The sequence below is a fragment of the Magnolia sinica genome, chromosome 2, assembly GCF_029962835.1.
Source record: "Magnolia sinica isolate HGM2019 chromosome 2, MsV1, whole genome shotgun sequence".
NCBI lineage: Eukaryota > Viridiplantae > Streptophyta > Magnoliopsida > Magnoliales > Magnoliaceae > Magnolia > Magnolia sinica.
Window position 1 is genome coordinate 2,271,788 of NC_080574.1, and position 138,424 is coordinate 2,410,211.

A 138,424-nucleotide genomic window follows, 5' to 3' on the forward strand; every position below is an offset into this window, starting at 1 on the left:
GAGAGAGAGAGAGAGAGAGAGAGAGAGAGAGAGAGAGGGGGGGGGGATTAAGGGTAGTCGCAGCAAGGTCGGCATGAATAGGTGAAGGGTATTAGTTTTTTATTATTATTTATTTTTAATATAGGTTTAGTTCCACGGTTCGGTTCACGGTTCGGTTCAGTTCCATATACCCCCAAACCGAGAATTGAACCGAACTAAATGGTTCTTTGATTTTTGGAACCTAAAGGAATTGGTGCACTCTAGAACTAGACCAAACCATACGGTTTGGTCAGTTCTGATCCGGTTCAACGGTTCTACTGGTTCGATGTGCACCCCTACTATCAATGCTGACAATTATTGTGGATATGAAATAAATTTTTTGTAATGGTTGGTCACAGCATATCGTGATACTATGTGATACAAAAAATTTAGATATTACCTAGCCATTTTATATCACACAAATAAAATAGAAGATATACCATGAGATGTATTGATTGATACCATTGATATGAAAACATTAATTATAAGCTCTAATTTCATTTACTTATTTGGTGAGAAAGGAATAAGGAGCATTGTTTAGTTTTATGATAAACCACGTAATAAATTCTACCAATTCGCTGGTCAAACGATCAAATAAGCCTTTAAAAAATAAAATAAAATTTCAAGATAGATTTAGATTGGAACCCTTAGTTTTAGCATTTTAATTAACTTATTGACATGTATGCAACTTGTAAGTAATCTCGAGCGTGCGTATCATCCAGCACCCTACGCTAGAGTATCAAAGTTTTTCTCAACAAGAGAAGCGAGGGAAAGGAACCAGCGCACGTTAACCCGCCTCAAAACATGCGATCTTTCAGTTTCTCCTTCCTCTCTTTTCCTGAAAAGCATTTCCTCCCATTTCTTTCTTTTTTCTATCCATCGCTACGAAAAATCTCCAACGTGTCTGAAATCCGTTTCCAGAATCCTCGCCCTTTCTCCCTTTCGATCGATTATTCTCCTTGATACGAGCCAAACGAATGCAGATTCGTCTGAAACGGCCGACTATCGATAGATCATTCGAAGGTTCTCGCGATCAAGGTAATATTCTTCGGCACTGCCCCCATTCTCGAGGTTTTTAGGGTCGACACGGCGTTTTGAGGCTGGATTTCTAAGAGCTTAAGGAGTTTGAGAGGTTCAAATGGAATTTACGAGAATCTAGGTTTTCCGTCGACCGGTTTGAGCTGTTTTCTGAGCTTCGGAGTTGTTTACATGAACACCGATTCTTGAAATTAGGCAAAGATTGGTAATGGGGGCGAGAAGGAATTGATTTTCTTTTAGAATTTGAGATTAGAATGTATGCACTTCGCCTTCGGGATTGGTTCGGATGTCTGTTCAATGTTCTGATCAATAAGGGTTCGGATTCACGGGAAATTGGAGTCTGGAACTTTTGGCTCTTGCGAATTGGGGTTCTTGGACAGTAATTGTTATTTTGTTGATGGTCATGGGATAAATGAAGAAGCTGGTTTTGGCGTTTTGGCACAAAACTTACCACAGAGGTTTTATGGTGTGGATTCGGTTGTTCTCTTGTGATTACCCGGGTGGTCTTTTGTATTGCTCGAATGGGTTTCATTTTGTGGGGGGAGTACCTGATTCCACGACGTGAATGGCAGATCTGCTGAGGAGTAGTACCATTGACAGGGATGTTGAGCAGGTAATATTCCAACGCGCATCCTTAAATCACATGGGGAATAATATGAGGGTAGGTTTGAATTGCATTGCAACATAAACCTAAAGTCGCCAGGTTTTTATGTTTCTTTAGGGAATTGAGAAAAACAAAAAGTAGTCAATAATTTAAAAGAATAGTATATGACAAAACATAACAAGTTGCCTTTCTATTACATAAGTCTATACAAAAACATAACACATTATCGGAAAATCGATGTTACCATGATGCATTCTCAGTACAACAAGAGCTCAACGAAGCCCAGAGTCATGGTGTTTTGATTGAAGGAGTAACCGCATTACAAACTCAGGAGCCTCAATGTGCAAATCCTGCTAGAACCAGTCACCATAAGCAAAACAGGCTTCAAATTTAAATAATTTTCATTGTTTGATGAAGAATTATAGTAGATCTTTGAACTGAGGTCGGGAAACTCTGGACTTGGACTTTCCTAGGCCTCTTACAAATTTTGACTTGGGCAAGTCGTATTTTGTACAATTAGGGCCCATTGTCATTTGTTTATTGATCCATGTCATCGATATGATCAGCCTCATCATGATGACCCATGCACCAAAAATTCCTCTTACCAAAAGAACCTAGCTTTGGCCCCCCTATTTAGTTGAATGTGCACAATTAATGTGTTTGCATATTGAAGGGCGGATTCTTCCATCTAGGAGAATTTGGTGCATGTACGGTGAGTTCCATAGCATTAGAGGTTTATTAGTGGCCATAGGCTCCACTTGTAGAAATGGAAAGCCCTAAAAGTAGATGAAAGAAGAAGAGGAGTTGCAGGCGTGGTTTGGTTGCTTAAGAGAGAGACAACACACTATATGGGTTGCTATTTGTGCTTGCTTGCGTGATGCAGGTTGATCCGGGCCCACGATCCATGGGCCAGGTCTAGGCTTATTAAGCCAAAGCCCAACAGCTGGCCCATCAATAACGAAGCCCAAGCTTCTTATTTAGGTAGCTAGCCTATTTAAGTAGTTAGCTAGCGAAATCAATAAGCTAGCCTTGCTCTGAATAATCCACTAGTCAAATCATTTTTATTTATTTTCCATATTTGTAATAAGTCATTGTTTTTCAATGACATTATGAGTTTTCCTTTTATGTACGTTTTAAAGCTTATATAAGGATATGGGATGAGTAATATGAAAGCATATTTGAATTAAATTAAAATTTCTAGCTTGTTTCTTTCTACATTGTATGGTCCTGCACAGCCGGCTAATGGGAAGGATATGCCCAAGCGCATGCACCTTCAATCTAAGCACGAGAACCACACAAAGTATAAAGAAACAACTAGAAATTTTCATTCAAATCAAAGGTGCCTTCATACTACTCATCTCGAACCCTTATATAAGCTTTGAAACGAACATAAAAGGAAAACTCATAATGTCATTGACAACCAATGACTTGTTACAAATATGGAAAATAAATAAAAATGATCTAACTAGTGGATTATTCATAGCTACCTGATTGATTTCACTAGCCAACTACTTAAATAGCCTAGCTACCTAAATAGAATGCTTGAGCCTCCTTATTGATGGGTCGACTGTTGGGCTTGGGCTCAATGAGCCTGGGCCTGACCCATGGATCGTGGGCTCATATCAGCTTGCATCAATCCTTCCCTGCCTGAAAGAACTCGACTCCGATGAGTTTATGACTTGATATTGCTCATAGAGGTTAGGATATAGACACTAGAAGTCAGTAGCTGTGATCCATGTAGCATTGGAGAGACGTCGTCCTTGCCAATGAACAAGAAAATTTTGGTAACCACATTGGCACGTGGAGACGATCTGGTCATCAAGAACATTAACGATCGTGTTTGTAGGTGGTAAATGGTTGGAAGTGTGATGGCTTGTTTTTCGATACCATCATTAGTAAGGTGCCCATGATAGATGGAAAAATCTTTTACATTGAAAGTATGACTGATAGGTAAATCTGGCGGGATATCTAAAACACAAGCATTGGCACTGATATGCTTTATGATTTTGAACGATCCCACGTTGTGAGGATGGAGCTTCTTTGAAGTGTCGGGAGGCGACCGTTCAGGACAAATACGGGCTATAACCATGTCACCTTCCGCAAATTCAACAAAGCGACGTCTTGTATCCGCATGTTGCTTATAACTTTCAGTACTTGCGGTGATATTGTGTCGATCTTCATCATGCACTTGTTGCATATGGCGGATAAAGTCATCAGCTTTTCCACTAGGTATCGACTCTACGGGTAGAGGAACCAAATCGATTGGAAGACGCGGTCGTGTACTAGTTATTGCTTCAAAAGGTGACATCCTTGTGGACTTGTTGGCTAAATTATTACAAGCAAATTTAGCCATGGGTATTACTAGGTCCCACGTAGCTATATGACCGCGGACAAGACACCGTAATAATTTGCCCAAGCTACGATAAACCACTTCCGTTTGACCATCGGTCTGTGGGTGGTATACACTAGAGAATTGAAGCTTGGTTTTCATTGCTGCCCGAAGAATTTTCCAGAAATAACTCATAAACTTGGTATCATGATTAGACACAATTAGCTTTGAAAGCCCATGAAAACGAACAACCTCTTGAAAGAATAATTGAGCAATCTTGAGAGTGTCTGTTGTATTTGAGCATGGTATGAAATGTGCCATATTTGAAAATTGATCAACCACCACAAATATTGAATTAACTTTCTGAGTGGTCTTTGGCAAACTGAGGACAGAGTCCATATCAAGGTCTTTCGATGGAGCATGTGGGATCGGCAATGGTTTATATAATCCACTGTTTTTTTTTTTTTTTTTTTAAATAAAATAAAAATCCTTAGCAAGCTGGCAAACCCTGCAGAATTGGCAAATACTGGCAACATCTGATTTTATATGAGGCCAAAAGTATCTATCTCCAATGAGAGCTAGGGTTTTATCACAACCGAAGTGTCCACTACACCCACCTGCGTGTAACTCCCTCACAACGTACTCGCGATGGATGTATTGGGTAGGCAAAGTTGCGTTCCCCGAAACAAGTAACCATCATGAATATTGAAATGTGGGTGTCTTACAAGCTCACTGCTAAGAACGCTTGTATAAATACGTTCGAATCTTTTTCATTAGCATATACTCTCATCGTATCTCTTTGAATCCCAGAACAGTGACTATCATTGATGACAATAGATGTGCATGATAGCTTAATGCATCAACAACTTGATTGTCCTTGCCAGTCTTGTGACAAATGACAATAGAAAACTCTTAAAGGTATGCGTTTCACTTGACATGACGAGCACTTATCTTCTGCGGAGAGTTTAGATACTTAAATGCTTCATGATGAGAATATAGGGCAAACTCCTTGTGATGCAGGACAATTAACCACTTGTTCTAAAAATTCAAACTGATAAAGCATGACGAATTAATCCCTTTATCTCATAGCCCAGGCCCCAAATCTATGGGTTAAGTCTTCGGCCGAACCCTCCTCGATGGGTTTCGCAGGCCGCCCACCTCGAGTGTGCCCCCACATCCCATAGGCCGCCCCACTTGAGCCCGGTGTGAAAATGTCCCCGCATTAATCACTTCCGGTGTGGAGTCTCGAACACAAGACATCCCGCTCTGACACCAATTTGATGCAGGACAATTAACCATTTTCTTTAAAAGCTCGAACTGATAAAGCATAGTGAATTAATCCTTTTATCTCATAGCCCAGGCCCCAAATCCATGGGTTAGGTCCTCGGCTGAACCCTCCTCGTGGGCCCCAATCCATGGGTTCCGCCCACTCACCTCACATGGCCCCCAAATCCATGGGTTTCGTGGGCCACCCACCCTGAGTGTGCCCTTGAATCCCACAGGCCACCCCACTCGAGCCCGGTGTGAAAATGCCCCCGCATTACCTTGCCAACAAAACAGTGACGCCAATGTCGTAGAGTCTGCATGACGACATAAAGTTCTAAGTCATAACTAGAGTACCACTGCTTCGCGTTAGACAATTTTTCGCTAAAAAAAGCTATTGGATGGCCCTCCTGACTAAGAACTCCACCAATACCTACATTAGGCGTCACGACTCACCTCAAATACCTTTTCAATGTTTGGAAGGCGCAAGACTAGAGCTTTGGTCATCTTACGGTTGATCCTATCAAACACTCGTATTGCTGGACTTGTCCATCGAAACTCCAGTTGTTTCACACTATCGGTAATTAGGGCCATGAAGCTGCTGAAATTCCGTATAAAACGTCTGTAAAATGTAGCGAGGCCATGAAAACTATGAATTTCAGAGATAGTGATAGGTACACTGATGCACTCATGAAGGTACACTTTTTAAAGTTGTCTAGAAGTGCTCGTGACGAAGGACTCTGAAGATAAGAATTAGGTGATTGAGGTGCTCCTTTTTTGACGTACTGTAGATAAGAATGTCGTTAAAATAGACAATGTCAAACTTACCAATAAAAGGGCGCAACAATTATGTCATGATGTGCATGAAAGTGCTAGGCGCGTTTGTGAGACTGAATGACATAACTAGCCACTCATAAAGACCGTCTTTCGTCTTAAATGTCGTCTTCCATTCGTCACTAGGTCGGATGCGAATCTGGTGGTTTCCACTGCGAAGATTAATCTTGGAGAAGACGCTAGCCCCTGGCATCAAGTCCAACATATCATCAAGGAATGGAGAAACAATATTTCACCATGATTTTATTAATAGCACGGCTGTCTACACCAGTGTTTCAAATAGCGCCTGTAGCGTAGCATGGCCGTAGCGCTACGTAGCGTCCCAAATAGCGTAAATCCCCTGTAGCGTACGCTACAGGGGTCGTAGCGTATGCTATAGCTACGTAGTGCGTAGCATTTGTAGCGTAAGCTACAATGTATTTTTTACTATTTTGGTTTTTTATTATTTTTTCAGGTTTTCTTTGTTTCTAATGTTGAGAAATGTGACACTTGTATTGTACTTGATACTTTTAACCTATGGGATTTTTATTTTTTTTCATAATTGTGACTTGTGGTTTCAATTAGACATTATTAATTAAAGTGGTTTGCTTATTAAGGTTGTTGATGTGATAATTATTTGATTTGGCTTATATATGTGGATTGGCTTTTGATAAATGATAACTAATAACTTTTTTGAACATGCTCATAATTGATAAAATGAATCATCTTTTAGGCATTTATATATATATATATATATATATATATATATATTTTATATTCACTATTTATTATATTTGTCCTATTTTTAAATTAAAAAATAGAAGTATTGTGTAGCTTACGTACACGCTATAGAGGGCTTAGCGCTACGCATCACGCTACCATTATTTAAAACACTGGTCTACACACATGCTCTAACTTCCATCTTTCTTGGGAGTAAGGAGGGCTGGCACCGTACATGGGCTTAGGTTCTCTCGGATGTAGCCATTTTTAAGCAACTCGTCAACCTAATACTTCAACTTGGCGTGCTCAGCGAGACTCATCTGGTATGCTGGTAAGTTGGGCAAGGATGCTTCAGGAACTAAATCTATAACGTGCTGAATATCCAACAATGGAGGCAACTCCTCAGGTTGATAATCAACACCAAATCTTGAAAGTCATGCAACATAGATTTGACTTCATTAGGAATATGCTCATCTTGGTCAATAACAGACGCTTGCACCTGTTTTGTGATAAAGCGAACATTACGTCTTTCTCATTGCTCGTCTTCAAACTTCCGGATGGTGAGAACATGGGAGTTTGAAAGAGCAACCGATGTTGATGATGAAAGCGTAGATGAAGGAGGTGACGTAGGCTGGAACGGGCAAAGAAGGATACGATGACCTCGCCATAGGAAAGTATGTGTATTAGTTTCACCGTCACTTTGTACCTTTCGGTCAAAGAGCCAAGGTTGATTGAGAAGGATGTGGGTGACATTTATTGGAATTATGTCACACCAAATAGCATCCTCATATGGGTCCTTACTCTTGCCCGGGTGGTAGACTCCTAGGAGTTTCAACTCCTGGTCAACGGTTCGAGTACCCATGGGTGGTGAAATTCCACCAGCGTGAGTGTGTGGGGGTGTGTGTGCGTGTGTTAAAAAAAAAGAAAAAAAGAGATAGCATCCTCATATATGGCAATTTTAAATGATACCAAACACCTTCGAGTCACGAGAATGGCAGCGTTGTCAACCCATGGAACCTTATATGGTTTTGGATGCCTTTTAGTTGGCAACTTGAGCTTATCAATCACCTCCTGAGATACAATGTTCATTGCATTGCTACCATCAATGATCATGTTACATAACTTGCTCTGGCATTTTACGTGTGTATGAAAAACAATGGTTTGCTGCCAGTCTTTCTCTTTCTCCTCGGTGGCGTTAAGGAGGCGGCGTATGATAAGAGTAGGGCCTTCATCCTCAGCTTCAACCGCAATTTCAGTAGGAGGGTCCTCTAGCTGTGATGCATGTTCTACATTAATTCCATCTCGATGTGCTTATCGTAATAATCATGTCTGTTCGGGTAGTAGGGGTCCTTGTTACCGCAGTAATGTTGGTTCCTGACTTGCGGACACTCATTAGAAAAGTGCCCTATCTGTCCGCAACGATAACAATCAATGCCTCGCCATTCTCTTCTGAAGGAAGGATTAAGATTAGGACCTCATCCCCTAGTGTCATGTCCTTGCACCGTCGGTTGCCTTTGGTATGGATTTTGTGGCGGATGGTGTTGTGAAGATTGAAGTTGCCTTATAAGAGGAGCCTGCATCTGTGGACACGGCTGAAAAGGGTGGGAAGGTGGTCAATAGCCCTGTGGTGGAGTCCGATTGAGATGCGGATCCAAACCCCTTTTGATAGAAGGTTCCCCAATTGGAGAACCATTACAACGGAGAGTATGCTGCTATAGCTACTGTTCGACTTGTCAATCCTTTCGATGAACATTACCAACTGACTCAAAATCATACATAACCATCTCACGATGGATCTCTTGGCGTAAGCCTACCCGATGGCGGTTAGTTGTTACGTGGTTTGTCTCTACAAGTCGTTGCCTGAGATGAATTCACACTTCGGGTATTTACCATCCACACTGATACAGGACAATTAACGACTTGCTCTAAAAGCTCGAACTGATAGAGCATGGCGAATTAATCCTTTTATCTCATAGCCCAGGCCCCAAATCCATGGGTTAGGTCTTCGGTCGAACCCTCCTCGTGGGCCCCAAATCCATGGGTTCTACGGGCCGCCCACCCCAAGTGTGCCCTCACATCCCACAGGTCATCCCACTCGAGCCCGGTGTGAAAATGCCCCCGCATTAATTACCCTCGATGAGAAGTCTCGAACATAAGACCTCCCGCTTTAATACCGATTTGATGTAGGACAATTAACCACTTGTTCTAAAAGCTCATACTGATAGAGCATGGCGAATTAATCCCTTTATCTTATAGCCCAGGCCCCAAATTCATGGGTTATGTTATCGGCCGAACCCTCCTCGTGGGCCCCAAATCCATGGGTTCTGCCTCACACGAGCCACCCTCCTCACACGGGCCCTAAATCCACGGGTTCCGTGGGCCACCCACCCTGAGTATGCCCCCACATCCCACAGGCCACCCCACTCGTGCCCGGTGTGAAAATGCCCCCGCATTACATGCCTTTGTCGAGCAACTTGCTGAGAATGGGATCCCTATACTTTTCTTTCAATGCCTTGATGGGAGCTTGAGAAAAGAAAAGAAAAAAAGTCTTTCTTGTGTTGAAAGGGTGTTTTTCCTCTTTATTTTAGGATTTGTGAGAAACCCTCACTTCCAATTGAATTGTGGAAGGGTAGAAGCTTGTTTGGTGATGGATTCCTCGAAGGTGTTTTGTTCCTCTTTCTCTTCTCCAACAAGGTACTCCATTTCTTCTCTTTTTCTTCTTCCTCTTCCCTTACATCTTTTCTAAACCCATCAAAACCCAACTCAATCCACCCCCTTTTCTCTTCTCCCTTACCCATCTATACACGAACATGCATGCACGCGCGTGCGTCCACACGGGCTGCCATGTGTGGCCCCTTTTTGTTACCTTCCCTCATTTATTTCCCTTCAAACCCTTCCTAATTCCTAGATCCCTTAATCCTTAGATTCCTAATTCCCAAAATCCCCCAAATCTCAATCCCTAAACCCCAAAACCCTAACGACAACTTGATTTTGATTTTTTTTTAAAAATAAACCCATTCCCCAAACTTGATTTTATTGCTGTCATTGTCTTTTCACGCGGTTGTTGCACTACCTATGCTAGATTGGAATTCTTTACTTCCAAGTGGGCCACTCTCGTAATATTTTATGTTTTCATACACCGTGTATGTGATAGTTTAGGCCCTTTGCGTTGCAAATCTGAATTTCTAAATTTATTATGTGGATGTGTTTGATTTTACATGTTGAATGCTGAAATTGATGCGTATTTGATCTCACATCTTGCATCCGAGGTCAGTTTCACTCATTCTACATCAATGGTGGACATTGAAGGTGGGCCCACATGATGAAAGACCCATATTGAAGGTGGGGCCCACATGACGGATGGCCCACATCAAAGTGTGGCCTTGCATGGTGGACGGTTCACATCAAGTGGGCCCATTTGATGAATAGTTCACATCCAAGGTTTTGTATGATGGATGGCCCATATCCAAGGTGGCTCAACGTAACGGATGGTCCACATCGAGGGTGCACCCTACATGATGGACAATGGACATCAAATGTGGGTCCGGCATGATGGATGGCCCATATCAAAGGTGGCCCCACATGATGGACTCGGTTGCCCATTCATGTTGATTGGATGAAGCTATGCAATCAATAGCGAGAAAGACACAACTGTCCACATTGACAATGATATAGTTGTTCTAATTTATAAAAATGATAACAGCTATCCTTTAAAAAAAGCTCTTATTTGAATGTTTTACCAAAAGTGCTTATTTTAAATAATAACCTTTATCAGTTCTGAAAAGTGAATTTACCAAACGAGCTTACTGGAAAACATGAGCTAGAACAAAAAGTCCTAATTCTTTAGCTCTTATTAGATTAAATAAGAGTTGCCAAACAGGCCTTAACAAACAAGAGTATCGATAAAGGAGCCTTTTTCAAGTTAACATGTAACAACCAGTGTATTCCATAACTGCTATAGTGGTTGTAACATCCACTACCATTACCATTATGATATTGGCCGTTACGACAAAAATTTTTTTTCAAAGGAAAAAAAAAAAGTTTCGCCTGTTATGGGCCATTTTTTCCGTACCGGCCATTATAGGCCACTTTTTATGTAATGACTATTATGGCTGTAATGACTCCTATAATACATTAAAAAAAAATAATGATTAAGGTAAATAGATGACTCAAGACTAAAAACAAAAATATAATCAAAATAGACAACTATGAATTTCCTCACGCAGGGACAGAGTACCTCTATCATCAGCTTCATGAAAGTACCTGTGTGTTTGTAGGCTGAATGGCATCACAAACCATTCTTACAACCCATGTTACGTCTTAAGTGTAATCTTCTGTTGGTTCTCAGGCTGGTAAATATGATGATATCTGCTTCTTAGCCCGATTTTAAATATATTTGCTATGTGCAACATGTTTAGCATACTGTCCAAGCATGGAATATGAAGCTGGTACTTGATAGTAATTGGACTATCTCTACATATCCTCTAAGATTCATTTTCTTAGGAGTTAATGACTAATAATACAGGAATAACACATGGTGAAATGCTATCAAAATTAACCCCTTCAATAGCAAATTTGTGACCTATTGATGGAGCTGGGCATGCTCGGCTGCACCATTTCTTGTGAGACTGTTCTTGATGCTTCGTAAATCTTACTAGAACAATGCATATCTTTCTGCCAGAAGTGCAGGTGGTGCGGATGATATTATGTCGCAGCCATTGCTCATCATCAGTTACTTGAGGCATTGATAGCATCTCACACTGGACAACTAATGTCTCCCCATTATCTTTATATGCATATGCTCATCTTGCACAGGCTGTGCTCTATCATCATATTGCATGTTCCACATTGTCTAATGATTTAACATGCTCTATGTTCGTTTGCATAAGATCTGGAGGGTCTTCAACATCTTCTCCTTGCTCAATTTACCTTTGTTGCGGATTTATGTAAAAGGCATTCAAAAGCATGATGTCCCGGCTGCCCACATTTAAAGCACGTGAAACGGGTGCTACCTGGTCTCGTATTGGGTACAATAGTCCCTGCTCCTTAGTCCACAAACACTTTCCTTGGGGTTGATGTTTGGCTTCGTAGTTGGATTTTACATTGCATCCCTTTAATCTATAGGAGGTTATATGATTGCCTTACATGGGAAGGGAGATTGATACCCCATTGTTGATGATGGTCCTTGTAGGCATCAAATTGTCTACTAAGTCCCTAATTAATTAATGCGGCTTTCCATGGAAGCGTGTTAAAAACAGACATTTTGAAGACATCTTTGAAAGCATATATACGAGTTAAGAGCATTAAGGAATTTCTTGTTTCATATCTTGAAAAATTCTGATTTCATTCTCACAAAGCCCCACCTGTGATATCAAGATATGGAATTTCTTGGTCTATTCATTTCACTGATTTTATTTCCTTGCTGAAGATGGTGAAATATTTGATATAGGTCATGGGCATAAGCTTCGGGGTTAAGAAACTTCCTTTTTTTTAGTTACTTTATTTTTTCCGAACTTTTTTCTTACCTCGATAAATTCGTTGGGTTTGGAGATTGTCCCACCATTGTAATGTGTGATCGGAAAACTTCATGGCTACTAATTTAACCTTTCAATTGTTAGCTATTTCCTTACACTCGAGTAGCTTCTCCAACTTGCTTAGCAATTGATGAAGTCATCTACATGTAAACAATAGTGGAATTTTGGAATTTCCACCTTAAATTTGGGTTCTCTATCATGTACGTTCCAACAATTCAAGGATTTGGTCATTTGTATCTTTGCCAGCCAGGGCTACCTGTTGTTCATTAGGACAGTGGTGGGGATCTTCCCATATGTGTCGTCATGTTCTGAATTCCGTCCATACCAGAGCTCTATCACTTAATTAGGAAGCACCTATGATATGAGTTGATCTACTTCTAAGTGCATGGATTAGTTGGGTTGCTTATGGGAACTTTTCTTGTGTCACACTACCTTTGAGGCCATTACAAGATTGTAGAATTGAAAATTTGCCAAAGATTACCTGCTTTTGATACCAAATAATGCAATTTGATTACTGGATGGATGTGAATTTGATGCTTGTATTGCTTTAATAGATGAAGCAAACACACTACACGAGTATTTATATAGGGAGGGATATATAACTTACTGAAACTGAAACTTCTTCACCAGTTACAAGTAAAACTCCACAAAACTCAGAAAATATGAAGTTCCTTCTTCAGTGACTTTAGAAGGCACACCTTTAATCTCTATGAATCTTTATTAGTATTTTTTTTTTTCAACTCTTAGGGGGTGTTTGGCTGTTGATTTTTATATATCGGCTTAGTAATTCCCTGGTTTTATTAAAAACAAGTTTGGTTCACACTTTTTTGTAGCTTCTCGGGAATTCATTCCCCAGTGTTTCCTCAGAAAACTTGCCCCAGCTTTTAGCCGGAGAATGGAAAACCTGGGGAACCAAAACAGAAATCTAGACTTTTGCTAGCTTTCCCTAGGAAACACGGTGTATCAACTAGACAAAATTTGATCATTCCCCAAAAAATACCGGGCCAACTCCAACATTTCTCAGGGAACATAAAACCCGGTAATGAATTCCCCAACAACCAAGCATGCCCTTGGATTGATGTCAAATCAATCTCATATATTTGAGATGGGATACAAAACAAAAACAACTATATCTACAAATATTTGGTCAAATTGGCCTAAGAATATCAAAACTAGATCTATAAGATCATCCTTGAAATCTTCTGATGATCTTCAAAATTGGCAACCACAATCTTCAAATCAGCAACTATAATCTTCCAAAAATAGTTAATGACAATCTATGAAATTCAGCCCCCAAAACCAGCATTAAACAGCCAAAATTCAGCGTGCAGTAATTACCATGGTTGGCTTTGGGCTGCCATTATGAAAGTTGTGTCTGAATTGATAACTGTGTAGCTCCATTCCAATTTGTAGTTGCATTTGTGTTGTCTTTTGTTATGTTACCCACCTTAAGGGTTTCTATACTTTCATTGTTTTCATAATTTTTTGCATGCTCACTGAGTCAGTTTAATGAAAGATCAATTAATTTTCTGGTAATAGAGCTTCAATGATTAGGTGCTAGCTATTGAAGATAAAGGCAGCGTCTTTTTTTTTTTTTTTTTCCTATCGTTTTCTTTTTGTTCATGATTAGGTGAGAATGAGGCGTTCTAATAAAGCTTACACTTGTGCGCTGATTTTTTTTTATTTTTTATTTATTGTTAGTGCAACATGCTTTCGTAGGGCATCTGTAATTCATGCTTTATTTATTCATGTTCTTTGGGATATGCAGGCCATTACTGCCCTTAAGAAAGGGGCATATCTATTAAAGTATGGGCGAAGAGGGAAGCCTAAATTCTGCCCTTTTAGGCTTTCTAATGTAAGTAGTTTGCATCTATACTCCATACATATTACCAGTCTTAATTCTTGATATGCTCTGTCAGTTCGTCATACACCAAGTGACTTTTATGGTATGTTGTTGATTTTTTAAGATACTTAAGAAACCATTTCTTGTTGTTTCCTTGACTTTTTAAAGCTCACATCCGTGTTCTAAGGACTTGTTTTCAAATGTACTAATACTTTCCATGATTTCAGGAAGTTCTTTGTGTGTATGTTAATGCATCATCATGATCATCATCATCATCTAAGCCTTATCCCACTTAATTGTGGTCAGCTACATGAATCTCGTTTTGTTCTGATTCATGATGGAAGTTATGGCATAAGTTTGATGCTGGCTGCCACCTTGACGCAACCCTGCCCGGGCTTGGGGCCAGCAATGAGAGCACAAAACTCCCACAGGCACAATGTAATAGACTATTACATACGTTGTTTACAATCAAGCGCTATCTAATAGTCTATTACATAGATTGATTACAACCAGCGAGTTTTTATGTTAATACTTTCATACTTTAAAATGTATTAATGTTCACTGATAACATAGATAGAGACTTCACAGAGAAGAGCCCACCGCTTTCTAGATTCCAGCACCAATCATTCCTCTACCCCCAATCTCTTGTACTTAATCTCTCCATGAGGCTGACAAATTCATCAATTTCTTCATTGGTTAGGGCTTTCGTAGAAATTGTGATCCCCACATTTGTTATAGACCTGAAAAAGTTGTCTTTCTTATGAATCACCTATTACAACTTCGGGGTAAACTTGGTAGAAAGCTCCATTATCACACGACTTTTCTTCCCAGAACTGGATTGGATAAGCTTCTCCAACTTTCCACACTCTTTGGAAAAATATTCTCCACTCGAAACACCTTGCTAAAGTTCTGTACTGAGAAGAAGCTTTGGTGAACAACTCCCACAACCAAATCCCATCCTTGCATGAGGTCCCCTAGTTGTCTTCCTTCGAACCAAACCTCCATAGCCATTTTCTAAGCAACACAAATGTGTTCTTCTTAGCGATTTAATTCTTGCAGCCCCTTGGATCCCAACCTATGGGCAAGAACGTCATCATCTTTCCTTCATCGAACCCCCAATGATTCTCATTTCAGAAGGTCGATCTTAAGAGCAGAGACTGCTTTGAAGTACACCTTATTACTGTCCTCATGTTTTTCATGGAGGAGATATCCCGAAAACAACGATTGTTCCTTTCTCTCCATAGAGCCCAGAGAGAGGCCATCACTGCCAAACGCCAAATAACTTTGAAGTCTGTACTAGCACCTCCTCCTTGCCAAGTGAACAACAAACTAGGAACCAAGTTAGGCGTAACCCAAGGTGAATGAACTAGCACCTCCACATGTCGTCCTTTGTATCTTCATCTGCACAAACCACACCTCCCCATCGATTGTCTTCTCATTGATTTCCTCCACCAAGCCCAGGTAGGATTGTATTGCTAGGGCTATCAAAGAATAAAATCTCTACCCTACAACATCTTCCCAACAACTTATCTCCTGGTTTGAGTTCAATCCATACTTATGCGTGCTAAGTCTTCTTTTTCAAGGGTGGAAGCTCTGGATCCCTCATTTGAGCTCAATCAATTCATTGACATGCTGAATCACTGCCCTAGGTCTATCTACTAGAGCCACCAAGCTCTGGTGGCGACAAAGGCTCTGCTTACATTTGACGCACCGCCCATTGATCCACCTTCACCTACCAAACTCTAAAGACCTCCTTGACCCAGGCCACCCCAACTACTGGTTCCACCTCCTTGGTTGCTCTTGACAATAGGTTCCCTTACTCCCTTGTGGGTAAGCTCCTCAACACTGTACTTGCGACCTTCTTCCTTACTCTAGGCCCCACAACACTGTACTTGCAATCTTCTTACTTGCTCTAGGCCCCACCTCACCTTCCTTTGGTTTGCATTGGTACCTAGACTCCTCTATTTTGCAATCTCGAATCCCCTACATATCTATGGTTGTTTGACAATCTTGTTGTACCTCCAAATACCTTTTGTTCCCTATTCTAGCCATTTTCCCACCTCCATTGTCTCATACCTCATGAAAGCATATATCCTCGAGTATCCCTCGATACTTTATCTTTGGCTATGCACCCATTCATCATATTCCTTGCTTCTTTGAAGATATTGTACAACTCAAGCGCAATGATTTCTCTCGGAAGATTAGAGATTATGCGAAGTAGTCCACCTCTGCAGTGCCCCTTTTCATTTCCTATCTTCCAATCTGTTTGGATCACCATCTCTCTTCTAGCACCATGATAAGGTCGCAACAATGAGGAAATTTGATTCTTTCATGGCATGGTATCTCCCCTCCGGCAAGATCTCATTTTTTTAGTTACATGTTCATTGCTAATATAATTGCCAATTGGTGTAGAGAGAAGATGAATCCTCTTAATGGTTTTGCAATGCTCGGAAAAAAATTCCATTTATGCTAATATGTTGATACATATGTATAATTGGTTTATTCTTTTGATATGTTCTGGCCAATTTATCTTCCTCCAAAGGACTTCAATGATATGTCATTGATTTTTTAAGGTACCTGTAAAATAATTTCGTTTAGTGATGCTTACTTTGATGGAACTAAGGTTTGCTTTTTACCATTGTTTGGAGTATCCTTGATATTATCCGTATCTCCAACTCGGCGATACCGATAACACTGGTAGTATAAATTTTTTTAGGTATTGGCGATATATCGCTAAGTATTGCCAATGTATTACTGATTTTTTCAACTATGTAAATTCCAGGCGTCACTTGTATCGCTTATATTTTTGACTGCATAAATTCCATGTGTTGCTTGTGTCGTCCATATACTAGCAATATTTTGATAATATCGCCAATTTATCGATATCGCCAAAAATATGATTATTAAAAAAAAGTTCATTTCATTTTTTTATGGGTGCATGGTTGTATGATGCAATGCATGTTTGTATGTGGGTATATGCATGCATGCATGGATGGATGTATGTATGCATGGTTGGATGGATGGTTGGATGGATGTGTGTGTGTGTGTGAGAGAGAGAGAGAGAGAGAGAGAGAGAGAGAGAGAGAGAGAGATAGATCCACCATTTTCCCCATGTTTCCTTGAGTCAACGATGCATGAAGTGAAACTTATCATTTAATTCCTAAATATGCAAATATGTCTTTTTCACTATTAATTTGATTCTTAAATACGCAAATATCTCTTGAAGTATCATTGAGAAATTCCACCATTTTCCCCATGTTTCTCTAATGTTTTCCCGATTTAAAGTCATATGCTTTTAGATTCCTATTAAAGAGAAACTTATTATGTATGCGTCCTTTTTTCCATTATTTGATTCCTAAATATGCAAATATGTGCATTTTAGCATCTCCTAAAGTTTCATTGAGAAATTCCACCATTTCCTCGTTTCCTCAATGTTTCCCTCAGTCAGATATACATCTCTGGGTATCAATGATAATGTTGGGGATGTTGATACATGTTTCTGTATACCCAGCCAGTGATACATGTAATGGTACTGGTACTACAAACACTACTTTTGACCAAAAGCATTTATTTAGGTTTACAATCCTATCGCCCAATTATTACGCTTTATCCATCTAAACCTGTACAACAATGTAAGTTAGGTTGTGTGAGTTGACCATTTAGATGCCCTTTGGGAGGGTAACATTGTATTGGGACTATACACCTGCCTTTTTGCCTACCATATACATAAACACATATATACGTACATAATACACACAAACAAACAAACCAACACACACATCTGTAGGTTTTAGTTTTTTCAGGTTTTCAGCCATGGAATGCAACTGCAATACAAATTACCCACTCTTACCTTGACCAGCATTGAAACATGATGGACATAACCAAGAGAAGGCCAAAGATAGCCGGCAAGTTCATCTTTTCCACACCTTTTTGTCCATAAAGTGGTATTTAAGTAGTTTTTCATGCTCATTTGGTCCTGCTGCTACCTTCCTGTTTCAATCTGCCAACCTTCATCGCCTGCATACACTTCACCATTTCTTAGTCCCTACTCGTTTCATTCCGGCTGCCTTCAGTGGGTTCATGCATGAGGTATTGCCCTACTGCATGCATGTATATGTAATTATGCATAAGCGTAAAATGGAACTGTTGAATATAATGAGGAGAAATAGTTTGTCTTTACTTGCTCACTACCAGTGGTGGTTCGATCACCATGGTTTAGCTCAACCAATCTAGTATGTTAAAAGTCTAAAAAGAAAATCAGGGTTGGTTGTCTTTTTACTTGGTTGCCTTACTGCATTTTGTTGTGTTAATTTCCTGGTATCCAATGTGCCATCGGGATTATATTGCATATGTGCACCCTAGGAAAATATTTTAATATGAGGTACTCTTTAATCTTCCAGATAATGAGATACTTAGGGTCTTTTTTAGTAGTGACAGCGGTGGGTTCTTCGCTTCCTTAGATATGATCTTCAATATGCAACATTTTGATTTTGATTTTTTTTGTGAATTCAAATTCAAATTTAAGGTACTCTTTCTTGTAACTATGAATCTTACATTTTTCTTTGCTCTCTCTCTCTCTCTCTCTCTCTCTCTCTCTCTCTCTCTTTTATAATTTATTTATTTAATAATTGTCAGGATGAGTCTACGCTGATATGGTACTCTGGTAAAGATGAGAAGCAACTCAAACTTAGCAGTGTATCAAGAATTATTCCTGGACAACGTACAGTAAGTTTATGTACCTAGTGTTTTAAGTATCGACGATATCAGTTGATATATCTCACGATATATCTTGCATCCCACTTGTGCGATACAAAACGCACAAGTAGTGGGATATATCCCACATGTTCGATCCAATGAGCATTTTTGATTTTCGATTCTTTTATTTTCTATAAATCATGCTAAATCGGTATTAAATTGTTACAGATCCATGATTTTTTCATGTTTTGCATGAAAAATCATAGATTGGGAGCTTCGATTTTGAGATTTCGAGGAGATGGGCCAAGTTGCGGAAAATTGAAAAAAAAAAATAAAATTCCAATTTCTTGCAAATCACTTGCAATCTTTGTGTCTAAACATAAAATCAAACACATAATCTGATCTAGTGATTCTTCTTTTGCTTTTGAATGTATCGCTTATGTTTCCACACGTCTTCTTATATTTATAAATTATACGAATAGACTTTGAATATACTTGCTTCAATTCAGTTAGACAACGCATAGATTAGGACCCCATACAAAGAAAACCTATTATGTGCACTTATTATTATTATTTTTTGTAATGTTTTGATTTATAAATGTGTATTGATGTCTTTTTTAATGACCATTGAAGTTTCATTGAAAAATTCGTCCAATTTCCCAATGTTTTCCCATTTTTCGAACAACAGCGATACATTACGTGATACAACAGATATATCCCATGCGATAACTGATACGTATCCGTATCCCAAGGGTGCGATACGTTACACAATTCCGATATTTCAAACACTGGCTACAACCCCTCCTTCGCCAAGAAAGTACTCCTTGTAGTTAACCAAATGGTTCATCTTGGAAAAGAACACACAGGGAATAGCACGTTCCAGGCTTCCTCTATAAAAATTGCCAATTTCCAAGGGGCATGACTCTGTTTGACTAAGCTGAGATCATTAGTGGAGTCCTAGCACCATGGTTGACTGCAAGCTTGACTCCTTGGGGAAGAGCAATAGTTTCCACACCGTTGGAATCTCGAACATTGATAGGGCCTGAGAATTCTAGCACGGTGTCTCCCTTGTCATTGAATTCATCCACCCAGCCATGTTTATCCTTAGTTTTCTGAAATAGGGGATGAAATTGAAGCCAACAAGGAGTTTCAAAGCACCATCTATCTTCCCAAAATAAAGTTTAGTCTATTTCCTTCTAGAATTTTATGCTTTGAAAAATCTCTGTAAACAGCTGAAATCATTCTCCAAACAGCTGATCCCTTCCAACCCTGGTCCACCTTAATGTCCCAGAGATAGACCCAACCCTTCTCCACCTTAATGTCCCAGTGATAAATCCAACCCCATACGTGGCTGTAAGGAGCTGACATCATAAGCATTTCATTGTTTCCTATCCTCCATTTGGCAAGAAGGGAAGAGTTTATGGCCCGAACTGAATTAAGACGAAGTCCACCAGCATTGATCGGCTTGCACATGTACCCCCAGGAAAGTAAATGGAATTTGTGGTTTTCCTACCTGTTATTCCAGAGAAATTGCTTCTGGATCGACTCAAGCTTGGCCACCACCTTAGTAGGGCACTTGAAAAGTGATAAAAGGTGAATCGGCATATTTTCCGAGGCCGACTTTTCAAGCAATATCCTCCACCCAGACTTCTCTGTCAATCCAGTTGTTGGGACCGCCATTGGGGTATGTAGACCGCCGGTTAATGCCTGGGATGCCTTGGTCGAGCGTTATAATCGAAAGCTGGCTGCATGGAATGGCAAACTTCTTTCCCACGGACTCAATCAATCCAATGACAACCTCTTCATATTAATTCCAGCAATGCTAATTTCTGGCCATGTTGATATGGAATCCTGAAACAACCTTATGGCAGCGAATAATTTCTTTGAAGCTTTGAGCTTCCTGAATAGAACTTTTTCTGTACAATTAAGTGTCATTGCATGTTGTATATATATGAATGGGAGAGGAATGCTGCTGATGTGGATACCTTGAATCAAACTTGACTCAGCTGCCTCACCATCATACTGCTCAGGACTTCAACCGGAGTATTGAACGTGAACAGGGACATCAGATCCCCCTGACACAAGCCTTGAATCTCTTGAAGAATCCCACGTGTGCTGTCGATAAGAATAGAAAACCATCCAGACGAAACTCATGATTTTGATCCAGCCTCTCCATCTATTGCCGATACTTAATGTTCCTAGAAGGTAATCAGATAATCTCCAATTTACACAATCACAGGCCATCTCCATATCTATGTTAAGGAAAAACTCTTTTAAGCCATTTTCTGACTTTCATTGATCAATTCATTTGCAATGAATGGCCCATCCACAATATTCTGGCCACCTAGGAAATCACTTTGCATCAGAAAAATGATCCGGGGCTGGATATTGCTCAATCTCCCAGTTAGAAGCTTGTCAATAATCTTGTAGAGGCTCCCAATGAGACCTATCGGTTATAAATCCCGGATCTCTTTGGCACCCTCCTTGGGAATAAGCATGAAGAATGAACACTTCAAATCTCTGCTAAACAAGCCCACTGCTGAAGAATTCATCAAAAGCCTCCATTATTTCATCTGGAGGAATTCCCATCTTTGCAGCTCACAAATTCTTGTTGTCATCAATTATCTGCGTGCACACAAATTCGTGATCTGTTTAGTGTCGAAATATATTGTTTGTACCAATTTTGATCGTCTATGTCTTCTGATAAGAATGCCATAGCATCGGATGCATTCTGTACATTAGATTTTGATATGTATTTATTTTAATATCTCTCATTATTTTTTAATTTGAAGCCATTTTATCACTATTTTATAGGTCTTATTCCTGATGCAGGACATGAATTTAAATATGATATGCAAGATTTCAGGCTTAGATCATACCAATTCAGAAACAATTACTCAAATTCCACATCCCACATGAAAATCCAAACATTCAATTAAAGGGGAATATATGCGGGTCCAGGCCTACACACGTTAGGGCTGGATCAATGAAAATTATGAACCAAACAATACTCAAAGGGAAATAGAAATCAACCACACATGTATAAGAATCAGTCCCTAATCCAAGGGATTCCTCAATCTCAATTCAAGGAGCCCTAGGGTGAGAAAATTGGCAAATAACTTAGAAAAAACGTAATCTAGGGCTAGGATTCATGAAAAACAGATATGAGAGGATAAAAGAAGATAAAAACTTGAGCCAAAAGACGATCCCGCGTGTGGACAGCGGGCCTGGGGCGCTCGCACGTGCGCAGGTACCTGGTCGCACGTGCGAGGGGGCGTTGATTGCGGAAAAGCTCTCATTGGCCCTGGTCGGCCAGGGGTATGTTCCAAAACCCCGAAGTTTCGGGTTGATCCGAGCTACGGCTTGTGCGTGGTGCTCCGCCGAAGTTTCAGCCCTCCTGCGGGCCGAAATCTGGAAACCTGCTGTAATGAAGAAAACTGATGCAACAAAGGACGAATTCGAAGCATGGATGGTGGTAGAAGATGAAAAAAAAGAGATGATGGAAGATGGGGTAAATCAGGAACGATGTGGCTTCGCACCACGGTAGTTAGCTCTTTGAAAAGGGAGGGCTTCGCACCCACTTTTGAATTCTTCCACAACTCACGAAGAGAGCAGAAAAATAAAGCAGGAATATTTTATTAAACTTGAATAAATGAAAAGAACTACAAGGGGTGCCTATTTATAGGGAAAACCCTATACCCCAAAAACTCGCACCATGTGCGCAACCTATTACTTGGTGATGAAGTTAACTAAAACAAAAATCAAATAAAGAAATCTAAAGCGTTCACGATGTTCTAAATAATAACAATAAGCAAAACCTAAAATATGAAATCAATCCGACGAGTGGGCCACGATCATGAGATCCTATGATGGGCTTTTCTTGACTATCGGGCCCTTTTTTTTTGAACTAAAACTTGTATTCTAGCTAGGAGACCCTCCCTGTACGTCGTCATCGAGCCAGATCGATGGTGGGGTCCTCCTGCGTACGTACTATGGAAGGGTGGTGGTGTGAGTGTGCATGTAGGTGGCGTGCGGGCGTGTGTGTGCACGATGTCCTCATCAACTCTCCCTGGTTGCAAAGATTTCGCCACTGGCGAAATAAAACTCCTGAACCGCTGTAGGATGTTAGGATCAAGTCTCTAAAGCTACTCCTCAGTGAACCATATGCTGTTTGAAGCTGGGCGTAACTTCTATTTAACTAGGTACTTCTGAAATCCGCCATCCAACGTGGAAACTATCTCATAGTCTAGGATATCTTCTATTTTCTTTCTGGGTGTGTGAAGGCTAGGTATGGGAGGCAGAGGTTGGGATGAAAGGTCGGGAAGAGGCCATTGATGAAAGGGTAAGTCTGGGGAATCAGGATGGGTGGGCGAAGGGCTGGACAAAGTATCAGTGGGTCCTTGAAAAGCAACTAGATCCTCCACATTGAATGTGAACTAATTCCCATGGAAGGTGGAAGATCTACCTCATATGCATTGAGACCGTTTTGCTTTATAATTTTGAAGGGCCCAGCGCTACGCGCATGTAAGTTACGAACGACCCTTGAAGGGTACCGCTCGGGCCTGATGCGGACCATCACAGAGTCCCTAATATTGAACTCTTTGAAACGTCTATGTTGGTCTGTAGAAAATTTGTAATGTTCATTACTAGTAGTGATCTTTCGCCTGATTTTTTGATGCAATGAATGTATGTGATGCGCAAAAGACTCTGCAGACTCTGATGACCTATGGGACAATGACATGTGGATAAGATCAATAGGCTTCCTAAGCTTATAACCAGTAACGACTTCAAAAGGACTTAGACTTGTGGACCTATTGATAGAACTATTGTATGTAAACTCAACTATGGGTAGTACGGCGTCCCATGTCCTGGTATGCTCCCCCACTAAACATCAAAGTAAACTCCCTAGGTTCTTATTAACCACCTCAGTTTGGCCATCGGTCTGAGGGTGGTAGGCAGAAGAAAATTGGAGCCTAATATTCATTATGTGTCATAGTGTCTTCCAAAAGTAACTCATGAATCTCACGTCACGGTCAGATACTATGGTTTTTGGTAACCCATGCAGTTTGACGACCTCACTAAAGAACAACTTGGCCACATGAGATGCGTCAGGGGTCTTAGAACAAGGAATGAAGTAGGCCATTTTAGAGAAACGGTCCACGACAACAAATATGGAGTCATGCTTTCGAATAGTATTGGGAAGTCCAAGCATGAAGTCCATACTGATGTCCTGCCAAGGGATGAATGGGACTGGTAAAGGCGTATATAATTCTGTATTCTATTTCCTCTGCTTTGCCATTTGACAAGTATGATATTGCCCTATAATTTTGGCCACGTCTCGCTTGAGGCTCGGCCAATGAAATCTATCCTCCACTAGGGCAATGGTCTTGTCACGACCGAAATGACCCGCGACCCCCCTGAATGTAAATCCCAGACAAGAAAATCGTGAAGGGAGGTGCGTGGTATGCACAAGCGGTCACTCCTAAACAAATATCCGTCCAAAATCAAATACTCAAATGTTAGCTCCTGACGGACTCTCTAATAAAGACGTATACACAACCTCAAAATCTGGACACTTATAATACTCTTCTTTGATGCGCTCAAGGCCCATAACTTCAACGCTTATGGAGTTGAGTAATGCGACTCGACGACTCAATGCGTCGGCAGGCTTATTCTCTATACCGGCCTTGTGCTTAAGCACAAAAGTGTACTCTTGAAGGAATTGAACCTACTTAACATGCCTGGGGCTTAATTTCTTCTGAGAGTTCAAGAATCTCAAGGCCTCGTGATCTGAGAACAAGACGAATTTTTGCGGTAACAGGTAATGTCGCCAATGACATAGTGATTGCACTACTGCGTAGAATTCCTTGTCATAGGTGAAATATCTTTGCTTCGCCTCATTCAGTTTCTAACTAAAAAAGGCGACAGGGTGCCCTTCTTGGCAAGTACTCTTCCTATGCCGACTCCTGACGCATCACATGCAACTTCAAAAGCTTTTGAAAAATCTAGAAGTCGCGTGACTGGAGCTTCGGTCATCTTGACTTTTATCTCCTTGAAGGCCTTCGAGGCGACCTTTGTCCATTGAAACTCTCCTTTTTTATGCAATTCGTGATGGGAGCCACAATGAAACTGAAGCCTCGAATGAGCCGCCTATAAAAAGTGGCTAAGCCATGAAAGCTGCGCACCTCATGAATATTGCGTGGTTCAGGCCAATTAACGATGGCCTTGACCCTCTCGGGATCCGCCGATACGCCCTTAGTTGACACAATAAAACCCAAGAAGATCACACTACTAGACAAGAACGCGTACTTCTTTAGGTTGGCGTACAACTTCTAGGCCCTAAGGATCCCACAAACCCGCCTCAAATGGTTGAGGTCTCGCTCCTTAGTTATGCTATCAATCAAGATATCATCAAAGTATACGACTAGGAACTTCCCCGTGAAGGGTCTCAACACTTGGGTCATCACATGCATGAAAGTGCTTGGGGCATTAGTTAACCCAAAAGGCATAACTAGCCACTCATATAGGCCATCCTTCATCTTGAAGGCCGTCTTCCACTCATCACCAGGGTGTATACGGATTTGGTGATACCCACTTTTGAGGTCAATTTTTGAGAAGATAGTAGCATTGGCCATCATATCTAGCATGTCATCAAGACGCAGTATGGGAAACCGATACTTGACTGTGATTTTGTTGATGACTCTACCATCAACACACATCCTCCATGTGCCATCCTTCTTAGGTGTAAGAAGGGTGGGCACGGCACACAGACTCTTGCTCTCTCGAATGAAATCCTTCTCTAGGAGTTCATCAATTTGCCTCTTCAACTCAACGTGCTCCTTTGGGTTCATTCTGTAATGCGAGAGGTTTGGTAGAGTTGCCTCATGGATTAAATCAATGGCATGTTGTATATCCCTCATAGGGGGAAGCTCATTCGTTAAATCATCAGGAAAGACATCACGAAACTCATGTACTACCTGAATGGCCTCAGTGGATAACTCTACGCTAGTCTCTGGTACACTCTCCTTAGCCACAAGGGCGTATATCATCGAGTCCGCCTCCGTCTCTCGCTCAAAGTCTTTGGCATTCAAAATATGGAGCGGTTTGGACTTGGACTTCGACTCCACTTCTTTTGAGCCGCTCACACCACTCTGTGTGGTGAACTCTTTTCCAATTGTATTCTTAGGTGGCAGAGGATTTAGCTCGACCTTCTTACCCTCAAACCAGAATGTATACATATTTGAACGACCAAATATGGTAACATCCCTGTCATAGAGCCACGGCCTACCCAGAAAGATATGACTCACATCCATAGGAACAACATCACACCAAATTGTGTCTTTATATGATCCGAACTGAATAGGGACACAACAGCGGTGTGAGACTGGAATGGATGTTTCATCAACTCAGGAGACTCTATAGGGCTGAGGATGGGCTTCCAGCTTCAAGCCCAAGCAACTCACAGTGCTAGTCGATGCCACGTTGGCACAACTACCACTATCCACAATCATCTTACAACTCTTTTCCCCACATTTTGCATAAGTGTAGAAGATCGTGTTGCGGCGCCGGTCATCAGTGTTCTTGGCTTGAGTCAGGGCGCAACGCACAATTGCGAGGGTCACAGACTCTTGTGCTCCCTCTTCCTCATCACTAGGGGTTTCGACTGACTCGTATTCCTCCTCCTCACTATCACTCTCTGGGGGCACTACTTCTACTTGCCCATCAATAAGGAGTACTTTGGTGCCCTCTCTCGTGCCGCACTGGTGAGCAAAATGACCAAACCCCTGACACCTAAAACACCTAGTGGCCCCACTTCCACGTGAACTAGACCCGATAATCTCTTTACCCTTATCATCCTTAGGTCTGGGCTGAACATTAGGGGAATGTTTGTTTTGGAATCCCGTGTTAGGTCTAGCCCTAGAGGGGTTGGCCGTAGCACTGGATTTGCGAAAGTCAAACCGTCTTCCCACAGATGCTTTAAGGTATTGCTCAACATCTAACACTACTTGGTACAATTGTTCAATAGTGTCTATCTCTTTGGTGAGCAATTCTCTCCTGATGTCAGGACAGAGACCCGTTTTGAAACTAGCAATGCTAAGTACTGGGTCCTCATCAACCTCACAGCGGGTCGAGTATTCTTCAAATTTCTCGATATAGTTCGCAACACTCATGGAACCCTGTCGAAGAGACTGCCACTCCTCAATCAATCGTAAGCGGTAAGAGAAAGGGAGATACTTTTCTTTAAGCGTTTCTTTCATCTCTACCCAATGAACTATTGGGAGTTCTCTCGTTCTTTCTTTCTTTCTTTCGCTCAACTGTCGCCTAAAACCTCTTTGCTTGACTCACAAGCTTCATCTTAGCGAATCGGAGTCGTCGAACATCCGACATATCATACCACTCAAAATAGTGGTCTATATCTACCAGCCAATTTAGAAAGGCTTTAGAGTCCAAGTGGCCATCAAATGTAGGGGCATCCACTCTAACTCCCTTGAAGAGTTGTGCATCTGGGTCATATTGATCATGATGTCCCTCACGGGGTGGGTGCACGGATACACGCACATAACCAGCTCCTTGGCCGCCTCCGTTCCTTGGTCTAACCTCTTGACCAACTGCCTGAGATTGGGCATCCTCCCCAGTGGTGGGGTTTGCCTTGAAGGAAGCCACTATTTCTTCAAGGCGTTTATCTATGCGTTGTTCCAAGTGCTTATTCAAGGACTCAACCTGTTGGGTTAACTTGGCCATTGTTTCTTACCGTCGCTCCATGTTTAGTGTGGGATGCAAACCGAAACCACGACCCAGACGTGTGGGCATACACTGACTTGCTCAACCTAAGGACCTGCTACGACAACTATATGCGTCTAAAAACTAAATTACCCTACGAGACTCTATATGAAGGAGACTACACACCGTTACTAAAATTCAGCCATATATGATGGACTGAATGCATGAAGGACTAAAACAAACTAAACCCTAAATATGTGGTGAATTCCCCTACAAGAACCCTATGCTTTGATACCAAATTTGATGCAGGACATGAATTTAAATATGATATGCAAGATTTCAGGCTTAGATCATACCAATTCAGAAAAAATCACACAAATTCCACATCCCACATGAAAACCAAACATTCAATTAAAGGGGAATCTATGCAGGTCCAGGCCTACACACGTTAGGGCTGGATCAATGAAAATTATGAACTAAACAATACTCAAAGGGAAATAGAAATCAACCACACATGCATAAGAATTAGTCCCTAATCCAAGGGATTCCCTAATCTCAATTCAAGGAGCCCTAGGGTGAGAAAATTGGCAAATAACTTAGGGAAAACGTAATCTAGGGCTAGGATTTATGAAAAACGGCTATGAGAGGATAAAAACCTGAGCCAAAAGACGATCCCACGTGTGGACAGCGGGCCTGGGGCACTCACACGTGCGCAGGTACCTGGTCGCACGTGCGAGGGGGCGTCAATTGCGGAAAAGCTCTCCTTGGCCCTGGTTGGCCAGGGGTATGTTCCAAAACCCTGAAGTTTCGGGTTGATACGAGCTACGGCTTGTGTGTGGTGCTCCACCGAAGTTTCAACCCTCCTGCGGGCCGAAATCTGGAAACCTGCTGTAATGAAGAAAACTGATGCAACAAAGGACGAATTCGAAGCATGGATGGTGGTAGAAGATGAAAAAAAAGAGATGATGGAAGATGGGGTAAATCAGGAACGATGTGGCTTCGCACCACGGTAGTTAGCTCTTCGAAAAGGGAGGGCTTCGCACCCACTTTTGAATTCTTCCACAACTCACGAAGAGAGCAGAAAAATAAAACAGGAATTTTTTATTAAACTTGAATGAATGAAAAGAACTACAAGGGGTGCCTATTTATAGGGAAAACCCTATACCCTAAAAACTCGCACCATGTGCGCAACCTATTACCTGGTGATGAAGTAAACTAAAATAAAAACCAAACAAAGAAATCTAAAGCGTTCACGATGTTCTAAATAATAACAATAAGCAAAACCTAAAATATGAAATCAATCCGACAAGTGGGCCACGATCATGAGATCCTATGATGGGCATTTCTTGACTATCAGGCCTTTTTTTTTTAAAAACAAAAACTTGTCTTCTAGCTAGGAGACCCTCCCTGGACGTCGTCATCGAGCCAGATCGATGGTGGGGTCCTCCTTCTGCGTACGTACGTGCTTAAGGGTGGTGGTGTGCGTGCGCGTGTAGGCGGCGTGCGGGCGTGCGTGTGCACGATGTCCTCATCAATTCCCTTATTCACGAAGGAAACTAATCTTGATTTAGAGGTTCGAGCCAATAGCTAAATGGTAAACACAATGCATTTCAACATAGAGGTCTTAAATTCGAGGCCAGCTTACCTATAAAAAAAGAACATATTGATGTACATGTTAAATTAGGTTTTAGCCATCCCACTTTCTTTGGTTTTTCTAAAATCACTCTTCACATTCTTAGGATCAGTAAATAATACAAATAAAAATGTTTTAAAAAGAAACACGAATGTATTGATTGATTTTTCAAATGTTTTGTTTTGTATCAGCGGTGCATTGCGTTATACCATGCATAAAGCCCGTTCAACTGATATTGAACCTTGGCTGGAGGACATAAAAAAGGACAGGGTTGAGGTTCTGGACATTAGGGTTGGATTGCTAGTTGCTACTATATATTTCTTTTGTTTTTCTAACTTTTGTTAAGGAATTAATTTTGGAATTTGGTTATTCTTTTTTCAGGTTTCTTATACATGTTTTATGTTGGAATGAGGAAAGATTGAAATGATTTGTGTGTTTTGGGAGATTGAGTTTTTCTTTTTCTTCTTTTAATTATACATGTTTGGATGAGTATCAAGAATAAGCAGCAGTACTGAGATGTTAGAGTCTGCTAATTGGAATGATTACCCTAAAAGAAAAAAGATGGCCCTCAGTCCTATTTTTAATAAAGTTTTTTTTTTTTTTTGGTATTTCTATTAATAAATTCTTGGTTTTTGGCTCTTTTTAGTTTTCTAAGTGGTGGTTTCCGTATTTTGGCTCGTTTTGTTTCTGTTTCTCTTTTCGCCTCTGGCCTGCAGAGGGTTTTAATTATTGTTGGGACAATTCTTACCTACTGGTATTTATATTTGTACAAGATTCGAGAAGGTCTATCAGCTCCTAGGGATTATATTATGTGGTTATTATCTTGCTATCATTGACATTTGTCTTCTAAACTATTCCAATTTCTTCTAGGGCACGAGTTAATTATCAACCCCTATGGATATTGATATCATTTCATTTATTTTATTGCTCCAATCATTGACATCCACAATGGTTCTTACCTTGTTCACAATGTTATTGACTTATGAAGAATGTTGTTCATAATGTTATTGACTTATGAAGAATTTTCTGAGTATCGGCAATATTATTGATAATATCGCCGATATTATCAGTATCATCTGCTCGGCGATACCTATAACACTGGTTGTATTAGAAATTCCAGTTATCGGCGATATATCGCCAAGCATCGCCAGTGTTTTGGACTGTGAATTCCAGGTGTTGCTTGTATATCGCCAATGTATCAATTTTGCCAAAAATCTGTTTATTTATTTATTTATTTATTATGGGTGCATGGTTGTATGATGAAATGCATGTTTGTATGAGTGTATATGCATGCATGGATGGATGCATGGATGGATGGATGGTTGGATGGATGGTTGGATGTATATGTGTATGTATGTGTGTATGCATGCATGGATGGATGGGTCCACCAGTTTTCCCATGTTTCCCCAACGTTTCCTTGAGTAAATATGCAAATATGTGTATTTTAGCATCTCCTTAAGTATCATTGAAAATTTTCACCATTTTCACCATTTTCCCCATGTTTCCCTGAGTCAGCATTACATGCTTTTAGGCTTATTATGCATACTTTTTTTTTTTCTTCATTTTTTTCTTAAATTTTGGATTCCTAAATATGCAAATATGTGTATTTAGCATCTCCTGAAGTTTCATTGAGAAGTCCCACCATTTTCCCCTTGTTTCCGCAAATTTTCCCTCACTCAGCGATATATTTCCGGGTATCAACGATATTGATACCTGTTTCTGTATCCCCAGCTAGTGATACACGTAATGATACTAATACTATAAACCTTGCTTATGAATGGTTTTCTGGTTATTCAATCTTTTTCGCCAAATAACTAAGTAGTCATGTAATACATGATAAGGGCATGACATATGCTTTGTCGTCTTTCAGGCGATATTTCGGAGGTATCCACGGCCGGAGAAGGAATACCAATCATTTTCTCTTATATACAATGATAGATCTTTGGATCTGGTGAGTATCACATTTAGATTGATGCTTCTTTTCTTCTTGAAGAGAGAGTACTTTTCTTTGCTTAGTGCAGGGATGCATTTCGAATCTTGATACAAATGAAAGCTACACTTTGTGCATTTGTATTTGTATGTCTTTCATTGATAGGAAATTAGGAATTATATATTGCCCATGTATGAAGCATATTCTCGATTCTCAATATAACTTGTTTGTGTCCGCACCCTTCAGAATATAATTTCTTGGTTTACATCTTTATGACAGATATCCAAGGATAAGGATGAAGCTGAAGTCTGGTTTGTTGCTCTGAAAGCATTGATTTCACATGGCAACTACCGGAAATGGAGATCAGAATCTAGAAGTGATAGAGCTTCCTCTGATGCAAATAGTCCAAAAACATTGACCGGAAGAATCTCCCCATGGACTTCACAGTATGATATTACTGATATCTTACAAAAGGTTGGGTTATTTGTTGTCCCTTCAAATCTCCAACTTCCGTGGTCCTTTAGATGTTTCTTTTTCACCATTTAAATAATGCATTTCACTGGTTTTTGGTGATCTCAGGATCCTGGTGATGCCCAACAAATTCAAGTTCCATTTGAGAATCCTCCAAACAATGATTTGACAAAGGCAGTTTCTGATGAGTTATTAAACACAGCAGCTGCGAAAGGCTCCAATCAGTCAGATTCAGTCACTAATTCTCGCAACTCACTTTCTTCTGGAGGTGGAGATAACTTAAATGGCCGGAGCTCTACAGCTGATGACTTAAATGGCCGGAGCTCTACGGCTGATGACTTAAATGGCCGGAGCTCTACGGCTGATAACTTAAATGGCCGGAGCTCTACGGCTGATAACTTAAATGGCCGGAGCTCTACAGCTGATAATCGAGTCAGTCTATCTAGTGCTGTAAGTTCATCAAGCCAGGGATCATGTCATGAAGATTTTGATGCCATAGGTGATGTTTTCATCTGGGGAGAAGGCCTAGGAGGTGGGGTTCTTGGTGGTGGTATGCATAGGGTTGGAAGTTTGTCTGCTGCCAAGATGGACACACTTCTGCCAAAGGCTCTAGAATCAGTGGTGGTGCTTGACGTGCAAAATATAGCTTGTGGAAGTAAGCATGCTGTTTTGGTCACCAAACAAGGGGAGGTCTTTAGTTGGGGAGAGGAGTCGGGCGGAAGGCTTGGTCATGGAGTAGAAGCTGATGTGACCCACCCTAAGCTTGTCAATGCACTCAGTGGGATGAATGTTGAACTAGTAGCATGTGGAGAGTATCATACATGTGCTGTTACACTGTCTGGGGATCTTTATACATGGGGTGATGGTACTCTTGATTCTGGTATTCTTGGGCATGGAAATGAGGCTAGTCACTGGATTCCTAAGAGAGTAAGTGGTCAAATGGAAGGTATTCATGTGTTGTCAGTTGCTTGTGGACCTCGGCATACAGCTGTTGTAACCTCTGCAGGTCAACTGTTTACATTTGGTGAGGGAACTTTTGGTGCTTTAGGCCATGGAGATCGTAAAAGTGTAAGCATGCCAAGAGAAGTGGAATCACTTACAGGACTGCGAACGGTGAGGGCAGCTTGTGGTGTTTGGCACACTGCCGCTGTTGTTGAATTTTTGGATGAGTCTTCTGGTACTGGTATGCCATCCGGAAAACTGTTTACCTGGGGTGATGGGGATAAAGGCCGACTTGGGCATGGTGACAATGAACCTAGACTTGTTCCAGCGTGTGTAGCTGCTTTGGTTGAGCCAAGCTTTTCTCAAGTGGCCTGTGGGAATGAGATTACTGTTGCTCTTTCAACCTCCGGGCGAGTCTATGCGATGGGGAGTACTGTGAATGGACAGCTGGGAAATCCTGAAGCTGATGGAAAGGCCCCTTCTTGTATAGAAGGCAAAATTTGCCAGAGCATTGTAGAAGAGATAGCATGTGGTTCCTATCATGTTGCAGTTTTGACTTCAAAAACTGAAGTTTATACTTGGGGCAAGGGGGCAAATGGACGCTTAGGCCATGGGGACAATGATGACAGAAACACTCCAACCCTTATTGAAGCTCTGAAGAACAAACAAGTTAAGAGTGTTGTTTGTGGTTCAAATTTCACTGCTGCTATCTGTCTTCATAAATGGGTGTCCAGTGCTGATCATTCCATATGTTCTGGCTGCCACAATCAGTTTGGTTTCAGAAGAAAACGTCATAATTGTTATAATTGTGGGCTAGTCTTCTGCAAAGCATGCAGCAGAAGAAAATCTACAAAAGCTTCTTTGGCTCCAAATATGAACAAGCCTTATCGTGTATGTGATGATTGTTATACAAAACTTAAGAAACTCATTGAGGTTAGATTGATTTCTCGACCTGCAAAGAACTCAAGTGGAAGTACGACTCAGAGTTCTAATGAAGTGGGAGAAAAAGAGTCTCCAGATCCTAAGTCACTTAGGCAACTATGCAGGCTCCTTTCACTTGGATCCTTTAAGCATACTGATATGCAAAATTCCAAGTCCAACAGGAAAGCAGAATCACGTATTAGTCGCTTTTCTCCATCCCTAGGTGGAAGTGCTCAATGGGGGAACTTGTATGCATCAAGATCTTCAAATAAAATATTTTCTTCTTCTGTTCCCAGTTCAAGAATGGTTTCTCGAGCAACATCTCCTGTCTTGATGAGGCCCAGTCCATCTCGTTCAACAACATTACCTCCAACTCCAACTGGCCTTACGTCTGCTGAAGTTGCTGTCAATGATTCAGAGCAGACAAATGACAAGTTCAGCGATGAAGTTGTTAAATTGAGGGTGCAGGTTAGTTGTTGGCAAAAGCAAGAACGACAATTTCTACGTAGTTTAGAGCTTGGTTTTTACTTAACATTTGTCTCCTTTGTATGGTTGAACTGGGATGAATTGACTATCTTGTTCATAAGGTAAGTAATATTTGATCCACAATTCTTTAACAATGTTGCCCACAATATAAGTTAGGGTATGCCTGTCACAGTGGAAAATCGCTTCATTCTATTCTCTAGGCCCACAACAGAAAAGCCACCATGATAGCTCCCTTGTCTGGAATAGGTATATCTGAATCTTGGGACTAGAGATGTTATGTTGGCTCGTTCAGAACTCAAGACAAAATGATGTTTATTAGAGCTTGTGAGATTCAATTAAATTTTGCATCCTCATTTGGTCATCTTGGCCTTATCGAAAACATGTCATCTAAAATATTTTGAAAATTTTAAAGATGACTATGTGGCAAATTAAGGTTATGCACCAAGAATGCCACTAGATACATGGCATATAAAATTTAACAATTTGCAAGTATAGGAGGATGTTATAGTATATTATTTCCAAGTATTATCATAAGCAAATATTATTGACACACATTGATAATAATTTACAGTTGGTTAATACTAGTCAAGAAAAGCAACGGTGGTTACCATGCGTCGTTCCTACCATGTAATTTGTTTGAACTTGGGTTTTGGATGAATTAATCCTTTTGAACTATGCAGGTTTTTCAGCATGAATGGATTGTTTTTTGATGCTAGGATTGATTCTTCTCCTTCGCCAAGCATGGTTTTAAATTACAATCTAAGTCGACTCTGTTCGGTCTTGAACGGATTGATACTATTTCGTCCTGACTTGGCCTGTTTCGGTTAGTTTCAGCCCATTTTAGGCTTGAGTTTCAATGGACAGAGCAAGCCTAGTTGAGTCACAGACCAACTGACATTTAAAACCATGTTGCAAGGAAAATGAGTATTATACCTGTTGCAATTGGAGAAGCATTAGCAAACCATATAAACCACACATTGTGCAAATAAGAAATAGTAGCAATGTCAAGAGCTCATGATATACCAAAGATGTCATCACAACATCCATATGATGATTATTCGAACCATACAACTTATTAGTATGTAAATTTGATGAAGCCTGCTCAGCAGAAGGTGACTGAATTCTGCCTGCAGGTAGAGGATCTTACCCGTAAGTCCCAACTTCTAGAAGTTGAGCTAGAAAGAACGTTGAAACAATTGAACAAGGCTACTTTAACTTCAAGGGAGGAAACTGCAAAATGCAAGGCTGCCAAGGATGTGATTAGGTCTCTTACTGCACAGGTGAAATTTTCTTCACTTAAAACATGCTAGCGGTGTGTTATGATTATGTTATGTGCCGAGGTTGAGGTAAATCTTTACCATTGCTCCTTGTATGAATATGTTATTTGCAGTTGAATTCATGTTGAACATGTCATTGTTAGTAGTTCGTTACCTTTCCAATGAAGGTCTCATTTGCCGCTCACTCACTGAACAAATGATCCCAAATCTTTCAAGCCACTAGATAGTAGAAATATGTGGCTCGGTTCATCTGCCTAGTTGCACATGAAGCTCCTATTATGGAGTCTACTCTCTCTAGGTTGCACATGAAGCTCCTATTATGGAGTCTACTATCTCTAGGTTGCACGTGAAGCTCCTGTGAAACGCTGGAAAAGATGGGCCCATTCAATGGCCAAAGAGGCACGCTGTTCCAGGATTTGATAGGCCCAAATTTGGTGTAAAAAATTCTACATCTCTCTTTCAATAGGCCAAACAAGATGGCAAATGAAAATAGATTCCAGATTAATTTGCCCCCCAACGAGAAAGACCTATCTTTCCAGCCAACAATCACCTCAGAAATTGATATGCTGAGCACCAACTGAACCTGGAAAATCAGAAAAACTGGTCCCAAATGGATTTAGCTGTCTCACAATGTAGAACAAATGATCCACGGATACTTCTTCCTCGGCTTCCTACTCTGCACCACCTTCCATCCCCTGATTTCCCTCTTTCGAGCCCTCCATTAGGGCAAAGACTCAAACAGCTCCACTGCAGCTTACAAACGCCAGACAGCACCAACGTAAAGAACCAACTGCCAGCTAACTACTGCTCAAGGGAAGGGGGTATGCGGGACTGGTGCAATTTCCTCCAAACCTTCTTGGAAGCTTGCTCAGTCACCCAAATGAACATAAGATATAGGAAGGCATCCAGCACATCCCCTTGATCTGATGACCTCTGCAACAAGAAGGTTGATTGGAGTCCAGATTGTGACCCTCCTACACTGATGAATGGGGAGGCATAGGACACTTCCCCTCAATCTGCGTGAATAGGTGTCGAATGGTCTCAACAATGGGGAAACCCATGAAACCTATTTCTTTTACTTATTCAATTCTTAGCCCTCCTCTTTGATTGTCTTTAAAGGCACTAGATACCTTTATCAAGGTGACCATTTGTCCTCTATGATGTCATGATAGCAGCAGGTCTTAGCAGGATGTTTCTATGGGCTGAAACTAATTGGGTTCCTAGCAGGTTTTTAAGTAGGGAATCTGGAGATATCCCTCTTGCACCTCAATTCACCAATGATACCACTGGTTCTTTGTAACACATCAGAGAAGTTTGTAACCTTATATCTTGAGGTGCTACAAAGAGATTTCTGTGCAAAGAGTTACCTAACAATAGGCGTGTGGTTTGAAGTTGGAACGGAATTGCATGGACAGTGTGTGGTTGGCCTGTGTGGAAAAGGAGATGTAAGGTGGAAAATTTACCGAGTTCTCATTTGGGATTCCCTTTGAGAGTGGGAGATAGATGTGGTATCTAATAATTGAAAGATTGAAAGTTGAGATCATGGAAAAAAAAAAAAAAACACTTGTATTTTTGGGGTCGAATAACTTTTTAACTTCACACTTTTGGATCTTCCTATGTACTTGTTTCTCTCGGGTTCGAGCCCATACTTGCCTAACTAAAAAAAAGAAGCAGCATACCTAATACAGGATTATGGACATGTTATCTTTTCTTCCAATTGATGCATATTTACTATGAAACTGCACAGAATTTATTTGTTAAGGCTGAGTTTGGTTTGGACCACACAAAAATAGTTCGCGACTTTTGGGATTTCAACTCGTAGTAGAATATCCAAAAGTCATGGAAAGATGCTCGTGCAGATACAAAAGAGCTTTTTTCTTTCCAATAGAACATGGAAGATCCCCATCTCACGATTTCTGGAAATCCTATTGAGAGTAGGAATTCGGAATTCCAATATCACATTATTTTACTCTCGTGTTAGTAATGTTGATGCTGAAATGACCATGAGCCCAACGCAGCTTAAAGTGATTTGTTTCTGTCACATGTTGGTCCATATATGAACACAACAACCAAGATCCCATACCTCTCGTGTTAGTAATGTTGATGCAGAAAAAGTGCTTAGATCAGCCTTCCAAATTGTGTTCATATGGATTGGTCACTTTGTATATCAAGTGGACAACAAAAAAGCAGGAAATTTTCTTTTCACAGCTTGCTTTTTTTTTTTCTCTCTCAAAAAAAAAGAAAAAAAGCTTGCTTTTTTTTCTGCGTCACTGCTCAGTGCAGACAGAGCTGCTTAATCTTCTAATACCAATATGTTTTGACCTTTGGGCAGTTGAAGGATATGGCTGATAGGGTTCCCGAAGGATCACACACCTTCAATGTTCCGAGCCTGGATTCGAGTGATAACTGTCTGAGCAGCGTAAAAGCTCCTCACGAACTCGAGTCCAATGGCCATCCGAGTAATCCGCAGCTGTGCAACGGAACCAAGAACCTGACAGAAGAGGTTGAATGGGTAGAACAAGATGATCCGGGCGTGTATATAACTCTTTCGCCCTTGCCCAGAGGTGGTCAAGAACTCAGGCGGGTTCGCTTCAGGTATGAGCGGGGAATCTTTATATGTTTTATTACTGGTTTTTACCTATTACTTTTCTGAATGCCGCATCTTTGGTTGCATAAGTGAATTGCATTGCGAAAATTAAATTAAGCAAGAGGAAATGACAAGAAATAATAATGTTTCCTGGTTTTCATATTGAGGAAGTAGCCCTCACATCATCCAACTTGAAAGTAATGTATTCCGGATTTGGATCCCAGACCCTTGTACGAATGCTAGGAAGAAAGCCAAGATTTGATCATATCCACCTTTTTAGACCAATAACTGCTATTCAATTTGATAGTTCAGCCAAATGCCCCTAAAATCATATCACCAATGAAGCAAATGATATTTCAGGAGTTTTTGCCAGTCCTCTATTAATTAGATTCTGATGGGTTTTGACAGTCGAAAAAAGTTCAGCGAGAAACAAGCAGAGAAATGGTGGGCCGAAAACAAGGAGAGGGTGTATAAGAAGTACAACCGCACCACAGAAAAGTCCATAGGTGGTCCTGTATCAGCGTTGGATGAAAAAGATGGCCCGGCTGACTGACACTACTGGTATACAAGGCCTCCCACTCAACTGGAATATGTCAATTCTTTTTCCTCGTATTTTTTATTCTTTCTTTCAAATGTATCACTATTACTTTCTCTAAAAGGAAATCCAGAGAAAATTTTGCCCATATCCACACTAGTTCTGAAACATGTAAGATGCTGATGGTTAGCTCCGCCTGACAATTCATCAGGTACTCGGCAGGGTGATTTGTGAACTAAACATCAGTTTTTGGTGTTTGAAATTTTTTAGCCGCAGATGACATGTAATATTGACATATTCGATTTCTATTCTTCTTCTTTTTTTTTTCTTTTTTTTTTTTCGAATATGAAGGAAAAAAAAAAAAGAGAGAAAAAGAAATGAAAAGAACAAAGAATATAGAAACAAAAAAAGGTTTTAGGTAAATAATAAAATTAGGGAGCCGCACTTTAAGCTTGCCTGGGGTTTTTGCAAAACTCATTTACCATTTGGGAATTGAAATAGAACACACCTAAAATCTACCCGTGATACAATTAGGGTTCGCACTAGACCAGGTTTGGGCTCAGACCAACCTGACGGTATGAGGCCTGAGGCCTGATCCCGGCTGCCTGGAAAAATTGGTTTAGCCCAGGCTCAACACAGCCCAGCATAAAAATTAGTCCATTCGGTATTTCCCATGATGAATGTTGGCCATGCATGCAACAAATAAATAGACGTTTAGAAAAATGAAAATCAAGATCTATATGCAAGATGTAGGTATTGCCTAACAAATAAATAGACGTTTAGAAAAATGAAAATCCACAGTTTTGGCGTTGCAAACAGTGGAAATAGGGTTCTTTCCTACCATTTCGCCTAATCCAAACAGCCCTTGGCTCCTTCTTACCAACCAAGAGAAAAATTGTGTAGGGAAATGCTACAGTGCAAACGTTTTCACGGAAATAATGGTCATTTGTGGGCCTCACTGTACTGCCTTGATGATATCCACTCGAAGCATCAGATACATCGCCCCTTGTTTGGGCATGGGCCCCAAAATCAGGCTGGCCGGTTTCTCAGGTGGACCACATGAAATAAGAAATAATAACAGTCTTTTGTATGTGAACTTTACACTGCAACCTTGCATGTCGCTTGCGAGATATCCGGCCCATGCAAAAAAGTGGGTTAGATGATTCCCTGTTGCGAAAATCAGGCCGACCATTCATTGGGTGGGACCGATGGCCTGACTTAAATGTATAGAATTTTCATGCCAAGTTATGCACATGGCGTTTCCACCTGTACATGACTACATGTGAAAAGTTAGCTGGAAACAAAGAGGTGCGTATGAAAATTCACATACTGTGGCCGGTTTGTGCTTTTTTTAAAAAATTGCGTAATTTCTTTTAATATGTAAATGACTAACTTGATCTGTGGAGATGGTGGATCCATTATTTACAAACCCACCAAAGGCATGGACGGGGGCCACTTGCTTGTGTACAGATGATCTGGACCGTCCACCTATATGGCGAGTGGTGTATGAGCAACTTCGTAAAGACGAAAAAAATTAAACCTTTCCAAAATAAAAAATAAAAAAACTGTGTAAAGACAAAGCATTGCAATTGGAGATCATTGTTTAGTGATCGAAACCGTTGATATTGTTGGCCCCACTGTGGATGGTCCATTCACCAAATCTTCCCAACGGAAAAGGTCGTAAACCCATCAGTAGGTGGCCAACAAAGAAGCGGTTAAGAAAGAAACTACAGAAGTGGCTACCATTTGCCCAACAAAAGGCCACAATTCCAATAACAGGATCATCAAATCTGGGGATATTTCGTGTGTGGGACATCCACAGTGAGACACATCCTCTCAATGTTTCTGATCACCGAACCATGGGTCCACTTGTTCGAAGTGATAACTCATTTCTGATCGCTGAGGACTGTATGTGACGCAGTGATGAGGTTGAGCACCATCTTCCTCAGGAGGATAACTATTCCGAATCCACATAATTTCTTTGGACTCTTCACGGAGGCTTCTTGAATCTGTGAGAAAGAAAGTAAGCAAAATAGAAATTAAATTCTATAAAATTTGAAATTGATTAATGAATGAAATAAATGAGTTCACAACCCTTTAAATAGGGATACCAAACACTTGGGAGAGAAATCAGAAGCAAACTACAACTAAAACTCTTAGAATTCGCAACTTAATATAAATAGTAAGTTTACTATTTACAGATGGTCGTGATGTCTACTAGTGCGCAAGGTTTTCGGCCAAAAATAGTAAGTGTCCTATTTGGCTTCACCAAACCGTTCTCATAATTCTTCTAAGCTCTTTTCATGTTGGGTGCAACTCCTAAAGCCCTACGATGAAGAGTTATTGTCAAACTAAAACTTACTATTTATAGTAAAAATGAAATTAAAATCGGGAAACGACCGTCGATCTAGGGGTATTTCGCAAATCCGGCTTGCACAATCTGGCATAGTGGGGTTGGTTGGCTAAAGTAGCTCGTTTTACCCCAAAATCATATATTTTACGCCCGATAACTCATTCCGGATTGTGAGATACACCCGATCAAAGGTCCGACGGTCCGGATCACTTCTGTAGTCAACCGGGCCTTTTCTGATCCATCTTGGCCATGAAACTGTTTGCGACCCGCTCTATATCAGTCCCCTCCACTTCAAAAGAACTCGTTCTGCTCTGGTTCATGATATTCGGTCAGGTCTGCGACGTTGAACGTTCGTGAGATCGTTATGTCATCTGGAAGATCGACAACATAAATATTGTTATTGATCTTTTGGATAATTAGTACGGGTCCAACCTTCTTATTCTTTAGCTTGATGTACGTTCCGTTCAGAAATCTCTCTTATATTTTTTACTTTTATAGTATATTATTCGTCGCTTTGTGTCATGGTTTTTTCCACAAATATTTTTCCATGTAAAATTTAAATTGTTTGTGTTTGGACTTGATTATACGATTGGTAATACTTTGCTTGATTCATCTTTGTGTACTTCTACGGTTCCCCAATACCTTACATATGTTGTATTTGCTAATTTAGCATAAGCCAATAAAAAGGCAAACTTTTTTATGAGCCAATTTTTTATTTTATTATTATTATTATTATTATTATTATTATTATTTAGGTTAGCTTGTTAGTACACACCCATGTCAGTACACACACTCCATGTTAGCCACCCCCACTAGGGATCATTGAAGTGCTGTTTGAATAAAGCTTCCTGCGCACGTCTATCAACCATGAGAATGTCTGAATACGCCTACATAAATGGACCATATCTGTTGAATTGTTTGTCATACGTCGTGCACTTGGTTCGTACAAGCAATGTAGCTCCTCTTATACACATTAGTTACATTGGCATGTGTTGACTACATTTGACGCACTTATAGATTGATAGTGGCATACATGAATTATATGGGTTTTAGAAGATGCATGGTAGCATATAGTAATCTATTGAACATGTATGGCGGCGACATATGGTGTGTATTATATGTACAAATGGACATTGGTGCACATGGCATATGCATCATATTTACACATGGAAATTGGCACGTGGTACATATGATACAAGTATGGCACTTGAAGATCAAATGTGGCATACATGTGAGAGTTTAGCATAAGTGATCTCACTTAGGGCCCATTCGTATACCACCAAATAAGTTTCTTTTTCGTATGACAAACAATTCAACAAATATAGTATATTTATGTAGGCGACTTCAGACATTCTCATGGTTGATAGACGTGTGCAAAAAGTTTTATTCAAACAACACTTCAATGATGTCCAAATTGGTTCATAAAAAAGATGGCATTTTTATTGGCTTCTGCCAAATTAGCAAATACAACATATGAAAGGTGTTGGGGAACCGCGGAAGTACACAAAGATGAATCAAGCAAAGTATTACCAATTGCATAATTAAGTCCAAACACAAATAATCTAAATTTTAATTTTTCTACTTACAACAGTAGATTAGTGGCTTATTATAGATAAGTGAGTTTGCTTTATAATTAGTTATAAGTAATTTTTTATTTAAAAGTTTATAATCACTTTAAATAAATTTTTAGGTTTTCTACTTTTCATAGGTGGTTGAAGAGAGGCATTAGGAGAGGCAAAAGAGAAAAAGCTAATTGTCAGACTTAAATATCTTCTTAATAAGTAGAAATTAAGATAAGCTACTTGTGGAATAAATAACTTATCTTGAGCAGCTTATGATACAAAACAGCCCTTCATTGCATATTCTAAGGCACAACTTATGCAGCCAATGTGACATGTGTTGTTATGCATATGCATAAAAGATTGTTGCTTAGTTTCGTATTTTATACAAATGGGTTGAAACAAACTCTGTCTAAATTACCCAATTTACAATGACAATTAGTGTCTTGGATAGCAAATTACTCATTCTATTAACATTACATACCATTTTCGATGGACCATGACATGTACCCCTTTCAAATAGGGCTTTTGAATAAAACTTTCTCACTCTAACCAAACTACTCTTACTAGTTACTAGTACCACTATCAGCTGTGTAGGAGACAAACACATGGTCAGCTCGGATGAAGAAAAGATGTAGGAAGCCCTGTGATTAGGGCTTGATTGCCAAACTTAAATTTCAATCGTATACAAAAGCTGCATGCCAGGAAAACGCTTAGGAGCACATCAACGTGCCACATGAGCCACTTGTCCAAACATTGGCCGTCGGGCTACCTGTTGGACAGGTTGTATGCCATACATGCCGTCATGGTGGGCACCGCTCTATAAACGTCCGCGATTCCTCGCACGTGCCATGCTTTTCACTCGGAGATTGGGACGTCTAGCATCAATATTCGTCTTTTATCCTTGTATAAAGAGAAATTTCCGACTATAAACTATACCTTTTACCCACCGTCTTTTCCAAACTCTCCCAAACTTTACTTTTCGAAGCTAAACCATTCTGTACTATCATTATTTTCAGAAACACACATATGGCTACGGATTATAACCGTAGCTATTTCTCACGTAGCCACCGGGGACAATGGGGCCACCGCCAGTTCGATGCGACCCCGCTGATCCAAACAAAGTTGGGCAGGGCCACCACTAGCTCGGCGCGACCCCGCCGGGACCTGAGTTTTGTGGGGCTCTTTACACACGTGTGGAGCCCCCTTTAAGCCCTTTTTAGCGCTTTTTTTTTGCCCTCAAACATTCCCATTTTGAAAATTTCCTAATCCCTCTCCCTTAAAATCCAAAAACTTCCCTCTAAAACCCATTCCCTACATCCAATCCTCTCCACCAAACTCTATTTTCTTAAATCCTTTTCATCCCTAGGACCTTTATTTACCAAAATTCTTCCATACAAACCTAATTCACTCAAAACCCCTTATTTCCTAAACCCGTCTTCCTCTAGGGGATAATTATTCCGAATCCAAGGAGCTGGAAATTAACTGAGGCAAACTTAAAATTGAACAAGGCAAATTAGAAATTGAGTGAGGCAAGCATGAAATTGAGCAAGGTAAACTGAATTTCCAGTTTGCTGTTGAATTTCCAGTTTGTCTCGCTCAAATTCTAGTTTGCCTTGTTGAATTTCCAGTTTGCTCATTGAATTTCTTGTTCGCCTCACTCAATTTCATATTTGCCTCGCTGAATGCTCAGTATGTCTTGCTCAATTTTCACTTTGGCTTGTTGAATTTCATGTTTACCTTATTCAATTTTCTTTAAAGCTCGTTGAATTTCATGTTAGGCTTGTTCAATTTAGGCTCATTCAATTTCACGTTAGGACGTTAGGCTCGCTAAATTATCCGTTGCTATGTCTACCTTTTGTTACAGAATAAATGACTACGGTTTAGATCCGTAGTTATAAAACGATTGCGGAAGTAATGGCTACAACAAAAATTGCTACGGTTATGATCCGTAGCTATAGGTAGACAACATCAATACAGCCATAATAAATACAAGGGTATTTTTATATGAAAACATTGTGTCCGTACATACTCGTTTAATTTTGAAAAATAAAGTTTCGGGGAAGCAGATTGGCTGGTGTACCTTACACCAGCTATGTAGCTAGTGTATTGATATCAATAAGTTTTGTGGGTCTGATAATGAGGTATGTGTTATATCTAAACCGTTAATCCATTTAACAAGCTCGTCTTAAGGCTTGAGACGAAAAATAAGACAGATCTAACTATCAAGTGAACCACACTGTAATAAGCAATGGGGGGATTGAATGTCTACCATTGAAACCTTTTTTGGGGTCACAGAAGTTTTGGATCAACATGAAATTTATTTTTCCTCTTCATTAAGGTTTTTGTGACCTTACGAACAGATTAGATGGAAAATAGATGTTATGGTGATCCCTACAAATTTTTTAATAGTGAAAATCATTATCTTCGCTACTATTTGTGGTGTGGCCCAGATGATCTTTGGATACGATTTATTTTTTGAATAATGCTCTAAAATGATCTCTAAAAATAGATAAACAGTGTAGATATAATAAATACATCACTATGGGGCCATGTAACTTTGATCTCCTTTGAACTTGGAGCTCGAGGAGCATCAGTGCTACAATAATGATGTACGTGTGGTGCGAAGACGAGCACTGACCCAACTCAAGCTCGAGTTGTATGAACGGTTCAAAGGAGATTAAAGTTACATGGGCCCATAGTGATGTATTTATTATATTTACACAGTTCATCTATTTTTAGAGATCATTTTAGAGTATTATATATATAAAAAAAAATCATATCCAAAGATCATTTAGACCACACCGCAAATAGTTGCGGTGATTATGATTTTCACCATTAAACAATTCGTAGGGCCCACCATTATTTTTCATAAAATCTATTCATAAGGTCACAAAGACCTGAATGAAGAGAAAAAACAAATTTCACATCGATCCAAAACTTCCATGACCCCAAAAAGAGTTTCAATGGTAGACGTTCGATCCCCTACTGCTTTTTGCACTGTGGTCCACTTGATAGTTAGATCTGCCTTATTTTTCGTTGCAAGCCTTAAGATGAGCTCACCAAATGGATGGACAGTTTGGATATAACACATACCTCATGATGATCCATGAAACTTGCTGACATCAATACAGCAGCTATATAGCTGGTGTGAGGTACACCAGCCAATCTGCTTCCAGAGTGTTTAGGAAATACGGTGCGCGTAAGGTGGGGTTTACAGTCGGAAATTTTTCTTGCATTAATCCTTGTGTTAGTCGATACTCTGGCTGCTTATGACCCTTGATACGCAGGCACTTAAACGGCACACGCGGTAAATATTAACTCAAATTAAGCCGACTAAATCGTGGAATCAACTCTCGGTAAGTTAACTCAATGACACCCAGATCAGTAGCTCAACTGGCAGACTGAGTAAAGATACCTCGTTTCAACACTTGAGGTCTTGGTACCGATCCCTAGTGGGGGTGGCTAACATGGAGTGTGTGTACTGACATGGGTGTGTACCAACAAGCTAACTCGAAAAAAAAGAAAGAAAAGTTAAACAGTATAAAGATCAGATTGGTTGAACAATTTCGTGAACGCTTGTTTATAGAAATAAGATTATTGGATGGTTTTCATTTTTTAACGTCCAATTAGCGTCCAGCAATCTAATATCTGAATGATCCAATGAGAGTAATTTTTAGGTTCTTAAGTCATCTATATCGGCGCGAATGATTTGGACGGTTTTTCTTTGAATTACTTGATGAAATGTATATGATTTCGCAGTAATTTCTAACTGCCTGAGTATCATCCATCAAACTCTGCCAGAGTATAGAAGTATTTCTATAAACCCTACGAGGGAGAAGCAGATTGCGTAGTAACTCACTACACTCAGCGAACTGAGTAAACTCTGTGAGTTCCACCATGATTTATGTATCTGATCCTCTCTGTCCATCAATTTTACCAGACAATTTTAGGGCTTGAGCCCAAAAATGAATTATAATGTTCAAATGAACCACACCACAGGAAACAGTTGAATTGAAAGTCTACCGTTGAAAAAATCTTGGGGGCGACAGAAGTTTTGGATCAAGCTTATAGTTGTGTTTTCCATTCATCCATGTATATATGATATTATGAACAGGTTGGATGATAAATAAACATCACTGTGGGGCCTAGAAATATTTCAACGGTGGAAATCATTATTCCCACTGTTTACTGTGGTATGATCCATTTGATCTTTGGATGTTCTTCAATTTTGGGCTCAACCCCTTAAATTAGATGGAAGAACGGATGGACGGTGTAGATATATCACATACATTCAAGGTGGGCCAAACTGAATTTACTCAGTACGCAATCCGATTCCCTACAAGGGTTTTTGCAGTCCGCAGAGATGTAACGGTCATCCTCGTTACGGTTTAGCAGAATAAGAACAAAAAAAACAAAACCCTGGCCTCTCTCTGTTCTCTTCTTCTCTTTTCTTCTCTTCTCTGCAATTTCAGAGCTTCAATTCCATTGTAATGGCGGTTTTCGAGCTATACGAGAACATGTACGACATCAGGTTGAAGCCTCGACTCCTGAAATCTCTGATAAAAGATCGTCTACCCGACGAAAAGCATCCCTTCACCAGCCCTTCCGAGCTTTCTTACGTTGAGTCTTCTATTAGAACTCACGGCCTTCTCTCGGAGTCGTTTCGAGAAGCAGTCCACGACCGAAAGCTGGCCGAGAGCTGGAAATCCGCCGTCGATGCGTGGTTCGAGCGCTTGCTATCGCTTGTTTCGAGCAAAATGGTAATAATTTAAGTATGCTGGTCCTGCTTTTGAATGCTAATGTGTATATCGCTATAAATTCTATGCAGTTCCACTTGTCACGGTACACGTGGCAACATGAATGGTGATCAGAACTGTTGTTCTGGTGGGCCATTCAATCAGTGGCCTGCAAAAGGAACAATTGGAACAGTGGTCCATATTCAATGAGAAAAACTCACAACAAATGGATGGTCAGAAGTGTTCAATCACTGTGATTTTTTGCCTATAACCCATCCGCAAAGTGGCCCACCTGATAAAAGGTTACAGTCACTCTACATCTTTGCCATGTAATGTGGGGAGGAACTTCACAGGAATTCTATGCAGCTACCTGCATATCAGTGTTCCTCTTTTTCTTTATCTATTTACAAATCAAACTAGTTTAGATCATGGCACCAGAATTTTCTTTTTCGATAAGATGTATTGATATCAACCATGCATGTAGGCATGTGGACATGATCAGGAGCCTTAGACAGGTAGGCCTGCAGTGGAAGGATAGCCCAAAATTCAAATCAACACCCGGTCTGCAGGGTCCTTACTCTTGCTCGGGTGGTAGACTCTCAGGAGTTTCAACACCCGGTCAAGGGTTCGAATACCCATGGGTGGTGAAATTCCACTAGCGTGATTGTGTGGGGTGTGTGTGCGTGTGTTTAAAAAAAAAAAAAGAAAAAAAAGGCAGGTCTGCAGTGGAAGGATAGCCCAAAATTCAAATCAACTGGGTGATCCCAACTGTCCTACCTGAAGACTTTTCCCTCCTTGATGTGGATGTCTACTAACATCTGACAGTTAATATGCACCTGGAGGATGCTAATAGGGCAGTTACTTGAGGGACTGCCTAATGAACAGTACTGTTCTCATTCAACATATGTATAATGTTGGGTATGCCTGAGACATTCTCTCTATTATATTTTTTTTCCTAACATTTTGACCTTTTTGTGATTGTGCATTAGGATTTTTAGGCTTTATTTTGTGAACTTTTTTCAAGATAGATAGTATTTTAAGGGAATGGTTCAGATGGACCACTTAACTGGAAGCTAAAAATAGGGAACTGTTTGGGTTGAAACACATGGGATGATAAATGAGGTTTCGTAGAAATATCTAAAAACTATTTTCTTTTCATAAAATTTTAGTCTTTAGCATCAATAAAAATAAATTTTTTCACTGGTTAACAATTTTTCCATCTTCATGCAGAAACTGGGTGTTTCATTTCAGAAAATGGACTTTTCCCATTTCTATTCTATTATAAAAGTCATCGTATAATTATGCGAATTTTTGTTCAGTGCAAGTGACAATTTGTCTTTTTCTTTTTATATTCTAGCCAGATAAATGTTGGGCAGGCATCTGTTTGCTAGGTGTGACAGTACAAAATTGTAGCGACGATCGTTTTCTAGCATCATATTCTGTTTGGTTCCAAAAGCTCCTTTCACAAATTCAGGTTGTGTTTCTCATCTTATTTATTTATTTACTTATATGTTTGCTTCTTGTTTCTGTTTGTTTATCCTAACTGTGAAGACAATGAGTAGTTTTGTCGTTCGAATGGTTGGTTTTATGAATCGACATACTTTTTCCCCCTTCGATGGATAATGAGACTTTATAAAGAAAAAGAAAAGCTACATCAAGGGTAGAGAATTCCTGGTACAAATAGATGTCTGGTGCAATCCCTCTTTCTGCTAGAACTAAAACAAATTGATTGCTTTCTATCATGACCATGATATGAAGTGGTGAAGATCCAGAGCCCCTTGTGGAGTGCCTTGGTCTTGGCATCAATCTTATCCCACTGGACCAGAATAAAAATTTTTAATATTCCCATGTTCATCCATGAGGATATCCAGACAGCAAATGAGACTAGCGGAGCTAGAGAAAGCTCGTCAAATTCAACTTCCAAACTTCTCCTGCTAGGCTTAACTCCTGAAGACATCTCATTACTGTGCCAGTAGAAAGAAGTCCAGCTTTCCAAATTCCAATGGGATAGGATCTCCATCACTGATCATCTGTGACAAGAAAGGGCTTACCATATATAGTTCTTAATGTTAACAATGGGATAGGATCTCTGTCACTGATAATCTGTGACAAGAAAGGGCCTACCATATATAGTTCTTAATTTTAACAATGACCATTGCATCTGTAAGACTTTATCATTGTATACACATCTCTCCTTTCTTTCCAAATGCCCATAAGTTAGTACATGGGAGCATTTAGCAAAGCAAATTGCCTTTTGCACTGAAAGGAACCCTGTGCAACCTTTGAAAGCATTTGCAAATTCTTCTTGAAGAAACCATCTCACATCAAACAAATGTAAAAAAGACCATAAAGTTTCAAAGCGATTCTACACTCCACAAAGTGATGGTCAATAGGCTCCTTTGCTTCTTTACACCTGAAACATGTGTTGGGAAGACGGTATTTCTGATGTTGGAGGTGATCCAACGAAAAGATATTGTCAGCTATCGTGGCCCAATGGAAAGCTGCACTCTAGGGGGAGTTGTTTTGCCACAAGTGAGCCCATAAGGGATAAGAGTAACCCTACTGCACTCAAGAATGTTGAGAAGAGAGAGAGGAGAACTCACAATTATGAATTGAAATATCGTCACCTGTAGAATTCGATCACGGGTCTACAGATTATATATATGGTTTAATGGTAACAACTATTAATGGTATACATTTAATAGAACTTCAGGTGGGTTTTTCTACCTTCTATGCATTTACATGGATTGCCCTTTTTGTTTCTATCACAGCTTTCTATTCACTCACAGCTTACCACGTTTGGCCATGTACTGCGGGAATTGGAGGCGGTGCTGGTAGGTAAGGCGAGGTACTTTTAAGGTTGAAGGGCCTGAAAAGAAGATGAGTTTAGGACCTAAAAGACCTGGATCGAGTCAGTGAGAAGAATATGAAGGATCATTCACTTACCATGGATTTGTAAAACAGAATCCACAACTCAAATGACTGGGGCAAGAGCTATGATGATGATGATGGTTTACATAGTTACTATAAGCTGAGACACAACATATTGAAATGGGGTGATACCATTATGAGAACTGAGATTCCAAGGTTTTATCCCTGGAAAGTTTGTTTATGCAACCCACGTGACATTAAATAGATTACTTACACCGTGCAAGACTATAACGAAAATATTATTTAGTGTGCATGCATAGAGATTCCCACGGAATTCACTGTCATACTGGTACTAAAAGTGATACCTTCTCAAACCCTTTAACCTCTCTAGCTAAAAAGGATTTCTTTTTCTGTCTTTTTCTTATAAATTCTCTCTCTATAGGAAGCTGTGACTTTCGGATGAGAATTACCTTTCATTGCAACTTGTAATTGTTCTTTTCTTTTTAATTTATCACTTCTAATTCTGATCCTTGATATGCTTGTTATAGCTCCATTTCTAATTTCTTTTTTTTTTTCCAATTCATGATCATCATCATCATCAAATAAGCCTTATCCCAACAAATCAGGGTCAGCTATGTGAATCCTTTCACATTCTTCCACTCCATTAAGGGCCATCTTCAGTTGGACCATAAGTCTTCAAGTCTTTTCTTATTACCTCCACCCACGTCTTTTTGGGCCTTCCCCTTGCCCTTTTAGAGCCCCAATTCACTCATTCCAACCAGGTTCTTGATCTCCGTGCACATGATGAAACCATCTAAGTCTATTTTCTCTTATCGTAGTACCTATTGGTGCTACTCCTAAATTCCCTCGAGTGCATTCATTTCTAATTCTAACCTTGGTTGTCTTGCCACTCATCCATCTCAACATCCTCATTTCAGCTAAACTCATCCTATGAACATGTTGTTCCTTAATGGGCCAACATTATGTCCCATAAATCACGACCGGTCTTATAGCCATTGATGTAGGACCGATGCATAAACTAAGTAACATGTGAGATCAAATAGCCGAATTAAGATATTTAACAAAAAAACACAAGCATCGCTATATTCATCACAAAGATCATGAATATCAAAAGAAAATCATGCATAATATTGGCCTAAGCTACCAACATCATAACACAAGACCATTAAATAAAAAGAAACTAGGATCTAATGGATGTAGGGACATTCAATTAGCATAGCGTATAGTCTATTTCAAAATAGGAAACCTAATACAACCTAGGGTGAAAATTAGGGTTCTGGTAATTTAGAAAATTAGGAAAATTAGAAATTTTAGGTTTAGGTTTAGGGTTTCAGGGATGGAAGAAAGGGGTTTTGATATAAAGATGGTGGGAAACCAAAAGGGGCTGGTGGGATTCACACGTGTGGTCGTACGATCACACGTGTGGCGTGGGAAAAAAGAGAAGATGGCGTGAGAATTCACAGTAGGTGGGATTCGCACATGTGGCCATACGGTTACACGTGTGGCGTGAGAGGATAGATTTAGGTCGGTTAGGATTTGGATTGTGGATGTGTATGGGAAAGTTGAGTTTGAGAAAAGACGAAGATTTGGGATGAGAGAATTAAGAATCTGAATAAAATACCTGGATGAGGAAGAAAAGAAAAGATGATGTGGGGGATAAATAGAGACCTCGTACCTCCGTTGATAAAGATTAGCCTCACACCAATTTTCCTTCCAAATCGCATGAAAGTATCTTCAAATTGCATAAAGATGGAAGAAGAAAGCAAGAGCCTCTCTCTCTCTCTCTCTCTCTCTCTCTCTCTCTCTCTCTCAATCATAAAATTCAATGAGGGAGAGGTCACACGCCCTCCTAGCTTTATAGATCCAATAAGTTTCAAAAATCACAAAAATCCCCGTCTTGTGAATTTTAACGAAAATAGCCATAGTTTAAATAAAATTAACTAAAACACTCATAATGTGTCCAAATATAAAATAATCAAAAACTAAATTCTAGAATATGATAAAGTCTAAACCGATGTGGACGATCAACGATCAATGACCCAATCATGTGATCCATGCGATCCAATGGCCCGATCGTCGTGTTCCTCCGATCCAACAGTCTGGATCACTCCATAAAGCAGCCCATGTGCATCTTCCTAGTGTGGGGTCTTCCAGATGCTCGCACATACACATGGGATCTCCAGCACGATCACGGGTACTCTCCTAGTCACAGGGAAATCTGCACGGCCCGCTTCCTCCTCTGATACATATGTAAGGGTATACGTGACGTGATGCCCTCATTAGCCACCCTATAAAATTTTCCTTTTCGTTTGAGCAGTACATGACAATCACATAAAACTTTAGGGCACATCTCCATTCTTCCACCCTGCTTGAATTCTATGGGCAACATCCTTCTCAATCTCTCCACTCTCATGAACAAGGTGTTCCGTAATGGTAACTGTGGCCGTAACTGCCACCACCGTTACTGTTATGATACAGGCCGTAACGGCCGTTACAACCCCCGTATCGGCCATTACAACCATTTTTTATTTTTTTAAAAATGTACTTCCTGGACCGTTACGGGGCCGTTACAGGACCGTTACGGGGCCGTTACAGGGCCATTACGACACGTTTTTCTATAATGGCTATTACGGCCGTTTCGACCCCGTAACGCATAACGGTTATGACCGTTACCGTTACGTAACCGATTTGGAATACCAAGCTCATGAATTATTGACCCAAGATATTGAAAGTGTTCATTTTGGAAAGCTTCTTGGTCAACAATCTTAACTAAAGTAATTCCTCGTTCCCCCTCCTATTATTACTTAAAATTGCACTCTATATACTTTGTTTTAGTCCAACTAATTTTATATTCTTTAGATTCTAAAGCACCCGTCCATAAATTTATTTGTCTTTAAGCCCACCCTCGTCTTGTCAATCAGAATCATGTCATTTGCAAACAACATACACCATAGGATATCTGCCCATGAATGCCTCGTTAACTCATCCATAGCCAATGCAAAAAGTTACAAGCTCAATTCCAATGCATGGTGCAGCCTACAATAGTTGGGAACTCACTTGTCTCTCCACTTGTGGCCTCACATTTATTATTGCTCCCTTAGACGTATTCTTAATCATGTTAATATATCTTGTTGAAACTTATTTCTTTCACCACCACCACTAGATTAACTCTTTAGGGGCCCTATTGTAAGCTTTTTCTAAGTCAGTAAAAGCCATGTGGAGTTCCTCTTCTTCCCATATTTCTCCATCCATTGTCTACGTGGGGAGATAGCTTCAGTGAAAAACCTCCCTGATATGAAACCAAACTGATTTTCTGATATATTCGTCTCGTGTGTTAGTCTTTGCTTAATCACTCTTTCCCAAAGTTTTATAGTATGGCTCAATGAGTTTAATCCCACGATAGTTAATACAACTGTATATATCTCTTTTATTCTTATAAATAGGCCATGGTACTTTTCCTCCATTTGGTTGGCATTTTCTTCGATCTTACAATCTTGTTGTTTAACTTTATCGACCAAAATAACCTAGTATCTCCCACGCACTTCCAAACCTGTATTGGTATACCATCTGGTCCAAGGGCCTTTCCTATTTTCATCTTACTCAATGCCTCTCTCACTTCAGATATCCTAATCATATGAAAGTATCTATGAACTTTGATGTCATTTGGGTTTATGGTTTCTTCTATTGTTATGCTTTTGGAGTGGTTGTCATCTAACAAGTTCTAAAAATAGTTTCTCCAACCATCATTAATCTCATTGTCCTTGATTAATGTCCTCTGGCCATCACTCTTAATGCATCTAATCTAGGTCGCTAATCTCTCTCTCTCTCTCTCTCTCTCTCTCTCTTATTTTTGTAAGTTTGAAGATATCTTTCTCACCTTCTCTTGTCCCCAATCTATTGTAAAAGTCATCATAAGTCTTAAGTTTAGCCTCACTTTCTACTTTCTTAACAATCTTTTGGCATTTCTATATTGTTCAAGATTTTCATTGTTTCTAGGCCCTTGGCAGGCTTTGAAAATGTTTGTCGTTAATAGCTTTTTGTGCATTATCATTTCACCACCAAGTTTCCTTATATAATTGGCTTTTTCCTCCATATACTCCGAAAACATCTTTTGCCACTGTCCTAATGCACTCAACCATCTTATTTCCACATAACATTTACTTCTTCCTCGACATTTCAAATTCTTCCTCGACATTTCAAATTCTTTCTTACATCAATTTATTTATCAACAACATTGCTTTTTCTCCTTTTAAATTCCACCACCTAGTTTCTGTACACCTATTAATTTCATTCCATTTCTTCCATCATTTAATGTAAACATCTGTAACCATTAACCATTAACCTATGTTGCATGGTCAAACTCTCCTGGTATAACCTTGCAGTCCTTGCATATTTTGATCATTCTGTCATAATATTTCTCTAAGGCCTTTGAAAAGTTTAGTACTTTCAATTGTAGCTTCAATGTATGTGCTTTTTTTTTTTTTTTTTCAATTAATTGATGTCTAAACCAATGTTAGGTTTCTTTAGGCATTTTTTTTTTCATCTTAACATTTTCCAACCTGTCTTTTTTCTAATGGTGAAATCATTCTTTGCCTTCCTCAACATCTCTTAGAAAAGCTTGTTTCAGATTTCTCATCAATAATTATTAGAGCATTGTGTGCCATTTTCTTCTGTCTCAAAACTTCAAGCCAGTGTTTATTTTCCACTAACAAGTTCATGGGAATTGAATTGACTCTTTGATGTTTCCATGTGTCGAAAACAGCCGCCTTCTACTTCTAATTTTGTCAAGGTGGCTTCTTGTGTTTCCTTATCAGATTTGTTCACAAGGTATGGTATCTTAGATCGCTGTTATATAAGCCTTGTGTTTGTTTTCCTAATAAAAATGAACTGCTATCTTTCAACAAAAAAGACATGTCTAGGTACAGGTATATCAGTTGGTGGTAGAAATTTTCTTCTGTTAATATAAATCTTTGTTCAGTATGATTCAAACATGAAGGTGCTAGATAATGTTGCACATATATAGACATAGGTGTTGTATCTGACATTTGCGATGATTTAGAATGGCTAACCAAAATGAAATCCAGACAGGTCAGCTAATTCATACAGAAAATATTGGAAGGGGCATAAGTATCTAGCATAGATTGTAATCAACTATGTACTAGAATATTAGATAGCACTTGATTGTAATTTTGTGCTCTCCTTTCCGGTCCGAAGTCCGGATGGAGGGTTATGTCAGGTTGGCAGTCAGTGTTGAACTTCCATAACTTTTATCTCGAATCCAAACAAGCTGACCCCAATTAATTGGGATAAGGCTTAGATGATGATTATAATGGTGATGATGATAAGGAGCTTGCATTTAAGGGCTGAAAGTTGGTATGAACCTGAGTTCTCCATGCTACTGATATCTTATCATCTCGATGTCATCTTTAGACGAGCTAACATCACTAAAATGTGTTGCATGTTGGACACTCAACTGTTTGTGTTCTGTCTGCTTTCACTCTTCTCTGTTAGAAGCAATTAAAGCTAGTTGAACTGACAGTGAAATGCTGTTCAAAAGTTTAACATATGCTCACTCTGTTATGAGTGGATCATCTGTGATCTGACGTACTATCACATAAAAGGGTTTCCATATACCATCAACTGACAAATCAGCTGCTGCCACAATATATTCAATGAATTCTTATCCATTCTAATAGGGAAGTCAATGTTGTAGGAGATGATTCAGTGACGAAAGGATGTAGTCTCCGAAGGCTTTTTGGCGACTCCCTTTTTGTCGTTTGCTCATTTTTCACATTTTCTATCCTTAAAAAAGAATTCTAGAAACAATTTCAACATGTTTTAATTTTATGAGTTGTCTACATGTCCTAGTGGATATGGTTTCATTTTTAGTTGTCTACATGTTGTCATGTTTTCACTCTTGTTTGGATGTGTTTCTTTTTGCTATAAGATTTTAAAATTTATTTTCTTAAACCATTTTAATTTTTAACTATTTTAGAATCAACTTACTTTCCCATGTGAATTAATATGTGACATTAGGTTGGATCGTTTTCCAAATGTAAAGAAAGATGGTACCTCTCAAGCTGGCAAACTTATTCAACCAGTTCTCAAATTGTTAAGCGAGGATGGCTCAGAGGCTGTATGGGTTAGTAGAATCTATTATTGAAGTTTTCTTTTACTGCCATGGCCATTGTATTGTTAACTCTTCTAATCCATTGAGATTCTTCTGAATTATAGTTCAGAGTACCCTTACCTTTCAAAAAAGAAAAAAGAAAAAGAAAAAGAGTACCCTGTCTATGAGTCTAGGTCCTCTTATGTGCATGTTATGGAAGTTTTATGATGATTTTCAAGTCCTTCCAAAGCATGCAAACATTTCTCACATGTGCATGCACAACCATTTGGTTTTGCAACTGAAGGGTTTTCTTGAAATGGACTTCTGAATTCTAATCAATGACCAAAAAATAAAAAATAAAAAATCCAATAATTGGAGATACTTCACTGGGCTATTGGAAATTGAATAAGGATGGAAACTCATTAGGAAATCGGGCAATCACTTATGTGTGGGTGATAAAAATGAGGCAGAAAATTGATCCCTCAAAATGGTTCTCAATTTGTTTAATAAGTCATTTTCTTTCTGGGGACAATGGAAGGGGATTCGAAAAGTTTGATGGCATGGGCTTTTGGCTGAATTTGGGGAATCTCTCCTATTATTGATGATTGATGATTGATGACATTACATCTTTGGTGTCTTCCCTTGAGACATCTTTTTGCCTTGTTCTTAGAGAGTAGAAAAGTAGAAGCTAACGGGTTTGCGGGTACCCTTGCCAAGAAAGGGTTGTCACCATGCTTGATGCAGGACGGATGATCTAACCTAGAATGATGTAATGAGATCATCAACGGATTAACTAGAACAATTTAAAGCACAAAATAATTCTAATCGATCACAAGCTTAATGAATTCAAGTATTTAACTATGCTCATATTCCAAACTAAATCACAACCCCTCAGTTAGATCTTATAAAACATGATTAGAGATCTTATAAAACATGATTAGATAACCCGTTTATATATATATAGGACCTATGGAAGGTAGGACTTCAATCTAACATAGGAATTGATCTAATTCTATTGTTAAAAGGGTTTAAGAAGTAGGGTTTTGGGATTTGGAGATTTTGGAAATTAGGGTTTAAAAGTAGGGTTATGGGGAATTAGGGTTTTAAGAGTTAGGTTTTGAGAATTAGGGTTAGGGTTTTGGGAAATCTAGGTTCTAGGATTGGACTTGAGGGTTTTAGGCTTAGGGTTATGGATTTTAGAGAGAAAGGAGCAAGGATCAAAGAGGGAAATAAGGAGGAGATGGGTTGGCCGTCTGGACGGTCGTACGGTTTTGTCCGTGTGATTGTATGGTCACATGTGGAGGTGCAGACGGTGGTACGGTGTAAGTAGGCCTAGGTTTAAATGGGCTTTGGAGGAGATTGGGGATGGGTTTTAGGGAAAACAAAGAAAATAAAGGAGTAGAGAAGGATTGAGAGAGATTGAGGAAATTAGAGAGAAGAAAAGAAAAGTGTAGATATTACCTTGAGAAAAGAACATAAGAGTGATAAGATGGAATCACTCCATAGCTTCACACTACTCCAATCACATGAGGTTTTACTTCATCACAAAGCAAAGAGAGATTTAAAAAAAAATAAAAATTCATATGCAATAATGGTCTGGGGTGGCAAGGAGACCCATTATCCCCTTATTTATTTGTGGTGGTGATGGAAGCCTTGAGTAGGATGATTGATAAAGGGGCAAAGGAGAAGCTGTTGAGGGGTTCGCTATTGGTAATTTGGATTTCCACTTGACACGTCTTCAATATGCGGATGATACTTGCAAGGCAGATGAAGATATGGTGGAGAACTTGCACATGATTCTTATATGTTTTGAAGGAATGTTGGTGCCCAGAATTAATATCTCAAAGAGTGAATTACCAGGAGTGGGACTAGCCAAGGAAGAGGTGATTTTTTTGCAAGTTTGTTCAGGTGCAAGGCGGGATCGTTTCCGCCCACTTTCCTCGTGCTTCCTTTATGTATAGGTAAGCCTCCAAAGTGTGTTTGGGATAAGGTGATCGAGCGCTTCGTTAAGAAGGTTTCGCAATGGCAGACGAGATCTCTATCATTAGGGGGGAGGATTACTTTCATTAAGGCAATGACGTCAAATTTACCGGTCTATTTTATGTCCTTGTTTAAATGCCCAAAATCAGTGTTGGCGAGGTTGGAAAAAAATTAGAAGAGATTTCCTATGGAAGGGAGCGGATGACAATCACAAGTTCCATCCCATGAAGTGGGAGGAAGCGTATAGGCCACGGGATCAAGGGGGTGCCAGTTTGAGAAGCATGTAGAGAATAAATGATGCTTTGATAGGAAAATGGGTGTGGAGGTTTGTGGTGGGAGAGGATTCATTCTGGAGGGAGATAGTAGGTAGAAGGTATGGGTTTGAGGATGGGGGATGGTGGACTGTATCATCATCTTTGTACAAGTCTCCCTCAGTGTGGAAAGCGGTAGCTCCGAGTTGGGACAAGATTAGGGAAGGGGTTGGGTTCTCCCTAGGCAATGGGCTGAAGATCAAGTTTTGGGAAGACATTTGGGTGGGGGAGCAAAAATTGCGAGAGGTGTTTCCATGGGTAGCTAGGTTGGCACTGGGGGAGGGGATTGTAGTGGCAAGTTGCTTCTCGTTTCAAGGCGATGTATGTATTTGGGATCTGCCGTGTAGAAGGAATTTGCATGATGACAAACTAAGCCGTATTCCATGCTATGGTTGAAAGATAAATGCGGAAGATTTTTGGTTTGATCTTTCTATTCGTATTTGGAGGGAGGTGATTGCGTTACCGAGATTAGTCCATCTGCGGAAGTTTGGCATTATGGTGCTCCTTCTAGGGTGGCGGCTTTCGCTTGGCTAGTAGGATGAATCAATGTTCCGACTGGACAATCTTAGGAAAAGAAAGATAATTCTTCCGAATGTTTGTGTGATGTGCTTTCAGAATGAGGAAACGGTAGATCATCTTTTTATCCATTGTGACTTCGTGAGACAGGTGTGTGTGGCAGAAAATTTTCAGCTTTTTTGGAGTTATATGGGTTGCGCCAAATAATATTGGTCAATTTTTTTTTTACTTGTGGCACAAGGGTATTCATGGGAATGTGGCTCGGAAAGTGTGGCGTCTTGCTCTGCTAGCAGGTTTATGGTTCTTATGCTTGGAAAGGAACAATACAACTTTCAGAAATTGTTCAGATCGAGTTCAAGAAGTGTTTACCAAGGCAAAATCTCATGTAAAATAAAATGGGTAGTGGCCGCAAAGGCCCTAGTGCATTTTTTGATTATTTGGGCTGAGCTATAAAGGCTCTTGGGAGACTGTATAGTCCTTTTCCTTTTCTTTTTGTATTTTCTGGCTTCGGCCTTTTCTCATAATAAATTTATGTTATAATCGCTCAAAATAGAAAAACAAATAATGGTCTAGGGTGTGGACGTCCAAGCCTTATATAGTCTCTAAAAATACTTTTTACAAAAAGACACTCTCAGATAAAAAGTTTCATGTAAAGGCGCTCGATAAAATAAAATTTGTTCCTAACTCCCTAATCTCAGCAAAAATATACGCTAAACCAAAAAATAACAAAACGTATAAACAACTAAATAAACTAAATTATTTCGTAGCCCATGATCAAAATGTCCAATGACAATGATCCAACGGTTGGAATGGTCCAACTAGGTAGCCCACATGCATCTTTCTAGTGTGGAGCTTTTAAAGATGCATAATCATGCATGTGAGGTCTTCAACGAGCTAGGCACTCGAATTGGGCCCACGGAGCCCCACATATGCATCACCTAGCCATAAAGAAACAGGAGTTCTCCTCCTCCTCTGGTATACTCCGATTGGTGCTTGGATGTCCTCATCAATGCCCCTTCCTAATATATAGATTCTCTTATCTACTTCCTCGATGGATGTTGTATTCTCTAGTTTATCTATCACAATAGTTTTGTTGCCTAAAAAGGAAAAAGAAAAAGAACAAGAAAAAAATGTCCATTTTTAATCAAAGTGTTTCTGGTTACATCCAGCCAAGAAGCATGGTATTATGTGTGTTTTTAATGATCTTGCATTTGGCCCAACTTAGGTAAGGCTCTATTTACTATTCAGTAAAAGAAAGAAAGAAAGAAAGAGAGGCTCATGCTCTGTTTAGACAAGAAAGTTATCATGATTGTAAGATTCTGTGATTAGAAAAATACATCATCTTCATTTAGCAATTTCTCGTTTTATTTTTCGAAATCACAATTTTATATTGTTTCATCATTGTGTATGTTTGGATTGCTTGACTACAAACTACATTTTAACAATGATGGAGCATGCTAATTGTACATGAATCGAAGAAGTGATATGAGTCCCAATGAGATACTTGGCTTATATGTACATGTTCAATATATGTGATGTTTCATTTAAGGACCCTGGAAGTTTTGGCATAAGTTTGATGCCGGCTGCCAACCTGACACAACCCTCGTACTTTATCTGGGCTGGGGACTGTTAATGAGAGCATAAAACTCCCACAGGCGCAATGTAATAGACTATTACATAGGTGGATTAAAATAAAGCGCTATCTAATAGTCTATTAATAGGTTTTATTACAATCAACGAGTTAATCATTTGGAGACGTGGCTGCATAATAAAAGCATTCCATAACATTTTTATTTCCAGTATACTAGTGCTAAGCTCTAATTTGATCATATTTCGGGCTAGTTTTCCATGTATAACATTTCCTCTTACTTTGTTTGAACATATTTGGGGTCTCAAGATGTTATCATTGTTGTGGGGATTATTTGTGCAGGAAGGGGCGGTTGATCTATTATGTACCCTCTTAACATTCTTTCCATCTTCTGTTCATCGTCATTCTGACAGTGTGAGTTGCAGACTTGTAATTGCCTCCCTCTCTCTTTTTTTTTCTTTTTTTTTTTCCTTTCGTTTTTCTGGGATGGCCTTAAACAATATTATACATTTGCTGAATTTGAATGCTTTTCATACATTCCATTGATCGCATAGCATGAACCCCTGAAGAAATACAAGCCATGCCATGCCCACTTTGTTGAAGCTTACTACAGTGTTATATTGTTGCCTCATTTTTTCTAGGCATTCAGGTACATGTTTTCATGAATTTTTTGTTGAGGATGGAGTATTCAAGCAGGCCTTTATTGAGTTTACTCATTATATCATGAAATAGCCAGCTTCTAAAGACTTGAGCATTGATTCTCGTTTTTCTCTAATGTATTAAATAAAATAAAATCTTAAAGTAGCTGAGTTTCTTTTTTTCAATGAAAACCATTCCAGAACTTTATAAGATAGTTTTAATGTACGGTTTATCTGTTTGTTCTTTAGATATCACCGCATTCATCAGGCTAATGTGAAAATACTGAAATTAATACATGCTATTTGTGACCAGGCAGAATCTGTTATTGTTTCAAAAATTATGTCTGGGAAATGCACTGCAAGTATGTCTAAGGTGAGTGGCATCAGTTTCTTGTTTGTTCCCCCATTCTTTCCCTACACTGAAGCATAAAAATCTTTGTACTTGCCTCATCATCATCATTGTTGCCAAATCTTTGTCCCATCAATCTCTACATTTGCCTATTGTATGAAAATTTACAGTAAAATGTACAGATGCACATGTTTGTTTCACATTTCAGCTTAAGTACATCCTTCTCTTGGTTGTTTATGTTTAGAAGCTTGCTCAGAGTTTAGCATTACTTCCAAAGGCGAGAGGTGATGACGATAGCTGGTCCTTGATGATGCAAAAAATTTTAATATCAATACACAAGGATCTCAAGGATCCATTCCAAGGCCTAGAAGAAGGTTTGGGATATCCCTATTTTGGCTTGTACTTCTGTCTGTTCCAATTTTCCTCTTATATTCCTAGGTTCTGTCTTGCTGAAACCGATACCTCTGTTTTGATACATTGCAGAAACCATATCTCATGAAATTCTTAGACTCTTGGTTCCTCCTGGGAAAGATCCCCCTCCTCCCCTGGGAGATCAAGAGACAAAACTGATTGAGCAATTGCTAATGCCCAGAGTGTCTACATTGATGCAGTGTGTTTGTATGATGCTCACTGATCATTATCCTGTACAGGTAGTGTGCTTATCTTAATTAGATATTGCTCTTCTTGTTTATGGCATTATAATGCATTTGATTTTTGAAAAGGTTTTCAGAGTTACAATGTCTTTTATGTTTCCTTACAGGAGTGGGTCTTTTGAAATTTGTCATTGGTTACACCATAAATTCATTTTTGACGTGCCCATTTGTTTAACAGGTAACTGTTCCTGTTCTCCCTTTGCTAGCACTTGTTAGGAGAATACTGGCAGTGGATGGGTCTCCGAGGCAAGCCTTATCACCCTTTACATCAATCATGCCACAAGAGTTCATCTATTTTGAGCTTCCAGGATTGCACTTGTGCAGCTTGAATCTTCTTCTTGCAGTCATTACAGCATTGCGCAGGTGAATAACAGTCTTATGTCAATGTACGTTTTTGGGAGGAAGCTTGTGCTTAAGAACATAAACCTTTATCTGCAACAAGTAAGGCTGCTTGTGGTAGACAGTGCTTTCAACAGTGAGGTCATGGGTTCGAGCCCACGTTAGCTTTCAAAAAAATAAACAAGCAAGAAAGCTAGAACAAAGACCCTGTTTCATCACAGATGTTCTTTCCTCTATAGCTACTAGTGGAATGGCTGTGGAATTCATCTGCATTAGATCTTCATGCTGTTAAAAATATGCTATTAGCACGACACTGGTTCATGACATGTTGTTGTTCTTGTACACAAGTCTTGATAACCTATTCATTCTGTCCAAAGCATGTATGCTATCTAATACTCGAATGCCTCATAAGTTTCAAGTGCCTCTGTAAAATGTTTGTTTATTTTGACATGGCTGCCACTATTGTTCTTTGATTGTCTTAAGTTTAGAATGGTTTACCCTTATAGCATTGATTCCTGCAAATTTTTAAGTTGTACATTGAGTTGTCATATAACCTTTGTCTTCATTCAAATTACATTCTTTTTTTCATAAGATTCCTCACAAAATCTATTCTAGAAACATATACCAGACTCCATTTACTCTAGATTGTCCTGATTGTATCAAAGACACTTCTTGATTGTTTCCCAAGCATTTCTTGCTCATTTCACAGGCACTTGCTCTTGCTTCCTATACTGGTAGTCAGGGTTTTCAGTATCTTGCGATATCACCAATATATCTTTTATTCCTGCTGGGCAATACAAAACCTAACTTTTAATATCTATTTTTCATGGTCATGCAATATTGATATCACGATATTGTGTGATATATCCGTACTCTCCCTTTATAAATTCTTAATGTATTGTGCGATTTGCTAATACCGAGTGCAATATTGAAAGGGATAAAAGGAAACTGGCGTTGTTTTGTCTGGAAAATCCTTAAAAATTCACAAAAATCTACTATCTTTAAAACCAAAAAATAAAAAATAAAAAATTCTTCCTGGGACATTGTAAAGTAATTTCGACCAGTCCACTCTAATTTGTTGGAAGAGAAATTTCTCCGAAATCGTGATTGTCAGCTTCTTGGGGCCAGATTCTAAAATGTGCGTATCTTTTAGTTTTGATTCTTTCTTTCTTTTCTTTTTTTTCATTTTTATATGTTGTAAATAGTGTCAAACAGTAAGAAATCCACGATTCTTCATATTTTGGATGAAAATTATGGATCCAGAGCTTCGATTTTGAGATTTAGGAGAGACGGGCCGAGTTGTTGAAAATTAGATAAAAGTCAAAATTTTCCCAAAATTTCCCAAATCGGTTACAATGTTAGTATCCAAACATGAAATCAAGCATGTATATAACCTGATCCACACATTCTTGGCAATTTGGGGACTTTCTGGAAAAAATAATAATAATAATTAAAAAATAATGAAAAATGTTAAATTTTTTTTTCAAAATCCACAAGTATATTTCTAGTTTTCTACTTCTTTTGCTTTTGAATGTAATACTTATGTTTCGATACATGCCTTCTTACATTTATAAATTTTATGAATTGACTTTGAATATAGTTGCATCAATTTAGTTAGACAGTGCATAGATTAGGACCCTATACAAAGGAAACTTATTATATGCACTTTTCTGTAAGTTTTTTTTTTTTTTTTTTTTATAAGTGTGTATTGGTCTCTTTTTTAACAATCCCTGAAGTTTCATTGAAAAATTCAATCAATTTCCCATTTTTTTCCCATATTTCCCAACAACAACGATAGATTACGCAATATAACCAATATATCCTGTGTGATAACTGATATGTATCTGTATCCCATGGGTGTGATACACTACGTGATAACGATACGGAAAACGTTGCTGGTAGCTAGCATCAAAATATAAAGAAAATGGCATAAGTTTCTGCTTAGATGCAGGTTGGGCAGAAGTAAATTGCAAAAAGACATTGCATCTTATATAATGAAAATCTCTAAGGCAGGAGAAGCAACGAGTGTAGTTGCAAAGTCAGGTGCAGAGGCAATTGTTGAGCTACCAGAGCTGTAGTTTCTGTCTCCACATAGGTTGAGCATGTTTTGATTGTTGAAGTGTATGACGAATAGCTGCCACTCCATGATGTCACAAGCAATGCACATCTCAGATATAGCCATACTAGTGTTTCATCAGCAAACAGCGAATTGAGATGGACTATCCTTTAACACACGGGGTTGTTGAAGGGACTGTTCCCCATCCTATGATGTTCAAAGGTTTATTCTATTTGAAATCACTGTCTAGTTGGAATTCTAGTACCCAATTGTTGTGTAATTTTTTCTGGGTACTACGACTGTCCCTTTAATCATTTTACACATGACAGGGACACTCCTTTCTCTGAAAATTTGCCATGTCCAACACTTGTTGCATACATGTTGGACGTACTTGCACAACCAGTGAGAAAACCTTAGTTTATCTCTTAATTCTTGTATTTACTAATGTTGTTTATATACTAACATACTTTTGATGCATTCTAGCATTTTGTGGATACTTCTTTTATATCTTTCATATTAATGATCTAAAGTTCATGTAATAAATAGTCTGGCAATCTGCCTGGAAGGGATTAAATGCCCAGTTAAACACTGGCATTCTAAATGCCTGCTAGCTGATGTGTCAGACAGTCTGATCCACTAAAAGAGTTAGGAGGAGGCCCAAGAAGAAGTCATTGGAGGTTTGATCATCTGAACCAAAAATCAAGGCATGGAAATTGAGAAGGGGATGGAAAAGAACAAGCATAAAACTTGTGATCCATAACAAACCATTAAAGAGTGAAATTGAACTTTTCCATTCAATGTGCAAGTCCATCTGAAGAAATACCAAAACAGAAGGAACTGATAATAGACATACTTATAATTTGGCACTCTTCTTTCCCTTCTCATTTGCTGCACCAAAATATAAGGAAACTTTGAAGGAGTAAATAGTATAAATGTTTAGTATTAATAATGTAAAATATAATTTCAAGCATAAATAGTATAAATACAGCTGCTAATATCATGCTTACATGTTGGGTTTTCCAAGGGCCATGGTTGTAATGCAGGGGCATTTTCACACCGGGCTCAAGTGGGGTCGCCTGTGGGATGCAGGGGCACACTCGGGGTGGGCGGGCCCATGGGGGAGGTCTCATGTTCGAGACTCCTCACCGGGGGTGATTAATGCGCATTTCACACCGGGCTCGAGTGGGGTAGCCCGTGGGATGCGGGGAGACACTTGGGGTGGGCTGCCCATGTGATTTGGGGCCCACGAGCCCATGAGAGGGGTTCGACCAAGGTCCTAACCCATGAGATGTGGGGCCTGGGCTATGAGATAAAGGGATTAATTCGCCATAATCTAACTGTTCGAGCTTTAAGAGCAAGTGGTTAATTGTCCTGCATCAGGTTGGTACCTTGTTCCCGTGTTTGACACTAACACGAGTCTGTTTCCAATTTAAGGAAATATCACTAACATCAGTTCATTAGATGAAGTTCACTCATTATGATATTAGTTATACCTCTACTTGTTAAAGATGCGTTTTGCATTCTCTAAATGGCAAACTCCTGAATCAATATGCAAAAATCCTTGTATTGCCTTTGTTGCAGTAATTGATTTTCATGGTATCAATTGAGTTACAGTTTCAGCGAAGTGTTTCTTTTATATTCTCTGGAGAATAATGTGCCAATCGCATTTGCATTTTTACCCTGCAGACAACTATTACCCCATGCTGCTCAAGTTGTGCGACTCCTCACTGAGTATGTCAGGAAACGTGCATGGAGACATGCATTGCCTTCTATAAGGATAAAGGTTTATTCGGTCATGAAGGTTTTACTGACCTCCATGGGTGTCGGTATGCAGTATTTTCCTGAAAAATACCCTCAAACTCTCTTTTGCTTCTACTCCATAGTTCAACCTCAATTTTATCTTAGTTGCTGAATTGATATTTTCAGAAATTAAGCTGCATTGTCATCTGTTTACAGTTTTCAGACACATCTTGCAATGTGGTCTAACAAACACAATTCGTGATGAGCACAGGATTAATCTTTGGGTTTGATCCAAAACCAAATTCCTGGCAGTTGTGTGCCATAATGATTTCACATGAAGTCAATGTTCGGATCTCACTAAGAAATCCTGCATTACATTGAACCACCTAACTTTCCTTCCTCTTTATATCTACTTGGCTATGGTAACCATTGCAGCTGTAACTGTCAAATTCTCGGAGCTCTGAAAACACTCCACATTATGTGCCATTGCTTCTGGAATCTGGAATGTCAGAATCTTAATTCTGTTATCAGAGCTTTTTGTGCTTCAAAACCCTGAAGTAGCTTGGATACAGACTTGAGAACTTTCCAAGTTGGCAACATCCCCGCACATTGCTGCCTTCTAACATAAAATTGTGTGAGTATCCACCTGTCATTGGAACTAGGATTCAAGCCAAGAGGTCTAGGCATCTTTGTGTTGAGCTCCACAACCATTAATCTTCCACATGTCACTCCTATACTTAGAGGCACCTATGCAACACAAAGTCAAGTGCAGTCCATATCTCTCATGGTCTGGGTGCTTCATGACATCATTAGATGTCTCACCCAATTCAATAGTTGGTGCTAGACATGTTGGAAAAAGTGAATGGAAAGAATAATAAGAAGCAAAAGGAACAGGAGCACTTCAGAACAAGCAGAACTCTTTTCAAGGTTGAGATAGTCCAATCAAAGAATTGTTTGGGTCCCATTATCTAAATGGTTTTGATCATTAACGAGTCCCGTTATGTAAATGGTTCTGATCATTGAAGATTTTTTTTAATCCTATTATCTAAATGGTTTTGATCATCCCATTATCTAAATGATTTTGATCATCCCGTTGTCGAAATGGTTTTGATCATTGAAACATGACCCTGGATCCAAGAGTGTCTCTAAACTATACGTGTGTTGAAACACAACCATTCACAAGTGTCTTTAAACCATCCATTATTTTTGTATAGCAATGGCCCACTTGATGATTGGAGCAGGCCAATGGGACAGGCTGGGGTGGATGTTTCATTGTTGGCCCAGGCCCAGCCTGACACGGAGACCAGAGCTACATTTCAAGCCTGGGCCTGGCCTTCGGTCCAAGTTCACCGGCCCAATCCCTGGCCCATTGCCACCCCTAAATTCTACTGTTCTTAACAGGCAGACGTGTGGTTAAGCTGAGCACATGTGATGCTTCTTTTTGCTTCTGTTCACAGTTTACTGATGTCTTTCTCAGTAATCAGGTATCGTTTCATTACTGATTTGGTAGGGTTGGGTCTTGATCAGGAATCACTCAATACCTTGCTCAAGATGTAATTGAAAATGCATTTGCTGATCTGAGTTTCATTACTCAAGGAAGTGGTTTTACATCTTCAAGCTCATATCTGTCAAAAGTCGGGAGTGAGGCATTACAGCAACCTAGCCTTGGGAAAGGAAAGCACAGTTCTGGATTACCAGGGGATAACCAAAATGTAGTTGGTCCTGCAGTGGAAGTACCTTACAAGAGGCTAACTCCTATTTCTGTACAGATAGCTGCACTAGAAGCACTGGAAGAACTTGTTACTGTGGTATGTGTCATTTTTATCAATAATCTTCATCAGCCTGCATGCAAGTAGTTAATATTGAGAAATGATCTAGTGCACTGTGTAGTTTAGCCTTAAAATGCATAGAGCATGAGAATCATTGGATTTAATCCAACGGTTGTTCACAAAGCACACAATTTAATTATCATCCTTGTTAAGGCAACGTTATTAATGCAACTAACCTCTCTCTCTCTCTCTCTCTCTCTCTCTCTAACACATTTCTTTCTGGTGGGGCCCACCTCAATTTTGTATGACATCCACTCCAATTTCACCAGCTTGTGTTAGAACGAGCCCAAAAATGAGGCAAATCCATAACACAAGTGGGCCCCACCAGAGAAACAGTTATGGAAACACTCACCATTGAAACCTTCCTGGGGCCCACTGTGATGTTTAAAATTCCATCCAACCTGTTCATAAGGTGATTCCCACCAAGATGAAGGGAAAACATACATATCAGTCTGATCCAAAACTTCTATTGGCCCCAAGAGGTTTCAATGGTGGGTTTTTAATTCTCTTTGTTTCTTGTGGTGTGGCCCACTTAAGTTTTTAATCTGCCTGATTTTTTAGGTCACATCCTAACATGTGTTGTCGCTACAGACAGATGAAGTGGATATAACACAAATATCACAGTGGGCCCTACAGAGCTTTTGACCACTTGGGCTCATTGTAACAAGGTTCATAGGAAATTTGTGTCCCTCTGATGGACTACATGTGGACATCAGATGTAAACTATCAATATACGGGGTCCCACTAGCTGCCTAGGCCTAAAAATCAAGTTGGTTTGGTCATCTAGTGGCCCGTGCATGTACATAAAATATGCACCATTGATTTGACCAGCCATTCATAAACATAGGCCAAATACAGACTTTCTTGTGATGAAATGGCACATGCGAGATATGGGTCTGGGACTGGGACTCAATAAAGTGGTTCTCATGGCTAAAATTATCTTTAGCCCAATTCATCAATTTATTGTTAATCAATGGTTGCCCTTCAATGTGCATGTGTAGTCAATGTGATGAATGGGTTGCCCTACTTTGTATGGTAGGACACTTGCACTATGGGACTACCTGATGAACATCCTAGATCCTACACAAGTGCACCACGTTGGCATGTGTGGGTGTTTGTGCCTAGTGACTGTATGGATTATGAAGTCTAATTATTCTTTTTAATTATGTTTACTACTCTTCAAGGAATTCACTTCACCCGTGATCTCTTTTTTTCCCCCTTTCACGAAAACTTGTAGATTTTATTTGTTTTATAAAGTTTATGCCCCATTTGAATCCTGTCTAGAAACCATTTTCTGAGAGAGAATTTCAATGGAAATGCAGTTCTGGGAAGTCAGTCTCTGAAAATTGATTTTTTTTCCTTTTTTTTTTCGGTCTGGAAATGTTGTTTGGATGGTGGTGTTTGTTTTGTTGCTATTTCTTACATTGGGCGATGTCTAGAAAATCATCATCATCATCTAAGCCGTGTCACAACGTAATTGGGGCCAGGATGTCTAGAAAAGCACTTTATGAAAAATTAATGCACTATTAGCATGAAAATCAAAATAATATTAATCGCTAGGAAAATTAGGATCCATATTGATTATAATTATAGAAGGTTTAGTCATTGATTTGGACCATCCATGATGTGCGGCCCACCTTTAATTACCTGTTCCTCCCAAAAGTTACTTTGATCGGATGATCTTAACCATCCAATCAATCGCTAGGATGAAGAATGGTCCATATTGATTATAATAGAGAAGGTCCAATCATTTTTTGTGGACTGTCCATGATGCGGTGCCCACCTATGGTTTCCTATTCCTCACAAAAAGTCATTTCGATTGAACGATCCTAACCAATTGATCAGTTGCTATGAAAATAGATGGTCCATGTCAATTATAATTCAGGTCTAGTCATTTGTTGGACTATCCATGATGTGGGGCCCATCCTTGATTGCCACCTTTGAGAGAAGTTAGGAGGGAGGGAGGGAGGGATCTGTGATGTGGGGCCCAGCCTTGATTGCCACCTTTGAGGTGAGATTTGGAGGGAGGTTTTTCTACCGTTTTTCTGATGTCTGTTTTCTGCATGCACAAACCATTGAAATGTAGTTTTCTGGGGAAAACTGTTTTCTACAAAATGGTTCCCTGGTTCCCATAGACGTTAAGGATTTAAACAAGTAGAGTCAAAATTCTTGCAGATTCTTTTGTGCATGGTCTATAAATGACCAAACCCATGCATGTGGTGATAATTATGTTAAGATAGATAAAATTATCTTTTGGTGAGATGCCATCAGATCCATGGGGTGATGCCACGAAGAAGTAGTACGACTTTGCCTAGTTATCCAGATCTAAACTTGTAGATCCAGGTCCACACTTTTGTGGCATAAAATCAAGAACTACAAAATCAAGATCCACAACACAGAATCAGCCCAGCAACTTCTGGTGTATAAATTGTCTTTATGATTTCCTATTGTTTCTACTCGAGTGTCCTTTTGTTTCGTTATTTAGACTGATATATCCTATCAAAATAGGGCACTTTATGTGAATTGTCTCATTTGCTGGATATCCATTTGTAAAGAGATTTGGTATCATGATCAGCTCCTTTGTTCATCTCCAGGCTTCATTTCAGCATTGTCCATAACTTTGTGCATGAGGTATTGATCTCTTAGAATTTTTACAGAGTGGTGCATGGATATCAGAGCAGTCGCGATCCGAAGTGGACCGTCTTCTGATAACTATAGCAACAAACACATGTAATGCGGGATGGTCCAATGAAGAGAGGAGTAAGATGGCATCTGAGGGACCCACTCCAAATCGAGCAGATCTCCAGCTCACAGCATTGCATGCACTTCTGCCTTCTCTCCTCTCTCCAGCCCGTGGTAGGCCGCGATATTTATCACAAGGCCTTGAACTTTTCCGTAGAGGTAAACCTTCGTATGTGTTAATATAATTCTTTCATTGCTAAAAAATTGAAGTGGAATTTTAGAACAAAACTTAGCAATGAGGATTGCCGACTTGAATCCCACATGACATACCCAAGAACAGGAAAATTTCTTTACAAGTATGTAATAATGTACCAAATTACAAAGAAAAAATGAATATAATAAAAGGGCAATAAATTCCTGAACCACTTTTTAGAACCATTAGCACAGAAACCTTGATAGGAAGGGAGGGAGGACATTTGGAACTGATATCAATATCAAAGCTCTGCTCTATGATGCACTTTTAGCAAAACCTTTCATGCTCCAACATGGCCTGTTCTCACCTATATGAGGCATGGCCTGTTGTTCAACCCTACCTAGTTCTTACTAATCTGAGGTCCCCCAAAACATCTACTCGGCACCATGTCCATCTCCCAAAGCTACCAGTCTTCCCTCTTCACATGGGTATTTACACTGCTTTTTTGTCGAGCACAATTCCAGCTGAGACGTTGGCCACCTTCCCTAGGAAATCAGCCAGCTCTCCCTCCTCTCTATGCATGTCAATTGCATCACAGGATCTGGAGAAAACACACACACACACACACACACACACACACACACAAGGCATTTATCAAGCTAGAGACTACATGCCAGTTGGCATGTCCTGCTCCAAAGATCTTGCTGCTCTCAGTCGACGAATAAATGGCATAGTATAGCACAGTTCAAGCTTAGAGATTTGCAGCCTTCCCAGAGAACCAATTAGCTATGAACCACCAATTCAAAGCCTTCCCTGTTGCAATCCCAACGGTTGGTCGAGATCATGAACAATCGCAATCTTACTGGATGGACTGTGAATGGCATGTACCTGCTTTAAGCAGGTCGCTACTAAAATGGCCAAAAGAAAGACCCCTTAAAACCTTTAGCTGCACCAGTAAACCATCTGTTGTAGATCTCACACATGCTCTGCTTTAGAGTAACTTCTGGATAATTGACAATAATTTTCAGTGTTCGATTTTATTTAGAGGATATCAAAGCTCTGGCAGTGTCCGGATGGATGGTATTCCCAACATAGTTACTGAGCCGTCTGAGTTGGAACCATTCTCTTGATGGATGGTATACTTCCTTTGAATTTTCAATATAACTCTTCCCTAACGGAGTAAAGAACAGAAAAAAGAAAACCCACTACCACCTTCAGATTTGCTGATGTGTTCTGCTAGCCTCTGGTGGTTCATTGGAGATGAGCTAAGACGAGCCATCACATTAATAGTCTGCAGGAAACCTGGACGGCAAATCACCAAGATCCTGGGGCGTGTGAGTGTGGCAGCTCAGATTGACCTGCTCAAAATAAATTTTTTCTTGCTCATAACAGAATCATCCTTTGTCAAAATGTTTTGCAGGTAGGCAAGAAACAGGAACCAAACTTGCTGAATTCTGTGCTAATGCTTTAACAACCTTGGAAGTACTCATCCATCCCCGGGCCCTTCCGCTCTGGGATTCTCCATCCGGCAACCACAGCCCGGTTGATGAAGGATTTAATCGCAGGTTTACAGAAAACACATCTCCTGGCAATCAGAAACCTAATACCTGGTTTTCAGGAGGCATGCCTGGAGTCGATGACCTTGCTTCTGATGAGTTCTGTGACAGTTTGCTGGGGAATGGAGAAGAAGCCGGACCCCACTCCAGTGATCTACCAGAAAACCAAATTGGAAAAACCAATGAACAATCCAACAAAGATGCCGGGCCAATGATTGAAGGTCCCATGGCAGTACAGCTCTCCTGCGATGCATCAGCTGGTGGGAGGGTCCCAATAGAAGAAACATGGGGACCCACAGGCAATGCTGATGTAGAAATGGGAGGAAATAACATGATTGAATCAGGGCCACTGGAAGCGCCTGTCACTGGGGATCATATGGCTGTTTTGCCCAGCATTCAGGTAGCATCCAGTGAAGCTGTTTTATTGAGTAATGAGGCGGCATCAGCCAAAGGGGTGGTCGCTACTTGGGCTAATGTCTCTCAACCCAAAACACCCTTTACATCTGCCAGAGGATCCCCTGATTCTGGCAAGGGGAAAGGGCCTATGTTCACATCTGATTCAGAGTCTCTGGATTCTTTACCAGATATTGTTGTTGGTGATCCAGATTCTGATTAGTAGCTCATGAAAATTTTGGCAGTTCACTTATGTTTACAAAGAAAAAAAAGCTGCATTAAAAAAAGCAACTTGTAGAGAAAAACAGGACCTTGAGACGGATGCTAGATGTCCAGTTCTATAGAATGTTAATCTATTCAATTCATGTTTTTTGGTGAGAGTTGGGTCTGTTTAGATGAAAAGGGATGTCATTTGACACAATTCCATTTCATTACTGATGGCATTCAGCTGGCTGAGACCATAACCAGTGAATAACCGCTGCCCAGTGTACAGTTTATATCATTCTCTTGGATAATAAAGAAGCATGGAACAACTGTATGATAGGCATCATGTAAGACCCATTATACGTGGGCTGTGCTTACAGATTGAATGTTCACAAATTTCCAATCAGACTTTGGCCATGATAGAATTATGTGGATGCCAATTGCATGTAAGGAATCTCCTATGACCTGACATGGTCCAATGGAAAAGTACCGTGTGAGCTTGTCAGAGGTGGGCCACAATGAAAAGCAAAGGATCCATTTGGTGAGATGATGTTTTGCCCTTTTAACAGAGGGCCCATTTGACCATCGGTGGTCCCAAAGGTTTATGGATGATAATGCCTTTCATCAAAAGTAGCCTACTGTGAAATTTTACTAGAAGAACTAAAATGCTATATCATGCATCTGCTTCAAAACATCAATGACTCACAACCTGACATGAAATTTTCTATTGCATCAAAACTAGGAACAGATGCATCAATCTTGGATTGTTTGGGTAAAGTACATCTAGTTATCCATTCAAGTCTATTTTGCATGCCGGAAGCCTGCCACAAAAAGGGGTGCAAATGGGTTGGGTCAGGTACGGTAAAGGGGACCCTGGGCCCCTAGAACTGACCCATTTAAGAATCAGATCGGAAGTTTGGACCCAAACCCAACCATTAAAATTCAAGTCCTGAATCAATTAAGAATCAGGTCAGTATTTTGGACCAAAACCTAGCCGTTAAATTTCAAGTAGGGTCTGGGTGGGTGGAAGTCAAAAATAGCTGACCCATTAATTTAATGAAGTCAAAAATAGCTGACCCCTTATTTAATGGGTCCAGGCCTATTTTATCACACAGTCACACAAATAATGTTCCATACCATCCAATTTATGGTGGCTATCAATTTTGATGGTAAAAATTAGAATGGCCATTGGTCCAAATTCAACAGGTAAAATCAAATGGTCTAGATTACCATGAATAGTGGATGGGTAACTAGCTTTTATGAAAAGGCAGTGATCTAAGTCACCCAAAAGACAACCAAAAACCCACATACGCAATTAACTACATTTTCTTGAGTCTCTGGGTCGTGTCTGGATTGAGTCTGGGTTGATTCCATTTTGGTGTGGGGTGTCTACGTCTGGATTGACTTTGGATTGGTTACATCTTCTTGTCACTCAAATAAAGACCTATTTAAAAACTAGGTCCAGATTGGTCGAGCCAATTCCGAGGGGACATAAACCCAACCACTTGTGGCAATTCGGGTCATACTTTTGGACCCGGACCTGCCCCCTGGTTCCAAATTTTGGACCTAGACCCACTAAATTTCAGGTTGGGTCCAATGATCCAATGGGTCAGCCCGACCCATTTGCACCCTAGCCACAAGCAAAGCTTCCATTCTGCTCAGTAGGATTTTCCAATGGCAATGGTTCCCACTCTGACAATGTCGTATAGAGAACTGTCAAGGCCGTCCCATTGTACTGGCCTTTCACAAGTCATCCAACAATCTAAACCAATCACCCGTGCTGCTGATAATGTGATAATGAAGCTCCTGCTGGTAATATGATAATGAAGCTCCTCACGGTCCATTTATTTGTTACATCTGAAATTCAGGTCCAGGCCCAGATCCATGGGTGAGTCAATATCCAATCCCGGACCACTCATTTGCTGGACCTGAAAATTTAACATTGAAAGAGAAAAAGGGAAGAATCTTGCCTCAGCGGAGCCAGTTTCAGGCTATGAATTGACAGCTCCAACAAGGAGTTCCGTTGCATTTACACAGTAGCTTGATGACCTTACAAGGTGTGGTGCCGGGCAGATGTGGGGCCCAAATGATATATGCACGTCAACATGTCCATATGATGCGTGGGATCATTTAGCCCCCCTGCACCAAAACACAGCCAAATGCAGACAAACTACACGTCCCCCACTCAAATATACCGTAGGTGTCCGCACTTGTTCCCTGTGCCGTGGCCCACCTATGTTTCATATCTGGCTAAACTGTGTACATCTAGGGTAACTTGAGACCTGCATCTGATAGATGGCGTGGATACATCATGTGAGCCTCACTTCTGTCCGGTACTGCCATAGCTTATGGTGGTACTGTGTGGACCTGACATTGTTGCCTTTTCCCCCATTCAAAAAAGATGGCCTGCACTACAACCTCACCGAGGACAAGTGAAAGGCAGCACCAGGTTAAGGATTCAAACTTTACCATAAAAGATGCTTCAGCTATCACCGTTGGATAGAGATGATGACAGAGTAACAGAATGAAGATAGACTATTTAACAATCACCTATTTGGCTAAGAAGAGCATCATCAATGTACCCTTTTCGATGATATGATTCAATCATGGGCAGGGTGGGTAATGGTGATTAGTTAATGTGGAACTTCTTCCAACAACATGCTATCCATTAGTGATGATGGAAATTAGCAAAACATCCAGCACATTAGGGAAAAACAAATATGCCTAGGATAATAAAGGGGGAAAGAAAGAAAAAACAAAGTCCCATTTTTGCAAGTAGAGTCTGGGTTCTTCATCCCTTATAGGCGTAAAGGACAGGAGCCAATGCTGGACCATTGGTTAGGGAGGGTCGAGTTGTCCCTTGCCTGGCCTTGCTAGACAAAATGTCATTGTTTGTCTAGTCAGAATCGCCGTCTCCTCCTACTACAGCATTCATCGCTGTCGTTAAGAGTTCCTGAGCTTCAGCAAGAGCAGACTCCTTTGCATCAGCCGCATATAGAATCTTTCGAATCGCATCAGCCACCTGCACAAGAAATTGAACAGGTGACAAGGTTTAAAATGTAATGACTTTCATTATCAACTGCAGCTCTATACATTTTTTTCATTGATAACCTCCACCGAGTATAATGCCAGTAGCCGTGGGCAAAATTTTCCCAACAATTAGTTTCTCAACATGCTAAAACTGACTTGTGAAAGGACATCTAAAAGGTTCTAAATTCAATTAAAGGGCATTTGGGGAATTTAAAAAATATAGCCATTTGCAACTTCTCGTCACATTCCCAAGACATCTCAAAAAAAGTGAAGATGCTACTCCTGTTATCCAGCATTTTCTTCCCTGGTTGCAATAGTACCCTCCCACTCTGCTCTTTGTAATTACATATTAAAAAGGTAACTAAATGCAAATATGCACGTGAAAAGATGCATGAATATTATATATTTAGATTTACTTAGATTATGTTACTTGCAATTTAACACACTGATATTAAATGTTATAGCTGGCTGATAAAACAAAGAAATCATTGATTTGGTTGCTAACTTGATCTCATCATAATCTAAGCTTTATCCAAATTAAATGGGGTCTACTACGTGAATCCTGTTCTGCTATACCTTCAGTTATACCATAGGTTAACAAGTCTTTTCTTAATACCTCCATCCACATCCTTTTGGGCCCCCCTGACATTATCAAAATATCTCTGATATTATCCATATCTCCAGCTCACCAATATTGATAACACTGGAAATATTAAAAATTCCAGGTATCGATGATGTATCTCTAAGAATGGCCAATGTATTGCTAATATTTTCGACTGTGTAACCAGGTTTTTTCACTGTATGGCTGGTATGCACACTTCCAACAACAGAATCAGCTCCCTCCTGGTGAACGGTATCCGGATCAACGATAGAGACAGGATCGCTGATGAAACGGTGAGCTATTTTTACAGCTCCTCACTAGTGAAAATTGGCACAGACCAAAACTCGACGAGCTCCATTTCGAAGGTTTATCGACAGCTGAGGTCGATCTTCTCGAAGCCCCTATCTCAGCTGAAGAGATCAAACAGGCCCTCGACAGTATGGCTGGTGAGAAGGCCCTTGGGCCAGATGGTTTTCCCATCCTCTTCTTTCAACAGTTTTGGGAGGTGGTCCAAGGCGATGTGCTGGAATTTCTGGCCGAGTTCCACGATAGAGGCAGGATCTCCAAAAGTTTCGGTGCCTCGTTCATTGCCCTTATCCCAAAAGTTCCGGGAGCTGCTTCCTTGAAATAATTCACGCCGATCAGCCTTTTGGGAAGCCCCTACAAAATCCTAGCCAAAGTCCTCGCGTCCCGCTTAAGCAAAGCAATTGGGAAGATCATCTCTAGAAATGAATGCGCTTTTATTGCCGGCAGACAGATAGTGGACACAGCTCTCATCGCGAATGAATGTCTGGATTCTTCCTCATCTTCCGGGAAGAAGACTGTCATCTATAAGTTAGACATTGAAAAGGCACACGACCACGTTGATTGGGGTTTTTTGCTATATTTGATGAAGCGGATGGGTTTTGGGTTGAAGTGGAGAGGTTGGATAAAGGAATGCATCAGTTCTGCCTCGTTCTCCATCCTTCTCAACGGCTCTTCAAAAGGTTTCTTCAAGAGCTCGAGGGGCCTCAGGCAAGGTGATCCCCTCTCCCCTTTCTTTTTTTTTTAAGTAACGAAGGAAATGTATTAGAAGAGGAAAAAGATACAAAGGGAACTGCTGAGATAGCAGCCAAAAGAAATTAGGAGCCTAAGAAAACAAGATTATAATCTTTCAGACCCATTACATTCGAAACCCACTCAAAGACCAACTTTTTGGCGAAGGAGCCTACTGATTTGGCCGAAGCCTTAGAGTCCTTGAAAACTCTCTCGTTCCTTTCCGTCCAAACTGCCCACCAGATTGCAATGATCACCAATCTCCAAATTAGTGATGGAAGCCCTATCCAGAATGTTGCACAAAGGCCAAGCGGAAGAAGTCTTAAGTGGGATTAAAATCAAAGGCCTAAATACCCCAATATCGTTAATCCAATATGCAGACGACTCCTTGTTATTTTCGGAAGCCACTGTTGATAAGGTAGAAAATCTCTGCACTGCTATCCGATGCTTCGAGGTGGTTTCAGGGCTAAAAGTTAATCTCTTGAAGTCCAAAATGTACGGTACCAATCTGGACAGCATCGAGCTTGAGGCCCTGGCGGGTATCCTTGGGTGCTCCGCGGCTTCTTTTCCCTGCTCTTTCGTCAGTCTCCCCCTCTGCATCGGCAGCCGCCCATAAGAATGTGGGAGAAAGTTACATCTAGGTTCGAGAAGCTTCTTGCCAGATGGAAGAGTCGATACCTATCTTTAGGCGGTCACCTCACCCTGATTAAAGCCTCCCTTTCCAACCTCCCTATTTATTTTATGTCGCTGTTCAAATGCCCCAGTGCAGTGTTGGTTTCTCTTGAAAAGCTTAGGCGTGATTTCCTTTGGCATGGAAACGATATCATGAAGAAATTTCACCAGTTGAGATGGAAGGATGTGTGCAGGCGCACAGCAGAGGGAGGGGCAGGAATTAGGGATCTCAAGGCTATGAATCAGGCTCTGCTAGGTAAATGGATCTGGAGATTGGGGGCTGAAAACGGTAGCTTTTGGAACTCTATTATCAAGCATAAATACGGGAAAGCGAGCAGGGGCTAGTGGACCAAAGAGTCCTCCTCTTACAGGGCGTCAGCAATCCGGAAGGACATTCTAAAAACGAAAAGGGAGGTGCTCAGTGGCATCGGTTTCGAGATTGGTAATGGGGCCAATATCCGATTTTGGGAAGACAACTGGGTGGGGGACAGCCTTCTAAAAGACAGATTCCCGCAGATCTTCACCCTTGCCCCAGACAAATCTGTCTCCGTGGCAGACTGTTATGAGATAACTGACAGCAACACAGTGTGGAACATTGTCTGAAGGCGAAATTTACAAGAGAAGGAAATATCGGAATTCGCCAACCTGCTGGAGTGCATCTCTGTCTTTTCCCCTGATCAATCGGCTTATCGGAATTCGCCAACCTGCTAGAGTGCATCTCTGTCTTTTCCCCTGATCAATTGGCTTCCGACAGCCTGATTTGGAAGCTCTGTAAGTCTGGCTGCTTCTCTGTTTCCTCTCTGTACATCTACATTACCTCCATCAGGCACCTAAATCAGTCCAGCTGTGAGGCCTTTTTATGGAAATATCCCCCCCAACAAGGATTGTGGTTTTTGGTTGGCTTGCTGGGAAAAGAAAGATCTTGACCATCGATAACCTGCAGAAAAACAGGGATGATTATACCCAACATTTGCTTGTGCTGCATGCGTAAGGAGGAAACAGTAGATCATTTGCTGGCTAATTGCTCCTTTATTTCATCATATGGGCTGATTTCCTCTGTCACTTTAACATCAGTTGCTGCTTCCCTGAGAGGGTGGATCTCTTCTTGCAAGCGTGGCACGGAGTGCATATTGGCAAAGAGATAACGAAGATTTGGAGGATGGCCGTCCTTGTAATTTGGTGGTTTGTCTGGGAAGAACGTAACAACAGGTGTTTCAGGGACATCGTTCACCCCGTAGATTATGTGTCCTCAAAGGCTAAGAGATCCCTGATAGAATGGGCCATGCAGGTTGAAGCCCTGAAGAATAGTGATCTGTTGTTTCTAGGAGTTTGAGCTGATCTGCTATCTCAGCGGATCTCTCTGTTTCTGTTTTTTCCAGTTTTTCTGTTTTTCTGTTTTTTTCCTGTTTTTCAGTTCTCTTTTCTTTATAATATAATCATCTTTCAAAAAAAATTATAGGTGTCACTTGTATCACCAATGTATCAATATTGTCAATAATTGTTTATTGTGTGAATTTTAGATGTCGCTTATATCTCCATTATATTGGTGATATTTCAATAATATCACCAATGTATCAATATCGCCAAAAATCTCTTTATTTAAAAATTTAAATAAAAAAAAAAATCATTTCAATTTTTTTATACATGGGCGATATCAAGACAATATTCTTTCATTTCCTTTCCAGTTGTTGACAATTTCTCAGCAAAATATCGTGTATCGTCGATATTCCAAAATATTGATGGATGTTTGGATGGAAGGTCGGATGGATAGATGGGATTTTGATGGGATGGTTGGACTGATTTCTTACGCAACACACGCTTCTAGGCCCCCATTAAATGGAAGCTTATCATCCATGCATTCTTTTTGCAATTTTTTGGTGCCTAAATATTCAAATATGTATATTTTAGCATCTCCTGAAGTTTCACTGAAAAATTCCACCGCTTTTCCCATGTTCCCCGCATTTCTGATTATTGGCAATATCGATATTGTTTCCGTATCGCTGGCTACTAAAACTTGTAGCAATACCAATACTTCGAACACTACCCACTCCTAACTGGCACGGTTCATGGTCTCCGTTGTACATGACCAAACCATCAAAGTCTACTCTCCCCCATATGAATACATGTTGGTGCTACTCGTAAGTTGCCTCGAATGCATTCATTTCTAATTGTATCCATTTCAGTTGGAGTGGTACACAACAATCACATAAAACTCTAGAAGAACAATCCATTTCTTCCGCCCAGCTTGAATTCTATAGGCAACATCCTTCTCAATCTTTCCACTTCATGAATACTTGACTAAGGACCCAAGGCATCGAAAGTGGTCATTTTGGAAACTTCTTGGTCCACAATACTTGACCCCCCATTTTCACTCCTATTGTTACTATACTTCATGTCATCAATTACTGGCTGCTAACTCGTGTGAATCAAACATAAGGAATTCTAAATGAGCAAGCATAAGGATACCAACCCATGGCTCAGTGGTAGACCGAGTGTGTATCAACACTGAGGTCATGGCTTTGAATGCCATGTGGTGTGTGTTCGTGTGTGTTTGCATGTAAAAAAAAGGCGTAAGGATACCAATGCCAACACAGACAAAAGCATCACATTCAACTTTCTTTTTTCTTTTTTTTTTTTGGATAGGTAAGCTGGGCTCGCACCTGAGACCTCAATGTCCAAACAAGCCTTGTTTACCATTGAGCTTCAGGCTTGAATCCCCATTCAACATATTTATGAAAGTACACAGTCATACCGGAAGTTTTTCCAACTCGGGAGATTGGCAAAGGATTTCAATGTCACGTAATTTTGCAAAGTAGAACTCTCTTTCTTTCTCCAACTGATCCACTGAAAGCTTGAGGTCTTGAATCTGCATGCCAGGATCAGGACAAAATCATTATTTGACATAATTCCAACACCACTTTGAATCGAAGTACACTGGCAGATGACCTATCACTGTACTAAATAGAGTTTAAAAAAAGAAAAAATATAAAGCAAATATGTGTGTAAGCGTCCAGGGCATATTTCAAAAACCCGAAAACTCGACTTGACTAGAATTGACTTGATATTTAATAGTCAAAATAAGAGGTTTTTAGATTAATAATAGATGTTTAAAATAATATGAGTAGAAATCATCTTAATATGTAACAAGCATGGTGCACAGCAAACAGGTACCCCCGTGCACTCATTAGTCATGAGGGCAGGCATTCAAAACTCAGGCTCCCACTTTGCATCTTCTTCTTTTTTAAACACTTCACTCAGCTCAAGTCGACCAAGTTGGCGAGCCAACTCGACCAGTATTGGCGAGTTAGAATCAAGCCTCACTCATCATCTAGTTCCCAAGTGACTCGGCTAGAAATCCTGTCGACTCGGGCTGGTTTTGAGCCAAATTACCAAGTTTTTAAAATATACTCCAGAGATGCTGAACTCTCAAAAGCTAAAGAAAATTATGAAAATTGTGAAGCAACACTAGAGATATGGCATGAGAACTGATTGTAGATAAATAACAATAATAATAATAATAACAACAACAACAACATTAGGAATAATAATAATAATATATATAAATTCAATGCTTGACGGCCCTTTGGTTACAATGAAACCAGAATCCACATTCATCAAAGATATCGAGCACTCGGTATCACTTCTCAAATGGATAGAATATGAAATGGGGTAAAACTAAAAGTCTTCTCTTACCTATTATTACACAATTGCATGTCCCATCGGTTAAAGGAAACTCAGACACCTCTCACAGAGATCATAATCAATAGGTTGCTGATCACATTCCTAGTTCAACAATGGTCACTCCCATGACCAGTCTCAACAACATACACTAACGAGAAGTTACCCACTTTTGAGGCCAATGATAAGTTTTTATGGCAATGTTATCATGCTACTAAACTTGCATATAACTATTGATATAAACCTCAAGTTTGAACACTTACTGTGCATGATCCCACAACCAGGGAAAAACCTTCATATTGCAGCAAATCATTACTGATACTGAATTAGTTATTCTCTATCCGAAACATTTCAACTGTGGAACAAGATCCATACATAGGAGGAGCTTATAAGCAAAACATTATCTTAGAAAGTGAGAAGATCTAATGCCCGGTACCTGTTCAGTCAATGCCTGAATCTGCCCTCCAGAATTTGCCCCACCTGACACTGCAGATAGTTTTACTTGCTCAGGACCTACATACACGGTTTTTTCATAGTAAAATCAACAAACTAGCAGAGAATAACACCACAACCATATGTAACTTAATACTACAAGCTAACCAGAAATATGGATCCCTGTCCCATCTACGGAACTGTGGTTTGGTAAGTCGCTTGCTTGCAGTGATTTTGGACCTTTCTGCGAAACCTTTAGATTCCGCTTCTTTGCCCCCTTGCATCTACGCTCCACTGGGTTATAATTCCTATAAGCAATAAAGGATAGTTAGGGAATACCATTCATCTGCATTTCACCAAAAAGTTTTAGGGGTACCAGAGATACATGCAAATGTCTCTCTCTCAAAAAAAAAAAAAAGAGAGAGAGAGCAAAGAACAAGGAAAAGAGAAGTTGCATACTCATTCATAATGCCGCCATTTACAGAATCACAGTAGCGCTTTAGCCACTGCAGGAACTCCAGGTTGTCCAATGGCCGTGCTTTCACCAGCATTTTAACTTCAATATGCTATCAGAATGCCAGTTAAGAAAGAAATTAGCATCAAGACTTAACATAACTAATAAAGGTAGCAGCTATATGCATGAATATTGTTTTAGCACATGAGGGTACCCAGTGAATGATAGAGAACTCCAATATTCAGATGCCAAAGCATATATACTAAAAATACCAGCCTCTGAAAGAATCACCAGGAAATGATATCAAAATTAGGTATGGATGTCAATTCCCTATTTGACCAGACTCAATAGCAGGGGAATGTGCTTTCAATAAGAAACCAATGGGCTACTGGTGTTTTATAGTTAAATAATTTCTCATCAGGCAGGATTAACTGAAACATCTATAAGAGTTCGGGGACTTAGTGCCAGGGTGGAGCCTCTGGAGACAGGGAGTTGTTCTGGTTGTCTTTGAGATGTTTGAAGAGAGAAGAATTAAGCAGCATAAGGGGGCAGAGCTACAAGGCACTCAGCAATAAAATGACATCACCATAAACAACTAAATTCTTCAGTAAGTTTGTTACTAGTTCATGTCAAGCTATTAATTATTGATAGAAGAGGTCTTCACTCCAGCCTCCTTGCAAAACTTTGAAATTATTGTTAAATCCCTGCTAAAAACAAAATGAAGAGCACTTCCCTCTCCTTAATTCAATTTTATTTATATTTTCCCCACGGCCTTTCTAGTACAGAAGAATAAACTCCAGTGATAGTTCATCACTATTTTCAAAATGGTAGGACTCATCCACTCTGCATGCGGCAGAAATCCAGACCTTATCGTGAGACTAAAAGTAACCTGAAAATCGAACTGATCGAAGATCAGCTCAAGTGATGGTTATCAATGGATAGTTAACTGTAATGTCAATGAACAAATTTTGGTAGGTGAAATCTGATGTCTAAGACTTTCCCATCAGCAACTCTTTGCTTATGCACCATCCACAACAGGCTCCCAATTTTGGAAGTGGATTCTCATAATGTAAGTCACATGGACGGTAGGTCAATCACAAACATTCTTTAAGTGGTGGTAAAGTATCATCACATCGAACATGCATCAAATTGGATTCAACTCGGAAAAGGCTACCAACTTCCAAAACAGACCAAAATGCCTTGTAATCAACCATTAACCCCCTCAGCTGTTTGGCAAATTGAAATCATTTCTAGGGGGTATGTGATCAAAATTACAAAATATCAGGAGAAGCTCCACTCTTTCAAAAGAACTGACAAATATTGACTAGAAAGGGTAAAATGGAATCTTATAAACAATGATTTTTCGAGGACCAAGAAATTAGCTAAAGTTTTGAGTTTTTACAGTTCAGATTGTTTTATGTTCAGGGCATGAAATTAGCTAAACTGTAACAAGTTTTCACCTTTTTAGAGAGGTAGAAAGTTTGGGATCAGAGAGGAGATTGCAGAGAAGATTATAAGAACAAGTGAGTAAGATCAGGGCTATTCATTGGTGGGGCCCACAAGGAACATTTCCTATATCAAAAGTCAAGCGGTTCCACTCAAATGTTGGGACTCACATAATCAGAAAGAAGCACATGAAGAATGACAAATGGTCAATATTCAATGTAACCATGAGGTCCACCTAATAAGTAGACCAACCTATTTTTTGTCAAGGCATATTAGAGTCAAGGTGGTCCTCAGCTCTAAAAGCTCAAACTGATAGAGCGTGGCGAATCAATCCCTTTATCTCATAGACCAAGTTAGGCCCTCAACCGAACCCTCCATGATTTGCATATATACATTACATTGACAAAAGGAAACAGTTTCCTCCCTTGATTTGCATTTCCCTTTGCTACGGCCCACTAGAGTTTTGGATCGGGCTGAAAATTGGTCCTATAGAGTTTCGAGGGGTGCCGCATCACATGCACCGTTTAGATTATGTGCCCATGACACGTGTGCAAAGGTGCGCACGGGTGCCCACATAAGAGGTGCACAAGTGAGCATTCCCCTCTCTCTCTCTCTCTCTCTCTCTCTCTCTCCACATATATATATATATACACACACACACACACATGTACATGCACACACACACATATATGTCCATATACATATACATATACAAATATATATATATATATATATATATATGCATATGTATATATATACATATATATATATAGACAGACACACACACACATATATCTGTGAAGGGCCATTGTGCAAATATAGATGACAACTCTATTCCTATATTTCTTATTCAGTGCTTTTAGTGTCTATGCAATTGCATCATGTAGCTCTTCAATCATCATCTATCTCAAGGTATTCAAAATCGGTTACGCAACAGCTGTAACAACTGTTACGTAACAGTACCGGTCATGACCATTACGTTTTACGGGGTCGAAACGGCTGTTATAGAAAAAATAGGTTGTAAAGGCCCTACAACGGTCCTTTAACAGTTTTTTCAAAAATTAAAAAATGGTTGTAACGGCCATTACAGCCCGTATCATAACGGTAACAGTGGTGGCCATTACGGCCACCATTACTGTTTTGGAACACCTTGATCTATCTAGATGTGACACGCTCCATATAACTCTTCCCATTTCTCCTACTTCTTTGTATTATGGGACTCAGTCACAACAAACAATCCCTCGATCGAATAGAGATGCAAAAACATCTTGAAGGTGAACATGGTTTTAAATAGAAATGTGGTGTGCAACTCACACGGACACCGAAACAAGTACGAATTCGCCCAACTTATTTTGTTTCAGTCTGTTCTACTCAGTTTTGGTCCCATTTCAGCCTGGTGACTGGTTTCCTGCCCACCAAAACCGAGACAGCCCAGCCAAGTTGACTCCATTTCAGGCGATATCTAGAACTATGAATGTGATCATGAGCAGGCACTGATATCTAACAGATGGGATCCGACTGTTAACTATCGCCGAATTAATTAGCAAAAAAACGACCCTACCTCTTGAACAAACAATTGACCATAACCATATAGTTCTGACAAGACACTACTAATCAGCACTTTGGAAAATAAAATAGAAGTCTCTAAGTTCCATAGACAAACTGCAAAATTTTACCAGTTTGTAATACAAAATAGGGAGCTAAAGATATTGAAATGCAGATCATGTTGCACGCCCAACTATTCAAGTCGTTCATAATGGGACAATGTCAAGAACAAATTTTTATGCCCTTTTCCCTTTTGAATGGAAAATGGCCAATGATATAATCTCCCAAAAAACAAATCCCAATAATAAAATTGTATGCAGAAATGCTTCTAAAACTTTTGGTGCTTTTAAAATCACTACAAGTCTATAAGTTTCTGCATGCCTCCATTATAATTTTTTTCCGAAGGGTACATGCCTCAATATTTAGTTAACATTGTACTGGGAAATGACCAGAGCAATGTATTCCATCTTGCTGCGGATACACAGCATGAAGCAACTAGAATCAAAAGAGGAAAAAACTAAATTCAACATTGAATATCTACCTGATTTTTCACCCAAAAAAGTAAAGGAACTCACACATAGAAATCGACTTGTGGAGGAGATAAAGGACTGTGGAATGATTGTTCATAGTCCACTAATTTAGAACTAATTTTAACTATGCAAATATCAACTATTAGTGGGTGAAGCTCTTTCCAGTATGCTTCTAAAAGGCCAGGCAGTAGGCATTTTAAATGGCATCAAAATAGAAAGCATGGGCAGCTCGGTCTCCCATGTGCAATTTGCAGACGACATCCTCATTTTTTTAGAGGCCTCCTCTGATAAGATGAACAACCTACGCACAACAATCCACTGTTTCGAGGTGGTATCTGGCCTGCGGGTTAACATGGGCAAATCTAAGATCTATGGGGTTAATTTGGAAGAAGGCGAAGTCCTCTCCTATGCGAGACGCTTTGGTTGCAGCACAGACTCATTTCCGACCTCCTACGTCGGCCTCCCGCTCTGCATTGGTGCTCCCCCTAAATCGGCCTGGAACAGAGTCATTAGTAGGTTCGAGATTTTTCTGGCCAAATGGCAATGTCGCTTTCTATCCCTCGAAGGTCACCTTACTCTCATCAAATTCGCCCTTTCCAATCTCCCCATATACTTTATGTCTTTATTCAGATGCCCTTCTTCTGTGTTGGCTTCGATTGACAAGTTGCGTCATGATTTTTTGTGGCATGGTAAAGAGGACAAAAAAAGAATGCACTTGCTAGGATGGAAGCATGTTTACAGGCATCATCAGAGTGATGGTGGAGCAGGCATTAGAGATCTCAAGTGCATAAACAAGGCCCTCCTTCGAAAGTGGATATGGAGGCTGGGTTCGGAAGACAGCAGTTTATGGAACTCTCTCATCAAGAGCAAGTATGGCCGCTCGCCTGGGGGGTGGTGGACTAATCCCTCGTCAGCCTACAAAGCCTCCAACATCTGGAAAGTAATTCTTCGCATTCAAAATGAGGTTGTTAAAGGCGTCGGGTTCGAGTCAAGGCAAAGGAGACGGGATCAGATTCTGGAAGGACCAATGGGTAGGAGAAAGGCCCCTTAAAGATGTTTTCCCTTCCATCTATCGGATAGCCTCCTACAAAGACATCAACGTTGCCGATAGTTACTCATGTATGGGAGGGAAGAGGGAGTGGAACATCCAGTGCAGAAGAAATTTGGAAGATTGGGAGATCCCTATCCTGGTCAATCTGCTTGACTGTATTTATAAATCCAACCCCAGCCCCGACGTGGATGACAGAACAATCTGGAAAATGGAGAAGTCCTCTTCCTTCTCAGTCAGCTCCTTCTACAAGATGATTCTTCCTCATCCTTAGCTTCCTAAAGTAGCCCATCCTTCTGCTCTTGTTTGGTCCTACTCTGCACCCCCTAAGATTGTGGCGTTTGCTTGGTTGGTTGTCAATAAGAAGATTCTCACCATCAACAATCTGGAGAAAAGAGGGATGATTCTTCCCAACGTTTGTCTATGTTGTATGAAGAACGCGGAGTCGATAGATCATTTACTAATCCATTGTCCCTTCATCTCCCAAATATGGGTGGATTTCGCTAGAAGGTTTCAAATCAATTGGTGCATTTCTAGCTCTGTGAATCTCCTTCTTCAAGCTTGGCATGGCTTCAGATTTGGGAAGAAGAAGACTCAGATTTGGAGGATGGTCCTTCTCGCTATATAGTGGTCGGTTTGAGTCGAGAGAAATGAAAGATGTTTTAGAAACTCTTCCTCCTCGGCGGAGTCCGTTTCTTTCAAAGTTTCGAACATGGTGGTTGAGTGGGCCACATATGCAGATTCCTTCAGGGAAGAAGTCTTCTCCTTTTTGTTGCTTAAAGGCTCACGCTATCTCAACGTAGCCCTTTTGTTGCTTTTGGTTTTGTTTTGTTTTCTCCTTTTTCCTGCTATGTTTTCTTTTATAGTTTAATGAAATGCGTATCCTTTCAAAAAAAAAAAACTATTATTTGACAGTGTTGAGATTATCGGTTGGGTAAAGGGTAGAAGCAGAATACATTATCCACACCCCGTTGCCAGTGTCAGTGCTCTGTGGAAAAATAATTATGGACTTGAGACTTGGATTGCCTAAGACTCGGCATGGATATGATTCCAGCATTTACATTTTGCTAGACCAGTTCTCCAATATGGCATTGTAATCCTTGCAAGAAGAATTCAAATGGCATGTATAATGCAAATCACTTCTTTAAGGAAGTGGTCAGTTTGCACAAGACACCAAAGGCAATCATTTTCAACCAAGATGTGAAGTTCACCCACAGACGAATTGATAGACCGAAGTTGTGAATCAATGAATTGGCATCGTCTTCATTGTCAGGTTGGCCACCATAACAACACATGGGTCTTGTTCTGCCTCGGGTTGAATTTGCTTACAATAGTACCAAACGGTACAATAAGCTGGTCTCTTCTAAGATCATCAGTGGTGTTAAACCTAAGAAACTAATCAATTTGGTATCATTACCTATTACTACTAAACCGAGCCAAGATGCCGAAAGCTTTTTTGAAGTGGAAAATAGCTCTTAGCAATGAGAGTTACAACTGGCTAGTGTGGTTGGCTTTCAAATGGCAGATTGGCCAAAGTGTTGTGACTAGCTTTCAAATGGTAGAATGGTCAATAGTGTTACGAGTAGCTGCTCACCAAACATCAACCTTCCTCTTTTTCCTAGGATCAGGCAGAGGTTCGCAGCAACACCATTCATATGCCAACACGGACCCAACAATTTATTTTAAAAAAAAAAAACTATTACATGCTTTCCCCATAGGCCAAGCAAGCAAAGTAGGGTCATGGAGGGGCACTTGGCAGACAAACAACTAAAGCACAAAGCACCCAACACATGAAAGGTCATGCACGTAGCAGCACAAAATACCACTTACATGCTAAAAACTCAGGCCCAACACAGCACTTTAGCCTAATTATTGTGAATTATTTATTGACTAAATACGGAAAGAGTAATCTAAACATCATAAAATCATTAACAATCTTACTGTTAAAAGTCTTAAACTTCATGCAAACCATCTAATCTTAAACCATAAATCACAAATCAAGCTATTTGATTGCTCTTGGTTGTATGATGTTTTGGGGTTTGGAAGGTTGGGATGTAAAACCCTACTTCTTCTCTCAGTTGGAAAGGGAAATTAGTGTAAAAAAATAAAAAGCATAGCAGCAATGATATCCACCTCAGTTCATAGCAGTTCTGTCCCTAACCACATAAGCAGTCATCCATTCATGTGGAACACTAGAAGATTGTCTGGAACCCTGGGAGATAGCCCTGGGCCAAATAACCTGCGAATCTTTAGCCTACACGATGTGCCCATATCTAGTACCCTAGGCAAAGTTCCTTGACTGCACCACACAGAGCACATCTGCATGTATTCACATAAATGTAAAGCACCTAATTCACTCATATTTTCATCATTTCATGTGCTCAACTTGAAGGATACCTAGTTGCTTCGCCTCTTCTATTTCCCAGATTGACCGACAACTCTTAAGTAGAAGCCAAGTTTTGATGTTTCATTTTCAATACTGTGAAAAACATGGGGCTTGAATCCAAGAAATGCCATTTGTGCAGTTGCACATTGCAGCATCAACTGAGTTTTAGAAAATGAGGCCACATTTTGCACATGTTCACAGAAAATTCTAAGCAGGGAAACTACACCATGTTGCATCAAAAATTTTAACTCTATTTAAGTGAAGTGGATAAAAATTAACTGCATAAATGAGACTTCCAATCAACTAGCTTAACAAGAAATCATGAAGCTATTTCCAAAAAGAGAAAAAGAAATCATGGAGCTGTCATTATCATTCCTGATGACATATGAAAAGAGCGAGCGAGAGAGAGAGAGAGAGAGAGAGAGAGAGAGAGAGAGGAATTTCAAGGTGTCAGTCCATAGACCAGCATAGACTACATAGAGAAACATGAATAACAAGCATATGTGGTGATGATTTTCTTCAATTGTGAAATCAAATACCTTGTCAATTTTCAACTTGGTGAATACTTCTTGCAGAATTTTGTAATTCTGAATCATGTCGTATTCTGTCTTTGCATCAAAATTCACCTGAAAGTAACCCAACATTACGCACAGATCCACTGGATATGCTTCAAGATGGTGAACAAAGACAGCATCACCACGGATTCATACCTTGTGCATGGGAACAACTCCTGGATGGGTCATATCCATCATTTGACACTGAACGGCACCAGATGCAGCCTGTTCACAAGTTTTCTAGTAAAATGAGATATGATTGAAAAAAGAAATTGTTGATGTTTCAAAAAAAAAAAAAAAAGAACAAGAAAGTTGATGGAACTTTTCAAAAGCCAGTATCCTCAAGATTAGAGTCTAATATTCACACCAAAAAAATCAAAACAAAGAACGTAAAAGACATGGTCAAAATAAGTTATGATCATTTGTCTTCGTCATTACCATCATTGTTGTTGTTGTCATTGTCATAGTCACTACATTGTTACCAGGTGTCAATTTTATGAATCATGCTTCTCCAACCATTCCTATCAAAGTGCCCATCCTCAAGAGGTGAATGAGGCTCCATATCACTTCCTACAACCTCAATCCAAGTCCTTTTTAGGTCTTTCCCCATCCCCCTTTCAGGCCCTTCATCCCTAACCAAAGTTCACCTACTTGTCTGCCCGTCTCCAGTTTTTGTAGCATATAATGAAACCATTTCAATCTGCCTTCCATTTTTGCTCCTATCGGGGCTTCCTCCTAGGTCAGAATAATTTGCATTTTTTTTTTTAAGTAACCCCTATTTTCACCATTCAAATCCTTTTTTCTGTCATGACTTCCAAGACTCTCCAAAACCCAGATACCCTAACAGAATTCCGACATGCTTGATCTTTCCATAGACATATTCATCATAAAAGAATGATGCAATTTTATGCACTGAACAAAGACATCCTAGCCGTTGACATCATAGCCTTAGCCCAGCTATTTGGCATCAGCTTTATGAATGCATCAATACCCTATTGCAAATGCATTTCCCTGGTTTTGTAGAAACTCTTTAAGAAAATTTTGATACCCAGTAAAAAAGATCAAAAGAAGCAAATAAGGCAATTTTGGTACCCATCTAATGAAGTTAATGGAAGCAAACAAATGTTATCAGACATTGTAAAGAACATGCATGATGTCAATAAAGAAAGAACAAGTATCCCTCTTCATATGGAAGGCATTATACCATCCTTCATCAAATTAGCAGTTCCGACCAGCATTCGTTACAGATGAGGCCTATCTTTCCATGATCCAAATTCTTCACCTGGAAGGCCACACAACGTATGGGAAATGGGACAAAAGTCTCCAGTTCCACTATGAAGTACGAACAATAGCAGCCATCCAATAAGTGGACTTTCCATTACATGTATCCGATGGCTACATTTTCTTTGTGAGACTCCATTTGAAGACCTATTACAAGTGGCTAAGATTACGCAAATTGGGATTCCTTTGAGAATCACCCATCCACAGTGGGGCCCACCCAATTAATGATCCAGGATGCTAAAAGATGGGGCCTTCTACAGCATGCTGAAATAAATGAAATGCTTGCAATTCAAGCCAAACATTGTATGTTCCCCTCTTCACATTTCTAAAATAGACAAACAATCCTCCCAACTCAACAGAACAAAATGAAATAAGTAGATATTTTCCATAAGACCCAATTTGCGAAAAGGTGCAAATAAAGGTTTATACACCAATCAGGCAGGCACACCATCCAAATAAATGGGCAGCTGACAGTCTGACTCGACGTAGAGGTTTGGTCCCGCACACCCAATTTTGCGAAAAGGTGCATACAGGCGTTTGTAGGCGATCCAAAAATTCCAAGAACAAGAACAAAAATCTATAAATTCCTAAAATCTCAAATTTGCGAGCATATCTCACAATCTACCTACCGAGGGACACCCAATTCATTCCAATTTGCTTCAATACAGACATCAAAGAAAGAAATGGAATAATGAAACCCTAGAATCGACAGGATAACAACGAAACCTTAAAAACAAGACCATAATACCTCCTCGATTCTGGTGAGATTGAGTTGAAGGGTGGCATTGATCCATGAGAGAATCTCGTTCCTCCCAACAAAATATGCACCGTCCATCATCCCTATATTCGCCGCCCCTGACGCCATTGCCGCCGAGTTTCAAGGGCTTTTTGCATGCAAAATCAAAAACCAAAAGCTACCAAGAAAATCCAAAAAAAAAAAAAAAAAGGAAAAATGGAGAATGACGGGAATAAGTAGAAATGAGAATGAAAGATTCAAGAAGAAAAAGGGAGGAAATGCCGAAATTTTCAAGAAACTGAGACGAAAATAAGGAAAATGGTTGGGGTCGAAAGAGAGGTAGGGAGATTTGCAGAGAGATGGGGAGAAGAAGAGGGAGAAAAACAGAAAAGGGGGAAATAAATACACCGGGAGAATGCAACTTCGAAAATTATAAAATGAGTCAGCCTTTGGTTCGTCGCGATGATCCATCCTAATTCGTTGCCGCTTTACTATTGTAGGCGTGAATGATAGATCTACATTCGTTGAGTCCAGATCGTCCCGACCGCAATCCTCTGCAACGGACGCGCGCGAGGTTACAGGAAATATATGTGGCCCCACGTTTTGTTCGTGTTATATCCACTCCGTCCATTCGTTTCTCCAGCTTATTTCAGTACACGATAACAAACATGAGATGAGGTGGGCCCCGCCACAAGACACACTGGAGATCGAAATGCTGACTATTAAAACCTGCCCGAGGCCCACCATAATATTTATATGATATCCAACGAGCTCATAAGGTGATTCCTACCTAAACGAAGAAAAAGAGCAAATATCAGCTTGATCCAATAGTGGCATTCCATACCCACTACTTATCACGGTGCGGCGAACTTGAATTTTGGATCTGTCTCATCTCTGGGCTCGTACACTAAAATGAGCTGTATAAACGGATGGACGGAGTGGATACGATACGATCATCGCAGCGGACCCATTACAGGATCAGAGGCAAGTCCCATCGCAGCCGAGTGAAATAACCTGGTTCTTCGCGCCCACCGAACCTTTTCCCATAGGTATGGGCTGCACCAATGAGAACAATGGATATCGTGACTAAACCCTCTAATTCCAAGTGTTGTGGTCTGCTGGATTTTGGATCATAAAGTTCTGTATATTACCTTCATCTGGTGGGTCCCACCTGATGATGAACAGGTTTTAATGGAAGATAAACAATGGTGATCCAAAAACACAAACCCATGGTTGGCATTCCATCTCCATTGTTCCTTGTGGTATGCCCCACCTGCGTCATGGATCTTCAAGATTTTTGGCCTAGGCCTAGGTTCAAGGATCATACTGATGGACGGAGTTGATTTTGCACATAAGATACCTTGGACCGAAAAGCGCTTGCGCTTTTTACGTACTTCCTAAAACAGGATTGTAGACTACTCCCATCCGATTGCGCAGCTGGTGGGCTCCACTGAATTTCCTGAGGTGGAAATAATCCTAATCTACTGCCTTCGAATGGATAAGAGGAAAATAAAAGCCGGTAAGAACTAAGAAGTCCTGCCCATGCTTACTCTCGCTCTGAGAGGTTTTGTACCATGAGAAAACATGGTCTCACGGGCGGTTCGGATCCACTAGTCGTATAGCTACCGGCAGGGTTGCGAAAAACCAAATTCGGTACTTCGCGGTGAATGGAAAATGCCTCTCTCTGTAACTGCTTGCACGTGTGGTTATATTATTTTAGGTTTGGATTTTAAGTGTGGAGCCGGACGGTCGGTCCGGCCAGAGAGAAGCTTTCTCGTTCGGTGAGTTATTTGATACACTGCAGAGTGTGATACTTAATACTCAGGCAGTCTGAAACTGTACTCATGTAACACATGAACGGCTCCGGACCAACCAGACTGCGATGCTTGTGATGGATGGATCATATTTCAAATATCATACTAATCTGACGATCTCAACAATCTGATTTAGCAAGTTGAATTTGGAACGTTGGAATTTTATTTTTCACTTTGCAATTGCCAGTTACTGTTTGGGTGGTTAGATAATTATATTAGAACATTTTCAGGTGTGATCCATCGACAGGTGACCCCATGGTTTGGACGGTTCCGATGACCTTACATGTTTAGCGAGCGGACGAGTCACGGTCATTCTTTGAAAAGGGCAAACACGACAAGAGTCTACCCCCTTTTCATATCTTTTGCTTGATTGCAATCTGGGCTTTTCACCATATGTTGGATGGTGGTGACTCACCCACCGTATACGTCCACGTTAATCCCGTTGTTTACAGAGCATCATGGAAAAATACACTGCTTGAACGATCGTAGCCACCTGATGTCCCCTAATAATTGGATAGCTGGGATGGTCCGATCATCATGATATTCGATTGTCTCGGCCAATTTAGTGGAGATCTGGAAGGGAAACGCCTGCCAAACTCTCCTGGCTACTTATGGGGTTACTTTCTCTACCGCGAGGTAGGACTCAACGTTCATGAAATCGACCCCGTCCATCAGGTAAGCTGCGCTTGTTTTGCCTTGATCCCGAAAATCAGATTGATTCAACTCAGGTGGGCCACCCCATAAAACTATACCTAAAACCTATAAATTCACGTGGAATGAGCCACCTGAGTTTTGGAATATTATGAATTCTTGGAAATTTTTTTCATCCTTGTCAGGCAAATCAGGCGAATGGACTAGATGGCATATAAACACTACAGTGGGCCCTGAAAAACTAATGGTGCCGTTCCATCCCAACCATTTCCTACAGTGTGGGCCACCTAAGTGTCGATTGGTCATTATTTTGACTTTTAAATCGTGAAAATGATTCTCCTTACATAATAGACGGTGTGGATCTAACTAAAGTTACACCTACGTGGCTCTCGGTAAGCGAAAGTATCTACCAAGATCTATTGACGGTCAGCGGGTCGAACTGTGCGTCGGTGGATGAGTCACCACTATAAAACGTAACAGAGTAAAACCCGGGAGCGAAATAGGTGCGGCCCCAGCCTGACCTAACACGGTACAGCCCTGACCGTGGGGCCCACCTTGATGTATATTTTGTATATCCATCCCGTCCATCCTTTTTCAAAGCATATTTTCGGTCATGAAATCATTACGGTTTCAATTGGCCCTAGGAAGTTTTTAATGGTGTCCGTTTAATCACCACTCTTTCTTATGGTATTTTAATCTTGAGATTTGGCTCTGCTTCATTTTTGAGTTCGTGGCCTAAAATATGCTTTCAAAGAGATGGACGGAGTGGATATACAAAATATATATATATATATATATATATATATATATCAAGGTGGGCCCCACGGTCAGGGCCGCACTATGTTGGGTGAGGCCCGGGGCCGCACCTACTCCGCTCTGGTGAAACCCACTAAACCCATCTAGTCACAGGCTCGAGCAGGGGCCATCGTCTCCAGACCGTGGATGTTACGGACCTATCGTGAATAGTTGGTGTAGCAAAAAGCTCCTGATATGTAGGATACCAAACCGTTCAATAGTCCGAAGCAAAATAACGGCTGGGAAATACCGTACTGTAACGGTTCACATTCATCCAATAACGGCTGGGAATTTTGGGGTACAGGGCAATAAAAGGTGATTCCCATCGCATAAACGTTTTCCATCACTGAAGGACGGCCCCAGACGAGAGCTGCGAGGGAGCGGATTAGGTACGGGCCTAGAGCCTCACCCAACATGATGCGGCTCCGTACATCCGTTTTTTTAGATCCTTTCATGACGTGATACAGGAAATGAAGCAGATCCAAATCTCAGGTGGACTATAACATTGGTGATTGAATGCCAACCATTAAAAACTTCCCAGGACCCACCTTAATAGTCAGTATAATGTTTACCTACCATCCAACCTTTTGAGAAGGTCAGGCAACCAGGATGAAGGTAAAAATAAATATCAGATTGATTCAAAACTTTTGCGGTCCACTAGAAGTTTTTAACGGTCAATCACTGCTTTTTTAACGGTCCATATGAGATTTGGATCTGCTTCAGGTCCATGTCCTAAAATGATCCGGATAAATGGATGGACGGGACGGATATACAGTAAATAATCAAATTGGGCCCAACGGTCAGGACCGGACCGTGTTAGGTGAGGCTCGGGGCCGCACCTAATCCGCTCCCTAGCTCAGTGTACCGTACAACCTCTCGCCCGAGCATAATATAACACCTCATGACGGGACCACTTCAACTGGACGCGAATTGTATTTGTCATCATCCATGCCGTCCATTCGTTATTCCAGATCATTTTAGGGTTTGACTCCGAAATTTAAGTATATCCAAAGCTCAAGTGGACCACACAACAAAAAACGGTGGGGATACTAACTTCCACCGTTGAAAACACATATATCAGCTTGATCCAAAACTTCTGTGGCCCTCAAGATATTTTCAACGGCAACCATTCAATTCCCACTATTTCCTATGGTGTAGTCCACTTGAACTTGGATATTCTTTGATTTTGGTGCAATGCCCTAAAATGATATGAAAAAACGGATGGACGGAGTGGATAAAACGCATCCATTACGATGGGTCCCACAGAGTTTACTCACGCGTGGTGAGTTACACACCACGCGATCCGCGTCCACTTCAACTGGCGTTTGGTGGAATCCCCGTCTTATGCGTGTGTGGGGTTAGTGGAACAGTTCAAAGGGTGGGTCCCACTACCCAGTTCACGCTACATGGGAACTAAGACGTACCTCGGTCTCTTTCTACCCTGCACAGTGGCACCGATTCACTTGCCATTCATGTACATCAATCCAAACCGTCCAAACCGTGTGACCAATTGCTAAGGGGGACTGTAGTCGGAAGCAGTGTGCCCACAGAGATGCCGGTCACAAATCTACTCCGTCCATCAGTTTTGCAAGACAACAATAGCACAGAAATCTAAAATTAAGGTACATCCAAAACTTACGTGGGCTACACCAACCGAAACAGCAGGGATTGAATGCCGGCCATTGGAAACTTCGCGTGGCCACAGAAGTTTTTTATCAGCATGATATATGTGACGATATATATTCCTGCACTTTATCTGATTAATAATAACTCTATGAACGGTTTGGATAGCGTATAAACATCTGAGTCGGCTCCATGAAGGTTTTAATAGCAAATGTTTCCGTTCCCACTGTTTTGCGTAGTGTGGCCCACATGAATTTTCGATCTGTCTTATTTTTAGAAGCATGTCTTATCGTGGTCTTGCAAAACTGATGGACAGAGTGGATTTTGTGACAGGAACATCTGTGGCCCGACACAGGCATAGGCAATCGGCAAGCCTTGACCGCGACCCTTTAAAAAAATAAAATAAATATATATATATATATATATATATATATATATAGAAGAAGAAGAAAGAATTATTAGGCCTGCATTGATCTCGGCCATCCATTTTTTTATATAATTAATAATATTTAAATCAAGAGTGCCCTACAGAAAGTACAAACACTAGAATGGTCCAAAAGCAAAAACAATACCTTTGGCGCCACCCCACCATTTTTTGTGGTGATCCGGAGCAAACAGGGGGGAATGTCCGCCGCCACATTAGCTTCTTGGTATACATAGATGTCCGTTCGTCAAACTTAGAGAATTGGGCCATGGGCTAGGATCCACCTGATTTTTTGAACGGTTAGTATGGAATCACTTACAACTTCAATATGCAAGGCAATCGGACCGAGCGCTGAGATTGATGCCCAGCAACAGAACATTAGCTCACAAACATTGACATAAAAAAAGGCAAAGGGTGAGCAAATGCCACATTGCTTGTGAGTCGATGGACCCAATTTGTGTTAGGCTTGTATGTAATTGAACTTGTTGGATAAACGGTCTAATATTGCGTGCACGTGCCACTTTCAATCAATTTACGCACGCGCGCAGAGCTAAATTAGCTTGTATTGACACCCATTTCAAAGATTGTTCTCATCCCATATGCCCATCCCACCGTTCAATTCATGACCTTTGTAGTGGATTGAGTGTACCCCAAAATGAAACTCGTTAGACGTTCTTACCGGGTCGATTTTGATCACTCAATTTCAACCGTCTACAATCAATGTTGGACGATCCATCAACATGAATTACCTATTCCCCAACACACTGTAATTCACGTGTGTACCAGCAAGCTAATTCACACGCCACCATAGATGCTAACATGGTAGATGAGAAATAACCAAGCCATCATCCATCAGGTGGACCTTTCTATGTAGATGTTAATGCCCAAATATAAAGGTGGTCCACTCAGCAAGTGTGAAATGATATTAGAAATAAGTTGACAGGTCAGAAAAAATTAGTTGATTTTTCACAACCGTACATTCGTCTAGTTAATTGGGGCCAACCAAACTAGCGGATTAGCTTTATTTTGGGGATTGGGAATCTAAACAGTCGATTGTGGCCCACCTGATTAATGGATTGGCTTGATTCTTGGGGCAGGGAATCTAAATAGTGGTACCCTTCTAATGAATGGCTTGAATCTTGCACCCATTTGCCATGTTGGCATTTGCAAGGACGTCTGAATTAGGTGACTTGTACACGTGTGAGCTTAGCAAAGTTCTCATAAATCTAACTAATTTTATATTTATGCAGCTTTGGGCTATAGCTTAGGAGGGAAATGAATATGGGAAACATGCCTTTCTGATGATATACAATGAGTAAGAGATATTAGAAATGATTTTACAAAAGCTGGCGATGAGACGTAATGTATTATTTTTAGAACATCAGCTCTAAAGCTGAAGCATTACTGCTTTTTCTTCCATTGCCTTTTCTTCTTACAATTATGTTAGGGTATTGCAAAATACTGTAAAATGTTTGTGATTTTTTCTTTCCGGTCATTTTCAACACCAAACCACAAATAACGTGAGAGAAAACGTGCAATAGAAACACCTTACTGCCATTCCTCGCACTAGATGTATTTATCTGTTACTAGTAAATAGACCTTAAATACCCTAACTTGCACTTCAAGCTTGTGGAAGAAACAAAACCTAGAGATGGATCATATAATTGCTCGGATCATATAATCGCTCACCTACTAAACTAGTGGGACCCACCGAGGCCATGACTAGTGTAAAAAAGAAACAAATGAGAAATAAAAAGAAATGAAAAAACTCAATTTTGTAGAAAAGCAAATAACAAAAAACTTAGACACCATGAGATTGGAGACTACGAAAAGAAAGTCCCCATGGGAGGGATTTTTTTAGAGAGAAATAGTTGCTGAGTGGTTGAAAGAACAACAAAAATATCTGTTAGAGAGAGAGAGTTTAGATTCTATTAAACTCGTTCCACTGAGTGGATTTTAAATCTAGTAAATTTTGTAATATTTGGAACAAGTGGATTTTGCAAATCATCTTCTATTAAAATATTTGAAATACAATGGAATAAAAAATATTAAAATTTAGATTTTAAATTTTAACCTTAGAAACTTCTATTTAGATATTCTCAAGTTTTAAGAAGAAGAATATAAATCTTATGACTATGATTACTTTAATTAAGCCATTAAAAATTTATTGATTTACCAATGCTTATCCTCCAAACAAAAGATCTCTCTTTGATCTATCTTAGATGAAAGACAATATGAGAGCTAAATGTTGGCTTGGATAGTGGCTTGGGAAGATGTATTCATCCATTCCAATAGAACCCACAGCGTAAAATATGTGATACAACTTGTAAGCCACCCTAATAAGAGTAAAGACAAAGGCACATTAAATTATTGTCATGCCTCGTGATGGAAACTTTGATTTGGCATTATTCTCATATAGGATGATCACATAATAATAATTGTAGATGCAAGTTTGTCTTACAGCCTGCTACATAGTGATAAAATAATAAGGGTATTAAGATCTAAGATCCACAACTCTCCTTGATTAATACTTGTCATGTACAATTTCAAGTTTCGAAGGGCAACCAAGAGAAATTGTGTGCACATGTACCTAAGGTACTCATGCATATAAATAACACTACAACATGTTCATTTAAGTCTTATAGTTATCATAATTTATGGACAGGATCACACGTGTCATGCTCATGCCATTTATGAATAAGATTTACATTAGTTTTTCAAGGCATGAGTCTAATAACTTTAAAGTATTAATACAAAATAATAATAATAATAATAACTATTTTGAGAAATTTTAATTCAACCACGCCCACACATGGAGATCCTATAAAACCCAACAAAAACACAGAGCTCAACTCTTAAAGAACACTGGAATCGCCCTTAGGGCCTGTTTGATTTTCCAGTGCACTGGCAAATACCAGGGAAAAGAGTTATAATTATTTCCCTGTGTATTTACAAGGCACCTGATTTGACTACTTACTTTTTGACACGGTAACCGAAAACATTGCAAAATATATATGGGTCCTATTGTGATGCATTTCGTTGATCAACACCATTCATCCATTATGTCTTTTGAATTTATAGTATGAGCAAAAAAATAAGGTATATTCAAAACTCAAATGGACCATACCATACGAAAACAGGAATCAAATACTTACCGTTAAAAACTTTGTAAGGCCACTGTTTCTTTTGGTGTGGGTTACTTGAGTATTGGATCATCCTCATTTTTTGGCTCATGCCTCAAAAATATTGTGGTAAAACATATGAACGGAATTGATATATCATATACATTACCTTGAGGTTCAAAAATTTTAAATAACTATTTGAACCGTTTCCCAATGCAGAAATTTCCCTGGATTTTCAAACAGAGGAAGTGGTAATAATTACCCATTTCCTCGGTATTTACCCAAACTCTTGGAAATCAAACACGCATCCCACAAAGAAAAATCAACAATTCCAAAAGTAATAATTATTCCTCTTAAGCCAAACAGCCCTAGGAATAGACGAGAATAAAATTGTCCACTTATCCCTAAAAACCATTTAGTGTCCACATGCCGCACTCAAATAGACCATTAATAGAGGGAGGCATAACCCACAAAACTCCAACCAGGGGTAAAGTCAAAGCACACCACCGATCTCATTTGAGGCTCAAATCCTTCAAAATCCTTGCAAAGAAGAAGAAGCAAAAAAGAATAATTTTAAAAAAAAAAAATCCCTCTATGTCCTCGTTATCAAACCAACCTTAAATATATTTAATATTTAAAAAAATTAGACTAAATAACACTGAGAAAGTTCAAAAAAGAGTACTGCAATGACAATTTAGAGAAAAATTTGTGCATTATCCTTTTGGTTTGTTTGGGGGGTTGTACCCTCTCTATATTTTTCATTTTCCGCTATGGTTTGGCTCACTTGGTTTGTAGATCAGGCCGATTTCTTTTGATAGAAACTAACATTGAGTGATGTAGGACATGAAAATTAAATATAATATGTAAAATCTCAGGTTTAAATCATAATACTTTAAAACAATCACATAATAACTCCACATCCCACACAAAATCTCAAACATTCCAATAAGGAGAATCTGTACGGATCTAGGTGTACACAGGCTAGGGCTAGATCTGTTAAAATTATAAATCAAACAATACTAAGAGATAAGTAATAACCATCCATACATGCACAACAATTAGTCCATAATCTAAGGGATTCACCAATTTCAATTCAGGGAACCCTAAGGTGAGAAAATGAGCAAATAAATTAAGGATAATATAATTTATGATTAGGGTTTAAGAAAAAACAGGTATGAGAGGATAAAAGAAGGAGAAAACCTGATCTAGAAGACAACTTCCGCATGTGGACCGCGGATTGGGCTTGACGCACGTTCGCTGTTGGCTAGTCGCACGTGTGTGGGGCCCACAAATCCAAAAATAGCCCTCTTGGAGCTAGTCGGCCAGGCCTGGGTTTCAAAACTCCCAAGTTTTACATTGATTCGAGCTGCGGCCTGTACGTGGTGCTCTGCCGAAGTTTTAGCCCTTATGCAGAGCCAGATTATGGAAACTGAATGTAGGGAGAAGATCTGCTGCAAAAATTGATGGATTAGAAGCATGGATGACTGTATAAGGTGAGAATGATGAATTATATACGATAGGGGTGGATTTGGATAGGTGTAGCTCGCACCACGGTAGTTAGCCTTTAATGAAGGAGAGGAGGGCTTCGCACCCAATTGAATTTTTTCACTGCTCAGGAACTTAGAGAAGTAGAAAAAACGCAAAAATTTTTGTATTTTAATTTCAACGAATCAAAAGAACTACAAGGGATGCCTATTTATAAGAAAACTTTATACCCAAAAACTCACGCCATGAGCACAACCTATTACTTGGCGATGAAGTAAACTAAAATAAAAACCAATCCAAGAAATCTACGGTATTCTTAATGTTCTAAATAATATAAATAAGTAAAACTTGAAGTATGAACTTAATCTAATTGGTGGGCCACGATCATAAAATCCCATGATGGGCTTTACTTGACTATCGGGCTCACTTTTTTAAACTAAAACTCCGTCTTCTAACCAGGAGACCCTCCCTGAATGTCGTTATCGAGCTATATCAATAGTGGGGCCCTCATTCTTCGTGCGTACGTGTGTAGGGGCGGCGTGTGCGCACGTGTGCGCGTGATGTCCCCATTATTGAGGGTAGCACCCAACGGATGGAATAGATTTAAGACATTGGCAGGAATCGATGGGCTGGATAAAAAAGTCCATAAACTGTAAAAGCAAGCCTCACCAAGCATTAAAAAAGGAAAAAAGGAAAAAAAGAAGGAATAAGTAATATTTGTTTTCACCAAAGAGAAAAGCTCAGAGTTGAAAAGACAAGATCAAAAGAAATAAGAAAAATAAAATATAGATGCCAGATTAAGACAATGTCAATCACCATTTCAATGATCAGGTGCCATCAATTTGGCAGGCCGCTGTGTGGATGGGCCACCATCAGTTAATTTGTTAGATTTACACTAATTTCGTTAAAGGGCTTTGTCTATTGAATGAATGCATCAGTTAAATTGATAATATTCCATGCAAGTGTGAATATTTATTATTTTAGATACTACATTTTGGAGAATTGTTTTTTGTTTTGTCTTTTAAAAAAAAAATAAAAAAATTCCTTGAGGCGGAATTGTATTTATAAGTATGAACAGAGGAGGATACCTAGACATAGCTCTAAACACAGATGTATTCCTGTGTATAAGGGATGCCTAATTTATTTAGAAGGTATACGAGATTATGGGAATTTACTCAAGATTATTCTAACATACTCTGACACCTTAAGAGTACACATGACACTTAAAATGTTAATCTATTGAGCCATATGGTGGATGGGTCATCGATGAACAATCACATACGATTAGTAATTCTAGCCAAACCCATTGGAAGATTTGTCTATCTGACGTTATTGCTTGTGGACTTTTTAAAGAAGATGGCTCCTGTGTTTGTGGGGTTGATAAAGCAAAGTAATCCACTAATGCAACCCTTGCATATAACATATGAACCATCCAAAATGTAGGCCGCGTCATAAATTTCACATGAGCTGAAAAAACCTGATTGGTCCATTCATTTGGCCGTGATGTATTAGAAAGCGGATTGCATCCTACCCCTGTGTGGATGATGTATTAGAGTGAGGGCTTTGTGGGGCCCACCTTAATGTATGGGTTTTATCCATGCCGTCCATCCAATTTTCCAAACCATTGTAGGATACGAACCCAAATATGAGGTAGATCCAAGGCTCGACTGGGCTACACACATGAGGCAACCGTTCAAAATGGACCGTGCAAGCAACAAAAATAGATCTCATGAGCGAAGTGTTGAGGCGATCATTCAAAGTTTCGAGCGACATACATGGATTATGTGAGCAAAGTACTGACATGATTATCCAAAGTGCTGGACGACATGAAAGAATGGTGCGAGCAAAGTGCCAAGAGCAGTCGCTCAAAAAAGAACCTGGTTTTCTAAAAATTTAAATTTTGATATCTCTCATATCCCTGTAACAATTTATTCTCATATAAATCTATTTGCGCATAATTTTTATTTTTTATTTTTTATAGAAAGAAGAATGTTTCATTTTTTAGAAGTTAAGTTTTTACTATATTATTTTTATATGTTTCTTGACTCATCTAAGTAGATTAAAAAAGAAGAAGAAGAAGGACAACTCATGTTTTTTAGGGGAGATGATTGAGTGTGATCCTAGCTTCACCACATATAATATGACGCTTATTGCATGATTGACCTTGATGTGTTTATTTTATATCATGTCATCTATCTGCCATCAAACATTTTAATAAGGTCACATGATCTTGGATGAAAGGAAAAAACAAATATTAGCTTCATCCAAAACTGTTATAGCCCATTATAAGTTGTTAACGGCTGATGACCACACTTTCCTATGCCATGGTTCACATGATACTTGGATCTACTTCTTTTTTGAGATTTGCCCTAATGTGATATGGAAAATGGATGGAAGACGTGAATGTAGAATACATGCATCAAAGTGAGGCTAGGGCTGCACCTAACCCACTTCCTTTTCTAATATGTATTATGATAAAAAAAAAAGTGATATAAAATTGAAGAATGTGCATTGGTAGAAGAGTTTGCCATAAAACACTTTCAAGAAAAGGGATTGTACAAAAAATTAAGAAAAGTGTTTAATGTCATTTCCATATAGGAAAAATAGAGTTAGTGTACGAATGTGTAGAAAAGTAATGCTATTTAAGCACCTTACTTGGGATATATATTAGCAAAAAGCCCATTTTAGAAAGTCAAGAAAAGATGCTCGTATAGATAAGAAATTCCAAAATCACATCACTTTCCAGACTCTTGAAATGACCATGAGCGCAGCTTAAAGTTACTTGTTTCTTCTGTCAAATGAATTTAACTAAAAATCCCAAGGTCTGATGCTTCAGGCTAGCAATGGGATAGACCCGGGCCCAGAGAAGCCAAGTTTTGAATAAGGTGAGCCCAAACAATAACAACAACAACATAAAAAAAGAAAAAGAAAAATGGAAACGTGTGTAGGGAAAAAAAAGAGTCATTTTGTGCTGATAGTAGCCATTGGACACATCCTAAATAAAGTCCATTTATCAACTGGGCCTATAGCAAATGGACCCGAGAAAAACACTTGCAAAGGTTTCATGGACCATTTATCTTCTACGCAGTTTTAAGACTCTGGTGACTGGGTGTCATCCGAGTCGTTTCTGACTTGGTTAGTATTAAATAAGATACCGGGACTCACTCCCTGAGTCACCTCTGACTCAGGTGAGGTGTGCTGATTAAGCTGTGAATTTGGTGAGTCCCAACTCGACTCGGGACCAAATGAGTCTGTCGAAGTCCCAAGTCCATGATTTACTGGGCCTATCATGGATGAGTCCAACTCAAACAATTACAAAGGATTCATGGACCATTTATCTACTTCATTGTTCTAAGACTGGGGAAAGTCTCATGCAACTTGTTTGAATCGTCTCCGTCCTGGTGGGGTCCATGATGATATCAAATGTGGGCCAAATAAGCAAATGGCCTGTTACTCCGCTAAACCTCCCATTCTGATTAGTGGCCATTGGATGAATTACTAGAAGGAAACGTTCGAGAGTCCAGCTCCAACGTGTGAACTTAGACGGTTAAGATTGTTAATTCGCAGGTCCAGCGGTTGAGATTGCCAATACAATATAAATCCTCTCACTCCTTTACGGTGAAGTAAACTCACAGTGTAATGAGGACAAAGCTCCATAGAGCCACTTCCTTCACCGGGTCCATTCCATCATGAGCCATAACCTGCACCCCTCCCCATGCGAGGACATTCAACTCACTCCTAGTTAAAACCCCAACCGAGTCGCTGGCTACAATTTTTTAAATGTGGCAACTCTATATTAAGCCTATTCGGCATACATGTCCACTAATCCACGCCGTCCAAGATCCCTGGCCCTCTATCTGATGAAACGATGGGATAAAAATCGTGACCATGATTCCACCCACTGAATTCGAACAACGGATCATTCTACGTTTGACCTTCCATCGGTGCCCACAAACAGGGCAGTAAAGATAGATCAACACGCAAAATTTCCAGACATTGCATGTACCCCGGACGATGGACGATCCGGATTGATTTAAGTCTATGCCAACGCATGGTAGGGGAAGGGTCCACAGACTCACCACCAATTAAAAAATGGAGAAACCCACACCGTAACTTATCGAACAGTTTCGGAGTCTAGGGTTTTGCAGCTCTTTTCCTTTATAAACCCACATCCGGTTTCTTTCCCTCCTTTCTTACTCGCCTCCGTCCTCTATCTCTTTTCATCAGAGGAGCAGCGGCGACAGAGAAGGAGAAGGTGAAGAAGGAGAAGGGATGGTCCACGTCAACTTCTACAGGAACTGTAAGCTCTCTCTGCGATCTTCTGATCTAGGCCATCCGATCTCGCCATCGGATCACGCGATCCTCACGTGACCCTGAAACCCTGGGTTTTTTTTTTTTTTTTTAATTTAAATTTTAAAAATCGTTTTCAGATGGGAAGACCTTTAAGAAGCCGAGGCGGCCGTACGAGAAGGAGCGGCTGGATGCGGAGCTGAAGCTGGTGGGGGAGTATGGGCTGCGGTGCAAGCGCGAGCTGTGGCGCGTCCAATACGCGCTGAGCCGCATCCGGAACGCGGCGCGGGAGCTCCTCACCCTTGACGAGAAGAACCCGCGGCGGATCTTCGAGGGCGAGGCGCTGCTGCGGCGCATGAACCGGTATGGCTTGCTCGACGAGAGCCAGAACAAGCTCGATTACGTGCTTGCCCTGACCGTCGAGAACTTCCTCGAGCGCAGGTTGCAGACGCTTGTCTTCAAGTCGGGCATGGCCAAGTCCATCCATCACGCCCGTGTCCTCATTCGGCAGAGGCACATCAGGTACACCTCTGATGTTCTCCAAGATCTTATCCTCCAATGACATCATTTGCGACGGTTCTTTGTAGTCTCTTGCATGATTTTTTATCTCAGTTGTGAAGTTGTGCATGTGATATGGACCATTGATTGCGTAGCCTCTGTGTTGGTGTTTCTTGTGGGAGAAATCAGGCTGTGTGCTGCATGTGTGGTATTGAATATTCATCATGCAATGTGGCCCACCGTCCATTGCCATAGTGAATGGTTGCGAGATCCGGGCCTTTCATTGGGCGTGCCCTGCTCCTATCAGAGTGGGCTGCTTGTGTCGTCCATCTGATGAGCTGCATCACTAGATTATCGAGCCAGGGTGCGTGGTCTGCTTGATGAATGACGTAGATCTTGAAAATGTAACACTAAGAGGATTCGTGTGAATATCCTTAGTTGCGGCCTTTCTGTATAGATACCACTGTATGATTTTAATTGTAGACGAAAGGGTTTGGAAATTAAGAGGACTGCAGTTTGTTTCACGTAGCACAATTACCATTCATTTCTTTAAGGATAAGCAGTTAATTTTTTCAAAAGATAAGATAAGCAGTGCCACATTTGTTAATAATGTGGAAATTGATATAGGAAGCAGTGCCACATTTGTTATGTCTAGGGTTTCGAGGATATGAAAATGGTGGATGGAGATTGGAGGATTGGTATCAATCCAGCTGTTCTTAAGCTCACGCCTTTGGGAGCTGAGCGACAATCTTTTTCTCCTGGGGATTCCATTGCTCCTCTAGTTTAGTGCACTCATCTTCTAAAGAATGAATAAGGAGATAATCCATCTATTCAACTAAGTTGTCATGTCAAGGCATTTAAGTATTTAAGTTGCTCGCCTCCCATGTCTCATAGCATGTTGTTCTTGTATTCTTATGTGGTATGTGTCTGTGTCAGTCATGCTATGCATGGACAAATAGCCAGTTAGTCACCTTTGATTTGATTAATCATGTGTTTAGACAACAAATTGTACTTGCATGTCTATGTTAAAAAAACTTATGCCCATGAGGGGACCAAGATGCATTGATGTTTTTTTACAAGTAATTGTATAGTGGAGTGCCTTTATAGGTGATAACTCTAGATACTAGAGCCCAAATAGAATATCTTGTCGTTAATGCTAAATTTAAGCCTCAACTATATTCGAGATGGTTAGTTAATTAGGATGTGTAACATATGGTTGTTTGACCACCCTTAATAGGCTTATTTGTGAAACTTATTTGTGTTAAATGGTTGTCCAAGTCCTTTATTAAATAAGTTGCAAGCTTTCGTAAGGTAAGATTTGAGGCCTTATGTCATGGTCTTGTCATTCATAGGGGGCTAAATCATTACCCAATCCTTGCTCATTTTGTACACTGAAGGTTTTGTGCTTAGCATATACAGAATTTTAGGAAAGGCTAGAGTTGTGTACTGTGGAGATATTTAGAATATTCTAGAATTCTCTAGAGTCTTGTAGAGAGTAGTTTGGAATTATCTAGAATGGTTCTAGAGTATTTTTGTATGTTGGATCATCACCACATGGCACCATCCTAGCCATTTATGTAAATATGCTAGAGTTCTTGGGTCTATATAGGGAGGGGTTTTCATTTTTAGCCAACATCATAAAGTCGTAAACTTTGGAGCTCGTGAGTCATCATCATATAAGCCTTGACCCAATTAATTTGGGCCATTCCACTCCAAGTATTTTCTTACTATGTCCACCCATGTCCTTTGGGCCTTCCCTTGCCCTTTTAGAGCCTTCAACGTGTACCAACTTGCTCTTAACTGGTGCAACTCTTGGTCTTTGTTGCGCATAATCAAATCACTCTCTTGAGTAATAGAAGCATTCTTCTATTCTTGTCTCCCTTGCGTCATAGTGGGCGTGGTCCACAACATTTGTGTCATGCCCCAGACTCGGTAAGCGGACTCACAGGAACTCAATAGCCGGTTCTGGCCGCAACAGCCTCTGTAGTACCCTATTCTCGGCTCCTAAATGTTCTGATCTTGGGATCCTACAAAGAGGATTTTCATATCCATATATTCATTCCAATACGAGCATACCCAAGATCACAACAAGTACATATCAGAAATAACAAAGGCACACAACACAAAATCCATTATAAATTTGAGCTTTAGATACAAGGCTGAAAAGAAATACATCTGATAGCAGAAGGGAGAAGAAAAGATTTGCAACACTGGGTCCTCAGCTCGACTCCTTTCCAAGCTCCGCTGTTAAGACGCTGGCCTATGATCTTCTACACGTATCAATCGTGCATAAGCTAATAGAAAGCTTAGAGGGTAGTGAAGGTGTGTGACAGTGGTGCGCAGGAGAATAATAAAGGGTATAGAAGGGAAATATGATTAATGCCAATAATGCTAGTCTTACCAAGACTGTTATGAATGCAAGAAGCCATACCAAGGTTAAAACAATGCAGAGAGTACTGGGCGTTGTACTAAGGCGATGCAATCTAAGGCTTATATAGCCGATGCAAATGCGATGCGAAGTGATGCTAGTGCTCATATCCATTCCACATAATCAGTATAGTTCTATCACAAGGAAAATCACTGGGGTCTAATGCACTGCTTGATGACTGCCGCTCCCTAAGAACCGCACAATCAAACGAGCGTAAGAGACCTTACTACCCACCTGTGGATAGCCAATCACCAGCAAAGTTCGACGATAGCGGACCCATTTACGAGCTGGTCAGACTCAGCCTAGCTATGCCATCTCACTCAGGCGGGTAAGGCCAAACTCCATCTCAACCGACCTCACTACAGTGGGACATGCGGCCTAACGGTGTAAGGACTCGAGCGCTCATGAATTCCACTCGGTCTCGCTGTTGAGGCGTCTCGTAGGTACCGTGAAGGTTTAGGGGCTTTTACCCAGGGATATCTTATGTATCCGAAATGCTTGAACAATCATTTCCGGTGTCCACACACGGCCATCCACGAAACACCTGTGGAGGCAAGGCCTTGATGAAGCAAGGGCGAAGAACCAATGCCATGAGATGCGATGCTAGATGCATGACTCAAGCATACCAACCATGCACTAGCTCCAAGCACACAATGTGCACAAGAGGGGAAACTTCATCCCTCTATCAAATCAACCCAATGACCACACAATGTAAATCCAATCACACAAATGAATATATATGGGTCATGCGGGTGAAGAAGATGCGCCACACGGCAAAGATGATGTGGAATACACTCCTTCCCAAGGAGGGACTAAGTCTAAGTACTTAGATAGGATCTAAAAGATCATCCTCTAGTGGGGGCCCAATACTCTGGGGTAGCCCACAAGCTAAGGAGGACTAGAGATAAGTCCAAGGGGATAAGCAGTCCTAGTAAGGGTCTATGGTGGACCTTAAACCACCCATAGCAATCCCATGGGCCTACCTTAGGGCCACCAAGGAGGACATCCAACCTCAACTGGGTCCCAAAAGATATCCCACTATGACTCGAGTACAAAACAAGGCCCAAGGCCTAAGACAATCCATGGCCTAGTGGACTATACACAAAGCCCAACTCATAGGCAATATGGTGGGCCCTCGAGCAAGGTTTGGGCCCAACCATAAAGGTCATGAACCCACATATTGTGGTGGGCCTCATGGGCAGCCCGATAGTTCAACCATATGGGCAATTTTACACTTAATACAAGTGAGTTGGGCCTCACATCTTAGCCCAAGTACAAGGGTATTTTGGTGGGCAACCAAGGGCCCAACTACTTGCATATTATGGCCCACAAACCCATCACAATAGGTAGAAGAGTATAGGCCCAAAGGTCAATGGGCCTATCTAGAAAGTTCCAGTCCAAAAGGCCTAAGGAACTAGCAATTAACCACATACAATGATCCAATAAAAACCCAACTTGGGTGGGCCTCAGATGAGCACTAATTAAACCCAAAAATATTGAAGGAAAATCGCAAGATAACTGATTAATTCATCCTCAAATTTGGTGGGCCATGCTTTCACAAAACAAACATTTATAAGCAGCAACATTGGGCCCATTGCTAAATTTTCAGCCCACCCGCTTTCTGGGATTGCTGGAGTCCAACAAATAAAATTAATTTATAGTATATTTATTTCTTGAGGACCTACACACATCACTGTGGGTCTCACCAGATGAGAGGGGGAGGTACAACACATGTTTCAAGTGGGCCATGCTGCTGGAATACAGGCCCAGCAGTAGCCCAAGGTCCCAAGGCCATGGACGGCCTGGCCTACTAACACCAAGTTGGGCTCCTCACGTCCCAAATGAGCCCCACATGGGGCGTCCACCTAGGGTGGACCCTACACACATGGGCCCCACCAAATGGAAGGACGGCATGGAGGAAAGACATACATCATGGTGGGCGTGGCCAAGGACGGCCAGCCCATGGTGGACGTCCACTAGCTAGACGTCCATCATGGACAGCTGGTCCAGCCATATGGGCCCACAATCATGGCCCCAAGGGCCTCTGGAACATCATAAGATGGGCCCCACAGACATGCACAAAGGCTCCAATGGGCTGGGCCCAACAAGTTTCATAGTTACCAGGAGGACAGCAAGGAAAAAACCAAAAACTGTTACATATATGTTTCTGCCCTGAATTTGGGCCATCCAATGGGGTGGGTCCGGGGCCTCCAAAATTCCTGAAATTTGGGCCCAAAGTCCCTCATCAAGCCTACAACAAGGTGGGACCCAGAAGGATGGCCCACCATTAGAGAAAATATATTTAAAATTTGATTTTTATGGGACTATGCTGCTGGACTGCACATTAGAAATTCTTGACAGTCCACCATGTTGGCCCGCCCTTTTGGATGTCCAAATGGGGTCAATTGGGGCTGAAATTTGGTATGATTGTAGGTAGGACATACACCTACAATAATCATAAATTAAATAGCATCAGTCTTTCCACCAAATAACCAGAAATCAGGCCCCAAGGTGGCCTAAAAATCTATCCAGACAGTTCTGGACAGCAACAATAGATCGAAATAAAATAATTATAACCACGGATTCAAATGGGATTTAATCCGAGGAAATCATGGGAGGGACCACCCTAGTGGGCCCCACAAATATCCAAACCATCCCTCCATCCAAAACACCTTTGCATGTGCCCCAATTAGTTGGATTTCAGAGCCACATGTCATAGGGTGGAATGCCATGGGCGTCCTCCCTTTATGGATGGCTGGATTTTTTTTATTGGTCCACAAAGTGGGTCACACACCCATGATCAGGCAATGCAAACAAGGGAAAGGAGAGAAAGAAGGATAATCCGACCATAGGGAGAGGGCTTCGCCACTATTGAGCCGTCCCAAGAACAATCCCACCACACACCATACATTGATATACATCCACAATATAAATCTAACACATGTATTGCCAAAAATTAAAATGGATGGTTGAGATACCATCCCCACCATGATCCTAAGGTCTAGATGACCTTATCATGCTATGAAATTAAAGAATATACCATGATGGGGTCCATATAGTAAAACCCCATGCATGGGACATGCATGCATAAGGTGGGCCATATGGCCACACCTATGGGATTGTGTGGGATCTCCACCATTGATTGGTGGGTCCTACACTTCCCTCACGAAAGAAATGAAAGATCTACAATAGAAATGAGATTCTACTTCCTAGAGGAGCACCCATCTTAAGATCTCTATAAAAAACTCCACTCCAAGCTTCTTAGGGTCCAAGGAAGCAAGATGAAGGGGTGAGATGAGTATTAGATGGATGGATGGGGAAAGAAATGGGAGTTGAGGGGCTGGAATGTTGCAAGGGGTTGGGACGTTGGAAGCTTGCTAGAGGGAGAGGAGAGGGAGGGATAGAAAGAAAATGAGAAGAAAGAGAGAGGGAGAGAGTTGTAGGAGAGTCATCATTTCTTTCTACCTAGGTTAGAGAAAATCCATCATACCCTATGGTGATACAAACAATGTTGTTAGGGTAGGGTAGGTTTGGGTGGTGTAAGAGATGGAGGTTTAGGTGGTGTGTGTAGTGTGTTGGAACTTGTGCAAAAAGGGAGTGGGGGCCACATGATCATGATCAAGGGTTAGAAAATGATATGCACACAACTCATGATTTACACATCGGATGGACGCATAAGACGCGGCATTGGAACCGCAACGATGATGTGAACAAGATGGCATAGGTTTCGGTTCGATCCGAGTCGGGTCTATATGATCGGACTTAAGGATGACCGGAAACACTATCTGAGGTTTGCGGGTCGCTGAGATTTGACCGGTAAGACCACAGGACCAAGAGAAATGAACTGCATACTCATACACATACATGCACTCGGGTCGGGACCTTTTGAGATTATTGAGCGCGTGGGCGCTGTGGCCTACAAGTTTGCCTTATCTCATGAGTTGTCCGCGATCCACGACGTGTTTCATGTTTTTATGTTACGAAAGTGTGGGTCGGACGCTATTCTTGTGATTGATTGACAGCCACTCGAGGTCCGTGAGGATGCTTCCTACATCGAGCAACTTATCCATATACTTGATCGGAAGGAGCAGGTCCTCAGGACCAAGGTCATTTCCTTGGTGAAGGTGTAATGAGGTCATCATTCGGAGGCTGAGGTGTCTTGAGAACGCGAGACCGAGATTTGAGAGCGTTATCCCCATTTGTTTGATGATTGATTGATGTATGATTGTTTGTATTGCCTTCTCTTTGATGATTGCTATGATGGTGGTGTTTTTGTCTTTCATTTTGTCCTGAATTTGATAAATTTCGAGGATGAAATTTTTTTGTTGGTGGGGAGGGTTGTAAGACCTGATTCGAGTGCATGTGCGTGTGTGTATAAGTATGCAGTTCATTTCTCTTGGTCCCGCGGTCCTACCGGTCGAATCCCGGCAACCCGCGACCCTCGGATAGTGTTTGCGGTCATTCTTAAGTCTGGTCATGTAGACCCGACTCGGATCTAGCCGAAACCTATGCCATCTTGTTCGCATCGTCATTGCGGTTCCGATGCCGCGTCTTGTGCGTCCATCCGATGTGTAGATCATGAGTTGTGTGCATATCATTTTCTAGCCCTTGATCATGATCATGTGGCCCACCTAGGAGTAGTGCATGTGGCCCCCACTCCCTTTTTGCACAAGTTCCAACACACACTACATACACCACCTAAACCTCCATCTCTTACACCACCAACACCATCCACACCACCCAAACCTACCCTACCTTAGCAACATTGTTTGTATCACCATAGGGTATGATGGATTTTCTCTAACCTAGGTAGAGAGATGATGACTCTCCTACAACTCTTTCTCCCTCTCTTTCTTCTCATTGTGAAGCCTAGCCTACTCTAGGTGTGACCATGGATATGGAGCTATGCCCCGATGGGTGGTTTGACAAATGAAGTCTTAATGACATTCCATTGGATTATTTCATGGTTGTCTGGGGCATGGTCTTCTTGGGCGATTTCGAAGGCAATTTTAATCCTACCTTAGGGTGATGTATTGTGATATTTGAAAGACAAGTGTAAAAACATTAAAAACTTGGTTTTTAATAATGAACGATCAGCTCTCCATCTAAATATAGTAAAAAATAAATTCCTTATTTAATGTTTTAGATTATTCCTTATGGCCATGAGTTTTTAATGTGAAGAATTGATGCCGTTCCTTCTCAGATTTAGAAGAACTCTTCTAAGCTATCCCTAATAAAAGAATAAAACCCAAGCCACCTTACTTTGTAGTATACTTGTGGATGCTGGATCGTGCTCACGGGGCCTTTCTAAGATTTCTGGTAAGATTTGCGGCTTGAGTCATGCATCTAGCATCGCATCTCATGGCATTGGTTCTTCGCCCTTGCTTCATCAGAGCCTTGCCTCCATAGGTGTTTTGTGGATGGCCGTGTATGGACATCGGAAATGATTCTTCGAGCATTTGGGGTACATAGGATATCCCTGGGTGAAAGCCCCTAAACCTTCACGGTACATAAGAGAGGCCTCAACGCCGAGACCGAGTGAAATTCATGAGCGCTCGAGTGCCTTACACCATTAGGCCGTGACTCCCACTGCAGCGAGGACGGTTGAGATGGGGTTTGGCCTTACTTGCCCGAGTAAGAGGGCATAGCTAGGCTGAGTCTGACTAGCTCGTAAACGGGTTTGCTACCGTCGAGCCTCGCTGGTGATTGGCTGTCCACAGACAGGTAGTGAGGTCTCTTACGCTTGTTTGATCGTGCGGTTCTTGGGGAGCGGCAGTCGTCCAGCAGTGCATTAGACCCCGATGATTTTCCTTGTGATGGAACTATACTGATTATATGGACTGGATATGAGCACTGACATCACTTCGCATTGCATTTGCATCGGCTATATAAGCCTTAGATTGCATCGCCTTAGTACGGCACCCAGTACTCACTGCATTGTTTAGCCTTGGTATGACTTCTTGCATTTATAGCAGTCTTTGTAAGACTAGCGTTATTGGCATTGATCATATTTCCCTTTTGTACCCTCTATAATTCTCTTGCACACCACTGTCACACACCTTCACCACCCTCTAAGCTTTCTATAAGCTTATGCACGATTGATGCGTGCAGGAGATCATAGGTCGGCGTCTTAGTAGCGGAGCTTAGATATGAGTCGAGTTGAGGACCCAGTGTTGCAGATCTTTTCTTCTCCCTTCTGCTATCAGATGTATTTCTTTTCAGCCTTGTATCTAATGCTCAAATTTATTGTGGATTTTGTGTTGTGTGCCTTTGTTATTTTTGAGATGTACTTGCTGTGATTTTGGGTATGCTCGTATTGGAATGACTATATGGATATGAAAATCCTCTTTGTAGGATCCCGGGATCGGAACCTGCCTTATGAGCCAAGAATGGGGTACTACGGAGGCTGTTGCGGCCAGAACCGGCTATCGGGTTCCCGTGAGCCCGGTTACTAAGTCTGGGGCGTGTTTGTTCATTTAGAGAATATGATGATGGGATTGTGACTATGATTCTAGACGATTTACTCTTGGGGGAAGCACTTTGGTTGTGACAAATGGTCTTAGAGCAAGGTTACATAGGGGTTGAAATGCTCATGGGACAAGATCGATGCAATGACATTGTAAGTGATCAACATTGAGCAAGCACATGGGGATGAGAGAGTTGGTGCCAACATGCCAAGTAGGGAGAGATCCCATACATGGTTGCTGTGTTTGCAGGGGTAGAGCTTGCAGTGGGCGAGCAAGAGTGGTTCGAAGTGATAGGCAACAACATTGGGGACCTTTTTGTTGAGAGATACAACATTGAGGACCTTGATAGTGGGCTTTAGGAACTCAAGGGGAAATGGTGGATGCACTAGATATGTTGGCTGATACTTAGTGTCTAGAGAGGTAGGTCTTCATGCTATGGTGATGGGCCCTCACCATGTTTAAGGAGATGATAAGTGATATTAGACCCTATGGATAAAGGACTATGGCCATTGGAAACATGGCCATTGGCGGTGCAACTAAGTTACAAACGGTGGACCTTAGGGCCTTCAATGCATCGAGGGACCGTGGAAAGTTGGATAACTTCCTTTGGCAATTGAAGTATTTCTTCGAGGTTGTCTCATTGTAGGATGAAGTGATTGAAGCACATGGGGGCAATTCATGAGCATCCTAAGGAGTTCTCGTATCTCATGCTAGACATTCCCAGTGTATTCGGAAACGTACTCTTCAACTTTGTGTAAACATTTCTAGCTTTCAATGCATAGGGAATTGTAATGATGAGTCTGTATGACTTGACTTTGGCAATTGCAATGGTAGAAGGTGATGGAGTTCAAAAGGGATGACTATTCTAGATTGCAATCACCTTAAAGGGATGGTCATGGAGGTGTGGGAGAAGGGGAAGACTCCACCAACCATGAGGGATATAGCAAGCCATCATGCAGTAGGAATGGCAATGATGTCAGAGATAATAAGTATGTCAAAGATTGATGAGATGCTTGTGTCCAAGCTAGAAGAGGTGAAGTGCTTCATCTTTTATGGGCCTTATTTCGCTAGAGAGTGGCTGAAGAGACGAGCATTCAATGCCCTCTCAATGAAGCTGGATGACGAGAAGGGGATAACAAGTCCAGTAGCTAGGAAGTTGTTCATATGTAATTGGGATCATAGGCAAATGACTTCGCCCTTGGGTTTGATCCCATAGAGGGAGGAGGACATGTGGTAAGGAATTAGGTTTTTAAGTGCGCTATAGGGTCGATTGGCAAGGCAACAAAGCCACTTTGATGCACTCCAATGAGAATTGATGTATGTTGACATGCACATCAATGACAATGCCCACTTAATAATGGTGGACATGAGAGCAACCCACAATTTCATCTCAAGAGAGGTGGCAAAACAAGTGGGTTTGACATTTGTAAATTGTGTTTTACATTGGTAAAGGATGAACGCAAGATAAAAGACTTCATTGTGAAGCCTAGCCTACTCTAGGTGTGACCATGGATATGGAGCTATGCCCCGATGGGTGGTTTGACAAATGAAGTCTTAATGTCATTCCATTGGATGATTTCATGGTTGTCTGGGGCATGGTCTTCTTGGGCGATTTCAATTTTAATCCGACCTTAGGGTGATGTATTGTGATATTTGAAAGACAAGTGTAAAAACATTAAAAACTTGGTTTTTAATAATGAATGATCAGCTCTCCATCTAAATATAGTAAAAAATAAATTCCTTATTTAATGTTTTAGATTATTCCTTATGGCCATGAGTTTTTAATGTGAAGAATTGATGCCGTTCCTTCTCAGATTTAGAAGAACTCTTCTACGCTATCCCTAATAAAAGAATGAAATCCAAGCCACCTTACTTTGTAGTATACTTGTGGATGCTGGATCGTGCTCACGGGGCCTTTCTAATCTTTCTGGTAAGATTTGCGGCTTGAGGTGTTATATATTTGACTTGGAGTCGCCACTAGCCAGTTACTCAGATTTCCACAGTCGGCTAGACTAGACCCTGTAGAAACCTGAATCCAGGGAATCAGATTCCTTGTTTTAAATAACTCCTGATCTAGTATGGTTCTCCATGTTGCAACCAAAGGGTTTTTGGTTGGTTCTTTTTATACTTACGAAAACCATGATTATGATTCAGTGATTTGTTGATATTAATTGTGGGAATTGAGTCACTGGGTTTGTTTCTGATGGGGGATAGAGAAAGAGGTGAATCATGGCCTGCTTCAACCGGATCTGAGCTCGCTAGGTGCAGATGTTTTCATGAAAGGTTTAGATGCCTTAGCGTAGCCTTGTTGCAGTGAGATGCAGCGCATTAACGACTCAGGAGTGTGCAGCCATTCCGTTAACAGGCCTTCGGAGGGAATTCTCTTACTGCTGGAAAGCATTCCAATATGCCTTTTGTACCATTTGGACTGGAAGCCACTCCAGATGTTTCTAGTAGGATCAACACTTACCCTGGCAGACCGATGAAATATGCAGCCATACATGTCATACAAATAATTTAAATTGATATGTGCAAATTATGGCTCACAGTGTAGATACATCAGAACTGAAAAATGTGTGTATTTCATTAACTAACCATAGGGTTGGTGGACATTTATTGGATGGGTAAAAATGAAAAATATTCTATTTCAACAAATAAGTGTCCATGATCAGAGGTTAGGATTGTGTGACCAATCTGATTATCGGACTGTCACTTAGCGACACTGGGGTCCATAATTTAGTCAGTTTAATTTGAGTTAAATGTATTCCATGTGTGCAATTTCTGAGTGCCGGAGTATTAAATAGCTTGCTTTTTAGTGGAGGCCTCAAGACACCAATGATCTGAGAGCAGTTTCTAGTTAGTAAAGAGTGTTTGGTAGCCTTATATTGGGAATTTATTAGCTCTTTGGGATTGGGTTTGTAGAAAGTGCAAAATGGATGTCTTTTTCTTGATTTAGATCTGTGTTGGACACTTTTAGGCGTTTGGATGATCAATTTGAATTTAACACAGGATACAGTTGTATGAAAGGAGAAGACCAAAGAGGGGCAAGTGACACTACATGACTAGGGCCTGCGACTACCCTCACACATATTGCCAATCTATGATCTGTCTCAAGTTGTCATTGGACAGCATCCAAATACTGCTGATCTGTCTGGTTGATACTTGAAAGGCTAATTGCTGGATTTTTGTTGCCTGCTACTACACTCACACACGTTGATCATCGAGAATCTGTGATCGTCTCAAGTTGTCGTTGGACAGCATCCAAATGCTAGTGATCTGTCTGGTTGATACTTGAAATGCTAATTGCTGGATTTTTGTTGCCTGCTACTACACTCACACACATTGCCAATCTGTGATTGTCTCAAGTTGTCGTTGGACAGTATCCAAATGCTAGTGATCTGTTTGGTTGATACTTGAAACGCTAATTGCTGGATTTTTGTTGCAGGGTTGGTAGACAGGTGGTCAATATACCATCCTTTATGGTCCGGGTGGACTCCCAGAAGCATATTGACTTCTCTCTTACAAGCCCACTTGGTGGTGGACGCCCTGGAAGGGTGAAGCGAAGGAACCAGAAAGCTGCTGCCAAGAAGGCATCTGGTGGGGACGGTGATGAGGATGAGGAAGATTAGATTTCTGATCTTCTTGGTAAGAGAATTTCCTCGTCTCTCTCAGAATAGGTACCTGTGTTGATAGTTCTAAACTTCTGTGATTTCATTAGTTTTACCTTGACCAATGAGGATGATGGATTATTGTGGCTTTTTTTTTTTTTTTCTTTCAGATGCGGCAGGAGGCATCTGTTTCAGATGGTGATGATGAGGAAGAACTTCGTTTTGTTTGCTTTCACTTGAGAGTATAGACATATGTTCTTAGTTTTATGAGGTGTGCTTTCTCTTTAGTTTTACTTATAATTCCCCAATGAAGAAGAAGGATTTTTGCGGGGTCCTTTTAGATGTGAATGCAGTGGCAGGTATTGGATTGAGTTGAACCTTACAGTTTGATAGATACAAGGAATGGTTGGGCTATGGTTATGAATAATCCATGTTTTATCTAATGGACCCATTAGTGTTTTGGGAATGTGGACTGCTGCTCCTAAACCTGCGTTGTTGTTTGCATCTGGTGCTCAAATCATTAACATTGTTTGGCAGGCAATGGTAAAAGATGATTGTTTGCTCATGTTCCGAATGTGGCAATCATATAGTAATTTGATTTGGTGATCTGCCCATGCTGCACCTGATTTCTTGTGCCATCCATCTACACACATTGCCAAATTTGAATGGCTAAATATTTTGGGTCATTGTCTGATTATGTAGTGGCTCATGCCAGATCAACAGCGTTGGTCCACTTGGTGTAGATATTGTTGCTAGAGATGCGAAAGCAGCGCCTTGTCTGACCAAAACTCAAATAGAAGTCCCTGCAATCCATCTTACATAACCAATATAACTCTCCTGAGATAGCCACTGCTCGTTCTAGTTTAAGATGGCTGGGATGGGGCCCACTTAGGAGACTTTGATGCTATATTTATGACGATTCAAACCAATTATCCATGGGAAAACACTTGGGGGGTGGGGTGGCCGCATGGGATTTGGTGGGATGGAATTGCATTTGGTCTCGTGCAAATTCACTCAGGGCCCGTTTGGCCGGTCGGATTGGAAGGGATTGGAAGTCAAATCCCGGGATTGGCCTGGCGTGCCAAAAAGAGCCGGTGATCTGAACCCAATCCCATGGATCTGAAGACAATCCACTGACAACACCATCATTACCTTTAAATCCCATCCAGTCCACTCTAATCCTTTCAAATATGCGTAGGACGTGTTTGGTTCGAGGGATTGGAAGGGATGAGAAGGTTTAATCCCAGGATTGGCTGGGCGTGCCAAACAAACTGGATATAGCAATCGAGGGATATAGCAATCCCATGGATTTCCAGACAATCCACCGACAACACCATCACTACCTAGAAATCCATGCCATCCACCCTAATGCCATTCAATCCCTTCCAATCCACCCGGCCAAACGGGCCCTCAATGTTTGGCGCGTGGGATTTGGTGGAATGGAATTGCATTTGGTCTCATACAGATTCCACTCAAATGTTTGGGAAGACCGGAAAAGCTTGGAATTAGATTAGATGGAATTGCATTGGGTCCCGAGCTAATTTCACTCAATGTTAGCAAGTTGTGTAGGTCCCACCATGATGCGTTGGCTATATCCACACCATCCACCCATTTTTTGAGATCATTTTAGAGCATGGGCAAAAAAATCATGTGGATCTAAAGCTCAAGTGGACCCCACCATAGAAAGCAGCGGGGATTGAATACCTACCATTGAAAACTTGTTTGGGGCCACATAAGTTTTGGATCTGCCTCATTTTTAGGCTCATGCCATAAAATGAGGTGTGACCCACCTAGTTTGTCGGTTAAATCTGATTGAGAAAGGTGATTCTGGTGGTGGGGCTTATTGTGTTCACTACGTAGGATACCCTTCCAATGTTGTTGTATGCTAGCATTAAGAACATTGATCTGATGAATTGCACTGGGAGGCTTAAAAGACTAGCAGTTCTGTTCCTTACATTAGTTTGCAATTGGTATGTGCTTGGGGAGTACACCAGAAAGGTTGTCGACAATCATCGTTTCAAATCATAGCCAATCAGAACTGGGTCTTAAATCAGTATACACTGCTCTTCAGTCTTTACGAAGAGGGCACTCGCTTTTGAGGAATGATCTAGTGCTCATACTGCCCTTAGTTGCACTGGGACACTTGGTCCAATCTATTGAACTAGACTGATTATTAGGTCCAATGCCTATTCTATGGGCTACTTTGAAAACATTGCACTAATCTGACAAATATTAACCATTTGATCAATGGCCTTAAATATGTATGGTCAAGATAATTTACAAGAAAATAATTCAAAGCAACAATTTGATCCATTTATTTGTTAGGTACCATCATGGATTACTTATAATACTAAAGAATCACTATCGTTAGGCAATCGGACCAACCCCATCCTTGGCATTAAAAAAGGATGGCTATAGAAAATAAGGCCAAATCAAAGATGAATTGGATCAACGATCAGTATGATTTTTGCATGGTAACACATGTTTTCTGAATTTAAAGGACAGTTCAGATCGATAGATTAGAGTGTCCAAGTCAACCAATGCGACTAGGAGCATTACATTGCTCTGCACTGGAGCATTTGTCCTCACTTTTACTATGTACATCTCTTCTACAATGATTTTGACTTTTAGTTTGATTTTTGAACCATGACCAATCTGAGATACATCACGCTAAGTGGATGGTCGAGATCCATGACTAGACTTTTAGTTTGTTTTTTGAACCATGACCAGTCTTTAAAGTGCTCTTCTCATCTTAACCATCTATCATCACGCCACAAATCAAAAGACTGATGGTTCCATGGAGGGGACTTCTGAGGCATGGCCCACCAACATGAAAACACAACAGATCAATGGTCTGGATTACTGTTCCATTAGCACCTCTTGTCATAAATGAATCCCACACCTACTCATAGATGCACACAATCCATTAATAATAAGGCCGGTTCCTCCAAAAGTGATTGGACCAGAATCCTCTACAACACTTGTTTCTGGTCTGTATGTCCTTCACTCCGTTCCTCATCTGATGGACCATTAATCAGTCAGATAGACAGCTCGGGTGGGACACACTGCAAGATAAAATAGAGATGGGACACCCACCCTAGTTTTCCATGTAGGGCCCACTATAGTGTTTATCTTTCATCAAACCTATTCATAAGTATGGCTCCCGAGGGTGAAGGATACCTACAAAAATTAGCCTGAGCCAAACTTAGGCAGGCCAGACCGCGTTTTAAGCCTAGTTTTACATTGTTTCATTGGTGTGGCCCATTTGAATTTTTTATCCAATAGATTGTTTGTGGGTACACCAAACATAAAGGTTCTAACATAATGGACGGAGTGGATTTTACATATATGACAAGTGTTGTACACAATTACAGTCATAAGTGATTCACTGGTGAATAGCAAGGTTGGTAAACTTAGAACTCCGACCTGACTCAATCTACTTATAAAATTTGACTTGAATGGGTCAATGCAATGACCTGAGCAGGTTACCTTTTTCAAATTAAATTATTTTATAATTATAAAAAATATTGAAATTTATTTATAAAATATATAATTCACGTTTACAACTTACATGTTGCATGTGATTTAAATTTTGTGAAGGGGAAGTTTTTTTTTTTTGTTTTTTTTACACAGGCGCACACACCCCCACACACTCACCCCATGGTGGTATTTCACCACCTATGGATACTCGAGCCCTTGATTAGGTGTTGAAACTCTTAAGAGTCTACCACCGGAGCAAGAGTAAGGATCCTGTAGATATTTGAGATGCTTGTTGGCCCCTTGTAAATATCATATCTTAAATCACAAACTATAGAGATACCCGGGATGCTTGTTGGACCCTTGCAAAAATCATATCTTAAAAACAAGTTTATAGTCCTTATTTGATTACTAAGATTATTCCTGGGCATAAATACTCGACAAAGCTTGTAAGAGTTTTGCATATTTTGGAGCCTCCCCAGGTCAGCACCTTTTTGACTCAATTGTGTCAGAGAAATAGGTGGACTCGGTAGATTTACCAGTAGATGCGCAACTTCTTGTTAACCTTGGCTACGGGCCTCTTCAACTTTTTGACTCAATTATTTTAAGACATTTCTAATAAGATATCTTAAGTTTCTATTTTTGAAAAATTAGGTTTCAGATAAGTTTTACTAACTTAGGTAATTTTTTTAGGATTAGAATTTTACTGTTTTTAGTAATTATGAATTAGGTTTTATTTTTTCTTTACTAATAGTGTAATCGATATATATATATATATATATATATATGCATGCTAACCCGTGCAAGTGTGCACCTTTTGCACATGTGTCATGGGCATCTAATTCAAATGGTCCATGTGATGCGGCATCTTATGAAACTCTAAGGGACCAATTTTCACCTGTTTTAAAACATTGTGGGCCATAGCAAAAAGAGATGCAAATCAAGGAAGGAAACTATTTTCTTTTTCTATAGTCTACCAAAGTTTGAATCAAAGTAAAAGTTGGGCCCGAAGGGTTTCATGGGGTGCTGCATCATGTGGACCATTCAAATTTTGAACTAACACCACGTTTGATGAGTTTTTTAAAATTTCACACGAGTTCCATGCGAAGTGGTGTATAGTTGAGCATTTGGATATATCTATATATATATAGGAAAAGGTACTATGCGCTCGACCTCACGATAAGCTCCCGTGAGGTCGAGTTGTGTGGGCCCCACCGTGATGCGTGTCGACCATCAACACCGTGCATTTGATGGGTCCCCTCTAAATTATGGGATATCCCAAAAATCAGCCGTATACGGAACTCAGGTGGGCCATACCATCTAAAATCACGCGAAGACACCATTAAAACATATAAAAGCACTTGGTGGGGCCCACCTGAGTTTTAAATGCTGCTGAAACTTGGTCTGAACCCTCATCCAAGTGGGACACACATAATGGATGGGCTGGATTTGCAAACCACATCTCGATGGGCCCAAAAAATGATTATGAATGTTTTAATGGTGCACGGCCCCTCTCCACTTCTGTATGTGGTGTGGCCCACACAAGTCACGGATTGACTTGATTTTTGAGACCTAAGCCCATGATGAAATGGTGCATTTGACTGATGGGGTAGATGTTCGAAACACATCACGGTGGGTTCCACACAGCTTGACCTCATGGGATGGACTCGTGAGGTCGAGCGCATGGTACCTTTTCCCACACACACACACACACACACACACACATATATATATTCCATGCAGTCTACTTCATGGAAACTTCCCATGAGGTTGAGCTGTGTGGGCCCCACCGTGATGCGTGTCGAACATCTACCCCATCAGTAAGATGCACCATTCCATGGTGGGCCTTGGGCTTAAAAATCAAGTCAATTCATGACTTGCGTAGGCCATACCACATACAAAAGTTGAGATGGGTTATCTTCCCATTAAAATATTCATAATCATTTGTTGGGCCCATCGAGATGTGGTTCACAAATCCGGCTCATTTATTATGTGTGTCCCACTTGGATGAGGGGTTAGACCAAGTTTTAGACGTATCCAAATTTCAGGTGAGCCCTACCAGGTGCTTTTATATATTTTAGGCATATTTTCACATAATTTTAGATAGTATAGCTTACCTTAGTTCCCTATACATGCTGATTTTTAGGATATCTCATAATTTAAAGGGGACCCATCAAATGAAAAGTTCCCATGAGGTTGACTGCATGGAACCATTTTTCATATATATATATATATATATATATATATATACACATATATACATACATACATATACATATATGGGAAAAGGTAATATACGATCGACCGTATTATACCTTCCATAAGGTCGAGTGCTGGCAGCACGTTATTTTTCGGATGGTAAAACTTTTATCTCTCATATATTTTCTGCAAAAGTCTTGCACCCGCCGTTGAAACCTTACTAAGGCCCACTATGATGTTTATCTAAGATCCAACCTGTTCATAAGTTAAGACATACATGAAAGAAGAGAAAACACAAATTTCAGCTTGATCGAAAACTTTTGTGGCCCTTAGAAATTTTTAATGGTGGGCGTCACTCTATCCAGTGTTTTCTATGGTATGTAAATTCCAGTTTTAGATTTAGCTTATTCTTTGTCTCATGCCTTAAATTGATATCTCTAAATTAGTGGACAATATGGATATAACACATACATTTATGGTGGGTCATAGATAACTTGGTGACATAACCTGTCCATAGAATCCACGTCTAACGAGTCCATTACGACTTTTAATAGTACGCATAGTGTGTCCTACCCCCGCACATATAGTAATCCATCCAGGTAGGGCTTTGTGGGGCCCACCATGATCTAAGTGTTTTATCCACGCTGTTAAAAGATTTTCTCAGATCGTTTTAAATTATTATCCTAAAAATGAGGCAAGTCCACAACTCTAGTGGACCACGACAAAGGTGCCTGCACTGGTAATGACACTCACCATTAAAACCTTTCTAAGTGCTAGCGTCATGTTTCTTTACCATCAAACATATTCCAAAGGTCATGTAGATGTGAGTGAAGTGAAAACACAAATATCAACTTGATCCCAAACTTCTCCAGCTCGTAAGAAGTTTTTAATGGTAGACGTTCAATCCCCACCTTATGGTCCACTTAAGCCTTAGACCTGCCTCATTTTTTGGTTCATATGTTAAATGATCTAAGAAAATCGTTGAACGGCGTGGATAAAAAACTTACATCACGTTGGCCCCACAGAGCCATGCCCGGATGGTAATCCGTCCGGGCGGATTAGATACTAACAGGTTGAGCAGTGAGTCTGCTATTGAAGTTAGGTCACCAAGTACTGTGGGCCCCACTATGATGCATGTGTTGTATCCACACTGTCCATCCATTTTGAGATATTATTTTAGGGCATGAGTCAAAGAATGAGGTAGGTAAAAATCTGTAGTGGACCCCACTACAGAAAACAGTGGGGAGAATGATTCCCACCGTTGAAACTATCCCAACGCCCACTATAATGTTTATTTGAAATCCAACCTGTTCAAAAGTTAAAAAAGACATGAAATAAGAGAAAATACAAATATCAGCTTGATGTAAAACTTTTGTGGCCTTTAGAAGTTTTTAATAGTGGGTGTCACTATCCTCACTATTTTCTGTGTTGGGCCCATTGGATCTTTGGATTTAACTCATTCTTTGCATGTTGCCCCAAAATGATATCTCCAAATGCATGGAAGGTGTGGATATAAAACATACATCATGGTGGGGCCCACGGAACTTGGTGACGTAACTACAATAGCTAATCTAGCTACTTGACCTATTGGTATCTAATCCGCGCACGAAGTGGATGGAAACAACGTGAATTGAACTTCTATCATTAAGAAATTCTCGGGATGACACGGTCTTTGGTAAGAGCCAACCTTAGTGTTTGTGAGAAATCTTCTGTTTTTAGAGATCGTTTTAGGACATAGGGCAAAAAATGAGGCGGATCCAAGACTCAAGTAGGCTGCACTAAATGAAAAGGTGGGTAGGGAAATTCTTACGTTGAAACTTCTCTGGGTCGAAAGTGATGTTTCAATTGCATCAATACTGTTCATAGCAATATTCCTACTGAGATGAACTTAAAATACAAATATTATCCTAATTTAAAACTTTTATTGCCAAATATTTCAACTGTGGACGTTTAATCCTCATATTTTCGACCCATCTTAATCTTGGATCCGGCTCGTTTTTGGCTTCTTGTCCTAAAATGATATGAAAAATGGACGGGGTGGATTTCACAAAAAAAAATAATCATGTTAGGCCCCGCCTAAGTTTCTACTATAAGGCTTTTTGCAGAAAATAAGCGTGAGATAGGTAGAGGTGGAGGGGTATTTTAATAATAGATTGTTTCTTTAGCTTCCCTGTACAATCTCTCATCAGACGAATAACGTGCCGCCAGTACTCAACCTTATGGAAGGTATAATACGGTCGAGCGTGCAGTCAACCTCATGGGACCTTTTCATTTGATGGGTGCCCTGAGGTCAAGTGCTGGCAACACATTAGGGGTCGGGTGTTGAAAATTCCAAACCAACGGGAAGTTTTATGGGATGAGTGGAGAAACAAAACGATATAATCAAGCACGTGTATTTCCTTCAAAGCCTTTAGCTTGAAGTATTGTTATGGAAACTTAGGTGGGGCCTACTGTGGGATTTTTTGAGAAATCCACCCCGTCCATCTATTTTTCCATATCATTTAAGGGGTTAAGCCTAAAATTGAACAAAATCCAAATCTCAAGCTGATCATATCACAGGAAACGGTGGAAATAATGATTTCAACCATTGAAATCTTGCTAGGCCCCACAGTGATGTTTTTTTGTCATCCAATCTGTTCATAAGATCATACAGACATGGATGAAGAGAAAAAACAAATATAAGCTTGATCCAAAACTTCTGTGGCCCCCAAGAATTTTTCAGCAGTAAACATTTAATTCAATTGTTTAATGTGATGTGGTCCATTTGAAGAGTCTATATGGTTGCTTTCGTCGAACCGGGGCAAATTACTTACTGACGGGTTGAGTAGCTAGACTCACTACTGAAGTGACGTCACCAAGTTCCGTGGCCCCAACATGATATATCTTTTGTATCCACACCTTCCATTCATTTGGAGAGTTCATTTTACGACAATATCCAAAGAATGAGTTAAATCCAAAGCTCCAGTGGACCTAGCACAGAAAACAGTGACAGTGGGATAGTGACACCCACCATTAAAAACTTCTAAAGGCCACAAAAGTTTTAAATCAAGCTGATGTTTGTGTTTTCTCTTATTTCACGTCTTTTTTAACCTTTGAACAGGTTAGATTTCAAATAAACATTATGGTGGGCCTTAGTTTCAATGGTGGAATCACTCTCCCCACTGTTTTCTGTGGTGGGGTCCACTTTTTATCTGCCTCATTCTTTTGCTCATGACTTAAAATGATATCTCAAAATGGATGGATGGTGTGGATATGGTGTGGATATAACACACACATCATAGTGGGGCTCACAGAACTTTGTGATGTCACTTCAGTAGTGGACTCGCTACTCAACCTGTTAGTATCTAATCGGCGTCCGTCAAACAGGGGCCGTTCCGGATTGGCTACTCCCCTGCCACCAGCCAATGGCGGGTGGTCGGTGCTCTCTGGGCTCCACAGTGATGTATGTGTTTCATCCCTACTGTCCATCTATTTTTTAGATCATTTTCAGCGTATGAGACCAAAAATAAGGTATATCCAAATCTCAAGTGGACCACATTACAGGAAACAATGTTGATTAGACGTCGACCGTTAAGAATATTTTGGGAGCCAAAAAAGTTTTGGATGAAGATGATATTTGTTTTTTCACTTCATCTATGTCTATACCTAATCAACGGATTGAATGTCAAATAAAGAATGTAGTGGGCCTTAGGAGGATTTTAATGGTGGATATCCAATCACTATTGTTTTCCTATGTCGTGGTCCACCCGAGATTTATACCCCTTTCATTTTTAGAATAAAGCCATAACATGATATGTAAAAATGGATGAACGACATGAATTAAACACATACTTCAAGGTGGGGCTCATGGAGCACCGACCACCACCCCTGGGCTAGTGGCACGCAAAAGAAAGAAGATGCGAATTGCGTCCTACCCACGTCCGCACAGGGCTCCATGGGGCCCAACATGATGTAAGTGTTTTATCCACATATGTTCATTGCTTTTCTCAAGTCATTTTAAGGTATGATCCTAAAAATGAAGCAAGTCCATAGAGTGGACCACACCAAAGGAAGTTGGAGTGATAATGATACCCACTGTTGAAACCTTTTTAAGGGCCACCTTGATTTTTTTAATCATCCAACCTATTCAAAAGGTCATGTAGACGTAGATGAAGTGAAAACACGAATATCAGATTCATCCGAAACTCCTCCATCTACCAAGAAGTTTTTAATGGTAGACGTTCAATACCCAGCTTGTGGTCCACTTGATCCTTGGACTCGACTCATTTTTTGGATAAGATTTTAAAATGATATGAGAAAAATGGATGGATAGAGTGGATTTCTCAAAACACCCTACAATAGGCCCCACTTAAGTTTCTAAGGCAGGACCTTCATGTAGAGGCTTTAGTATGAAATATATGTGAGAGAGAGCTCGTTTCATTGGTTTTGTTTATCCACTTTCCTATAAAATCTTTCCTTTCTTTTTATAAAATCTCACCATTTTTTAGAGACTTTCACCATCTGACCACTAGCACAGTGTCAACACTCGACCTCATGAGAAGATAAGATGCGGTTGAGCACACGGTACCTTTTCCCATATATATATATATATATATATAAAATTTGAATTCAAGGTTTCGTTCACTCTAGGAAGTTGGTAATCTTTTTCTTCACTACTTCGTGCCTTTTCCTGCGTCATGTTGGGCACCACGTGCAAGCCTGGTGGCATAAGCTTATTGATATACGGGGACCTTTAAGAGGAGCTATCCTCATAATTGTAATTCCAACTTAAGGCTTTTGGATCCACACACGCACTCTCTGTCATGTATCGATAAATGATAATCGAAAGTGATTTTTTACTACAGCTTTCATTCTCGACCATTCAAACTGTAGGCAGTTTGCTGATGGATCTTTAGCCCAATAGTCACCGTGCGTGTATGATCAAGCAACTCAACTTTATTGAATCTCGACCACGAACGTTTGAACGGTCACATATTTTTGTCTTATCCATCCACTCTACGGAAGTCAGGATCCTTGTTTATCATATCACATCACGTTTTTCAAACGCATACGCATGTATTAAAGAGCCCGTGAGTCATTCCATATACACGTGTGCCACAAATACGTGAGATTCCAGCCATCTATCAGGCGGGTTTCTAATAAATGGTCCACATCATCACATGTGTGCACGTGTACATTAGGTGGTTATCGATGCCTTTCACCGAAAATGGACCGTTCACTGACAAGTAGGCCTCATTTTGTGAAATAAATAAATGCAAACGACACATGGGCCAAGCATTTCTAAAGGGTGCTGGATCCGGTACAAACATTTCTATGTTAAGCTTAATGTATAAATTTATGTGTGGGGAGCCCCCCATGATATTTTGGTGACATCCAATCCGTCCGTCGTGTGCTCCCACTGCTATTCTCCTTGTTTAACAAAAACTAGGTCAATCCAAAATTCAATAAAGCCACACCACAAACATCATTTCTGATATATATAAAATCACTTTTTGTGGCCCACCTAGATTTTTTTATGGCATAATATTCTGGTTTTCCATTCATCATAGTGAGATGCATCTCCCGAATGGTTTGGATGGGATATACAAACAAATTGGTTGCCACATACAATCTGAAAGGATTTTAGTGGTAAGAATCCCATTGCAACAGTTCCCTGTGATGTTGCCCTTATGGGTTTTGGGTAGGCCTTATTTTTCGGTGCCAACTAAAAAAATAAGTTTTCCAAATGATGGATGGATTGGATGTCATTAAAACTTCACACAAATCCAGAATTTGTACATTAAGCTCAACATAGAAACGTTGATATTAGATCAGCCCCTCTCTAAAATGCCCATTTGTTTCAAATCTCGTGGTCCACATGGCCAAAGACGTGGGAAACGACATTCCTGGTTAGCCATCGAGCCTTAGTAAAATAAGATTTTGCAGATACCCAGAGTACCATATTTTAGCAGGCTATATATGACACTCAGACAGGTGCTGACACTTGATAGGCAGGCAATCAGAAATTATAGACGTGGCATAAATTAACTTAAATAAACCAACTAAATGGTGGACGCACTGTCTCAAAGCTACGGTCAGAAAATCAAATTGGTTAAACAGTTTTAGCCTCTGATTCGTGGACACCTGTTTGTTGAAGCAGGACCATTGAATATTTCTTCAATTTTGAACATCTATTAAATGTACATGGTCTAATCCATTATTCAGGCTATCAAATATGCATAGCTTTTTTAATATGATATATCTAGACTGAGTAAAATAATTTCGGCGGTTTAGTTTGATTTAATTTATGACATGTATGTAATTTAAAGTAATTTCTTAGTGACTGCGTATCATCCATCCGGCAGCGAGTATATAGCTATTTCTTTCCAAGTTAAACAACTATACAGGTTGAGCGTATGAATATGGGTATTGTTTATAGAGGCTGGGTACACTGCAACGTTTTATACAGTCCACTGCAATGTATGGATTGTAATCATCGAACTCACCATAAAATTAGGAAATACGGATTTGGTGTATCTGTGATTGAATGTGGGGCCATGATGAAGAATATGTTTTATATCTAGGTTATTCATCTGTTTTGCCAGTTCATTTTGGCACCGACGGTAATGTATGTGTTTTTATAACTATGCCGTTCATATGTTTTGCCTTCATTTTAATAAATGAGCAAAACAATGAAGTAAATTCAAATCTTATGTGACAATGTCATTGGAAATAGTAGTGATTGAGCACCGCCATTAAAAACTTCACCGGCCCATTTAATGTTTATTTGCCATGTGACAATGCCATTGGAAATAGTAGTGATTGAGCACCGCCATTGAAAACTTCAACGGCCCATTTAATGTTTATTTGCCATTTGACCTGTCCATAAGGTATTATGGATGAAGGAAAAACATAAATATTAACTTGATCTAAAACTTTTGTGGCTTTCAAATTTTTTTTAGTAGTGACCATTTCACTATGATTTCCTATGTCGTGGTCCACTTAGGATTGGAATTAGCTTCATTTTTGGGTTCATGCTAAAATGAGCTAGCAAAATTGATGGGCAACATGGATATAAAACACATATATTATAGTGAGCGTTACCATCAGGGATCCACCAACCTTGTTAGTTCCATCTAATCAGAGGCAAAAAGTGATACGTCGGTAGAAACAGCCAGGAAAATTTTACCATTAATGGGTTAATTTGTAAATTTGCAAGCTATACTGTCGATGGGTTATCTCGTAAATTTGGAAGCTTCTTAATTTCGTTTTCTATTATTGATGATTGTAGGGATATGATTCTTTAAAAATCCCATAAATGTGATAGGGCTCACTTCATGTAAAATTTGGACCTCAAAAACAACATGATGGGCCACACCCAAAAAATCTTCCATTCACGTGGTAGTGATGGCCCATATAATGGTTGGATGGTCCTCAATTTTTCGAGTATCCAAACCTAACAGCAGGGTGACCCTTCTGCTAAGATTGGATGCCATGAAAAATCACAGTGAGCATGGAATGATTGTAGAATTAGCTTATTCTACAAATGTTGTCGAGGAATAGGATATACGACTTTTAGGAATGTCCGAGAAAAGTTTTAAAAGAATTCATAAAAGGAAGATATAAAAATATTAAAATGTATTTAGTTTTTTCATTATATTAATTTAATGTCAAAATTTCAAAACCTTGATCAGTTGGGTAGTTGAAACAGTTTGGACCTAACTTGTGGGCGAAAGCCAAACACTCTAACAACTTAACTAACAGCAGATTAATTGCTACTCTCTGCCTTTTATCATTTGAAATAGTGCACACTACTGAGCCAAGATGGCCTGCCAGTTGGATCCTAGAAATCTAGGCCATTCAAATGGCTGCTCTGATTGTAGATAGAGCACAGCTAAGAAAATAGTCTGATATCAAAGTAGTTATCATGCACCCGATTTTGTGTTTGCAATTTGCAACAGTCCCTATTGACAGATGGTTAGGATTGCTTAATTATTGTACTTTTAAAGATACAATACAGCATTTTTAAGATGGTGGACAACTATCATAGCAGTTTAGCTTAAGAGGAGAAGTATTAAAAACAGTGGCCCACAGAAGGTTTTTAATAGTCATTTACCACTGTTTCCTGTGGCGTGGACCACCTCTGATATATATATTTTTTCTCCTTCATTTTTTTCCTCATGCCGTAAAATGAGTTGGAAAAACAGATGTACAGTGTAGATTTACAATGTATACATCGAGGTGGGACCCACCCATATGGCTGTTTCAGGGTCCCAGCCAAGTTGCCCCCCGTCTGTTTAGTCTACCCTTCACAAGCTAGTTGGAAAATATCATACGGATCTGATTGTTTATATCATCTCATCAGACGAGATGGTATACCTACAAGATAGGCCCCTCCGATTACTGTGCTAATTGCAGAGGAGTGGAAGAAGAAGGGATCCGTCCAAGTGTGACCATGCGCATGGGAAGCTTTTGGCTTTCCATATACAGCCCACCAGATAGTTCTAGATGCAACAGGGTTGAGGCATCCAAACAGACGTGGATTGCGGTCCGGCTTCAATGAGAACGCATTACATGTGCGTGCACAGCCGTCGGATCAACAACAATGAAAATAGTGCGTCTGATGCCCTGTTGACTTTCACTCGGCACTGGACCAGGTGCATCTGATTCCCTGTTGGACGCAATCAAAGGTTCATCCGAACATCTCTCCAATCTCATGCGCGAGTCTATGAAATTTTCAGGTGATTGGTTCGTGGATCACGTGGCACATGGAGCTGAACCAACAGCGCACGTTAGTAAAAGCGTACGGATGACCAACCCCTTCAAAGCGGAGAGCGACCGCATATTGGACGCGGATTGCGCTAACTCCGCCCGTCTCTAGCCACGGAGGGACAGTTGTAGGCGGTCCCCCTGTGGTGGATCTGTATATTCACGCTTATTTCTTCTCTCAAATTATTTTAAGGTACGTGTACAGAAATGAAACTGATCCAATGCTCAGGTGAAACATGCTAAATAACAAGTTTAGGTTGCATTAAATACACAAATCATTAAATGTAATGGTGAGGTAAGGATGAACGTGAGATAATTTTAGAAAATCAAAATAAATTTGTTAAATATTAGTCGATGAAATAAATGAGTCTATAACCCTTTAAATAGGAGTTTAGTAATTAAAGTATGATTAAAACTCTCTAAAATTCGTATCATATGTGGCTTAACCACTTTATTCTCCTAAATTTCTAAACAATTCCCAATGAGTTATAATTAAACTAATGCTTACTAAAAATAAGTAAATAAGAAATTTGACCATCAATATGATGGAATCTAACAAATTTGGTGTGGGCTGCCCAATATGGCTGGGTTGATTGGCTAGAGTAGCTCGTCTTACTGAAAATCATATATGATATGCCGAATAACTTATTCTAATTTATTAGATATGCACATTTTAATGTGCCGATGGCCTTAATGACTACTGTCATTGATCAAGCCGTCTTTGATTCATCTTGGACATGAAATTATCCACCCCCCCACATCAAATAATCATATGTGAGGCATATGAATTAGGTAATACACCCTTCTGTTTGAGCTCCCAACAATCTGGGTTCACGAAGGGCCACCTTGGCTTACGGGCTTATCCACACTGTCTCATTTTACCGCATCTTTACAAAGTCCGGATCCTCTGTTATCAGGTTAACAGAGAATTCCTGATACCCTAATTCCTATTGGTCCACGTCACCACTCACTAAAAATATAAAAAAAAATAAAAAACAGCTTCGGACGCCAAACCTTTAAGGTAACAGGAATTCTCTGTTTACCTGAAAACAGAGGATCCCGACTCATCTTTATAAGACGTGAAACAAAAAATAAGTAAGCTATAAGGTGAAAGTAGACCACACCAGATTAAAAAAGGGTGATTATGATGTATATTGTTGAAACATTTATAGAGCCCATCCTGGATTTTATTTTCCATCCAACTTATTCGTAAGGTCAAATAAATAACGTTGAAGGCCAAACAAAAATATCAATTGATACAAAACTTATATGGCTCCAATAAGTTTTCAACGGTGAGATTGTAATACTGACTATGTAATTCAATTGAGAATTGGACATGCCCGTTTTCTTAAATTATATCTAAAATGATATGAAAAAAATTCTATGGACGGTGTGGATAGACCCATACACCAAAGTGGCCCCTCACAGCCCAGCCTGTTATGAGCATCCATCCGCGTCTAAAATAGCCGTGGTTATTGCCGTAATTTTGCAGCAAATGGAAGGGCATTTCTCAGGTCGACCCGCCGCCTCGAATGTGGTTTACTTCCGATCCTTGCCCGTCACGGAAGCGGATTGGCTGGTGTGCCGCACACCAGCTATATAACTGATGTATTGACGTCCGCAAGTTATGTGAGTCTTGTCACGGGTTATATATTATATCCAAACGGTCCATCCATTTTTCTAGCTCCTCGTAAGGCTTGAGACGAAAACTAAGACAGATCTAAGGATAAAGTAGACCACAACGCAAAAAGCAGTGGGGATTGAACTTATACCATTGAAAAGCTTTTGAGGGTCATAGAAGTCTTGGATCAACAAGAAATTTATCTCTCTTTTTCATAAAGGTATTTTTGACCTTATTAACAGATTAGATGCAAAATAAACGTTATACGGGCCGTATGAAGTTTTTAGGGGAAAATCATTGCCCTGCTGCTATTTTTGATGTGGTTCATTTGAGCTTTGGATATGATTATTTTTTTTTCTGTCAAATACTCTAAAATGATCTCAAAACATGGATGAGTCGGTGTAGATATAATAAATACATCATTACGGGTCCCATGTAACTTTGATCTCCTTTGGACCGTTAGTGCAACTCGGAGCTCGAGGAGTATCGCAGCTCATCTTCGCACGACACGTATCTACACCAGCAGTATATCTTGTGTGTGGTAAACTAGCTAATCCGCTTCCACCCGTCACCGACTGAGAACGGGCAGGAGCGAGCTGGCCACCGCGTTGTATGAGTTTTATCCTACCGTCAGTTCATTTTTCAATACCATTTTAGGATATAAGTGAGGCGGATCCAACGCCACAGGAAACAAGGGCAATATTCATTTTCACTGTTGGAACTTTGCTAAGGCTCACCATGATATTTATTTTCTATCCAACCCATTCATAAAGTCACATGTATCCTAATTAAGAGAAAACACAAATATCAGATCGATCCCAAATTTCTCTAGCCCCCAGAGGTTTTCAACGGTAAGAATTTTAATCCCCATTGTGTGGTCCGCCTTTGTCTTTGATTTACCTTAATTTTTCTTGCATGTCCCGAAATGATACAGAGATATTGATGGATGGTATGGATAAATCCCATACATCACGGTGGCAACTCAAAGATCCTGCCCGTTCCCAGCTGGAGACGGGCAGGGGCAGGACGCAATCCGCGATCCGCCGGAAACGGATTGGCTACTCCCCCTGACACCAGCCCCGGAGCTGGTGGTCGGTGCTCTGTGGGCCCCACCATGATGTATGTGTTTCATCCATTCCGTTCATCCATTTTAAAATATCAGTTTATGTCTTCATCCCAAAAATTATAGGGATATTAATCTCAAATGGATCACACCACAGGAAAAAAATAATGATTGGATATCTATCATTTAAATCCTCCTAAGGCCTAATGTACTGTTTATTTGAAATCCAATCCGTTTATTAGGTCATAAAGACCCAGATGAAGGGAGAAAACAAAGATCAACTTGATCCAATACTTTTATGGCCCCCAAAAATTTTTTAACGGTCGAAGTTCATTCAACACTGATCCCCATTGTGTGGTCCAACTTTGTCTTTGATTTACCTTAATTTTTCTTGCAAGTCCCGAAATGATACAGAGAAATTGATGGATGGTATGGATAAATCCCATACATCACGGTGGCAACTCAAAGATCCTGACCGTTCCCAGCTGGAGACGGGCAGGGGCAGGACGCAATCCGCGATCCGCCGCCTCACGCGAAAAGAAGTGGGACCGGAATTGTTTACAGTACTTGTTTTACGCAGCTCGTAAAATACCCCAGCTCCTTGGCCCCACCATTTTGCCTATGTAAGTCTTCTCCGTCTATCAGGGGAGAACCCTTATTGTAACCGTACATACAAAATATCAGACCGATAGAAATTCTAATGAGCCACACATATTGAAAAAAAATAAATAAATTTTCTCCTAAAATATTTTGGTTCACGTGTGCGGCATGCATGAGTTTTGGATCCGTATGATTTTTGTATATTCACTTTATTGTGGTGATTTACACCTGTGGATGATGACATATATACGCCATGGTGGCCACGCAAACCAGGAAACGGATTAGCTACTCCCCCTGCCATCAGCCCGGTGGCTAGCGGTCGGTGCTCTGTGGTCCCCACCATGATGTATGTGTTTCATCCATTTTTACCAATCATGTTAGGGATTGGTCCCAAAAATGAAGTATAACCCAATCTCAAGTAGACCACGTTACAGGAAACAGTGTTGAATGAACGTCAGCCGTTATAAACTTTTTGAGGGCCATAAAAGTTTTGGATCAAGCCAATCTTTATTTTTTCCTTTCACATGGGTCTTTATGACCTAATCAATAGATTGGATGTCAAATAAACAGTACAATGGGCCTTTGGAGGATTTTAACGGCGGATATCCAATCGCTATTATTTTCCTGTGGTGTGGTCCACCTGGATTTATATCCTTTTCATTTTTGGGATCAAGCCCTAAAATGATCCGTAAAAATGTATGAACGGATTGGATGAAACACATACATCATGGTGGGGCCCACAGAGCACCGACCACCAGCCACCGGTCTGGTGGTAGGGCGAGGAGCCAATCCGTTTACCACAAACCATTGGCGGGCATCCCATCTCCATTTTTCCTTGTGGCGTATCCCATGTGGATCTGGATTTTTTTTCACCAGGGCCAAGAGGATTAGGGCTGGCAACTCGCCGGGCTTGGGAAGGTCTCGGCCCGCATTTTGAACTGTTTCCGGCCGGGCAGTCGGGCCAGCCTTATTCAAAATTCTGATATAAAAAGCCCAAGCCCGGTCCATTGACACCCCTATTGAGGATAGAGATCGATGGACGGA

At 40.4% G+C, this 138,424-nt stretch overlaps 4 protein-coding genes across 12 annotated transcripts; 3 read left to right on the plus strand and 1 right to left on the minus strand.

Annotated features, from left to right (window-relative positions):
• The first annotated feature begins 786 nt into the window (after positions 1–786).
• LOC131231629 (PH, RCC1 and FYVE domains-containing protein 1-like) lies at positions 787–38,662 on the plus strand. Of its 7 annotated transcripts, XM_058227893.1 has the most exons (10): positions 1,618–1,669; positions 14,088–14,174; positions 18,798–18,887; positions 29,403–29,502; positions 31,082–31,162; positions 31,421–31,615; positions 31,721–33,943; positions 35,095–35,241; positions 37,571–37,833; positions 38,234–38,662. In XM_058227893.1, exons 3-10 carry the CDS (start codon positions 18,832–18,834, stop codon positions 38,376–38,378), a joined length of 3,210 nt encoding a protein of 1,069 aa, XP_058083876.1. In that variant the 5' UTR covers positions 1,618–1,669; positions 14,088–14,174; positions 18,798–18,831; the 3' UTR covers positions 38,379–38,662. The 7 variants fall into 7 exon arrangements, with proteins under 7 accessions (XP_058083872.1, XP_058083892.1, XP_058083883.1 ...); XM_058227889.1 differs by lacking the exon at positions 29,403–29,502 and having other exon boundaries at positions 787–1,669; XM_058227909.1 differs by lacking the exon at positions 18,798–18,887 and having other exon boundaries at positions 787–1,669.
• A 7,993-nt stretch (positions 38,663–46,655) lies between these two features.
• On the plus strand, positions 46,656–73,504 carry LOC131231664 (uncharacterized). Of its 2 annotated transcripts, none has more exons than XM_058227949.1 (13): positions 46,656–47,035; positions 48,369–48,485; positions 54,666–54,730; positions 55,940–56,045; positions 60,750–60,821; positions 61,359–61,418; positions 61,642–61,768; positions 61,878–62,044; positions 62,226–62,410; positions 66,129–66,268; positions 67,710–67,990; positions 70,669–70,912; positions 72,307–73,504. In XM_058227949.1, the coding sequence occupies exons 1-13, from the start codon at positions 46,766–46,768 to the stop codon at positions 73,056–73,058; spliced, it is 2,586 nt and encodes an 861-aa protein (XP_058083932.1). In that variant the 5' UTR covers positions 46,656–46,765; the 3' UTR covers positions 73,059–73,504. The 2 variants fall into 2 exon arrangements, with proteins under 2 accessions (XP_058083932.1, XP_058083924.1); XM_058227941.1 differs by having other exon boundaries at positions 46,657–47,035; positions 61,639–61,768; positions 72,307–73,503.
• A 2,103-nt stretch (positions 73,505–75,607) lies between these two features.
• Positions 75,608–92,913, minus strand: LOC131231672 (microtubule-associated protein RP/EB family member 1B-like). 2 transcript variants are annotated; one of them, XM_058227966.1, is made up of 8 exons: positions 92,480–92,913; positions 90,607–90,675; positions 90,436–90,522; positions 82,947–83,053; positions 82,656–82,795; positions 82,492–82,541; positions 81,130–81,243; positions 75,608–76,061 (listed from the first exon to the last, which is right to left on the minus strand). In XM_058227966.1, the coding sequence occupies exons 1-8, from the start codon at positions 92,594–92,596 to the stop codon at positions 75,936–75,938; spliced, it is 810 nt and encodes a 269-aa protein (XP_058083949.1). In that variant the 5' UTR covers positions 92,597–92,913; the 3' UTR covers positions 75,608–75,935. The 2 variants fall into 2 exon arrangements, with proteins under 2 accessions (XP_058083949.1, XP_058083943.1); XM_058227960.1 differs by having other exon boundaries at positions 82,492–82,568; positions 92,480–92,906.
• A 13,606-nt stretch (positions 92,914–106,519) lies between these two features.
• LOC131231686 (small ribosomal subunit protein uS4y) lies at positions 106,520–120,138 on the plus strand. Its single transcript, XM_058227976.1, has 4 exons — positions 106,520–106,681; positions 106,812–107,193; positions 119,510–119,709; positions 119,843–120,138. The coding sequence occupies exons 1-3, from the start codon at positions 106,654–106,656 to the stop codon at positions 119,691–119,693; spliced, it is 594 nt and encodes a 197-aa protein (XP_058083959.1). The 5' UTR covers positions 106,520–106,653; the 3' UTR covers positions 119,694–119,709; positions 119,843–120,138.
• The last annotated feature ends 18,286 nt before the right edge of the window (positions 120,139–138,424 follow it).

Bases quoted from the DNA above. Each gene is read 5' to 3' on its own strand.
- LOC131231686 (XM_058227976.1), top strand. From the start codon at position 106,654: ATGGTCCACGTCAACTTCTACAGGAACT. The intron at 106,682-106,811 runs GTAAGCTCTCTC...AATCGTTTTCAG, and splicing joins CGTCAACTTCTACAGGAACT to ATGGGAAGACCTTTAAGAAG. The intron at 107,194-119,509 runs GTACACCTCTGA...TTTTTGTTGCAG, and splicing joins ATTCGGCAGAGGCACATCAG to GGTTGGTAGACAGGTGGTCA.
- LOC131231672 (XM_058227960.1), bottom strand. From the start codon at position 92,596: ATGGCGTCAGGGGCGGCGAATATAGGGATGATGGACGGTGCATATTTT. The intron at 82,569-82,655 runs GTTAGCTTGTAG...CCGTGTATGTAG, and splicing joins GACAGGGATCCATATTTCTG to GTCCTGAGCAAGTAAAACTA. The intron at 81,244-82,491 runs GTACCGGGCATT...CCTGGCATGCAG, and splicing joins TTCAGGCATTGACTGAACAG to ATTCAAGACCTCAAGCTTTC.
- LOC131231629 (XM_058227889.1), top strand. From the start codon at position 1,622: ATGGCAGATCTGCTGAGGAGTAGTACCATTGACAGGGATGTTGAGCAG. The intron at 31,616-31,720 runs GTTGGGTTATTT...TGGTGATCTCAG, and splicing joins TTACTGATATCTTACAAAAG to GATCCTGGTGATGCCCAACA. The intron at 37,834-38,233 runs GTATGAGCGGGG...GGGTTTTGACAG, and splicing joins CTCAGGCGGGTTCGCTTCAG to TCGAAAAAAGTTCAGCGAGA.
- LOC131231664 (XM_058227941.1), top strand. From the start codon at position 46,766: ATGGCGGTTTTCGAGCTATACGAGAACATGTACGACATCAGGTTGAAG. The intron at 60,822-61,358 runs GTGAGTTGCAGA...ATTTGTGACCAG, and splicing joins TTCATCGTCATTCTGACAGT to GCAGAATCTGTTATTGTTTC. The intron at 70,913-72,306 runs GTAAACCTTCGT...AATGTTTTGCAG, and splicing joins CCTTGAACTTTTCCGTAGAG to GTAGGCAAGAAACAGGAACC.